The sequence below is a fragment of the Astatotilapia calliptera genome, chromosome 20, assembly GCF_964374335.1.
Source record: "Astatotilapia calliptera chromosome 20, fAstCal68.1, whole genome shotgun sequence".
NCBI classification, from domain to species: Eukaryota; Metazoa; Chordata; class Actinopteri; order Cichliformes; family Cichlidae; genus Astatotilapia; species Astatotilapia calliptera.
This window is the reverse complement of record NC_137441.1, coordinates 15,438,443-15,582,621: the sequence shown is the minus strand read 5'-3', so window position 1 is coordinate 15,582,621 and position 144,179 is coordinate 15,438,443. Positions and strand designations below refer to the sequence as shown.

The 144,179-nt window shown below is 40.9% G+C and overlaps 1 protein-coding gene and 1 long non-coding RNA gene across 2 annotated transcripts; one reads left to right on the top strand and one right to left on the bottom strand.

Annotated features, from left to right (window-relative positions):
• Nucleotides 1–43,145: 43,145 nt before the first annotated feature.
• opn7b (opsin 7, group member b) lies at nucleotides 43,146–141,391 on the bottom strand. Its single transcript, XM_026155346.2, has 6 exons — nucleotides 141,103–141,391; nucleotides 54,620–54,707; nucleotides 54,371–54,533; nucleotides 53,050–53,177; nucleotides 43,901–44,235; nucleotides 43,146–43,795 (listed from the first exon to the last, which is right to left on the bottom strand). The coding sequence occupies exons 2-6, from the start codon at nucleotides 54,705–54,707 to the stop codon at nucleotides 43,295–43,297; spliced, it is 1,215 nt and encodes a 404-aa protein (XP_026011131.1). The 5' UTR covers nucleotides 141,103–141,391; the 3' UTR covers nucleotides 43,146–43,294.
• On the top strand, nucleotides 112,391–114,700 carry LOC145423188 (uncharacterized). The gene is made up of 2 exons (XR_013904304.1): nucleotides 112,391–112,530; nucleotides 113,120–114,700. It is a non-coding gene; the product is annotated as an uncharacterized LOC145423188 (long non-coding RNA).
• Nucleotides 141,392–144,179: the final 2,788 nt, after the last annotated feature.

The following is a 144,179-nucleotide window of genomic DNA, read 5'->3' as shown; positions in this document are numbered from 1 at the left end:
TTTTATGAGTCAGCACAAATTCATCAGCTATCACAGCTGCTTCTTTCAAAGTGGAAACCTTCTGTTCATTAAGGTGTACAACAATGCGTTCTGGCAGGCCATTCTTGAACTCTTCCAGCAGTATCAGTTCACGTAAGGAGTTGTAGTCAGGAACTTTACTTGCTGTTATCCATCTATCAAAAAGAGTAGCTTTTTCACGAGCAAACTCTACAAAAGTCTGATTTGCTGTTCTTTTGTGATTGCGAAAGCGTTGCCTATACGCTTCGGGAACAAGTTCATAAGCAGCAAGGATAGCAGACTTCACTACATCATATTTCAAACTTTCTTCCAAAGACAAAGCAGAACAGACTTCTTGTGCTTTGCCTACCAATTTGCACTGAAGAAGCAATGGCCAAACTTCTCTCGGCCAGTGCAATGAGGCAGCCACACGTTCAAACACATTGAAATATGTATCAACTTCTGATTCACGAAATGGAGGTACCAACACAATGTTTTTACTCACATTGAAACCACCTGGGTTTACAGGGGAGGAGGTTGTTTCACCAACAGATGAATTTGCAGAACTAGGTTGAGTAGTAGTACTTCTTGAAGTCTGTGCCTGTAACTCCAACTGACGCAGTCTGACCTCCCTTTCAATCTGCAACTCCAGCTCCAACTTTTTCAGCTTTAACACCTTTTCTGTCTCTGCTTCCAACCTGCGAAGTTCCAACTCTGCCTGACGAGCTTGGGCTTTATCCTGAGCCTCAAATTGTAATTTAGCCAAACGTACCTTGAGTAATACTTCTTGTCTTGAACGAGGAGAAGATGGAGTAGCAAAAGAAGGTGAGCCATTAGTGCTTAAATTTTCCACCATTTGTTGCTCCACAGCAGCAGGGTTTTGCCCTTGGTCCTTTAACACAGCAGGCTTCAGTCCTTCATTAGGGGTCCTGTCAAGAGGAACTGGCAAACGAGGTGATTTAGAAACAGGAAGCAGGCCTTCTTCCACAAGTTTGTTTGAAACAGCAGTTTTCAAGTCCTCTTTCACCATTTGCCTTGATACATTTAACTCAAAGTGTGCTGCTATAGCAAACAAATCACGTTTTCTACACGCATTTAGCTCCTCCCAAGAAGGATTACTCAAAAATGCACTCAAAGCAAAAACACCAGTTGCCATACTAACTACCTCTGCCAAATACACCAGCAGAAACAAACAACTCCAAACCTTCACCATCCACAAATGGATTAACCAGGACTTTTATCCCGGACGAGCCGCCAATTTATGTTACGTCCCCTGGCTAGTCTAGGGGGTTGAAGGGACGAACATAAATGTGGATAGAGAAGGAGGAGCCAAGATGGTAAATTTAAAAGGTTTATTTAATACTGGTGATGGGACGTGGGTTCAGACCGAGGTGTAACGTCAGGGAGAGCCAAGGCCAACATAACAAACAAAACATCCCTGACGTAGAAATAAAAGAAACTTACCTAACTCCAAAGAAACAAAATATACAACCTATAACCATAACCTACCTAACAACACATAAACAGGAGAAAACAGGGTGTCAAAACAAAAGGCAGCTCTCCCCTACAAGCAGTCTGAACATGAAACAATAATGCTCACACAAAATACAAAGGCATGCAAGCCTGCACCAGTATGGCAACCAAAATGGCCGGAGGGCTCAGAAGCACAGCTCCACAGGCCTTAAATAGTGCTCTGCTGATTACCAATCAGCCGGACTCTGCACAGCATCCAATCAGGACAGAGGAGGTGGAGCCTGGACAAAACAAAGGGTTAATAGGGAGAAGAGACATCCTCCTGGGGGATGTAACAATGACTTTGTATAAAAATTCCCAATTAACCCGATCGAAGGCCTTTTCTGCATCTAAGCTCATAAGGACCATCTGAATTTTATTTTTCCTAACATAATCAATAACGTGTAGTGTTCGGCGAACATTATCTTGCGTTTGTCTCTGCTTAATAAAACCAGTCTGATCCAAACTAATTATCTGAACAAGAATATTTTCAATTCTTTTGGCAAGAATGTATGTAAATATCTTAAAGTCCTGGTTAAGAACACTAATGGGGCGGTAATTTCCACAGTCAAGCCTGTCCTTTCCTTCTTTAGCTATTATAGAGATAGAAGCCTCATTCCAAGATGGGGGAATTACTCCCGTCTTTAAAATATAGTTGAATGATGTTCTCATCAAAGGAATCAGTACCTCTTTCATTTCTTTATACCAGTCTGATGGGAATCCATCTGGGCCTGGGCATTTATTCGGTTTCAATTTTGTAATAGCTTTTTTAATTTCAAATTCAGATATGTCCTTGATTAGGGTTATATTCTGTTTTTCATTCAACTTTGGTAAGTCGAATGAATCTAAAAAAGATATCATACCTTTAATATCCACTCTAGGTTGTGTATATAGTTCTTTGTAGAATTTTAGGAAGGCTGACTGTATATCTTCAAGTTTATACACAATGTTATTTGTTTGAGGGTCCTTTATTTTATATATTGTATTTTCTAATTGTTGTTTTTTTAATTTATAAGCCAGTAATTTAGCAGATTTGCCTCCTACCTCATAGTATCTTTGTTTTAAAAAAAACATATTTTTTTGTATTTCACTTGAAAAAATTTCATCGATTTCGTTTTTCTTCTTTTGTATTTCTAATTGTAAGTTTGTAACTGCGCTTATTTTATGGGCATCTTCAAGATATTGTAGTTGTGTCTGGAGTTTTCTTAAATGCTCATTTCTCTTCTTTTTTAAATTAGCGCTGTAACCTATGAGTTTTCCTCTTATCACTGCTTTTAGGGCGTCCCATAGAATACTTGGGGAAACTTCTTCATTATTATTTTCCGCTATATAATCTATTATATCTTGACTAATTTGTTCTTTCATCGTGCTTAGAATACTTGTATTTAATCTCCAGGATGTAACTCTTCTTTCGTATCCAAGCACTACTTCCAGGTACAATGGGGCATGGTCTGATAAATCCATCACTCCTATCCTGCAATTGATCACCCTGCTAAAATCTTTTTGGTACATAAAAAAATAATCCAATCTAGAATAAAATGAATGAGGGTGAGAAAAAAAGGTATAATCCTTCTTGTTGGGGTTTAGTTCTCTCCATACATCTATGAGCCCTACGTCCTTTAAGATTAATTTGATGTTTTTGGTTGTTTTATTCAATCCCGGAGCGTGTGGGTTTGATGAGTCCAAGGACGGGTTGAGGCGAACATTCCAATCTCCTCCCAAAATCAGAGTACCTTGTGCCTCTCCAACAATCAATTCAAAAACCTTTTTGAAAAATTTTATCTCTGATCCTGGGGGAGCATATACATTTATAAGAGTAATCAGTATACCCTCCAGGTACCCTTTGACTAACACAAACCTCCCCTCCTTATCACTGATTTCTTGGATGCATTCAAAATTTAACCTACTAGAGATTAGAATTACCACACCCCTTTTAGGACTCTGAGGGCAGGAAGAGGAATACTGATTAAATTTCCATTTCTTTAATTTATCATGTTCGAGCTTCGATAAGTGAGATTCCTGTATAAAGGCAACTTCTATTTGTTCTCTTTTTATTTTTGACATAATTTTACTTCTTTTAATATGGCTCCCCAGACCATTTACATTAAATGACACTATTTTAGTTACCTTACAGGGCATTGATGTACGACCTTATATAATTCCAATCTCTGTACATAGCCAAAGATCGAAAGGTACTCCCCCAAAACAGAAAAAAAAGAGAAAAAAGAAAAGAAGAAAAAAAAAACCAAAAAAAAAAAAACCAAAAAAAAAAACATTATACAACGAAAACATATAATCATGTTGACTTCCAAAAACATAATCGCTATATTAGCTATATTTGGTGAGGGAAAAACTCTTCTGTCCACTTGTGGAAGAGTGCCCTCTCCGGCACACAGGCCGAAAGCCCAGTGGTCTGTAGGGTCCAACTTATTGTGCAAATAAATGACCCGACTTTAATGTAATTTTATATGCCCTCTTTATAAGATTAACTAATTATATAACAAAACAAGTAAATCGAAATAAAATTCATATTCTCAGTTCATCTTAGGTCTCAATATTCTTGAGTTTACCTCTAGTATAGTGCTCCGTCACACACTTGCTGTTTATCCACTGTCATCTTGGTGCCTAAATATCTGAAGGCGTTCCTTGAAACCCAGCTTTGGAGTCGAGTTTCCACCATTCTTCTTCGTACTTGTTTGCCAAGTGTGCTGTTTTATTTGATCCAAGAATGAGTCTCTGTCTTTCACAACTTCTACCGATAATCCCCTCTTCACCATATCGGTAGTCGCTTCGTGCGCCGTGTTGTATGTCACAATTCCCTCTCTGTAGAACACCCTTAGGCTACGTTCACACTGCAGGCGAAAGCGCATCAAATCCGATTTTTTTGACCCTATGCGACCCATATCCGATCATGCTATGACAGTGTGAACGGCGCAAATCCGATATTTTCAAATCCGATCTGGGTCACTTTCGTATGTGGTACTGAATCCGATACATATCCGATGTTTTAGAAAGCGGCTGCTGTTTGAACGGTCAAGTCGCATTAAATCCGCCTTTTACGTCACCGACACAAGACTGAAGCCAATTATCAGCGCCCGAGAAGACATTGCGAACGCTTCCTAGCCATCCAGTGTAGATGTCAGTGAAACTGTTGGGAAGACAACGTAAACATTTTATTTGTACTGTATAATCTGCAGATTCTGACAGAAATCTGCAGCTATCCTTTGAAGCACCGCTCCTCTCTTAAACAGCAATAAGGATCATTATTAGGTTATTTACATTATTATGTAAATAACAAAATAACTTAAAGCAAAAATTGGGAAACGTAAAGTCCGAAGTCTTTATATTAACAGCCATCAGTCAAACAATACTGTTTGTTCTTGGTCTAAACAGAGCGCGTTGTCTGTGACATCTTCTTTTGCGCATGCGGGCCGCTTTGAGCGTTCACACTAGAGCGCGTTTGCTGTCGCATTTTATTTGTAGTGTGAACGAGGAGACAAAAAAATCGGATTTGATCAAAAAATCGGAATTGAGTATTAAGACCTGCAGTGTGAACGTAGCCTTAGCTTGGCCCGGGAAAGGCGTCTGGAAGCGAATATTGTTCTCTTTAAGCACCTTCTTCGCTGTCGCATATTCCTTTCTTCTTCTTTGTATCTCCGGGGCATAGTCATTGTCCACATATATCCTAGAATCCATAAAGTTGAAGCCCTTAGCCTGCCAGGCCTTCTTAATAATGTCTTCTTTGTTACGATAACTTGCGAGTTTAACTACAATTGAGCGTGGAGGGGCTCCTTCCGGGGTTTTTTTGCCACCGGCTCGATGTGCTCTTTCAATTCCCAACACCGTGGGGCGGGAGAGACTCATTGTCTTTTCAAATAGAACCTCTACAAAATTGACAACGGATGGAAATTTGTCCTCTTCCCCTTCCCTCACGCCATATATTCTAAGATTCTTGCGACGTGACCGTCCCTCTAATTCCAGTAGCTTAGATTCGCATCGCAACTGAAAATTTGCCATTTCAATTAGCAGCTCCTCCGAGGCCTGGATTCGAGTCTCCATTACGTCTATGCGTCCCTCTGCTTCGTCGAGTCTTATACCAATGCCGACGACCTTCTCCCTTATAGCATTAAACTGATCATTTGTGTCTTTTCTAAAAGCACGTAATTCTTTTAATATCATGTCCATCGTAGCTGGGTGGTCCTTCGCTGTGGCGTTAGCATTGGGTTGCTGGTCTTCTTCCATATTGCTGCTAGCTTGCGACGAAGCATCTTCTTCCGCTTCAGTACGTTCTCCTACATCCTTTTTCTTGGATTTTCTGGGCATTTCTATTCCTTGGTATAATACCCCACAAAGATAAATCCAAACTTTTTATGTTTCGAGTTAGGTAAATTGGGGTAGAAAAAATGTCGGGAGCAACTATCCTACACAGCCATCACACGACCCGCCAAACCGGAAGTCTCCTCTGCGATTTCAGTCCATATTCTCCCTCTCCAAATTTTGTGAGGCTGTGTAAACTGTAGCATCAGTTTTCTTTCTCTGACTCGAGTTACACCTGGTGTGGTCTTCTGCCCATCTAGTTTAGCGTTTGACTTATCCATTCAGAGATGCTCTTTTGTATATTTTGGTTATAATGAGTCGCTGTTTGAGTTACTGTTATCAGCTTGAAACAGTCTAGCCATTCTCATCTGACCTTTGGTATCGACAACAGAATGCTCCAGTGAACGCTCACTCACTCTGACCATTCTCTGTAAACCCTACAACATGTGTGTGAAAGTCCCGTTAGAACACCAATTTCTGAATTACTCAGAATATCGGTGCACATTTAAAGTCACTTAAATCACATTTTTTTTCACCATTTTGATTCTCAGTTTGAACCTCAGTAACCCATCTTCACCATGTCAACCTGTCTAAATTGACTTAGATGCCAATATATGATTAGATTTTTCCATTAACAAGCAGTTACAACTGCTGTGGTTTGATTTGAATTCTTCTTGATCTGAGCACAGCTGATCACTCTGTTCCAGAGTACCTACCTCTGTTAAGGTAGCACATCAGTTTGTGACCCATCGGGAACTTGTGGTAATTTTTTTTAAAATTATTATTATTTTTTTCCAATATTAATTTAATTATTTACTTTTCTGACAGGAAGTGCTGGATGACCTGCAAATTATCTGAAAAACATCTGCAAATATTATAATAATAAATTAAGATTTCCAGCAGTTGGCTGAAAAAATGAGCTCAGAAAACACACAGTCATATCTTCACTGTTCTGACTGTTTAGATAGATTTAGAAATTATATAGGATGTTTAGGACTTTTTGGCTCAACACAAGTTATCAAGTTATGCGGCACTAATGAGACAAAGCATAGTCTCAGATCTCCTGCTTTTGTATTTGGGGCTTAACTGTTTTGGATTTCCCTCATTCTGGATCTGAGTTTTGCATAACGTTGTTTAAATTGCTTTTTAAAATGCATCTTTTAAAAAAGAAAAAGCATGCACATTTATCAGTGTTTTATTTCTGTCTTGTCTGATTTATTATTATGTTTAATAATATTTTAATCTCATATTATTGTTATATATGATAAGTTTTTATTTTATTGGATTTTAATTAAACAATGTGATTAAACTGTGGTTAAACGATACATAATTCTTTGTAACTTTATTTTGAAAGGTGAATAATAATTGTGTTTAATTGTAATTATTATTTGCATTGTTGTGGGAATGGGATGTGGAAGCAAATTAAATTTAAATTGAAACTGCAGTAATTATGAACGTCACCAAGCACAATCTTGTCTGGCATTTGGACACGTCTGATTAATGACTACTGCGAAAGTATTGTGATTTACACATTTGCCTAATAGGCAAAAGCTCTCTGGTTTGATCCTGTGACGAGACACAAATCTTTTGGGGTTTTGTGTTAGGAAGGACGTTCGGCATAAAAATTCTGCCAAATCAAACACATGGAGCTACCCGCTGTGGCGACACTTTGTGAATAAGGGAGAATCTAAAAGTAGCTTCTTTAAGTAAAACTGATTCACAGTTAGATGGATAATGATGTCAAGCAAGTTCTTTTGTGTGTGTGTGTGTGTGTGTGTGTGTGTGTGTGTGCTGCTGCCTGGAAGTACTTCCAGTTGTTTGAGCTACTCAATAAATTATAAAGAAATCTGCAGGACATCACTTTCTGATTTGTTGAGAAGACACAATCTTTGTCCATTCTAATTATATGTGGCAGCCCTGGATTTGTCTTTAGCATTTAACAGCTTTTTTAAAAAGACCTTAAAAAATATGGCCCAACAGACCAGCTGTTTTACTATTTACTTCTGCAGTAGCTGTACTGACTAGAAAGTAGCTTACAAAGTGTCATGCTGCTAACATGATTGGAGAGTGATTTGTTAGACTTTGAGAGACTTAGAGCTTTTTATTGTCATTGTGCAGTTTCTTGCACAGCGAAATTGGGTAGCTGGACCACAAAGGTGCTAAAGTAAGAAGAAGAAAAACCAATACACAACGAGGGGGGGAAAAATAAAAAATAAAATAAATAGAATAAAATAAAAAGCAGTGTATATGTATACATATGTGAGTGGAACTATATACATGGTGTACTGTATGTGTAGGAAACATTGAAACAGACTGGGACCAAAATAATTGCACATGAGCCAAAAATATTGCACAGAACATGGAAAGACTGAGATATTGCACATAGATGATCAACAGCAGTGTCAGGGTGGATGTGTTGGGGAAGTCTTTACACACTCTTAGTTTGCATTAAGAGTTCTGACAGCCCACGGGAAGAAGTTGTTCTTTAGTCTGTTGGTTTTGCACCTGATGGATCTGAGCCTTTTTCCAGAGGGCAGGATGTTGAAGAGGTGGTGGTTAGGATGGAGGTGGTCCTTTATAATTGCCCTGGCTCTGGAGAGACATCTTGAGCTGGCAATTAAGTCCAGGGAGGGGAGTGGACAGCCGATCACCTTCTCTGCAGTTCTGATGACCCTCTGTAGTCTCTTCTTGTCAGCTGTTGTGCAACCAAGGATGGCGTGCACCAGCACACTCTCGATAGTGGCACGGTAGAAGGACACTAGGAGTTCAGTTTGCAGCCTGTTCTATCTCAGAACCCTCAAGAAATGGAGGCGCTGCTGGGCTTTCTTTACTAGGGCTGATGTGTTCATCAGCCCTAGTATCATTTGTGACATACAAATGATTTGTGCATTTGTATGTCACTTTACTCCTCACCCCTTATTCCACATAATTACTGCTCTTCTACTTTGTGCTTGCACAGCTTTTATTTTAATATCTGTAACTTAGCTTTAGGAGTCAGTTTGATCTTTCAACACTTACCAAAGATGAAGGAAAAGAAGAGTTTTGTACTGCTCAGAACACTTTTGCATCATAGCTAAATGAGCACACATAGGATTAGCTTGCTCTTGCAAATTACCAGAACAGTCAAAAAGTAGTTCTGAAGTCGAACTGTTAATGCTTTTTTATTTTTTTTTATTTCATGCTTCTGCACGAATGACAAGCTTCAGAGTCCAGTGTCTGATGTCTACACTAACACTTTTGCTGTCAGCATAACTTGTGATTTTGTTTTCATAAGCACTGACCTGCGATGATGTACAGCAGAGGTGGATTCAGATTTGACAGAAGGATTGTGATAAATGTTTTATTTACAAGGGCTAGATGTTGGCAATAGCTTTGCACTTTCTCATGCGCTGTATTTAAACTGCATGTTAAACTGCATCAATACTATCCCATAAGATTTAATAATAAAAACTATCTCTGAGATGTTTTTCTCTCACCACTTCAGTGAGCTGTTTCGACACACCCAGACAGTAAATCATGATAGACAACTGCTGCTTTGAAGTTCTAGGTCAGTATTTATCAAACTGATTTCAAGTTGACAGTGCAGTACATGGAGAAATGAAATGGGCAGTGCAACAAGTTAATACGTAAAATTTCAGAAGCAAACACAAACAAACAAAGACAGAGTTAGTGGCAGTTTGGGAGTAGCACTTTCTGTAATTATACATAAATTTAAAAAACAAGTAAATAAATAATAAAAAAAAATGTTATCCAGAACAAATCCAGTGTATTCATACATGTAGTTTCATAGTTTGAAGGGAAAACTGACAGATATGACAGATCCAATCTAAGCAATGTAAATCGTAAATGTGCTGTATTTATATAGCGCTTTACTAGTCCCTAAGGACCCCAAAGCGCTTTACACATCCAGTCATCCACCCATTCACACAGTGGGGCGCATTGACAGAGGCGAGGCTGCCGGACACTGGCGCCACCAGGCCCTCTGACCACCACCAGTAGGCAACAGGTGAAGTGTCTTGCCCAAGGACACAACGACCGAGACTGTCCAAGCTGGGGCTCGAACCGGCAACCTTCTGATTACAAGGCGAACTCCCAACTCTTGAGCCACGTAATATCAGTGGTTTAAGACATCAGTATACATGTATTATGTGTATCATCATGCCTGAACATGTACCTACTGGCCAAGGGTTTAAGTAAAAAAACAAACAAGGAAAAACAGTCTTAGTGAAGAATCTCAGCGACTGTGAAAGTTGACAGGCCGAAAGAAAATCCATTTTTAAATCTTTGGATGCATTTCCAAGTATTACCTCTGCTTTGTGTAGGCTAAACTACAACGTGCTCTTTCGTGACCCTCGCAATTTTTTTTTTATCAGACTTATTACTCCATAATCGTTTGGCTCCTGAGAAAGCATCGACAAGAATTGACATTTTCTTAAACATACTTTTGAAAAGTTGAACAAAGTTCTGAGTTCAACTTTTACATACAAAAGAATTAAAAGGCATTAAGTACGGATAAATCACACTGATATTTCTACTGTCTCTTTTTTGTCTCTTCATCTGTAACTTGAAATCAAACGTGGACTGTGTGTCAAATATGTGTTCTGGAATCAGAACATCATATTTTTGAAATCTTCACTTAATAGCATTTCACAGGTAATAAATGTAATCACTATTAAGCATGTTTTGTGTCAGAAACACAGTATATAAGTTCACTGATTGAGGTTCTAAACTACTGTTTCAGATATTATTACAGAATGTAATTAACGAGCATGGACACCTTGTGCTCACTGTTTTTAGATTTTCCCATGTGTACTATTTTCCTCTTTGTCCAGTGGACTTGCACCTTGATTTCAAATAGCAGAAAAGTTGGACTGGTTTTAAAAACTTTGAATTTCTCAATATGGTCCTGGTTCAACATACTCCCCCTTCTTTGCTTCTTCTATTGACTCTTACTGGGGATTTATGCCTCAGCAGGAAATCTACATCTATAAATATGTCATTATAACAAACCCCTTTCAAACCCTACAAAGTAGCTTATGGTGCAACATGACATGCATCTCCCTAGAAATGCATGTCAGGTTACACTACCCTTTGGGTCAATGCATTTGTGATTGACCTCTTCTTTGCATTTCCAGGTTTTCGCCGCAGTTTTATAATTAATCAGTGAGAGAATACCAGTCGCTAATAACAATCAATATAAGAGTCAATATAGGAGAAAAACAATAAATATAAGAAAAAAATAATAATAGCATAAAAGTCAGAAAACTCCTGGAGAGAAATGCTGAAACAATTTCTCAGAATAGAAATAAGAGAATGTACAAAAAGAAATGGAAAAATTTTTGAGACGAATTTGTTTACCCCTATGAAATATTTGTATGTATTAATAACATTGTGGTCCTGCCAAAGTGTTTTATATGCGGTGCATGCCTTTGTTGTGATCAATTCAAAAACTGCAGTGATGAATTAGATTAGGTTCATTTTTTAGCATAGCAGGAACTGACGATACTGAACAAAGTAGTTGTGGACAGTATCGACCCAACATGCAGTTACATTTCTGGAGAGGTGTATGGTTGGTTAGACTGGAAGTTACAGCATAGGGTATCAGATAGGTTTGTGGTTACAATTTCCCTCTGAAGTATAAATCCCCAGTAAGTGTCAAACTTGTCAGTCCCCATTTACAGACGCATGCACAGACCCAGAAAGCCAGTGTTAACAAAGAAAGGTGATAACCCCTGTTATGATACTCGATCTTGGATTGCTTATATGGGATTTTGTTGAGTAGACTAACATGAAGAAAGCTTTCCTAGATCCCTAAAGGTAAATCAAAACAGTCACTAAAGGTGAGAAAAAATATGGGAAAAGGAAGTCAAACAAACCGGCCCCCATGAGGGTCAAGATCTTTCTGTTAGCCAATCAGTGCTGAAGGGATTCAATACAGTGTCTGGCTGATTGCTGAATAATAAATCATGTTTTATAGTTAAACATATAGCTGCAAAGATGAAAATAAAAATAAATACAAGACAATATTTCAGCATTACATTTGTGTTCTTGGAATTTCCCCTCATTTTCCCTTAACTTTATTTGTTTAATTGTTAAAGAGGTTCTTTTTTTATGCAGCAGTGATTCACAGATCAGTATTAAGTGGATAAATAACCAAAAATAACCCATCCCTCTCAAAATAATCAGGTACAAGAATTGGATGAAAATGGGTGAAAAGCAGCCAGTTTCCCAAATGTCTAGGAGAAGTTGCTCAAGATGACCATAAAACTATTTCAAAATCTGGCTCCTTGGAACCAATATTAAAAAACAAGGGGTGCATTAAGACTTTTGCACAATGCTGTATGTAAAAATGTGCAATTTGTTATGTAATGTGCATTATATAAGCAGCAAAGGAGCATTATGTATGTTGGATACAACAGAGTGAAAGTTCAACGTGAAGTATGTGTGTGTGTGTGTGTGTGTGTGCACGCGACAGTGGCTTTACATCTGTTGTTGAGTATAAGTTTAGGCCGTATAAGAGAGAACAAGAGAGACGGCTTGATTTTGCATTTCTTGATGCGTAAGAAACCCCTGACACGTTCTGAAAAAAATGAAGAGATGAGACATAATAAGATGGCTATAACAACCCAACAGAGAGCAAATAGAATTTGAAGAATTTGCTGGAGAGTGAGAGAACTGAGAGGCAGGGAACAAGAAGGAGATGCAGATCAATAGAAGCAGTCAGAAAAAGAGCTAAAACGCCTGAGTGATGTGTGGAAATGGAGTCAATGAAGGACAGATGTGCTGACAGAGAGTGAGACGAGGAGTGACAGCGGAAGAAGCCAAGACGGGGAGAGGGAGAGTGAGTGAGAGATTGAGGCTAGGCAGGAATAAAACGGTTGGATGAGAAGAAGGGTGGAAGAGGGACAGACCTGATGGCTACAAGTCAGACTTTCACCGAACATGAAAACAGAAAAACTATTTCCTAGATTCCTCCAAATCATCATCAGACCCATTCTGCTGTTGTACCACATACAATAATACTGTGAGACATCTAACACTTCATAAAAGTAAGAACAGTAACATAGAAATACAGATAAAATATGAGGAACAAAAAGGAAAGCTGAGAACTTAAACCTCAATAAACCTCAATAATCTTTTATGTTTCTTTGGCAAATGTTGATGCTTGCAAATCTGAAGTATATAAATATTGCAAATATTATACTGTGGCTTTTACAATCACCAGACAGAAAACATTTAATAGACTTTCTTAGACAGTAGCCTTCACACTTTCCATGTTTTCTTACTAGATAAGTAACCTTGTAAACCTAGATACACCTAGATACCTTGATAGAATTCATCCCTCGGCTACAGTTTACCATTGGTGCTTTTAATATTGGTAAGTGCTTCTTTTATTACAGAAAAAAAAGTAAATTTCCTTATTAAACACCCTTTGGTAGAAAACACCTTCAGCCTTGTTCTGCATTTTACAAGCTGTTTTATGTATGAATTTTTAAAGCAGACTACTTTAAACACACACATGGGGGGAGCAACAGCTGTGCAATAAAGGCAAACCTGGCTGCAAGGACACAGTGAAATGTATGTCCTGATCAATAAATATTCCATCATTATTACTATACTATTGATTATACTGTTATTGCTCTATAGGTGGCCCAAATAAAGTATGGCATTTATCTAGAAAAAAACTATTTCAGCTTACCAAGCAGCTGCATGATCAGCAACACAAGGAGGGGCCCATACAGTCTTATTTAACTCATATGGCAATGTTCTTCAGTAGTTTAATTTACTTTAGTGCCAGCTGTTCCTGTGTTGTTCTGGTCTTTGTAATATTGTGGAATAGAAATTGTGTGTGACTGAGTAAAACAGATTTCATTCATTACAGTTGCAGCTGATGCCTTGTGACTTCTAGTAGGTGGCACAGACCTAAAGTCCTTAGTGGAAACTTTAAGAGATTCAATTTAGTAACTACTATACTTCTCCTCCAGTACTGACGTACTTACGTTATTGTGCCCACGCAGTCAGAAATAGCATGAAAGGAGGAGCTATGGTGTAGAATGCATGCCGCCTAAAGCTTCTCATTTGTGTCTTCTAAGTGAGATTTATATTGGAGGATATCAGCTAAGCTATCACCTAATGATAGCTTAGCTGAAACCAGCTGACATGTTGGAGCTTGGCTTTGTTGTCTGCCTGAATGAACAACATGATGACCATGTGGAGTTGTCTGGTAAACAAATCAAAGTCAGGTTATACATAATTCGTGATACTGCAATTGTAGAGTAAAATAGAATAGAATAGAATAGCCCTTTATTGTCATTGTGCATGTACAAATTGTGAGCGCTCCACACCAACTGTGCCAGAATAAAATATAAATAGTAGACAGCAGGAATAAATAGCAAATGGGAGAAATATGTACAATCAAGAGGGATGTATACAAAAATAAGAGAAATGCACACACTGGAGAACAAAATAGTTGCAAAGTGCTCGGAGGAAGTGGAAAGAAAAGAATTGGTCTGAATTGGATTCATGTGTGAATGGCCAGAGTGATGAAGGTAACAGACCATGGCTCAGATTAGTGAGGTGGGTGGGCAGGGGTGGGGTGTCAGGGGATGGTGTTTGTTGACAGTCTGAATGGCCCTGGGGAAAAAGCTGTTTGTGAGTCTATTGGTGTGGGACCTGATTGACCTGAGGCAAGGATCAGAGGGCAGCAGGTTAAACAGGTGGTGGGTGGAGTACAGGGGGTCACCTGTGATGGCCCTGGTTTTCCAGACACAGGAGGATCTGGTGATGGTCTCCAGGGGTGGCAGAGGGCAGTGGATGATTTTTTTGGGCGGTGTCAATTTCCTTCTGCACAGCCTTCTCTACAGAAAGGTGTTTTCAACCACTGCTCCTGTGCAGTCCTGTCAAATCCCAACTGCATGTTGCTGGAATAGAGAAGAAATACCAAAGAAAAAATTCAGATAAAAATGCAGTGTGAAAGAAACAGACAGTGGCTTCAGTTCACACTTTTCTTTTTTTTTTCTTTTTCTTTTTCTTTTTTTTTTTGCCTGTCCCGTTTGGCTCTTTTGCCATCAGAATTGTTGTCTAAAGGCAAAGAAAGATGCCCAACAGATTTACTTTACCAAACTGACCATCCCAGCCTTGCCGTAATGGTCCATTTGATTCACCTTTTATTGTTTATTTTATTTTCACTTACTGAATACGGGACAGACTTGACTGGGGGAAAGAAGGGGAGAAAGAAAGAGGGAAAGAGAAACAGCTGAGAAGAGGGACAGGGGAGAAGGGCAAAAGACAAAAACCAACAGAACGGGCAGAGAAAAAAAAATGCATATATCAATCACCTGGATCACCTGCTGAGAAAGAAAAAAGAAAGCAAGCAGAAGCGAACAAGAGTAATAGAATAAACAACATCACAATGATATACGGGAATATGACAGTAAATACTAAATGTTAAACATTATTGTGCAGCACATAAGATCAACAGAACACAGTGTGCTTTGAGGTAGGAGCCAAAAAGGGTGTAGTTTGTGGGTGTGATCACCCGTGTGTACACCTGTGAGCATGGACGCGCTTGTTTTTTGTTTTTTTAAAAGGTTCCTTCATGTAATAATCTGCTAGAGGGTGTGGGGGGGCCACAGCCCCGTCCTCCAGGGCGTGAAGCAGGTGTGGAGGAGATCAAAACTCCAGACATCCAGAGGCCCCCAGAACACAAGAGACCAAGGAAGACCAACAGAGGGGCAGCTGCGCCACTGTCCCGGTAAGAGCTGAGGAGAGTCCCAGATGAGGGCTCACTCAGCAGCCGCGGAGCAGAAGCCAGGGGGAGTTGCAGTGACGCGCCCGTGAGCTCCGCCGGCAGCCAGCTGCGCCTGAGTGACCGAGCCCCAGGCCAAGAGGCCGGGGGCACCCCACCTCCGAAGTGGCCCGAGCGAGCCCCAGGCTCCAGGCCCCGATAAGCGGCCGCCAAGGAGTGAGCCGGTGTGTACCTGGACGCCCATCCCCGGACACAAAGAACCACCAACGCACCGATGTCTGAGGGGGTCCGCCACTGGCAGGGGAAGTGGTGGTAGGGGGAGATAGGCCTCCAAACCTTGGAGGGCCTGAGATGTCTCCAGAGAGGTGGCGCCTGACACCCAACCTGACATATAGACACAGACATACAGGCACACACAGATGCAAACATCCATTGCCACCCTCATGCTCTCATATGCACTTACTCCACACTCAACCAACGTGGAGACAGACATAAAGAGACGTTGTACACACGATCACACTCCCCAAGCGTACTCTACAAACCGGGTCTAGGTGCCCCCGCCCCTGGAGGGGGGAACTGCACCCAGACCCAGGTGGTGTTTCCCTTTTCCCTGCGGTGGGGGGAGGCAGACCGCCCCGACTCCGCAGCAGCAGGAAGGCTCCACACTCCAGACCGCAGTCGGACGGCCAACTCCTCCTCCTAGTCCTAGCCCCCCCCGCTCCAGCAGGTCGCAGAGAATGGGGGTGAGAGAAAACTCCAAACCTCCCTCCACCCGCTCATTGTAATGTTGATGCATGTGTGTTCTAAGGTGCATTTAAAACCCAGGAGGGCTTGGAGCTACCTGCCAGAGAGCAGCAGGTAAGCGCATGGTCCCTCCTGCTAGCCCTCAATGTCTACGTGTATTTAAAATTGAGAGGTGGGCAACGATGCCAGGGGTGGGGTGTACACCCTGATGGTACTTTGGACTCCGTGTATCGTGCCCACGTATGTGTAATGAGAGTGTGAGTAATGTGAATGTCTAAGTTGTGGGATAAAATTGAGGCAGAGGCAGCCAGAAGGGGACAGAGGGGGGGGGGGGGGGGGTAGCCTCCTCTGCACCCTGGTGACATACCCCTACTCCAAGGCCCTGCATGTGTGGGTGGTTGTGGTGGAGCGGGAAGAGGGAGGCAGCTGGAGATGGGGAGGGAAGGAAGGGAGGGGCAAGTGACCCCTCCCTGGGGCCAGCTCCCCCGCTGACCCCAGTAGGCACCCCCATACTCCGCGACCCGCCAGGGAAAGGGGGCCCAGGCCCATCCAGACCGGGCCCAGTGCAGCAGCGCCGCCCGGCCCCACAGAGCCCGGGACAGTCCACCCAACCCCACCACAGAGAAAACTGCACCCACCCCACCATCCACTCATTTTCCAGACTACATAAGACAATAAACACCCAGGCTGAGATCTTCCTCCACCTCTCCTGTATCTCCCCCTCCTGCAGAGGGAGCTCCTGAGGAGAGGAAAGCTCCTGCAAGATGTGACAATCTCCCCCACCAGTTGAAGAGCCCCCCAGGTGGCTCGACGCACCGGCGGCACCCTGCTCCAGGGCTGGGCCCCCATGCACCCACCCGCCCACAACCCCGGCAACACACCAACCGGAGAGCCAACAGAGCCCCTAACCGGACATGACCGCTACCCCGGGTTGAGCCCCCCACTTTTCACTGTTTTAAACACTGTTCCACTCTTGACTTTACTCAGCACATACAAAAATGCTCTAAAACATGATTAAATTTGGCTGTTTTGACTGAATGCAGAGGTTTTTTTGGGTTAGCACTTTGGCCAAAAATATAAGATCCTAAGATCCTAATATGACAAAAACACACTGGATAGATTAATCAAATAAACCAAGAAAACAGGTGTTCTGTGTACTGTGTTAATGTTAGAATAATTAAGACATTAGCATGCAACCGCTGTAATGATGCATGAGATTATTTAATCATTTTGCATTAAAATTCATAAAACTATCAACTGTGTCTGTTATCTCAGATAGTGATTCCAGTAAATTGCCTCCTGTGTGAGAGGTTTCTCTCATCCATGCCCTTTATTCTCCTTCACATTATTCATGTCTTCTGTTGGGGTCACGTTTGCCTGAGCAAACGTGAAAAAAGATATGTTCAGTAAAAAGCAAATCAAGATAAGCTGTAGCTTGATGAGTGAGTAGAGAGATTAGGACCACAACTGCTCCACTAAGAAGTTAATTGTATAGCAGCTTGTAGTGGAAAGTAAATCCATATATGGGAGATAAGTTATATTCTGTCTGACAGCTGGAAGCCTTATCACTGCACTGTTGCATAATTAAGAGGGGATCATTTCTAAAGATCCCTATGATGGCAGTCAGAAGGGACACAGTGTGTTATGGAAAAATCTTCACTCTATTTATATCATGAGCAACTCTGTCTTTGCATCAGGCCACTTTACCAAACTTGTATTTGAGAGAAGAGCTTGCACATCACCAGGTTACTGGACATACTGGACATTTTAAGCTCATAGATTTTAATTTTTTCCAAATGAAAAGCTGCACACAAGTCATAGTTAATGTCTTCATCAAAGCATTTTTTTGTATCTTTGATATTTTATCAGAAACCAGATATTTTCTAATGGGGCTCTTTATCTTCTGTGCAGATTCAAGCAGAATATATTTATGACGTTTTTATTTTTTTTCTGCAAGTGCAAGAAATTAGAAATAACTAAATACATAATCATGCTTTTGACTCTACAGGGTGGGCCATTTATATGGATACACCGTAATAAAATGTGAATGCTTGGTGATATTAAAGTCCTGTTTGTGGCACATTAGTATATGTGAGGGGGCAAACTCCTCAAGATGGGTGGTGACCATGGTGGCCATTTAGAAGTCGGCCATCTTGGATACAAGTTTTGTTTTTTCAATAGGAAGAGGGCCATGTGACACATCAAACTTATTGGTAATGTCACAAGAAAAACAATGGTGTGCTTGGTTTCAACGTAACTTTATTCTTTCATGAGTTATTTACAAGTTTCTCTTTCTTCACAGCCATTGACATGTCGAAGAGGTTAACACATGAGGAGCAGATCGAAATTGTGTTGATATCTGGTGAACGCAGTAACCGGGTCATTGCAGCAGATTTCAATGCAAGACCCCCTACGAGACCACCCATCTCCCATGCTACAGTTAGCAAACTGCTTGATAAGTTTCGTGAAACTGGTTCAGTGTTGGATTTGCCAAAACGTGGATGTAAGAAAACTGTCACTAATGAAGAAACATCAGTGCCTGTCCTAGCTTCATTCAGCAAGAGCCCAGTGTTGGATTCAGTGAGGACCAACTCCTCTGACTAAAAACCTCAAGTGACATATAGTGTCAGATTTTACAAATACCAAAAGTTTGCACATTTTTTTCCTTGTCTTTTTGCACAGTCTGTACATTCCCTTCAGATTTGCAGTAGTAAATCTGAGAGGTTACTCTGGGATACCACATAAACTAGGGGCTGCAATCGCTGCACATTCTTCAGGGAGCTACTGCACACCAGCTTATGACCTGCAAACACTCAAATTATGCATGCACAACTAAGCTTGTTGACAGTTTGTGTTAAGGTCTCGTTTTTGAAAAACACAGTGAAAATCAAAGTTCGACACCAGTAAAATTAGATGCCATTCTTGGTTTCAGTTTCTGGTGAAAATAGTCAGCACTGATACTGCTCTTTTATTCAGAACACTTTACAGTCACACCAAAACCACTCACAGCAAACAAGGGACTGTCATATTTATCAGAAGACTCTGGAGTTCTGCATTTCGTTCAGGGGCATTTTGACATGTGGACCGGAGGGGCTGCCCTCAGTTTTGGAAAAAGTGCTGCAATGCTCTGTCATCCAAAAACCAAACAGAATTATATTCAACTGTTCAAATAGAGCTCAGCAAGTACAGGTCTGAAACATGGATGTGCAGAAGGGCAGCATAAATAAATATTTTACTCTGTGTTCCATATGTTAAAAATGTGATTTCCTAAATATGATCAAAACAGGATGTGACTCATAACACGCGGGGTGAAAGTATGTCATTTAGAAATTCACTTGTAGTGTTATGAGTCATTACGGGGGTTGTGAATGCGGGGTGAAATTAAATGGGGAGCAAAAGAGAGGGACAGAAACAGAGACATATGGTGCTGTCACAGTAACAGACGGGGTGTAGACATGCGGTAAGTTGCGGATGTGAACAAAGATGCAGGGTCAGCAATGGTTTCATACACACATACACACATACAAAAACCACATCTCTTCATCTTGCAAAGCTTCTGTATTTAAAAAGCATAACAATGCTCCCACTGACTGACAATAAGAACTGCTAAAAAGATTATTCAGCTTACTTTTCATTATGCACATTTTCTAAAATACAAACAGAGTGAATTATTGGGGTTTGGTTCTCTAACTCAAATCAAATCAAATCACTTTTATTGTTACATCACATGTGCAGGTACATTGGTACAGCACATGTGAGTGAAATTCTTGTGTGCGAGCTTCACAAGCAACAGAGTTGTGCAAAATACAATAATGTAAACAAGCAAAATACAAGAATGGCTACATCTGAAACTAATAAATATATGTACAATATATAATAGTGTATGCATTTCTGGATGTGTATACTAAATGTTTTTCTACGTGTGTGTGTGTGTGTGTGTGTGTGTGTGTGTGTGTGTGTGTGTGTGTGTGTGTGTGTGTGTGTACACATATTTTACAAATTAAATAGCGTAAACAATAAATAAAATATATAAAATATACAGAGTGAGACATGTGCAAAACAGTGGCATTACTGTACAGTATGGAGTGCATAATGTTAAGTTCCAGTAGGGAAGGTGAGGTGTCTATGAAGTGTTCAGCAGTCTGATGGCCTGGTGGAAAAAGCTGTCTCTCAGTCTGCTGGTTCGGGACCGGATGCTGCAGAACCTCCTTCCTGAGGGAAGTAGTCTGAACAGTTTATGGCTGGGGTGACTGGAGTCCTTGATGATCCTCCCCGCTTTCCTCAGGCAGCGCTTCCTGTAGATGTCTTGGAGGGAGGGAAGCTCACCTCCAATTATCCGTTCAGAGCACCGCACTACTCGCTGGAGAGCTTTGCAGTTGTAGGCGGTGCTGTTGCCGTACCAGGTGGTGATGCATCCAGTGAGGATGCTCTCAATGGCACAGTGATAGAAGGTCCTGAGGATGCGGGGGCTCATGCCGAATCTTTTCAGTCTCCTGAGAAAGAAGAGGCGCTGCTGCGCCTTCTTCACTGTTTTGTTTGTGTGTACTGACCACGTAAGATCCTCAGCCAGATGTACACCAAGGAACCGGAAGCTGCTCACTCTCTCCACAGCAGCGCTGACTCAATGGCATTATTAGCATTATTCTTCCTGTTTGCATTCCCAAAGCTTCCAAATTATGGAAATAGTAGTTCCAAAAATCACAGCATGATGATCCACCAACCATAAGTAATGCAAATAACAACAGGACTGGCAAGTCCCTTCATATTGTAATTTTTGTAATTACTCTCCATTATTATTTTTTCATATATTACTGTAACTGTAGCACTCTTATATATTAATTTCTAAAGTACAGCTGCTCTGCAAGGTTTCAGAGATTGATGGGGAGTGTGTTTGTGTGTGTGCCTGAGCGCGTGTGGTGGTGGGTTGGGAGGCTTTTCTAGACTTTCCAGAGCATACGTGACCCAAACTTACGCAAAAGCGGCCTCATGATCTGTCAGATCAGATGATGCATGAGCCTGGTTCATGTAAAATGACTGAGGCTAAAAACAGGGCAGTGATGGGAGAGATGAAAGGAGAGGCATTTACCCATTTTAAGGTCTCTGTGGAACAGTTTGAACCAGGGGTGTCGAACTCCAGGCTTCGAGGGCCGGTGTTCTGCAGGTTTTAGATCTCACCCTGGGTCAACACACCTGAATCAAGTAATCAGTTCATTACCAGGCCTCTTGAGAACTTCAGGACATGTTGAGGAGGTAATTTACCCATTTAAATCAGCTGTGTTGGATCAAGGAAACATCTAAAACCTGCAGGACACCGGCTCTCGAGGCCTGGAGTTCGACACCTGTGGTTTGAACAGTGTGTCCTAGCTATACCAAGCATGCAAGAATTTCCATTCAAAATGGTCTTCTCAGTAACCAATAAGCTGTTGAATAATGGAACTCTTCTCACTTCAGAATTTGTTTCTCCAGTTAATATAAATTCATTGTCCTGTATAATACATGTAGCATTATATCAAAAATATTATACCTTTCCAGTATATAGGATTAATATCTATGTGTATGTCCCAAAACGGTTGATTCTGTTCATCTGGTCGTAGAGGTTCTTCACTTGGATGAGTGACGAACCGCTACGACTTACCTGGATGATTGAGCATACATCAATATATCTGATATGATCTGCAATGCGTGGAGGTATTATTAGATGCTTATTAGATATTATTACATTAAAGAAACCCCATGTAATATTAATTTAGTTGTTGTCTCCATAGCCCTGCTGTTATATACAGTAAAGGAAAATAAACATAGAATTGGCTGATACTGCCAAAGGATGCCTGCTCTGCAAGAGAGAGCCACTGTAAAATCACAGCAGGAGGCATCACAACCCTGCAGGGACATCAGGCAATTCCACTTCAGGCATAGCAGGACCAGCAGCTGCCAGACATGTATGTCATTTTATAATAAATTTGTTATCCATCTCCAACATTTGTTTGGCTGTGTGAAGGAAGTTACCAGAAGGCAGAATGCCTTGTACCAGTTACAGAGAGATTATAATAGAGTGGCAGAAATTCCCCTGAGACTTTCCCATGTGAGCATCTCCATCCCAGACTGAATGGGAATGTTACGCTCCAGCAAACGCCATAGTAGTATGTCCAATACCATTGCCATCCTGTGGCTATAGAGCACTGGATATTCACTCACCTGGAAATAAATAAAATTTTACTTTTTTTTTTTCCTGGCTGTCTTCAAGCCCAGATGGCATTCTGGCTCCTACAAAGAACTATTCAAAAGTTAAATGCTGTGTTCTAGAAATGCTGCCATGAGTTTCTCGAAGACTCCTCCAACGGTAAACCCTTTGGTGTGAAGACAGACACCAACTTCATGGCAATCATGGTATATATGAGCAGTCAGCCATGTCTCGCATAAAGCTAAAACAAAGTGCTCATGTGAAAATATTACATCTACCAGAAAAAACTGAAAAAAACTGTACTTCATCTGCAGAAAGCTTTTGCAATGTGTGGCATACCATAGAGATACACTCACTGTGCAAAAACTATGAAAGACCTTCAGAAAACCTCGAGAACAATTGTTTACTTGAAAAACTTACAAAAATGCACTGATAATTCTTGGAAGAAAAGCATGAAGAAATTAGGGATGGTTTAAGATTTTTTCACAATACAAGGCAAGATTGTGCCAAAAAATACTCTTTTGTTCATTGTTTTAGCATGCACACCCTCTCTTCAGAAAGTATTCATGGTACTTATTCATTTTTCAAGTTGTACCTTGACATAGAGATAATGGCTTATGTTTACAGAAACTGTTTTTCAGTGAAAAAAAGTGCATTTTTGTACCAGATATAAGAGGTACTTGGCTTCTGTGCCAAGTGCCTTTGATGGGCTTGAAATCATCACACTTCATCAGACATCAACCGGAGACCATTTAAAAAATTAAGGCCATGATCTTGGGCTTAATTTGTTCTGTCCTTAAGGACAGGACAAGCTTACAGTTTTAGTGACACGGAGATAAAGTGCATCAGATATCAGATCTTGTGCTCCAAATAACAGCAGATGTTTTTCATGCTAGTCAAAGAATCCTTTCTTATCCTGAATCAAATGCTGCATGCCTAAAATTAACAATTACCATGCCACTTACTTTTTTTTTAAGATTCTACAAGGAGATACAGAGTAATTAGTTACTTCTGACTGATATGTTAAGCATCCAAATTTAACATGGTACATTATATTAATAAAAACATAACCAAGATGAAGTAACATTTGTAGTAAATCAGTTTTATGTCAGGGGAATATAAATGTTGTTTATAGGAGGTGGCTTAGAAAGGCAGATGGGCTATATTTAAAATAGAAGCTATAACTCAAAAGAATCAAAGAAGCCATGATCAAGACAATCTTCTTGTCATATAATGCTGAATTGTACACTTAAGTCATGTGTGCAAATGCAAGCTAATTAGACTGGATGTTAGGTGAAACTGGAATGGCAGATGTGCTTTATGAGGCATGTCTGCCTACAGTGAGGACATTAAAACATTCAGTTTAAATCATAAAATGTTCTATAGTCTCCTCAAATAACACAGCTGACAAAGTATCTGTTTTAAATCCTTTCTAGGCAAGTGGGACTTCAGCAGCTCATTATCTGAATCAAGCATCGTGGTGGCTCAGAGTGAGGCATTTCTGTGGGACTCTGCATGCAGGGCTGCACAAGAACTAGAGTTGGCCCCAGGGCATCTCCTAAGCTCTCATAATGATGTAAACATTTCACACAAGTTGTAAGCATTTTTAAAAACAGGATTAATGCTATTCATCATGTTTTCTATCATGTCTAAGTAGTCAAAGAACAAAGGATTTTTAACAGTCCAGGGTGTAATTATTTTCTGAAGAGACAGCACTGTAAGCTGTGAATGTCCTCCACGTGACTGTGTGTGTTATCTCCAGGCACTTTTTCCTACAGTCCAAAGACATGTGGTTAGTCGGGTAAACTGGTGAGTCTAAACTGGCTGTAGGTGTGAATGTGAGCGTGAATGGTTGTCTGGCTCTCTGTGTTAGTACCGTGACAGACCAAGTGACCTGGGATATGCTCCAGCCCCACTATGAGCTGAAATTGGTTGAATGGATGTATGGAAGGTGTATCTGGTGTTGTTTGTCTCTTTAACCAAGAAAAAACCCATATAAACAATAACAATTTATAAATAATAAATAATAAAGCTAAAATAAATAAATAATAATAATAATAATAATAATAATAAAAAGAAACAAACATGTTCTCTCACTGTGACTGTAGTGAATGTTGTTATTGTTTCTGCTGGTCTTTACTTCCTCCATTAACATGGTCTGACTTGTATCACCTGATTCATGTTAATGTACATGAACAGGGTTAACATTTGGAGGCTTGAGGCTAAAGACTTCAGAGTTTGATGTGTCATAAATTATTTTGTGAAATAACCATAGTCCCCACACGCAGCTGATTTACATTTCATTATCTGTGTTTAAGTTAAAATTCAGGGACTGACACTTTTTTCTCAAAGCTTTGGTTCTTGGTTGCCATGGTGATGAGTGCCCTGTGGAGAGTCTAAAGAAAAAGTACATGCTGCATGGATGAAACATACTTACTCTTGAAATACATTCATTGTTTGCTAACTGTATCCACCACATTGGTTTTTACACAGTCAAGATGTGATTGAAGTGCAGACTTTCAGCTCTATTTTAAGCAGTTTAACAAAAGTATTTTATAAACTTGACAGACATTATTGTCTTTGAAAACAGTCATTTTCAGAGGCTCAAAAGTAACAGGAAAATTGTATTGTATGAGTAGCAGAGTCCTTTTTATTCCACGACAAACTAGGCAGGCAAAAGATGTTGAGTTGAACTTTTTGTTAGCAGTTCACTGGAAGTCAATGATGCAGTTGATGCACATTAGGGAAACCATCATCATTAATCTGACAAAATGCAAAACAGAATAAACCTACTCAAGAACAATCAACAATCTGGTACATTCTCAAAAATGAATGAATGCACTGGCCATGATAACGGCCCAAAGCTTGGTGCAAAAGTGGCCCAAAAGTTTCTCAAGGCAAATAAATTAAATATCATTCAACGGCCAAGCATGCTTTTCAGATACTGAAGACAAAACTTAATGCAGAAAGACCCACAAACAAGGAGCAACTGGAAGTGGCTGCCCATCTGTTCTACGCCTCAGATGATCACTGACTACAAAGGATTTGAATCTAAGTATGAAAAACAATCCTTATATTTAACATTATGTTTGTGTGCCCAATTAATTTTAAGTCTCTGAAGACAGTGGACTGAACTGGGTCCAGTTCCTCAAGAGTTAATGCAATATTTTGTTAAACCCTCTGCACGTCAATCACATCTAGATTGTCTTAGTTAAAATAAAAAAAATGTCCAAAAAGTTATGAACATAAAAGCTAAAACTCTTTATGGAATATTATGCAGAAACACAATATTCCTCAAAATGTCCCAAATTACTCCATATTTGCTACAGACTTTATGTGAGTATTCTGATCATGTGTGACTTTATAACTGACAGCAAAGAAGTAAAATGATGGTAATCCGTCAGACTGAGAGCTTAATTTACTGCTTGTTAGTAAACTGTTGTTGATTTGTGAATGAGTGGATAAAGGGATGATTTTGAACACAGTCCAGAGGCTTTATTAAATCAAGTAATCAGATTTTCACTAAATGCTATCATGAGAAAGTATAACGTGTTTGGCTGAAGACTGACAGAAGCTCTTATTCATCGTCAAATGAAATGTTTGAGAGATGAAACAGAGATATCAGCGGCGGAGAGAACATTTACTTTACCCCCCTAAACACTTACTTGCTTAGGTCCTGTTTTGATCCTGAAATGACCTGTATCCCCTCAAAAGGAGTCCTAGAAGTACACATACACACATCTGTTAGTGTTTAAGAGACTATTTTGAGATGCTCTCCAGGCTTAAATGTTTAATCCAGTTAAATTTGTACTTCTCAGATTGTTAAATCCACCATGTGGAATGTCAGCTGAGTGTACAAGGTCAGCAAAACGTTGAAAGTAATTATTCAGTGAAAGAGTAACACACTTTTTCTCCTGCTTCTGCCTCAGCCAGAACCAGTTAAATCTAGTTTCATTTACTGCCCCTACATGTTTTTCAGTAAAGTGAGCTTCTGCTACCTTTATAAATACCTTTATAAGCCTGTAATGATCAGAGCACCCAGAAAAAAAACAACACACCTACAGCAAAAGATGGATTACAAATTTAGACAACACTTTCAGACAAAAGAAACATTAAAACAAAAGCAGCCGTCACTTTCAGTTAATTAATAGTTAAATAAAATGAAATTTAATACAATATACTGTCGAGTGAGTTCATTTTTCTAGACATGTAGAAAGTTAAATCACCACCACATTTTAAACAGCTAACTAAAGGTCCGTGTGTTTTCCAGGTTCATAGAACAAATCTTGCAAAATGCCACCTGAAAGCAGTTGTGTGTTACATGAATGCATTGAACTGATAGATGTTTTTTTTGCCTTTGTAAGTCTATGTTGAACCAACCCCTTTTTCTGGTACTACAGAAGTGACTTTCACTTTCCCACACTGTCAAGCTGATTGTGACATCATTGGTCTAATCCAATCATCTTTCTGCTGACCTTCTTCTGGCCAATCAGCCTTGACACTGCATAAATCTTACTTTGGATCTGTCATTCTCCCTTGCTGACGCATTTGTGCAACCCACCTCCTCCCCATCACCGCATCTCCATCATCACTCAGACTCCATTCAAGCCTCCATCTTCATCTCCAGCACCAACGTCATGACTCCAGGGAGTCCTGCACTAATTCCTATCACTGCTGGGATTCCATTCTGCTGTGAAGGTCCGTCGGAGTCTAACCACAAAATACTTCAAACTGAATTCTGTACATCAATAAATCATTTTCAGTTCCTTCTAATGGCCTCTACTTTTTAAAATACAAATACTAATAGTAAAAATGTTGTATTGTTTAAAAACTACACAAAAAACACTGAAAAGTAATAAATAAAGTGGAATCATTGTACAAAGAACAAAATGGAAACATTATTCATAGAACATTACTATTCATAGTATAGTATAAACAGTAAATTACTATCATATTCAAAGATAAACTGAATGTAAAGTGTAATGTGATTCAACAGTAAATTATGTCTACTGCAGTTACAGAAACTGTACTAGACGGTTGAAGGACTTTAGCAGGAAGTTAAGCTCCTCCTTGAATCGCTACCTTATCGTGGTGGAGGGGTTTGTGTGTCACAGGGATCCCAGGGGCTATGTTGTCTGGGGGCTTTTGCCCCCTGGTAGGGTCTCCCATGGCAAATTGGCCCTGGGTGAGGGACCAGACAAAGAGCGATTCATAAGACCCTTATGAAAAGGACACCGAGGGAACAGTTTACCCTGCCCGGGATAGGGTTACCGGGGCCTCGCCCTGGAGCCAGGCCTGGGGAGGGTGCCCGAGGGCGAGCGTCTGGTGGCCGGGCCTTAGTCCATGGGGCCCGGCCGGGCACAGCCCGAAGAGGAGACATGGGCCCATCCTCCCGCAGGCCCACCACCCGCAGGAGGCGCCATAGGGGTCGGGTGCATTGTGTGCCGGGTGGCGGCCAGGAGCCGAGGCCCTGGCGGACTGACCCCCGGCTGCCAAGACTGGCAATAGGGACATGGAATGTCACCTCTCTGGTGGGGAAGGAGCCTGAGTTAGTGCGTGAGGTTGAGAGGTACCGGCTAGATATAGTCGGGCTCACCTCTACACATGGCTTGGGCTCTGGAACCAGTCTCCTGGAGAGGGGCTGGACTCTGTCTCAGTCTGGAGTTGCCCTTGGTGAGAGGCGGCGGGCTGGGATGGGTATCCTAATATCCCCTCGGCTTGCTGCCGGTACGTTGGGGGTACGAGAGGGTTTGTTCCCTGCGCCTTAGGGTCGGGGAACGGGTCCTGACTGTCATCTGCGCTTATGCGCCGAGTGGCAGTTCAGAGTACCCAGCCTTCTTAGAGTCCCTGGGGGGGGGGGGGGGTGCTGGAGGGTGCTCCACCTGGAGACTCTGTTGTCCTGCTGGGAGACTTCAATGCTCACATGGGTAACGACAGCGAGACCTGGAGGGGCGTGATTGGGAGGAACGGCCTCCCTGATCTGAACCCGAGCGGTGCTCTGTTATTGTACTTCTTTGCTAATCACAGTTTGGCCATAACGAACACCCTGTTCGAACATAAGAGTGTCCATAAGTGCACGTGGCACCAGGACGCTCTAGGCCGTAGGTCGATGATCGATTTTGTAATCGTATCAGCAGACCTGCGACCATATGTTCTGGACACTCGGGTAAAGAGAGGGGCTGAGCTGTCAACTGATCACCACCTGGTGGTGAGTTGGATCAGGTGGCGGGGGAGGACGCTGGACAGACCTGGTGCACCTAAACGCGTAGTGAGGGTGTGCTGGGAACGTCTAGCAGAGGCCCCAGTCTGCGAGATCTTCAACGCACACCTCCGGCAGAGCTTCGACAGCATTCCGAGGGAGACTGGGGACATTGAGTCCGAATGGACCATGTTCAGAGTCTCCATTGCCGAAGCTGCTGCATTGAGCTGCGGCCGCAAGGTGGTTGGTGCCTGCCGTGGTGGTAATCCCCGAACCAAATGGTGGACACCAGAGGTGAAGGGAGCCACCAGGCTGAAGAAGGAGTCCTATCGGGCTTGGTTAGCCTGTGGGACTCCGGAGGCAGCCGACAGGTATCGACAGGCCAAGCGGAATGCGGCTCGGGCAGTGGCTGAAGCAAAAACTCGGGTGTGGGAGGAGTTCGGAGAGGCCATGGAAAAAGACTTTCCGACTGCCTCGAAGAGATTCTGGCAAACCGTCAGACGTCTCAGGAGGGGAAAGCGGTGCTCTACCTGCACTGTGTATAGTGCTGGCGGAGCGCTGCTGACGTCGACTGAGAAAATTGTCAGGCGGTGGAAGGAATACTTCGAGGACCTCCTTAATCCCACTGACACGTCTTCCGAGGAGGAAGCAGAGTCTGGGGATGAGGGGAATGACCCGCCAATTTCCGGGGGCGAGGTCACTGAGGCAGTTAAACAACTCCTTGGTGGCAGAGCCCCTGGTGTTGATGAGGTCCGCCCCGAGTTCCTGAAGGCTCTGGACGTTGTAGGGCTGTCCTGGTTGACACGCCTCTGCAATGTTGCGTGGAGATCAGGGGCAGTACCTGTGGACTGGCAGACCGGGGTGGTGGTCCCCATCTTTAAGAAAGGGGACCAGAGGGTGTGTTCCAACTACAGGGGGATCACACTCCTCAGCCTCCCTGGGAAAGTCTATGCCAGGGTGCTGGAAAGGAGAGTTCGTCCGTTAGTCGAACCTCGGATACAGGAGGAACAATGCGGTTTCCGTCCTGGTCGCGGAACACTGGACCAGCTCTTTATCCTCTCCAGGATACTTGAGAGTGCATGGGAGTTTGCCCAACCAGTCTACATGTGTTTTGTGGACTTGGAGAAGGCATTCGACCGTGTCCCTCGGGGTGTCCTGTGGGAGGTGTTGCGGGAATATGGGGTGTCTGGCCCATTGCTACGGGCCATTCGATCCCTATACAACCGTTGCAAGAGCTTGGTTCGCATTGCCGGCAATAAGTCGGACTCGTTCCCGGTGGGTGATGGGCTCCGCCAGGGCTGCCCTTTGTCACCGGTTCCGTTCATAATTTTTATGGACAGGATTTCTAGGCGCAGCCAAGTGGCGGAGGGCTTTCGCTTTGGTGGCCTCAGAATCTCATCTCTGATTTTTGCAGATGATGTGGTTCTGTTGGCTTCATCGGGTGAGGGCCTCCAGCTCGCACTGGAACGGTTTGCAGCCGAGTGTGAAGCAGCGGGAATGAGGATCAGCACCTCCAAATCTGAGGCCATGGTTCTCAGCCGGAAAAGGGTGGAGTGCCCACTCCGGGTCGGGGATGAGTTCCTGCCCCAAGTGGAGGAGTTCAAGTATCTCGGGGTCTTGTTCACGAGTGATGGGAGAAGGGAGGCGGAGATCAACAGACGGATTGGGGCTGCAGCTGCAGTAATGCGGACGCTGCACCGGTCCGTCGTGGTGAAGAGGGAGCTGAGTGTAAAAGCGAAGCTCCCAATTTACCGGTCGGTCTACGTCCCTACCCTCACCTATGGCCACGAGCTGTGGGTAGTGACCGAAAGAACGAGATCGCGGATACAAGCGGCAGAAATGAGCTTCCTCCGAAGGGTGGCTGGCCTCTCCCTTAGAGATAGGGTGAGAAGTTCGGCCATCCGGAAGGGACTCAGAGTAGAGCAACTGCTGCTCCACATCGAAAGGAGCCAGCTGAGGTGGTTCAGGCATCTGACAAGGATGCCCCCTGGGCGCCTCCTGGGTGAGGTGTTCCAGGCATGTCCCACCGGGAGGAGGTCCCGGGGCAGACCCAGGACACGCTGGAGAGATTATATCTCTCGGCTGGCCTGGGAACGCCTTGGTATTCCCCCGGATAAGCTGGAGGAGGTGGCTGGGGAGAGGGAGGTCTGGGCCTCTTTGCTTAGGCTGCTGCCCCCACGACCCGGCCCCGGACAAAGCGGATGAGGATGGATGGTTAATGAACTGAGATCTCCAAATTTTGACAGCATCCACCTCTCTACATCTGTATGCAGAGGGTAGAACTCCACCCTCAATACTAAGCTATTGCCCACCTTCACCAGACCACAGCATAGAAAACAGCATTCACCACCACAGTGTTAAAACTTTTCACAGCATCTACTAAAGACTCACTTACTTATAGTGAAATTTTGAGGCATTGCCTGCATTGAAGTTAACATTACAGCTAATATTACAGTTTTTATATTTCTAATCACTATTGTCTGTGGCCTCATATTTATAATAAAAGTACTATAGATAGATAGATAGATAGATAGATAGATAGATAGATAGATAGATAGATAGATAGATAGATAGATAGATAGATAGATAGATAGATAGATAGATAGGTAGGTAGGTAGGTAGGTAGGTGGTGGTGTGGTGGTTAACACTGTTACCTCACTCAGTACTGAGTTTGACTCTACCATCTCCACTACAATCCAGAGATGTGTAGTTAGTGGGGTCACGTTAAATGGTGATTCTAAATTGCCCATAGGTGTGAATGAGAGTGGTAATGGTTGTCTGTCTTTCTGTGTAAGCCCTGCAATAGACTGGCGATCTCTGGCCTTATGACTGTTGGGATAGGCTCCACCCCTGAAAATGTTGAATTGGATAAAGGGAAGAGAATGGATGGATGGATGTACTCTAGATACTTACATTCTTGATCTCTCATATATAAAGGGCTAAACATCCTTGAACTAATCAGTTATAGTGCATTTTAGGAGGCACACATACTTTCCCATACAAATTTCACAGGCTACGATTTAAGAGAAGGATTTAAAGATTAGAATGATGGAACAAGACAGATGGTCAACTATATAGCATTGCCTGTCCAGTCCTGATAATCACATCTGACACTGACATGCTATTATGAAATCATATCATCCCACTGCAAGAAAAATTCTGTTTCTGAACTGCATGAATACTGTTGATCGTTGCAAAATGATTCCTTGTTCCACCTTACAGTGAAAAAACAACGACCAAAAAACATGCAAATATTGCAGATAATCATCAGGAGGATTTACACACATCAATAAGTAACTGCAGGCACTGACAATAGTCTGCCCAAAGAGATGAAAAATACCTGCTTCTGGTTTCCAAATCTTACCTTATTCTACCTGAACATGACAGCATTTTAATGACCAATCATTTTCCCCGATCAAAGACAAGTGTCTACAACACCTATATTATAGATGTATCATTAATATTAAAGACATACAGTAGATTAGAGGCATTGGCACTGTCACACATCATTTGTAAAATTAGTTTTGAATGTCTACATGAGGAAAATATGCCCTGTCATTCAGTAACTAGGGGGAAATTACATAATGTCCATGTGAATAACAATAGGGGCTTCTCCAAATGTGGACCTTAACATGAGTGTGTATTATTAAAAATAGATCAGAAATGGCCTCTTTAAAGCCTGATCCATAAAACAATTGCCGGAAAAACATGTTTATTGATCACTGTGACAAATTAAAAAAATCTGGGGAGGGGCATCACACTGGTGATGTATGTAGAAGTGTCAAAACTCACAAAAAATGCCGTATCAATATGTCACACATGGCATTGCAAGATTATACACCAGTATAAGCAGTATGGCAAACAGCAGTAATAGTATAAATAGATGTTTTTTCATTTGACAGCGGATTGCAAGTAGTTGTGGAGTGGTTGAGCAACATCCTAAACATCTGGTTACTACTTTCAATCGATTTTAGATTTTTGTCTAATTCATAAACACAGACAGTGCAATCAGTCTGAGACGGTCTGCACCAATAAGTGCAGCTTGTCTGGGACATCTGCCTTTGCAGTGGGGGACTGGACTGAACAGGTTTCCAACAGGTTGGATTCTGATTATATTTCCATAAAAATGAAAGCTGCTGTGTGCCCACTATATGGTTTGGTTGCTACCAGCTGACCAACTTGCCAACCGGTCAGAGAGTAGACATGTTTCCTTAGTGATTGGAGGTTGCCAGGGGTTGCTGACTGGTCGCTTGGCTTATGTGACTAATTGCTTATTTAACTTCACTCAATCATGATTTATTGAAATTATTTAAAAAAGACCCTGTGGCTGCTTATTATATGGGAAATAATCACCAACCTTAAAACCAGAATATTTATTACAGTGTATTGTTTTTAATAGTCAGTGTTTTGGGCTCGAGTCTTAGAAAACCATTTAGCCTTTGGCACAGTTAATTATACAGTAACCTCAGTGGCTGTGTTGTTATTGCAGCTGCAGACTGGTTCACTCATGTGTTGCACTCACATTTAAAAAATTTCTGTTTGTGTTTCTGTATATTTTAGGGCGAGTTACTGCAAACTACAATTTACATACTACATGCTATTTTCTAAAGCACCCAAAATGTTTTGGGAGTGTATAAATTAAATCTCATACCAATTAATCTGTCAGAGCAATAATTTCTAAGTCATGTACAAATTATTTTCTTCTTTTATGCTCTTTCCTTAAGCACAGAAAGGTATGAGTTTTCTTCTGAAAGTCTGGTGGGAAAACATTAATGCTTAACACAAGCATGCTACAAAGTAGGCAGCATCTCACTCTGTCTGAGGCACAGGAAATATCCATAAAACCTCTCAGAGGTAACAATTATCCAAACACACTGATGAGCTCAGAGCACTTTGAATATCACTTCATTTCTACACATATTCTCAAGATATTAACGTTTGTTGAAACATTCTGGGTAATCTTTGTGTTGAAAAATGTAAATCCTATTTAACTTTTCCTTGCAGGTTGGGAATGTAAATAAAATACATAGTGTGGCTTGGACCCAAATTTGATGTCAGGAAAATCTTCAGAATGAAACGAGTGATTCATTTTGGCTTCATATCACTGTCACCAGGGTGCAGGATCTTAAAAATGAGCTAACTGTTGTTGGCAATATTATGACAGATGTGACTAGAAGAGACGTACTGGCCCTGGATGATGCTCAGGCAACTGAATGGGAAGATTAAAATGACAGTACTTCTTTGGTTTTCAGGTGGGTTCTTCTTTGTTCACTACCGCTGGAAGGAAACAAAAATAGTGTTTCTATTACAGCTTTTTAATTAACTCTCTGTCCTGCGTTACTTTCTTCCTCTTACTTGATTTGTGGCAGCATGCCTTGCAGGTACAGGAGGGGAGGTGTTGGCAGATGATAACACCTCTAAAACTGACAACACCTGAGCACAGTGATCCATTTAAAACAGTTCTTGAAGCTCAGTTTCTGTCCTAGCTGACACTTTTTTTGCACCATACTGCATCATACTCAACATTCTATCCCACCCATCTTCTCACAGCTTGTCTTAAACAAATTGGCTTGTTCAGTGACTTCTGCAGTGACAGACTTCTACTTTTACAAAGACAGCATACAGAAAGAGACCACCATTGTGTTCCTTTCTGAATTGGTTGGTTATTTCAGTTGTGTCTAACCTACTTTAATACTATTCCAGCCAGAAAATCTAATTAGACTAATATCCTGTGTTCGTGGATGACTTATTCATGTATGGGAGATTGGATGTTATTATTCATTGATGAAATTATTGTTACTGGCAGTGTAGTGTAGTTTGAGTCACTACAGCATGCAGACTGTGGAAGTGAAGACAAGGGTAGGGATTCTAAATGAATTTTAAGCAGGAAATGATGACTTGGCTTAGGTCTTAACGAGGACATTTTTCACATCATAAGATGTGGAACCAGGATCAAGAGAAGAAAGAATCCAACAAGTAAATAAAATGCGAGCATAAGTGTGAAAGCACAAAGGATTTGATCCCTGAAACTATTAAAAACACTGCAAGTACTGGCACTTGGAGAAGAAGTTTATGATTAAAAGCTGTCCCTGAAACTGAAGCCTTGTTAAGATTAAATGTACTTCATTACTTTGAAATAAAGAAGGAGGAAAATGTAATAAATTCACATTTTGCTGCTTTTTGCTGACAGTGTATACAAGGACCTTGGGATTCATTTACATATGCTCAGCCCTGTTTACACAGCTAGTTCACTCATTATTTGGCTCACTGAAGTAAACTTTCACATAAAGGGACAACAGTCAGGCACCCTTCCTGGTGCCTTGGGCAAGATTAGGATTTGATGTGCAGCGATTTAGGTAATTAAGTAATTTATTATTTATATTCTTCACAAAACAAACCAGATGATGTCTGTTAGTCTGGATTCTTATTGATCGACCAGCTGCAATTACCATCGTAACAAAGGCTGTGGGAAAGTTGCTAGATGATAGTGTTGTCAATGTGTCAGGACAAAAACGCGGAGGACAAGCTTGTTCCAGATGGAAAAAGTTTGCTTTATGTGTTTGAATGTGAAGTGAATGTGTGCCTATATAACCTGTATTTATTTATTTTTATTTTTAGTAAATCTAACCTCAAAGTTTCTGATAATGAAAACCTACAAAGTAGAAGGATGCATGAGATATAATCTTGTTCCTTCTAGCTGAAAATCCTAGTTTAAACCACCACCTCATGTGTCTCCAGTTGTAAACTTTGCTTAGTGTGTTTGTGCTTTCTCATTTGCATTTTGCTTTATTTCAAAGTACTACCCTGCGAGGGGAAAAACACTGCTAAAGGGGTACCCAGTTCATTGAAGTATAACCAAATGGGGTCAGAATGTGACGAGCCGGCAGTGAGAATGTGTTGACTTAGCTTCTGCAGTCACTCCACGATCATACTTGCCTCCCCATCCTGCTACTGGCAGAGTGTAGCTATTTTGGCAGATGGCGTTCAGCAGGGACATCTTGTTCAGGTGAGGTAGCCAGATCACGTCCATCTGTTTGCATGGAGTGCAACTGCTGTCAACTATATCTAAATCTGCAGGGTTAATGCAATAAGCCAGGTGTGCAAGGAAAAGAATGGGAAAAAAATGATGGGCAGAAACAACAGCAGCTGATAGTGTTTTCAATCTCCCATGAAATAAAATGGGGAAAAAATATTTGGCTTTTTAACGTTGTTTCAAGGTCAAAGATGTTGCTAAAACATAGATTTAAATATATGAGCTCAATTTTTCTTTTTCACGTTCATAATATATCCACGCACACAAGAAAGGAAGTTCATGTAAAAACCTCTCATTTTAGGTGAATAGCTGACAAATAATCACCACTGTCAGTCAGGATTCGTGTTTTGGAAGTGCACACCGCTGTTGTAAAAGTCAATTATGACTAAAAGTCCATGCCATCCTCTTAATGAAACCCCAATAAAACATGATGTACATGTTTGTGTGTGCACACAAGCAGGACATAATACAAGAAAATAGGGATAGACACAAGTTACAAGTTAGCAGAGACAGAGAGAGGCTGACCTTCACCTCAGGCAATGCTTTTCCTTAGAACATTTTTTTTCCTCAAACTGAAGGCTGATGCTCAAAAATACACGGATCAGTAAAGTAATCTAGTTGGCGGTCACTTGACAGGACCGTCTGAGATGTATGGCTACAAGCTGATATGACAAAAAGTCTATTATTGACCTTTGGCCTAGGGTACTGCAGTGACAAGTGCACTCATAAGCTACTTCATGCTTGAACATGATATTTGCGATAGCTTTTTAATGCTTAGTGCAGAACAATCAAAAGCTGCTATGTTTTAGGTCAGGGAGGCCAATCTTCCCATTACTAACCTCCATGTTTTTCTACTGAAGATGAATGAAATCCCCACATAAAGACAGATATATGGAACTACTACCATATTATGGTAAATGGCCTGTATTTGTATAGCGCTTTACTAGTCCCTAAGGACCCCAAAGCGCTTTACACATTCAGTCATCCACCCATTCACACACTCATTGGTGATGGCAAGCTACATTGTTGCCACAGCTACACTGACAGAGGCGAGGCTGCTGGACACTGGCGCCACCGGGCCCTCTGACCACCACCAGTAGGCAACGGGTGAAGTGTCTTGCCCAAGGACACAACGACCGAGACTGTCCGAGCCGGGGATCGAACCGACAACCTTCCGATTACAAGGCAAACTCGTGGTTGGTAAGATCCAGTAAGTTAAAGTGAGGTAAGGCTCTCCAGGAAAAACACCAGAAAAGCAGTAGTGATCAGCAGGGGCTTGTGGCTATCCCGTCACAACAAGAAGCCCTGCCTATGTCTGATGCCTGAACTGCACTGGACCCAGTTTCAGTGTTTATGGTTGGAGGACTAAGTTGTGTCTTTTAGGGCTCTGTGTATAGTATTTAAAAGTAGTTAAAGAAAACCCCAATTAAATACCAAATAATATTTATTTATCATTCCATTTTACTTCTGAACAAATGATATTGCATTGGCTAAATATATGTTACACTTTTTTAAACAATCTTTAATAATTTTAAAACAAGAAACAAAAGCTGTAAACATTTTCATAGTGCATCTGAAACATCACTGACAACAATGAGAATAATTTAATACATCTAACGCATTTGTTCAAGCCTATGTAGTTAGACAGAATTGTTTTCATATACATACATACAGACACACATATACATATTTACACAACACATTCAGCTTTGTTTGTGTCTAAAAAGCTGAAGAAAGGTGCATCAAAACTCCTGGTGTTTGTGTACTCATGAACAAAACTGCATCTCAGAAAATAAAAAGGGAAACATGGACTGATTTAAAGACTTGGCTGTTTTAGTCAGAAAATTCTAGTTGCATTGCTCAATTACATTAATCTTTATTTACAATGCATTAATACAGCTATTATAACACAGTGCAAACAGAATGTAACATAATATTCTGACCAAGCATAGACTCAAAGGTCTTTGCCATGTTGCCAGGCTGTATCTTGACAGAATATAGAGATACAGAAGATACAGATGCAGAAACCTTCAGAAAGAAGGTTAAGATTAATATGATTAGCAAAAGTTTTAACACACTCTAATGGTGGGAACAGGATTTATTAATGCAAGGACTAACTATAATTGCACCAAGCTTGAACTTTTTCAGACAGCTCAGACATATTGGCACTAAATGTAACCTCCCTCATTGTAAAATGCTCATATAAGCTTGTTTAACAACATTAAAGCCTTCAAAGTACTTAAATCTTTCAATTCAAGTTCACCAGATGCATGTACATTAACATCATTATAGATAAGTTTTCCACTCGGATAATGGGCTTTCTATTATGGCCAATTGAATATCCAGCCTTTTTTCTCTTTTCTATAGACATTAGAAGGGGGAAAAGGAAGTAAGCAGCTCGTTTGGACTGAAACTTGTTTGGACTGCATTTAAAACATCAAGAAAATAAAAATCATCACCATTTCAAGACACTGCAAGGTGTTGCTCCATCTCTATTTTCATGTTTTGACTGATATTTATAATAACATACATCATAATTAGGCATTTGTACAAACACGTATTATCTTCATCCATGCAAACAATCGACATGAAATCCCTGACGTCAGATATATACAATGCAATATTATTTGAAGGAGTAAAGTCAGTGTAGATTACCCAGGTGAATGGCTAGTAGTACAGACTGCACACCTAGGTACTTGCAATATTTGTTCATAGAGTAGAACAGAATAGAAAAAATAGACATCAGAATCAGATTTTCACAGTTATGTTTCCTGTTTTGAATGTCCTTTTTTTGCCCAAAGACTGTGGGCAAAACAGAGCCTATCAAGCACTGGACTTGAAGCCGAGTCTTTGATATGTTGTTTTTCATTTTCTTTTCTTTTTTATTATGTTAACCTGGATATTGGTAGAAAAATATGACAGTCCAAGACAGTATTTTTTTGGCTTTGACAGTTAGTGTAAAGGTGACTGTAACCTTTGGTTGCAGCATGACAAGCAGAAACTTCACACACTTCAGTTTTTATACTACTTTTCTCATGTTTAAAATGTTATAGTTACTATGAAACCACCATCATTAGTCACATAACAGAAAAATAAGTACAATCATTTGTTTCTTTCTAGGAAATGTTTACCATACCATCCTGCACACAGTTCAAAGGCTTTGTGTCACTTATTTTTTTCCAACCTGGAGGTTGTGGAGCAAGAAACAGCAATGAGCTGCTTACCCTGAACATCCAGGAAATCTTTGATATATAAATGAAAAGCTGAAGATAATGTTGTCTACAACATCCTCATAAAAAATAAAAAACTGACTCTATGAGTCCGTGGAGAGCCTGTTGTTGTCTTTGCAAAGGGAGCAAGTTTTCACATGTACATGAGTCAGCTGAAATAAACTCGAGCTCCAGACGGCCCGAGGCTTTCCTCACCTCATTTCACAGTTAGCTCCAGGTTCAAAAGATTCTCAAACTTGAACTTCACAACACTTGACGTGTATAACTCTTTTAATATGGCCAGACTCGAGATTTTCCATTGCTTTTATTCTCGTGAAACCTCACAAAATAGTTTTAAGAACAATCAGAGTTATATCACAGCAAATACTACAGATCTGGGCTTTGTAAACTCTGAGCTGAAGGTTGCCTGGGGTTATCCCACTTTAGAGACTGAAGCAGCTGTCATTTGGTGTTCAGCCAGGAAACAGCACTGCAGTAGAAAACGCAAAAGGCTGCACTGTTGGTGGTGTGTTGCATGAGGATGAAGACGCACCAACCTAGTATCATATCGCATTAAAGTACCTCCTGACTGATCTTTAGTGTCGGTGTGGGAGAGAGTTTTTATGCGATGCAGAAAGTGTTGACCTTATTAGCTTTGATTAGTCGCATAACCAAAATGGATACAATCATACTTATGGCCTTCCCTTATCTTAATGACATTGTAGTTAATGAATATTGTAGGAAATTATATATTCAATAAACTAATAAGATGTGACTAACTAATAAATAAAACTAAACTAATCATAAAGTCAGTAGTGGATCTGATTGAGTAACATATTCATGCAAAGCTGGTTTAAGTAATAGATGAGTCCCATCAGATGGCAAAAAACTGTGAAGTAATTCCTAACACCGAGACAAAAGTTAGAATTACAACACTATGAGACATGCTTCTGCAACCTACCTCTCTCATATTCTGCATTGCTGTCACATATTTAATGAGTATCTAGTGAGTTATCACATTTAATCACTATTCTGCCCTAACTTGTGTCTTTTCTTTGCAGAAGTAATTTCTTTAAAGGTGGAGAATCTGGCACTCGTTCATATCTATGACATATATAAGTAAGTATGACTTACTTTAATTTATTCAAACTCCCTGGATTCACAGTGCTCATACGCGTTTCAGAAAGAATTCTGCTAATATTTTAAAAAATTCCTGGATTTTGAAATAGTTAATAAGTTTGGCAGTGTTTTTTGGGACAATTTTATTAAAGCTGCTTAATAAAATAAATTGGACTTCCCCCTCCTTTTCTTTCCTGGCTTGTCCAAGGTTATACAGTTTACTGCCTGTGCACAGTGCCAGAGCAAGTGAGGAAATACTGTGCAGCTGCTGTTTTCGGCATCATCCACATTTGAATAATATTGTGTGCGGCTGTGCATATTCATTTTCATATTCAATAGACCTCACCACAAAGTTTTACATGCACAACACCAAAAAGAGAAGTACATAATTCTGCTGAATCTCCCACGTATCAGTGTTCTAGCCTCAGCAAACTGAGCAATGCTAATGTCAGCCTGAACACAACTTAAGTTCACAACTGAGAAATAAGCCTTGAGCTAACAAGCGTCTAAGCCCAGGGCTAAGTGTCTTGTGAAAAGCCCATGTGGAGTATTATAGTTCAGGTGGTATTAGTAATTTTGAATCCATTTCTCCATAAACTGTCCCGACTGAGGCTAGAGGAGTTATTGTAGCAAACAGCAGAATGCACCACATGTGCTGACCTGGTTGTTTTGCATGACTTTAAGCTAATTATTCCATGCCAAACTGAACGTGAAAGCAGAAAATCTGAAATGCTTTTGTAGTTTTTGTGTGTGTGTGCGCGCTTGTGTGTAAACTGCACAGAACTGCAGTCTTCGGTCTCAGCCTTTCTGTAAGAAAGGAATCATGGTATCAAAGTCATGCCAGTTAATCACAAGTTGCACTCCAGCACATCCAATTAATTTTGCCCATGGCAGGTCGTTTTGTACTTTTGAGTTGATGGCCTATGCTGTCGGGAGGGAGGTGGTATAAAATTGCTTGTTGGACAAACATTTCAGTTAACCTCATCCATCCTCACTATGCTTTTTTTTTTTTTTTTTTAATTAAAATAATGTTGATGGGTGCTGAGGCAAAGCCTTGTGTCTCTCACATTAAAAACAAGCAAAAGAAGTACTAAAGGCAAGCGTTCTATCCACAGGCAGGCTTTTTTCTCCCATTTTGTTAAAATGGCTCTGATTAAAAGATCGCTCAGCTTTATTACAATTTTGGGTCTTAGTCTCATAGGTTTGGTGCTCAGTGAAGCCAGTAATAATAACACACTAACTTGTTTATTTGCGGAAATTTGGAACAGGACAACATTTTTTTAGTACCCTGATTAAAGCCTCTTTCCAAGCCCTAAGGCAACCAAAGATAATGAAAAAGTTTGTTTTCCTAAAGTGCTTGTTTTAAACCAAATAACCATCTCACTTTTTCCTTGGCTAGTTGGGCTACATTGTAGAGATGCTTCTGTGACATGAAAAAAAATCCTAACCCAAAATATGAAAAATAAGCTTTTAAGTTCTAAATGCTGCAGGTGTTTTTTTTTTTTTCATTTTATTTATTTATTTTTTCTTCTTCTTTTTGAAAAGAATGAAAATATGACCCAGCTCTGCCACCAAAGGCAACCTTATAATCCCAGGCTCGGAATTCAAGATAAATAAATCATCAATCAGCCTTTTAATGAGTCTTTTCCACAGTTAATGTCATAAAAGATACTAATTCATTTGCAGCAGAAATTCTGCACAAAGAAATTTCTTTTTGCTCTTTTAAACTGGTCTTCAGAAAGTGCTAAAACCACCCAAACAGAATCACTGACAGAGTTCAATGTAGTTCTGATCACAAACAGTTAGTGTCCATAAGTATTTGGACAGTGTTTTCTTTTTTTTTGACAATTTTGCCTCTGCACACCATCACGGTGAGTTTTAAATCAGACAAGAAGTTTAACAAAAGTAACTGCAATAACCTAAAGTTTAAGTTCAGAAATTACAGTCATTTTTATTGTATTGTATTTTATTTTATTTTTTTTTTCAACTTTATATGTCCCTCAATTTTAGAGGCTCAAATGTAACTGGACAATTTACTGTCAAAAGGTTTCATGCCCAGATGAGACCTGTTCCATCGTTACTCTACGACAAATTAAAATTGATGAAAGAATTGGAGTTAATTGCTGAACATGCTTTTTGGTAGCTGTTCACTCTAAATGTTGATATTTTCTTTGTAGATTAGCCTAAAAAGTCATATAAAATCTATCAGAGAGATAGTCTAAGGAGCTTGGAAAGAAAGTGGCTGAACTTCTTTAAGTTTTGTGAAGATGTTGCATGAAGACTTTTCACCTCTTCAGTTCTATCAGAAAAAACATTAGGACCGGTGAAATCAACAACCTGGTGACGTCCATGTTCTAGATTTCAGCCAATGATTGACTGCAGCGTTTTTTCATCGAAGTATTGAAAACAATAAAATTATGTTAGTTAGTCCAATTACTTTTGAGTCACTGAAAAAGGGCTTATTATAAAAAATGGCTGAAATGCCTAAACAGCTGACACTCTCCACTCCATCAAAATCTTCTTGCCTGGACAGAGGTGACTAGGAAAAATGGAAATAGAAGACAACATCTCCTCCTTGCAGATGTACCTTCTGGACAAAAAGGTGGCTCACCAAGCCAAATCTTTCCCTAAGTGCTTTGTATTAACACCCAAAGTGTCTGCTTTAACTATAGGAGTAGAGGTTTTGATTTCTCCTCGACAATGAGGTGAAAGCACTCTTTTCATTTTAGATACAACAACAAAGACAACAACAACAATAACAATAACCCTGTGGTCCTTCAATTTGAGGCATACATAAATACATAATATTTAAATACAGTACTCATAATAAACAGATAAAATGTGGTTCAGGGAGTAGGAAGTTTCATCGTCAGTTCCTCCCTCCAAGCCCAGCGTAAAATGACTTGCATGGTGACTCTTCAGTCTTGGTTTACACTTGAACTGATCACATAGTTGCTGACACTTGTTCATTTGACCTGATAAAATGCTGATGCACACACCAGTGAAATGTTTGGCTTGCTTATCCTCCTGTATTGGCTTTTAACCACATATTTTTTTGGCAGTATCACATATTTGAGGCATGAAAGTAGTTTTAAACTTTTTATTTATTTTAAATCAGTCTTACCATTTTTGTTTGTTTGATTGCATTTTCACTTTCCCCCCAACTTGCACTTACTGTTATTTGGGCTTCATTCGTGCCACTTTTTGCTTCATACTTCATTTTCCACTTGTTCCTCTAGAGAAAGTCACTCTGCATCTCATTGGAGAGCTGGCTGACAGCCACTTCACTGTGTACGGATCCTTGAAGAATCCTGGCGGTTTGCTGAGGACTGTAGTCTATACAATTTTCTCTATTACCGTTGTCTGTTTCTGGGCAAGGACAGTGTCTGCAGGTCCTGTGGTTCTCTGGTAACCCATTGGATAACCTTGTAGAGTTGCATTCTTCTTTGTGATGGGACTGCCTGCAAATTCCCTTCTCTGCAGAGCCACCCTGGCACAAACATCCACAGAGTCTCCTTCTGCAATTCGCCACATCTCGACACAAGGACTTGCGAAAATTGGGCTTGAAAGCCAGGTAGACGATAGGGTTGTAAAGGGTGGAGGACTTGGCAAAGATAGCTGCCACAGCAAAAGCTATAGGTGGTACAGTTGTTGAGTTACCAAACGCTGCCCACATAGACACAATAGCATATGGACTCCATGCTGTCAGGAAACCGATGCAAACTGCCACTGAAAGCTAAAAAATAGACACAACACAGCAAATAAAATGCAATGCAAACATGAATTCATGAAGGAAATAATATTTAGTATAAGTCATTTGAAAAGAAAATAATGCACGTACCTTAACGATAAGCGCTTGTGCATTGGTGATCTTGTTCTGTGGGGACATATGCTGCTGCACAGCCTGGTGTGAGCCACGGACAGTCAGCAGGATGAATGTGTAGGAAAGAAAAATTATAGTGCAGGGCAAAATATAGCAGAAGAAGAAGAGACAGATGATGTAGCTCATAGCTGCAGAATTATAGTTCGGCGCATGCCAGTTGATGCAGCATGCTGTACCATAAGGCTCAGGCCCGTACTCTCCCCAGCCCGACAGGGGACCGACAGCAAAGACTCCAGCGTAGCACCAGATGCCTGCAACCAGCAGGCATGCATGGACATATGAAAACTTGTTACCTAAAGACGAGTGTGAGAAGGCAGAGGGAGGACAAGAGAAAAGAGTTTTAGAATTGATTATTGACAGATAAGGACATAAAGAAGATATAGTAGGCTCCATTTAAGATACACTGTGATTTATTAACATACTACAAGTAGTACTGCACTTATCCAGCAAATAAGGGGCTCAGAAAAAAATGCCAAAACAACCCTGGCAACTAGTGATGTGCGATACCACTGATTTCCTTTCCGATCCGATACCAAGTAAAATTCAGGGTGGTATCAGTGATACTGATCCGATACCAATACTTTGTACAAAAACATATTTTATTTATTGTATCTTTTACTGTATCTCAAATTATAGCTTCATAATGATTACGGGACATCAGACTACTTGTTCTTATCGCTTAATAATGCAGAATTATCATATAGAAATAAAAAAAAACTGAAGTTGTGCCTACTTGAAAACATTGCCTGTAGCACTAAAGGACTCCGTGAGAGACGTCTGTCTCCCTCTAGCACCACCTGTCCCTCTCCTCCTCTTCAGTTCGCCTCAACATACACTCGTCATATTCTGTGATACGATTTACTGTGAGGTGTTTGATGAGGTTAGTGGTGTTGCCACAACACCTCACTGTCTTGCCACATGTATCGCAAACCACGTCTCGGCTGTTTGTGGAGGTAAAATACATCCATGCATGACTCCATTTACGCTCAGTCATTGTTGTGAGTGCGCACGCCAAGGGGCTGCGACACATTTATACAGCCGTATTTCACACATGACTATGAAAGGCGGAACATGAAGTAGTTCCTTCAAAAGTAGACAATTATATAGTTTCTTTCCACTGTGTTCCTGTTAAAGATAAACTACAAATTTACCCTAAATTACCAAAATATCGATATTTTAATATGAGAATCGATTCTAGAACATAAATGACTGGTATCGGAGGAATCGATATTTCAGTATCGATTCGCACATCACTACTGGCAACACTCTTCTAAAGTTGTTGTGAGTGAAGTGAAGATGAGAACAGAGGAAACCTTACTCATGACACCACACAGCCCCTTCAGCAGGATGCCAGCCCTTTTTTATGGTTCAAGCTGATGGTGGGGGGTCATTTTGCCCCAAGGCACTCACTCAACTGTGTCAGCAATTACAGTTGGCTTTTATCTGATTTTGGCCACCCCTTTCCCAATCAGAACTCCAGCTATCCACGTGGCACATGAAGGAATTATTATTTCTAAGAAAGTCCTCAACTCTCCCTTTTATAGTCTAGCCCACTGGAAGCTATTAGAATCATTCTTACATAAAGTAGCGTGAGACCAAGGATTTCTGAGGCGCGAATATGTTGGAGGCTTGCTCTGAGTCAATAAATTACACTTATTCTTGGTCTAACCTTCTGCTAGCAGATGGGATAAGTTGGTGTGAAACTCCTGTCACTGCATGTTTGCAATTATTGTCTGGATCCAAACATCCACATTGTTTTGTTTGTGTGCTTGTTTGACTAGGAGGGCTGTGTAACAGTGTATAAAAGCAAGAAAACAACACATTTGAACAAAGTTTCTTGCAGGAAAAAATATATGACAGTGTAATTATTTGTGCTCATTTGCATTTCAAACACATTTGCTTGTGAAGCTTGTAGTCTCTTGGCTTTTATTCTCTGCATTATAAGACTGTGCGCCACTGAAAAACAGACAAGAGGAGCTATTTCATAACACAGCCTTCAATTATAATGTGCCTATTAGCCAAAGTTAGGACAAATCCTGAAATATCTGCATCATATACTGTAAGTGGACACTTTTCATTAGATGTATATAATCTCCACCTGCATCTCATAACTCATCCTGCAGCACTACATTAGTTTTGTGCTCTCTGTGCTCTTTTTTCCATTTGTTTTGATTTTGTTTCTTGAACAGCTTGACCTGCTTTTCTATTATATTAAAGTACTAGAACATGCCTGTTAGGCAGGGTTTTACTTAGTGGACTATAAAGATGATCGATGCAGCCCCCAGTTCTGTGATCCCTGCAGTGTGTATGGGCAAGTGTGCAAAGGATATAAATGAGAATATTGCTTAAATCTGGCACTTAATCAGCACACCCATTCATCGAGTGAGGATAGTAATAAGGGTTCCTAATTAAAACTAAATTACAGGTTATCAATTAATTTATGCCTGCATATTCAGTGTTTTTTTAAATTATGATTTATGAATTATAAATTATGAATTATAGTCAAGTGCTGCTTCGGATTATCAAAGTTTCAAATATTAAAGAAAAGAATGGTTTAATGAAGCACATACAAGTAAATGATAAGTCTTGAAAATTAACCTTTATCAACCATGAATTCAGTGCTTTTTGGATGTGCTAACGGTGTATTGAAATGTTACACTGATCCAGAATCAGCTATTTGTGCTGGTTTGGCTTAGTCATAGATAACTGTGTAGAACAACAAATTCTCAGAGCCCACAAAACGTAACTGTGCTTTTTAACATTTTGTGGAGGAGTGCAGCAGCAGAATTTCCCTCAGTTTATAGTGTCCCATAAAACCCTTGGTTTCTATGGATTCAAGAGGAAAGGGCACCATATTACCATCAGATTTGTAGCAGTACAAACGCCAGCATGATGGTGAGAACTAAAGAGGTAAAATCCAGGATTAAAAACAAAATGCTAACTGTGAATATAGGGCTGCTCGATTATGGCAAAAATGATAATCACGATTATTTTCACTGAAATTGAGATCTCGATTATTTGACGATATTTATTTAACCCTTTAAGACCTACCATAGAACCAAGTCCGCCAGAGCTTATATTATATTTTTACATGTTGTAGTGCCATTTGTGGGAGCATTTCAAGTTGCTATACAACTATTATAGCCCATATTTTAATAATATGTATGCATTAAGTCCATAGTAACTACATTAATTGCAAAAAAGTACAATAAACTACAAAAAAAATTGAAAATCATTTTTGTTTTTTTTGCATATATTTCTACTTGGAGAAATTTAAGAGGCTTATCCTTCAAAACTTTAAATACAAAAAAGTTGCAAAAAATAGTTTACAACAGGAAATTTATTTTGAGTGTCTTCATAGTTTTATTTTGGAGATACATCAATTTTTATATACTGCAGGAAAAACGAAAAAACAATCCTATGATGCAAATTTGCAAAGAAAACAGCATCAAAATAAACTATTTCCAGCAGTGCAATTCGAGTTCTAAGCATCCCAGAAACTATTCAGAAAAGTCAAACATGACCAGTATAGGCTTTTAAGGCCTACAAGTAAAAAAACTACAATTTCCGCGAAAATGACGTCACTTCCGGTTTCGGGCAGGAAATGGCGGACATGTGACAGTTCGTGCTGAGTCTGTTTAACTGTGGGAAGTGTTACGAACAGCTGATCGGATCGGCAAAGCGTGTTTCTGGAATATTATGTTTTTGTTCCTGCAAGCGCTTTTTATGCAGTTTTTGCAAAGCTTTATGTGGAAGGAAACCGTGACCGAGGACAAGCTGATGGCATCAGATGTAAGTACAACTCCTCCGGTTTCATATGCAAAACAAATTATTGCGCTAGCTTACACGGTCCAGGTTCTACAGGGATTTAAAAATAGTTATGCAAAACGGAGCGTGCTGCTCTGACCGGATCTAAAGGGTTAACAATGACTTTAAAAAATAATATAAAATAGTGTGCAACACCACTGAAGTTTTTTTTACCTCTCTTTTCAACCAACGGCAGTCACTCTCCTCTCCAAATAACTTCTGCTTAGCTTTCCGAGCTTCCCTCGGGTCCTCTTAATCAGCGGTCTCCAACCTTTTTTGCGCCACGGACGGTTTATGCCCGACAATATTTTCACGGACCGGCCTTTAAGGTGTCGCGGATAAATGAGGGAGGGGCCAATAATCGGCTCAGTCATTTTTAATGATCGTTGAAAGCCCAGATCGTAATCGTGATTAAAATTCGATTAATTGAGCAGCCCTATGTGAATAATTAATATATATGACACAATGAAATTTTAACTGGTTTATACTGTCCAGCTACACAAACATGAATGTTGCAATAAATGTTTCTCTTCCCTAATTCTGTCCCTGTTTTGAGAATTTAATTTCAAAACTTCAGCATTTCTAAATCTGGTCTTTTTTTCAATAATCAGTCTACTTTTACTCTTTTACTGCTGCTAATTAGCAAATAGCTGAACCCTTTTAGTTGTGACTGGAAAAAATCTCATTATTTTATCTGAACTCAATGGGAATTTTATCTAAAACTTTTAGACTATGGATGGAAACCCACAAATAAAAGAAGATGAGTAGAAGTATGATTAGTGAAGCTTCGCATAGCAATAACACTAAGACTCTATTGGTATATATTGAAAAAAATTACTCACTTTAACCTGTGTAAAGAGCTGATGCTTTGAAGACGAAACTATTATTATTATTATTATTATTATTATTATTATTATTATTGTTGTTGTTGTTGTGCAGCCAACTCTATGATTACCTTAAGTACTTGTATGAATACGAAGCAGACCTTGAGTTAAGCTAATACAGATAAATAATAAAGAAACTGTGAAGAGGTTTGAAAGTGAACACGTAAGGACCATCGTAGCTGAACTAAAAGAGCTTTCAGACAAGCCTGGCACACAGTTTTGAAAGGTTGAGATCAAGGAATCAACACCTTGATTTTTAACCCAGAATAAAGATGCCTTTGATGCTTTCACGATATTTAGATAACTGAAATACTGAAATGTTACATTCATTACAGTTTTTAAGAACAATTACCAGTTTTTCTATAACATCTGAAGTGGTAAAAATGCACATGTGAACAACTAACATTTTAAAACACACAATGAATGACAGGAAACACAAACTTTTATGTATTACAATTATTTGGATTCATTCAATTCATCTATAGAAGCCTTTCTTGCTGCTAAAGCTGCAGTCATTAGTTGTTTTCGGACAATGACACATTTCGCGTTGTAATTTCTGTCTTTGTACACACCAGAGTGGATGATTAAATAAATTGTGACAAAAGCGCAGACTTTCAGCTTTAATTCAAGGGGCTTAACAAACCATTAAAATAGTACAGCTATTTCTGGCCTTCATAATCTTCAGTGTAACTACTAATATAAACCTTGAGGAAACCCTCTTGTTATCTAGTCATGAAGACATATATTGACTATAGACATATCTTGATTATAAACCTTAACAATGACACGCAAACTACCGTGGAGATGGAAGAGTTTTTCTTAACCATGGAAATAATTCTGTCATCACGCACTTTAGTTCTCTTCTGTGGTCTCTCGTGCCTTTTGGTTGTCTGGTGGTTTATTTCGATTTTTCAACCTATACAGTGGGGCAAAAAAGTATTTAGTCAGCCACCGATTGTGCAAGTTCCCCCACTTAAAATGATGACAGAGGTCAGTAATTTGCACCAGAGGTACACTTCAACTGTGAGAGACAGAATGTGAAAAAAAAATCCATGAATCCACATGGTAGGATTTGTAAAGAATTTATTCGTAAATTAGGGTGGAAAATAAGTATTTGGTCACCTCAAACAAGGAAAATCTCTGGCTCTCACAGACCTGTAACGTCTTCTGTAAGAAGCTTTTCTGTCCCCCACTCGTTACCTGTATGAATGGCACCTGTTTGAACTCATCATCTGTATAAAAGACACCTGTCCACAGCCTCAAACAGTCAGACTCCAAACGCCGCCATGGCCAAGACCAAAGAGCTTTCGAAGGACACCAGGAAAAGTATTGTAGACCTGCACCAGACTGGGAAGAGTGAATCTACAATAGGCAAGCAGCTTGGTGTGAAAAAAATCAACTGTGGGAGCAATCATCAGAAAATGGAAGACATACAAGACCACTGATAATCTCCCTCGATCTGGGGCTCCACGCAAGATCTCATCCCGTGGGGTCAAAATGATCATGAGAACGGTGAGCAAAGATCCCAGAACCACACGGGGGGACCTGGTGAATGACCTGCGGAGAGCTGGGACCAAAGTAACAAAGGTCACCATCAGTAACACACTACAACGGCAGGGAATCAAATCCCGCAGTGCCAGACGTGTTCCGCTGCTGAAGCCAGTGCATGTCCAGGCCCGTCTGAAGTTTGCCAGAGAGCACATGGATGATACAGCAGAGGATTGGGAGAATGTCATGTGGTCAGATGAAACCAAAGTAGAACTTTTTGGTATAAACTCAACTCGTCGTGTTTGGAGGAAGAAGAATACTGAGTTGCATCCCAAGAACACCATACCTACTGTGAAGCATGGGGGTGGAAACATCATGCTATGGGGCTGTTTTTCTGCCAAGGGGACAGGACGACTGATCCGTGTTAAGGACAGAATGAATGGAGCCATGTATCGTGAGATTTTGAGCCAAAACCTCCTTCCATCAGTGAGAACTTTGAAGATGAAACGAGGCTGGGTCTTCCAACATGACAATGATCCAAAACACACCGCCCGGGCAACAAAGGAGTGGCTCCGTAAGAAGCATTTGAAAGTCCTGGAGTGGCCTAGCCAGTCTCCAGACCTCAACCCCATAGAAAATCTGTGGCGGGAGTTGAAAGTCCGTGTTGCTCGGTGACAGCCCCAAAACATCACTGCTCTCGAGAAGATCTGCATGGAGGAATGGGCCAAAATACCAGCTACTGTGTGTGCAAACCTGGTAAAGACCTATAGTAAACGTTTGACCTCTGTTATTGCCAACAAAGGTTATGTTACAAAGTATTGAGTTGTATTTTTGTTATTGACCAAATACTTATTTTCCACCCTGATTTACGAATAAATTCTTTACAAATCCTACCATGTGGATTCATGGATATTTTTTTTCACATTCTGTCTCTCACAGTTGAAGTGTACCTCTGGTGCAAATTACTGACCTCTGTCATCATTTTAAGTGGGGGAACTTGCACAATCGGTGGCTGACTAAATACTTTTTTGCCCCACTGTACATATATCACACAGAACCTTTGGGGATGTATGATACAGAATAAGAAAAAAACCCTTCTGCAACAGTAATTATTTTTGGTCTTCTTAGAGCTACGCTGGAATTAAGCTATATCTACACTGGAAGCATCATACAGCCAGCCCTTTGATTCCTTGACCAAGTCAAATAAATAAGGTAATGCTAGCTAAGAGGCCAAATGTGGATATCAGATATGACTTGTTCATCCTAAACTGTAACAAGAATGGAACAAAGTATTGAATCCTGTCATTCAATGAAGAAAGAAGAAATATCTGTTAAATGTGCAGGAATGAAACAGGGAAAAAAGAGAGATGCATCAGTTAGGTCTCATTCCAAGGGCATGAAACATTGATGTGTCAATTTGGTAGCATCTCACAGATATGCGCCACGTGTCATTTTTTTTGTCAGCGCCTTATGTGCACAGTCTAGGCAGCAGTGAGACAAACCTCTCACTCACATGCTTGTAATAGACTCCTGCATATCATTTTAATGGAAGGGGTAAACACGCATTGAGGTAATTTCCAGTGCCAAAGCCTATTTTCTCTATCTTCGCCCAAGGAAGTACTCTATACAACACAACCTAACCAATGAGTTAAGTCCATCCATTCATTCTTCCACTCAATCAAATTCAGGGCTGGAGCCTATCCCAGCTGTCTTAGGAGAAGAGGCACTCTGGGCCTGGACAGGTTTCCAGTCTGTCACAGACTTAACAGTAGATTGCTCACATTCACACCTGTGAGCAATTTAGATTTACCAGTTGACCCCAATAATTGGATGTCTTTGGACTGTGAGAGAAGCCAGAGAGAACCCACACAAGCACAGGGAGATGCACATGCAAACTCCACAAAGAAAGGCCCTGGCCTGATGGTGGAATTGAACTCAGGACTGTCTTGATGTGAGGCACCAGTGAGTCAGGTGAGAATAAAAAATAGCCACAAATGAAATAAATAAAAGGGTTAAAACAAAGCCAAAGCTCCAAACTCAAATATCCAAAAGGAGTATAAACAAGAAACTAGCATACTCCACCACCACTCCTCTCAATGCAGACTTTTTCTAGTAACATCCAATAATGCTGCTGTTTTGGCAGCCACTTAAAAAGCAACAACGACAACAAAAAAGAACAAAACAAAAACACCTTCTGGGTTTGTTTGTGATGTTATCTGCGTCTAACAAAAGAATATTACTTGATGCACTGCAATGTGTACGTGTTGGTAGTGTATGTTGTCTCTCTATGCTTTTCTTTCTCTCTTCTTCTCATACTCCCCAATGGCTACAGCAGATTGCTCTCCCTCCCTGAGTCTGGGTCTGCCAGAGGTCTCTTCCTGTTAAAATGAGTTCTTCATTCCCACTGCTGCCAAGTGGCTGCCGGGATAGTTGGATTGTTAGGGGGCCTTGGAATAATACTGTAGAGTCTTTAGTTACAATATAAAGCATCGTGAAATAATTATTGTGAAGTGATACTGGAAAGAGGCAGGGACACTTGCATCTTATGCCAACTGCATCCTGAGAACTCCCATAGAGAAACAGTTTGACACAGCAAAGTGGTTCATGTGAGTGAGTGAGCATAAGTTTGGTTGTGATTCAAAATGAGTTGCAGAATGAAAAAATGTTAAATGGAAAACACCTGAAAAGTTGCAAAAGGTTTCTGTAGATCATCCATGGAAAACAACCAATAATGGAATTACATTTCAAGTAAACTCACTGAGATCACACAGAATCTTATTTCACTGGTTTCACAATAACCCTAAACAACCATGTCTTTGATTTTCTTTATTGCCTCAGTTTGGGTCATTCTCGCGGGTCACTAAATTCCTTAGTGTTAAAATAGTGCATTGTTTTGCAATGTAAAGCATTAAAAACTGGTGTTGTTACCGTAGTTAGGACAGCAGACCTTGAGCCAGCAGACACAGGAGAGCACTGTTAGGTTGGTCAGACTGCACAGGCCAAACAAAACACCACAAAAGGCATACACAGTACAGGCTGTCTCATTAAACAACCACCTGAATGGAGAGAGAAAGAAAACAGAACATGTGTTACTGTGTGATATTAAGTGAGAGTTTGCCTGCAAATTCCCTTTGGTGAATTTCAGTCAATGAGACTGCAATACATTTTCTGGTCTCCTGGATCATATTCAACTGTAGCATGCGGTGAAGCACTCTGACCCAATAATGGTGCATATGACAGCTATCAGCAGCAAATGGTCAGAGAATAAGACAGCAGGCAGACAATCATAGGAAGAGACAGAAGACAGACAAAGGTATTATGTAGGATGCATGAACAAAGGAGACATAAATGCTTTCCACATTATCTAAAACATTTTTATCAGTGCAACACATAGAAAATATTACAAAAATAGGAAACATGTTATTGTCCAAAGCTCAATGACAGTGGAGTTAAAAAGACATTTGCATTGTTTATTGTTTTTTGCACAAATACTACTTAAAATCATACACCTGGAAACTTCACACAGAGTTAAACTGAAAATTCTGGCTTTTCATCTGCACTACACAGGGCCTTGCTATGCTACTTGTGTCTTTTTCAGCATTTTTTCCAACCTTGAGTAGCATCTGTAGTCATCTTTTCAGGCTGCAGTTGGGCTCAACAACCTTGTAAAGCCTCAGAGGCAAAACTCTGGCCAAAAAGTCAGAAATCACTTACTGCTTCTTCCCAAGGTCTATGCTATGAGCACACAGCAAGAATTACAAGCAAAAATGATCTCAAAATTAGAATATCAACGTTTTCATAAATGTGGAGGGTTTTTTCAAATTTTGATTGCTGAAGTGACAATATCAGATATACCATTAATGTGTTGCAAATCTAGCATGATAGTATATTTCCACCTCCATTTTATACAAATGGAAAAATCACAAAATCCTTTAAAAATGCATTTATTTGTATTTTATCTGTCGTATCCACAAACAATCAAATATGATGAATTTATGTCTGCAAGCATCTGCTTACAAAACCTTAATTTGTCTTTTAATGCATGTCGTAAACTACTGCTCAGGCTGTTAAAGCCCTGGTTTTCGTCGGCAGCTACAGCCTTGCCTTTCAAACCACTCCTCTAACCTCACTCTTCATCTGTCTTTTTCCTTCTATCCTTGTCTCTCATGAAGATAAAAATGTGAAGATGACATAAAAGAGGACTAGATGAAATGTGAAAAAAAAATTGAAAACCTGAATTGTCACTCACATGTGTGTGTAGGTTGAAGGTATTGCAAATGGAAACAAGGTTACGGTCATGCTCAGGTCACTGATGGACAGGTTTACCACAAAGAACTCTGCTGGCTTCAAGGAGGACTTCTTTCTATAGGCCACGAACAGCAGGATGCCATTTCCAAGCACCGACAGCACACCTAGGACACAGAGCAATATAATGTAAAGAGCTGAAGAATTTGAGTCCACATTAAAAGGATTGACCTTGGGGGGATAAATCACTCACCAAAAATGGTGTAGAGCGTTCCCATGATGAAGTCATTGTCTTTTGATATTTTAGACATGAACAGAAATGTTTCGGAGGCATTTCCCATCTAGAACAAAAATGGAAAAACAGACGGGTATAATAAAAAGGAAGAAAAACACAGAATATGTGTTTTCACCCTCAGGCATAAAAACACAACGGCAAAAATATCTGCATTAAAATGTTACATACTGACATCTTTGGAGGATGGAACACAACAACAAAATAGTTCACCCTGATCAACACTGTGTAAATAGGAGGCCATATCAAGCATATTTCATCATTTACATCAGACAGTCATTAAACATATCAGCCACATAAGTAAGAATTCCTTGAAGTTGATGTGTTGGAGGGCAAAAATGGATAAGGATTGTAACTTAAGGTGACTTTACATGGGTCAAGTCATGTTGGGGGCTGCTACTAATTTTCATGGTTAGTACCTTCCAAAACTTGTCCAAGGAAGATCAACTGATGAAGCAACAGTGGGGACATTGGTGCCCAAGGAAAAGAGTGCCAAAACTGCATACTGCAAACCATTTTGTTTCACACTTAAATGTGCTTGTGATGGACATCAGGACTAGACCATAGGTCAACGAAAGACAGTGAGGGTGGTCTGATGAGTCATGTAATTCTTTTTCAGTATGTTTACAGGCATGCTGCTGAAGTGCTGGCTTGTCCTTTCAGTTCTCCAGATGTTAGCCTGGTCATGCATCCATTGGATGTGCAAAAAAGTTATCCTTGTAACTTATTTTTCTTGCTATACTTCAAGAGACCAAAAGTCTTTTGGTTGCATATTGTGATTCTACAGAAGAATAGGCAAGTGGCTTTAATGCTTCCCCCTGCTTCTTTTTGAAACCTTCAGAAAATTCGCGCAGTCTCATCAAAGACTAGAGCAGAGAAGAGAAGAGAAGATGGTGCAGAAATCCGATGCCACCCTTCACTTCATAATCACTCTTATCTTGAAAGGCCGGCAGAGATGTGCATACACAGCATGACCCACTGCCAATACAGTTTTCATTGTGACCAACACAAGTTGCTGATGTAAGCTTTCTACAGAAAATTATGGGCGGAGATAAGATGGAAATATATTCATAGCCTTTCTATTTACTCAATTACTTCACCTGTACTGAGGGGCACAGGCAAGTTAAATCACCTGGGGTTAAGAGTTGAGCTGCTTGTGTATAAATCCCTATAACCATTCACACTAGAATTTATCTTCAAAGAGCCAGAGATTTCTTTGTGTGGGTTTTCTAATTCAATTTTATGTGGCCCTTATGTGGCCAAGCATAGCTTGTAAGTAGATACAGTCCTGCTCAAGTTTGTGTGTAAGTGTAAACACTTGCTTTAGTATTTGCATAAGTATTGAGATATGCAATTTCAGTATTTAAGTAGATTTTTTCTCATAAACTGCTGGATGTAATATGTGACAAGCTGTAGTTACTACATCAGCTGATATGTATACTTTCAAGCCAGCCATGTTTTGTGACATATGATTTTTCGCCTTTTCCCCTTTCATTTGTTTTTTAAGATTAAATAGAAATATGACCTGAAACATCATATTTTAAAGTCCTAAAAGTTAAATGTGAGAACCTAATTAATCAAATTATGTGAAACCATTACACTTGTTCATTTACCTAAGAAAAATAATTATACACTTCACGTTTGCAAAGGGCCATAATAAGTGAATCCCAGATTTATCAGTATGTTTGGTTAAATTAGAATTAGGTGTTTTCAATGGCACTAGTGACAACTGTTCGTAGGAAACAATTTTTATTTAAGAAAGAAGGCTCTAAAAAAATTTGATCTTCACTTCATACCATGATGGAAAAAAAGGAGAAGGCTGGTCACGTAGTTGATAAATACTCCACTTAGACAGGGTATACACATGAAGGAAATTCAAGACTATTGATCTGCTCTTCATGAGCGATCAAACGTCACTCCAGAAAGAGTTCACAAGGAACTACAAGCCTGTCCCATATTTGCTAATGTTCATGTGTCAATAATCGTGAGAATACTGAGCAACAATAAAGCACTGCGTCCCAAAAAAGAGCACATGTGCACATCTGTTTTCCGCTAAAAATGAAATGATAGGCTTTTGGAATAATGTTTTGAGGACTGATGAGACATAGAGCGTATTGTCTTATGTCTAGGGAAAGAAAACCACTGCATTCCCATTTGTGGAAAATGGTAATGGTTTTCAGCCTGGAGCTTGAACACAGAGCAAGTTGGAGCAGGTTATACTGTATGTGGAGCATAGGCTACCATAGTGATATATCCTAGAGTGATCTACCCGAAGATACCAGACTAACGGTCTAACCCTGCCACACACTACAGGCCCATTTTGAAACTGAACCTTGACAGGGTCGTACAATTTGAAGGTGGAATAGAAGACAATACTAAAATAAAACTAAAAATGGGGAACAAGTATAATTGGGTGGACAGTAGCCAAAAGAGGGATGGTAACCAGGGAGTCAGGGACCAAGCTGAGAATTAAAAAGTTGATTGATATACAAATTTGTTTTTCAGAGATTCTAAAAAAAAGAGGCAATCTTTTTTTGCATGTTTTATAATCAGGTGCAGAGAATGGTGGTTCAATTTTTGTATGAGCAGAGAGCTGATTACAGTTTTTAGTGACGAAAAAAATGGTCAGCATGCAAACATAGAGGTATAAAGGAACCCAGAGTGAATGTATGCTGACCTCAAGTCCAGTAGCGAGAGCAAGAGGAAAATACTTACCAATGAACAGCAGAATTAATGAATTAATGAAAATAAGTTGATGAACTTCTAGTGCATGAACTTCTTTAAATTAAGATGCATTTTTTAATGTTCATTGAAAACAAAGTGTTTTTTTTCTCTTGATAAGTGAACAATTACACAATAACAATTACTCTTAGCAAAAATAATTGTTAAATTGTCATCATCACTGAACACGTTGCTGTTAAAAAACAAAAACAAATTCTGCTTTATAGCTTGTCTTTTTATTCCATTCATGTAATGTGATCCCAAAGCAAAAGTATGCTGCATTTTCAGTCTCCTTGATTGACCTGAAATTTCAGAATCAGTTCAATAATCCACAGAATGCTTAAATCTTCTGCTTCTCATTCTCCTTCATCTCAACCTGACTCAAGTTTGACGACTTATCACCAAGGCAGCACCAAATGGATATCTCACACATGAAAAAAAACAAATGCATATTTATACCCTTTTCCTGTTTCGTGTAAAGCAAAACATCCCAAGACACAGCATTTGAAAATGAATGATGGAATAAATGTGCTCTTGTTGTGCACTCAGACTTTCAGACTACATTTTATGTGCAGTTCTGAGTATGTGCAACAAGTTAAGTGTACATGGGAGCCAAGCCAAACTTCCATTAAGGTTTTTTATGCCTTAATGAATAAACACTGAATATTCAGCATTCAGACATTTGTATTCAGACTTCATACCATGGCTGGACTATCAGCAAGTTGATTCTAAATGATTGCAAATGATAAAAAAAAAAATACTCTACCATCACATGTTGGAACAAAGTTTGTGCTAAAGCAAGGATATTTTCACATGGGCTGTCTATGTCTATGGCCCGAAGGGAGGTAAACTACTGTACTGGTCAACCTGAGTTGTTTGTGACTGCGATTATGGGTCATGAATGAGGAGATACTAATGATTTTATTGGCTAAAAAGAAGAAATAGTTGGTTAGGGTACATGAGAAGATGTGAGTTTGGACAAACAAATAGGTATGGACAAATACTTTATTTGTAATACTTGGGTGTTGCTGTTCACTCTCCATTATATCATTTAAAATTTATATTAGTCTTAATAAAAAAGTGTGTTGGTAGCTCTGGTTTCAAAAACATATATTTCAATTGGCAGTCAGTTCAGGAAATGAACCATTTAAATGAAGAATGTGGCAAAATTGAAAAGATCAAATAATGACATACAGCATACCTGGGCCTCAGAGACGCAGCTATGCAGACCTCTACTAAAATGTTAACAATTTAGTGTGATCCATTTTTAAAACATTTTCATGTTTGTTTTGGTTCTTTTGACGAGTTATTAATAGGGATGGGTATTGTTTAGGTTTTATCCGATACCGGTGCCAAATCGGTACTTTTGAAACGGTGCCGGTGCTCAAACGGTGCTCAAACCGGTGCTTAAAGAATGGAGAACACAAAATTGGTCCAAAAACCTCTCATGTTCAGCTGTTTTTTGTAAAAATATAACAATGTTAGCCTTTTCTGCAGCTATGGGGCATATATGGTATCACTCTTGGCTGGAAGCAGTGCTTAAACAATGGAAAAAACACAAACTTTGTCCTAAACCTTTCATGTTTAACTGTTTTCCACTTTTTCTTTGGTCATTTTAGCCTTTTTAGCCAGGGTGAAGGGAGTATCTGCCATCAAACAAGAGGACAGCCGCATGTAGCTATGATGATGTTTGCTAGTTCACCTTACATGCATTAATGTAATAACGTGGTTAGCCTACTCAACGTAAATTAGCTACTCACGCAGAGAAGAACGGCTGCTGCCACCATCATCCGTCATCATTTCTGCTACACTGGCAGGTAGGGTTGCCAACTCCCTGAAAAATAAATAAGGGACACCTCGTGGCCAGGGCCGGGCAACCTAGTTGTCTTCACCCTTCCCAGTGTGGTAGCTCTTTTTTGTGTGTGTGAAATTATTTTTTAACCATTTGACTTGAATTTGATTTAAGCAGATGCATATTCTTTGTAATATGACCATATGGGAAACAAATGATCATTTAGCCATTTATTTTTAGCTCAAAATGACAACATTAACACAGTAAAACAGGTCTCTTTCTTAAACAGAAGCCTGTCATGCTTAACTTTTGAGAATAAAAGTAAATCTTTCTTTAAAAGAACTCTGTCCTGCTTAACTTAAAATTATATAAATTAATAGAAAACAATAGAACGAAAAATATTCTTGTAACTGTGCACATTTAGTGCATTTAGTACAATTGGCTTCAGTTGAGGTATTATTTCAGCTTTTCTAATGCTAATCAGCTGCTCCTGTTTGTAAACACACTTGTTCCCATGATTACGCATCATAACTCATCATCATTATTCATCTATGTATTACTTTTATGTATTAGTCATCTATTTGTTGTAATCATCTATCCTTGCAGTTGTTTATTACACAAAATAAATTATATTATCACACTTCTGGCCACATAGCGCTGATATTCACTGCACATGCCCATATTAACCTTAACCAGAGGGTTTAAAAAACAAACCAGTGTTTACATACCATATCTGCTTCTGCCGTGGCCTGGTGGACAAGAAATTGGTTAAGGGTTCCCTGAGCTTTCACGCCCCTCATGTTCTTCATGTGCCCACCATTAGAAGCATGCCTATGGAAAAAGTGCGCCGGCACACAGTGCAGTGCGCTTTATAGGTGTTATGGTGACCTTTTCCAGCCAGGTGTTTCCCTTTTCCCATTCCTCCCTGTGCTTTTGCAGCCTTTTTTTCTTTCTCTGAGCGAACAAACATTGCTGGTCTAATGCTGGGCTTCTGGCCCATTTTGAGACGATTTTTGAGTCGTGCGACCGATTTGGTGATCGGCCCAATTTTGGCCTTCATCGTGCATCGTGTAGTATACGTGGGGTAACGAGAAGTGATTAACACCTCGAGCAGCTCCCGATCATCAATCGCTCGTGAGCCGCTCACACTGCTCACGCGCAAACACGTAAACGTCGGTGAAAAAGACGGAGCAGCACGGCTGTGCAGCGTGTGATCTGGACACAAGCGATGGAGGCACAACTTGTAGAACTTCGGAAAGCTCATCCGAGCCTTTTCGATGTGGCATCACAAAATTATCACGACCACAACAACCGTGAAAATAGTTGGATTTACACTGCTGCTCATTCACAGCTGCCTGATCAATGTTTTTCATTAGCAATTTAGCAAAGTTGATGGTGGTGGTTTGTGTGTCTGTGTGAGTGAAAGACAGAGCGACAGATTTTCTGTTATAACCTTCATGTTATGGAGGCACAGTGTGAGCACTCGGGTCGCATCAGAGCATCGGGTGGTATAGTGTGAGACCTGCATCGTGACCTACCAACTTCTAACCCCTGCGAGTCAATCGTGCAGTTTGAGCAGGAGCTGAATAACGCGACTGAAAAAATCACACAGTGTCTGCCCAGCTTTAGGTGTACTGTCGTCCGAGACCGCAGTGTCGGCGTTTGTTTCCCTGTTGGCCATGCTTCTTGTTGTGGTCATCTGTTGTCTTCCGGTATTTTCTCCGCAAGCGACCTTTCCTCGACCAATGAGATGAGCGGTAATCTGAATTGTCATAAGTGTGCTGTCAGCTCATTGGTCACAAAGCAGGAGAGGGGCTGGGAGTTATGCTTTCAAACAAAGCGTTAATTCCATTAACATTTATAGACTACTTTTGATTCTCACTGTATTACGGGACAAAGTGCGTCCCTTATTAGCTCAACACGGGACGTGTGCTTTTGTTTCTAAATACGGGACGATTCCGTTTTTTAAGGGACGGTTGGCAACCCTACTGGCAGGGCTAGGGGCCAGGACTCTCCTCTTCGTGTTTTTGGGGGATGTTGCATAACAGGCAACCCACCTGCAGTAGATGTGCTCGGTGTGAGGTCTCGCAGCAAGCTATCAAATACAGCGCATTTCTGGGCTTTTAAAAAAAAACGCTATGCGTCGCCAGGTGTTTCATCGGATTTGAGGTGTTACCTCCTTTGACAGTATCACAGTATCAGCTTAAAGCACTTGTTGCAGGCTGCTGAGTTTGCATCTTTTGCTGTGAAGTACAGCCAGACTTCTGACCGCTTCGCCTTGGACATTTTTAATCTGTAGCTCTGCTCTAACAGAACGTACGTACCTGGCCCCGCCTACTATCCTCGGAAACGTAAACTGATTGGCTAGAATCTAAAGTGTATCACAGCTCAGGAAAAAAAAGCACCGAAATAAAGCACCGAAATGTGCGCTGCTTTTCGGTCTGGTTACTACCGTTTATGTCAGAACCGGTGCCATCATGGCACCGGACACCGGTACCCATCCCTAGTTATTAATATTTGTTATTGCAGTAAAGTACTGCAGCTATAAAGTCAGACCATCTACAGGTTTAGTTGATAAGAAGCCTGATGCACTCAAACAGCATTATCGAGTGGAGGAAATACTGTAAACTACACAATCTTTTAGCTTACAATCACCTATTACTCTTCAGGAGGAATGAAAGATTCATATATATGCAATTATTTTAGCACAAAATATTAGGAAAAATGTTTTCTGTTACCATCTATAATTATTTATGAGTAAACTAAGAAACTACACCACAAAGTCAGGTAAGACACAAATAGCAGGAATTTCCACCAAGATTACTTGAAATCATATCACCACCTCTCTGTCATTATATTATTGTATTATTAAATAATTCAGGTTCATCTTGTTGATCATTTCAGGTCTTGGGCTACTAGAATGACACATTATTTAGGTTACAACTAAATATTACAAAAAAATCTAGCTGTTGTCAGTAATAACAAGCAAATGAAGTAGAAGCTGTACTTCATATATTTGTTATAAACCCAAATTTACTACTCTTTTGTGTATAATTTAGGCTATTAAGAAGAATGTCCAAAAAACTGCTTTATCCATTTATTTTTTGCAGCCACGACACCTCATTTCATTTAGCATGCTTCCATAAAAATCAGAGATCAGCTATTGCAATAAACAAAAGATGCACACAGTTCCCGGGGCGATTGTGGCTCAAGAGTTGGGAGTTCGCCTTGTAATTGGAAGGTTGCCAGTTCGAGCCCCGGCTTGGACAGTCTCGGTCGTTGTGTCCTTGGGCAAGACACTTCACCTGTTGCCTACTGGTGGTGGTCAGAGGGCCCGGTGGCGCCAGTGTCCGGCAGCCTCGCCTCTGTCAGTGCGCCCCAGGGTGGCTGTGGCTACAATGTAGCTTGCCATCACCAGTGTGTGAATGTGTGTGTGAATGGGTGGATGACTGGATATGTAAAGCGCTTTGGGGTCCTTAGGGACTAGTAAAGCGCTATATAAATACAGGCCATTTACCATTTATTCCTTGTAAGGGGTAGAATTTGAAGTGTGATTTCATCTGGTCTACTCTAAAGAATGCAATATGCCAACAAAAAGAAACACTGAAAGAGCACAAAACAGAAAAGAAAATTCAGTACAAAAGGCTGAAAGAATGTAAAGCAGCTTTAATACGTGTAATTTTAAAGAATCTGGTTAAAGATAGACAATAACAAAAGCAATAAGGTTGCTCATTGTTTCAGCATAATAGGTGGTTTATGTCAGGTCTGAAAGATACCTAATAGCAGGGCTGAGCATCTGGGGTTGCCTAAGAAATAGATTAGAAAAGTTGTAAATGAATTCTTTACACAAGACAGGATTTGAAGGTTTCTTTATTGAAAAGATAAAATTGAAGGTTTTCTTTAGCACGCAAACAAACAAAACAAAACAAGAAACAAAACAAACAAACAAACATCTTTGCTACTGCTGAAGATTTATCCAAAAAATAAATAAATAAATAAAAAATAAAAGAAATCAGACTCTAAATCTACTGCTATTGGGTCTACTGCTGAAGATTTCTAAATCCCTCATCTTTAATAGCATGTTTATGCTTTTGCAAATAGTTTGAAAAGAGCCAAAGAACGGACTGTTCAGTTTTTGTCAGACTCTCATAGGAAACAAATATAATAGTAGCTGCAGATTTGGAGCCAAGTTATGCAGTTATTCTCAAACAATTTCAAAATGTGAGAATATAAGCATTCTCACCCAGGCAAATTGGCCCTGGGTGAGGGACCAGACAAAGAGCGATTCATAAGACCCTTATGAAAAGGACACCGAGGGAACAGTTTACCCTGCCTGGGATAGGGTTACCGGGGCCCCGCCCTGGAGCCAGGCCTGGGGAGGGTGCCCGAGGGCGAGCATCTGGTGGCCGGGCCTTAGTCCATGGGGCCCGGCCGGGCACAGCCCGAAGAGGAGACATGGGCCCATCCTCCCGCAGGCCCACCACCCGCAGGAGGCGCCATAGGGGTCGGGTGCATTGTGTGCCGGGTGGCGGCCAGGAGCGGAGGCCCTGGCGGACTGACCCCCGGCTGCCAAGACTGGCAATAGGGACATGGAATATCACCTCTCTGGTGGGGAAGGAGCCTGAGTTAGTGCGTGAGGTTGAGAGGTACCGGCTAGATATAGTCGGGCTCACCTCTACACATGGCTTGGGCTCTGGAACCAGTCTCCTGGAGAGGGGCTGGACTCTGTCTCAGTCTGGAGTTGCCCCTGGTGAGAGGCGGCGGGCTGGGGTGGGTATTCTAATATCCCCTCGGCTTGCTGCCGGTACGAGAGGGTTTTTCCCGGTGGACGAGAGGGTTTGTTCCCTGCACCTTAGGGTCGGGGAACGGGTCCTGACTGTCATCTGCGCTTATGCGCCGAGTGGCAGTTCAGAGTACCCAGCCTTCTTAGAGTCCCTGGGGGGGGGGGGGGGGGGTGCTGGAGGGTGCTCCACCTGGAGACTCTGTTGTCCTGCTGGGAGACTTCAATGCTCACGTGGGTAACGACAGCGAGACCTGGAGGGGCGTGATTGGGAGGAACGGCCTCCCTGATCTGAACCCGAGCGGTGCTTTGTTATTGGACTTCTGTGCTAATCACAGTTTGGCCATAACGAACACCCTGTTCGAACATAAGAGTGTCCATAAGTGCACGTGGCACCAGGACGCTCTAGGCCGTAGGTCGATGATCGATTTTGTAATCGTATCAGCAGACCTGCGACCATATGTTCTGGACACTCGGGTAAAGAGAGGGGCTGAGCTGTCAACTGATCACCACCTGGTGGTGAGTTGGATCAGGTGGCGGGGGAGGACGCTGGACAGACCTGGTGCACCTAAACGCGTAGTGAGGGTGTGCTGGGAACGTCTAGCAGAGGCCCCAGTCTGCGAGATCTTCAACGCACACCTCCGGCAGAGCTTCGACAGCATTCCGAGGGAAACTGGGGACATTGAGTCCGAATGGACCATGTTCAGAGTCTCCATTGCCGAAGCTGCTGCATTGAGCTGCGGCCGCAAGGTGGTGGGTGCCTGCCGTGGTGGTAATCCCTGAACCAAATGGTGGACACCAGAGGTGAAGGGAGCCACCAGGCTGAAGAAGGAGTCCTATCAGGCTTGGTTAGCCTGTGGGACTCCGGAGGCAGCCGACAGGTATCGACAGGCCAAGCGGAATGCGGCTTGGGCAGTGGCTGAAGCAAAAACTCGGGTGTGGGAGGAGTTCGGAGAGGCCATGGAAAAAGACTTTCGGACTGCCTCGAAGAGATTCTGGCAAACCGTCAGACGTCTCAGGAGGGGAAAGCGGTGCTCTACCTGCACTGTGTATAGTGCTGGCGGAGCGCTGCTGACGTCGACTGAGAAAATTGTCAGGCGGTGGAAGGAATACTTCGAGGACCTCCTTAATCCCACTGACACGTCTTCCGAGGAGGAAGCAGAGTCTGGGGATGAGGGGAATGACCCGCCAATTTCCGGGGGCAAGGTCACTGAGGCAGTTAAACAACTCCTTGGTGGCAGAGCCCCTGGTGTTGATGAGGTCTGCCCCGAGTTCCTGAAGGCTCTGGACGTTGTAGGGCTGTCCTGGTTGACATGCCTCTGCAATGTTGCGTGGAGATCAGGGGCAGTACCTGTGGACTGGCAGACCGGGGTGGTGGTCCCCATCTTTAAGAAGGGGGACTGGAGGGTGTGTTCCAACTACAGGGGGATCACACTCCTCAGCCTCCCTGGGAAAGTCTATGCCAGGGTGGTGGAAAGGAGAGTTCGTCCGTTAGTCGAACCTCGGATACAGGAGGAACAATGCGGTTTTCGTCCTGGTCGCGGAACACTGGACCAGCTCTTTATCCTCTCCAGGATACTTGAGGGTGCATGGGAGTTTGCCCAACCAGTCTACATGTGTTTTGTGGACTTGGAGAAGGCATTCGACCGTGTCCCTCGGGGTGTCCTGTGGGAGGTGTTGCGGGAATATGGGGTGTCTGGCCCATTGCTACGGGCCATTCGATCCCTATATAACCGTTGCAAGAGCTTGCCGGCAATAAGTCGGACTCGTTCCCGGTGGGTGATGGGCTTCGCCAGGGCTGCCCTTTGTCTCCGGTTCTGTTCATAATTTTTATGGACAGGATTTCTAGGCGCAGCCAAGTGGCGGAGGGCTTTTGCTTTGGTGGCCTCAGAATCTCATCTCTGATTTTTGCAGATGATGTGGTTCTGTTGGCTTCATCGGGTGAGGGCCTCCAGCTCGCACTGGAACGGTTCGCAGCCGAGTGTGAAGCAGCGGGAATGAGGATCAGCACCTCCAAATCTGAGGCCATGGTTCTCAGCCGGAAAAGGGTGGAGTGCCCACTCCGGGTCGGTGATGAGTTCCTGCCCCAAGTGGAGGAGTTCAAGGATCTCAGGGTCTTGTTCTCGAGTGATGGGAGAAGGGAGCCGGAGATCGACAGACGGATTGGGGCTGCACCTGCAGTAATGCGGACGCTGCACCGGTCCGTCGTGGTGAAGAGGGAGCTGAGTGTAAAAGCGAAGCTCTCAATTTACCGGTCGATCTACGTCCCTACCCTCACTTATGGCCACGAGCTGTGGGTAGTGACCGAAAGAACGAGATCGCGGATACAAGCGGCAGAAATGAGCTTTCTCCGAAGGGTGGCTGGCCTCTCCCTTAGAGATAGGGTGAGAAGTTCGGCCATCCGGGAGGGGCTCAGAGTAGAGCAGCTGCTGCTCCACATCGAACGGAGCCAGCTGAGGTGGTTCGGGCATCTGACAAGGATGCCCCCTGGGCGCCTCCTGGGTGAGGTGTTCCAGGCATGTCCCACCGGGAGGAGGCCCCGGGGCAGACCCAGGACACGCTGGAGAGATTATATCTCTCGGCTGGCCTGGGAACGCCTTGGTATTCCCCCGGATAAGCTGGAGGAGGTGGCTGGGGAGAGGGAGGTCTGGGCCTCTTTGCTTAGGCTGCTGCCCCCGCGACCTGGCCCCGGATAAAGCGGATGAAGATGGATGGATGGATGGAGAATATAAGCAGTGAAATGACTGGACTTTGCATTGCTGCCACAAGATCTGGGCAAATTGGGCACTGAGCTGACCATGAATTCAGGTCAAAGTTCCTCTACAGCAATGTGAAAGACTGATATGGAAAAATAATACTTCAAGTTATTGCTGCTAAAAGTGCCTGTTAGTGTTCTTAGATTTCCATACACTGCTTTTGTACATTGGCTTAGTTTGTGTTAAATAAATAATCACACTGTGGACCAGATATTTTCTTATATGTCGTAATATGTAAAACTTTAGAATTAATGGAAGGTGTACTTTCTTTTTAACCATGGTTATACGTACTGGTTTTACCTTGAAAGATCAATAATGGAAATGTTCCACGTTAGGTTCTCTCTTTCTATATTTTAGCAATTTATTGGCAGTCTTGAGTCAAGCACTGGCACTGGAAGCTGATCTATATCACGCATGCTGATTTATGGACGTGATTTATGGATTATATGTTATCAATGAGACCAGTATGAAGGTTCATAAGATCTCACAGAATGTGATCGTTTAGTGTGAAACCATTTCCTTAAATCGGGGTCACGTCTAACAGAAAACATAACTCTCTGCTGACTTTTTATCAACACTGTGAAGGGTGCTAAAACTGTCTTGACTTCAGCTTGCCCTCTTTCCATACAAGTGACAAGCTTCAAAACAGAAGTACTGTACACAGAGAGAGAGAGACACACACACACACACACACACACACACACAGAACAGACCTTCACATGACACCACGTCTGCCTGTCTTTGTGATTATTTACGTTACCTCCCACTTCCTCCCTTTTACAATCTGCTCTTCTTGCGGCAATGTCAGGGGTACAAGGGGCAAGACTGGATTAGCAGTCCGAGAAGATGAAGTCAAGGCAGAGACACTTAAAATGAGAAAATGAAAGGGGAGGGACGTACAGCAAGATAGGAATGCATGCTCACCCCCATTAGTTTGAAAAGGGGAAAGTGCAATAAAATGTAAGAGAAAGTCATAACATGATTGTCAGCTTCTAGCCGAGTTGTGGAATTGGAGCTAATCACTGTAGAGAACGTCTTGGACAGTTTAAGCCTTGCTGTCACACAACCGGAACTTACAGTCTTCACGAATTACATGTACAGACACAAGGTTCAACAACAAAGAGCGAGGGCAAAATTTTCAAGGAGACAAAGGGAGGTGGAAATGTTATAAAAGGATTGTAGGCTGGGACAAATAGGCAAGGACAAGTGTAGGATGAGGGAAATCCTATAACTGAAATTGTCAGAAGCATCGAGGGCAGAATGATGGAGATTAGTCAGAAGAAATATGAGACAAAGAGAAAATTTTGTAGAAATGAAAACATCCAAGCAACTCTCACATATCATTGAATCCCCTTGTGGAAAGAAAAGTGATTAAGAGAGCTGGACACTAAAGAGTCCAGCTTTTCTTCTGAAGTTATTTGGAAAACAGATGACTGTTTCTCATTCACTGATCCCTTCCTGCTCCTTTTTGAACATGGACGTTATTTGGAGTTGTGGTTGCTCGTTTTCCTTTTGTTTGCTTTGTTCATTTGTCTCTTTTAATTCTATTTTTTTTTATACTTTTTCAACATGTTCAAAATAAAGATTCAATCAATCAATCAATCAATCCCCTGAGTCTGATATCAAAGACAGCAGTAGGGGAATAACAAGTTGCACATATTTGAATTTGCAAGTCTTGAGTCTTTGGAATAGTGGTGTTTAGCTCTCTATGGCATGGCGTCGCTCTCAGGCAACAAACCACATTTATTGGATGAAAAGAGTTTGACCTTTGACCTGAGTGTTTATTCTTCAGGAACCAAATCTGCACAGGATGCAATGTCAGCTACTTCTAACGCTAATATCATTTTTGAAATAAGTATACAAAAACATATGTGCGTGTACATGAGTATATGAAGAAGAATATTTTGGTGTTTTAAAGACAGATTTTGATTTCATTTATTTATTCAAATAGCATATTTTTTTTAACCTTTGTGTTCCAACATTATGCAGTTGGAACACTTTTTTAGGGCAATGATGCTGAAGCAGTCAGTGATTGATATATCAATCCCAAGAACCTCAAGCTTCTAAAAATGAGGGTGAAATATTTTTTTCTCAGAAAAAGACAAAAACAAAATTTAAATTGTAGCTTTGAAAATTAGCAAAACCAGCCTTTCTTGAGTTGTTTATAATACTGTAAATTGCTTTATTTGTTCTTATATATGCTGCATGTAACAGACAATACATTTAACTTTACATATCTTGTTTCTCAGCAACACTGTGCTTTAATGTTACTCGCTACTGTGATAAGGACAGCGTAAATAAACAACATCACAATTTCCTGAGTGAAATGCTTGATTCACAATGAATAAAATTATCTAGGGAAGAGCTATTACACACATGATTGAATTAGCATTAGTGTTGCTCATAATTAAAACATGCTAATAAGAGGCAACCTGCTAACAGATAAATTGATGTTTTGTTTTGGAAGAAATTACTGCTTTAATCATCTTTGGTAACATGTAGTCTTCAATTGTTTGCCTTCTTTCTTCTTTGTGCAAAGGGTTTTGATATTACATACTGAAATTCTGCAACCTTCTATGCTGTGTTGTTAATTTTAAACTATCAAAGAACTTATTGATTATTGGTTTAATCGTTACTGAAGTATTATAACAGAATATGATTTGCATGTAAATTCTATGTTCACTTTTCAACATTTATTTTTTTATCATCTTCTATATGTGGTGTGTATATGTTAAAATTGCTGTGAAATCCCTTATGCCCCAGTTATGCAGGCCTAGCGACTGGTTAACTACTGCCTGGTCATCACTGGTTGCTAGGAAAATGTTTATTCCCTGACCGGTTGGGAAGTGGTTGTGGGAGGTTGTTAGCAGTATAGGTGAACTCAATCACAAAGGAAGAATACAATGTTGCACTGAAAACCTCAATCTGATTGCTTTGGTCACTTGCAGTTTGCTGTGGTCATCCTTAGTTAAAGATGCTGACTTTAATTCAATTCAATTTTATTTATATAGCACCAAATCGCAACAAAAGTCGCCTCAAGGCACTTCATAGGTACAAAGAAAAACCCAACAATCATATGACCCCCTATGAGCAAGCACTTTGGCAACAGTGGGAAGGAAAAACTCCCTTTTAACAGGAAGAAACCTCCGGCAGGACCAGGCTCAGGGAGGGGCGGGGCCATCTGCTGCAACCGGTTGGGGTGAGAGAAGGAAGACAGGATAAAAGACATGCTGTGGAAGAGAGACTGAGATTAATAACAGATATGATTCAATGCAGAGAGGTCTATTAACACATACTGAGTGAAAAAGGTGAGTGGAAAGGAAAAACCCAATGCATCATGGGAATCCCTGGCAGCCTACGTCTATTGCAGCATAACATAAATCTTGAAAGTAGAGATAGTGTCTGTCTCCAGAATCCAAACTGGAAGCTGGTTCCACAGAAGAGGGGCCTGAAAACTGAAGGCTCTGCCTCCCGTTCTACTTTTAAATACTCTAGGAACAACAAGTAGGCCTGCAGTGTGAAAGCGAAGTGCTCTAATAGGGTGATATGGTCCTACAAGGTCATTAACCCTTTAGAGCCGATCGGAGCGGGCACGCTCTGTTTTGCGTAACTATTTTTAAATCCCAGAAGCACTGCAACCACGTAAGCTAGCGCAAAAATTTTTTTTGCATATGAAACCGGAGGAGTTGTACTTACATCTTATGCCATCAGCTTGTCCTAGGTCACGGTTTCCTTCCACATAAAGCTTTGCAAAAACTGCATAAAAAGCGCTTGCAGGAACAAAAACATAACATTCCAGAAACACGCTTTGCCGATCAGATCAGCTGTTCATAACACTTCCTACGTTGGAATAGACATCAGCGCGAACTTTTGCATTTCCGCCATTACCTGCCCGAAACCGGAAGTGACGTCATTTTCGCGGAAATGTAGTCTTTTTTTACCATCAGGGCCTCAGGGCCTATACTGGTCTTTTTAAAAGTTATCTTTGACTTTATGACTTTCTGTGTCGTTTCTGGGATGCTTAGGACTCATATTGCACTGCTGGAAATAGTTTATTTTGATGCATATGCTGCTTTTTTGCAAATTTGCAGTATAATATTTATTTTCGTTTTTCCTGCAGTGTATAAAAATTGGTGTATTTCAAAAATAAAACTATGAAGACACTCAAAATAAATTTCCTGTGGTGGGAAACTATGTTGTGCAACTTTTTTGTATTTACAGTATTGAGGGATAAGCCTCTTAAATTTCTCTAAGTACAAATATATGTTAAAAAAGCAAAAACGATTTTAAATTTTTTTGTAGTTTATTGCACTTTTTTGCAATTTATGTAATTACTATGCACTTAATGAATACATATTATTAAAATCTGGGCTATAATGGTTGTATTGATGTATAGCAACTTGAAATGCTCCCAAAAATGGCTCCACAGCATGTAAAAATATAATATAAGCTCTGGCGGACTTGGTTCTATGGTAGGTCTTAAAGGGTTGTGTATATTTCCAGTTTTTATCTGTTGTACAGTGTCCTTGGGTGCTTTGAAAGGCGCTATTTAAATAAAATGTATTATTATTATTATTATTATTAAGATAAGATGGGGCCTGATTATTTAAGACCTTGTATGTGAGGAGCAGGATTTTGAATTCAATTCTGGATTTAACAGGAAGCCAATGAAGGGAAGCCAAAACAGGAGAAATCTGCTCTCTCTTTCTAGTCCCTGTCAGGACTGTTGCTGCAGCATTTTGGATTAACTGAAGGCTTTTCAGCGAGTTTTTAGGACTTCCTGATAATAATGAATTACAGTAGTCCAGCCTGGAAGTAATAAATGCATGAACTAGTTTTTCAGCGTCACTCTGAGACAGGATATTTCTAATTTTAGAGATGTTGCGCAAATGGAAGAAAGCAGTCTTACATATTTGTTTAATATGTGCGTTGAAGGACATATCCTGGTCAAAAATGACTCCAAGGTTCCTCACAGCGTTACTGGAGGCCAAGGTAATGCCATCCAGAGTAAGAGTCTGGTTAGATACCATATTTCTAAGATTTTCATGGCCAAGTACAATAACCCCAGTTTGATCTGAATTAAGAAGCAGAAAGTTTTCGGCCATCCAGGTCTTTATGTCTTTAAGACATTCCTGCAGTTTAACTAATTGGTGTGTGTTATCTGGCTTCATGAGCTGGGTGTCATCTGCATAGGAGTGAAAATGTATGTACAGTGGGGCAAAAAAGTATTTAGTCAGTCACCGATTGTGCAAGTTCCCCCACCTAAAATGATGACAGAGGTCAGTAATTTGCACCAGAGGTACACTTCAACTGTGAGAGACAGAATGTGAAAAAAAAATCCATGAATCCACAAGGTAGGATTTGTAAAGAATTTATTCGTAAATCAGGGTGGAAAATAAGTATTTGGTCAATAACAAAAATACAACTCAATACTTTGTAACATAACCTTTGTTGGCAATAACAGAGGTCAAACGTTTACTATAGGTCTTTACCAGGTTTGCACACACAGTAGCTGGTATTTTGGCCCATTCCTCCATGCAGATCTTCTCGAGAGCAGTGATGTTTTGGGGCTGTCGCCGAGCAACACGGACTTTCAACTCCCGCCACAGATTTTCTATGGGGTTGAGGTCTGGAGACTGGCTAGGCCACTCCAGGACTTTCAAATGCTTCTTACAGAGCCACTCCTTTGTTGCCCGGGCGGTGTGTTTTGGATCATTGTCATGTTGGAAGACCCAGCCTCGTTTCATCTTCAAAGTTCTCACTGATGGAAGGAGGTTTTGGCTCAAAATCTCACGATACATGGCCCCATTCATTCTGTCCTTAACACGGATCAGTCGTCCTGTCCCCTTGGCAGAAAAACAGCCCCATAGCATGATGTTTCCACCCCCATGCTTCACAGTAGGTATGGTGTTCTTGGGATGCAACTCAGTATTCTTCTTCCTCCAAACACGACGAGTTGAGTTTATACCAAAAAGTTCTACTTTGGTTTCATCTGACCACATGACATTCTCCCAATCCTCTGCTGTATCATCCATGTGCTCTCTGGCAAACTTCAGACGGGCCTGGACATGCACTGGCTTCAGCAGCGGAACACGTCTGGCACTGCGGGATTTGATTCCCTGCCGTTGTAGTGTGTTACTGATGGTGACCTTTGTTACTTTGGTCCCAGCTCTCTGCAGGTCATTCACCAGGTCCCCCCGTGTGGTTCTGGGATCTTTGCTCACCGTTCTCATGATCATTTTGACCCCACGGGATGAGATCTTGCGTGGAGCCCCAGATCGAGGGAGATTATCAGTGGTCTTGTATGTCTTCCATTTTCTGATGATTGCTCCCACAGTTGATTTTTTCACACCAAGCTGCTTGCCTATTGTAGATTCACTCTTCCCAGTCTGGTGCAGGTCTACAATACTTTTCCTGGTGTCCTTCGAAAGCTCTTTGGTCTTGGCCATGGCGGAGTTTGGAGTCTGACTGTTTGAGGCTGTGGACAGGTGTCTTTTATACAGATGATGAGTTCAAACAGGTGCCATTCATACAGGTAACGAGTGGGGGACAGAAAAGCTTCTTACAGAAGACGTTACAGGTCTGTGAGAGCCAGAGATTTTCCTTGTTTGAGGTGACCAAATACTTATTTTCCACCCTAATTTACGAATAAATTCTTTACAAATCCTACCATGTGAATTCATGGATTTTTTTTTCACATTCTGTCTCTCACAGTTGAAGTGTACCTCTGGTGCAAATTACTGACCTCTGTCATCATTTTAAGTGGGGGAACTTGCACAATCGGTGGCTGACTAAATACTTTTTTACCCCACTGTATGTCTTCTAATGATGCTGCCTAAGGGAAGCATGTATAATGTAAACAGAATTGGTCCTAGCACTGAACCCTGTGGAACTCCATAATTAACCTTAGTGTGTGAAGAGGACTCTCCACTTACATGTACAAATTGGAGTCTATTAGATAGATATGATACAAACCACTGCAGCACAGTACATGTAATACCTACAGCATGTTCTAATCGCTCTAATAGGATATTATGGTCAACAGTATCGAACGCTGCACTGAGGTCTAGCAGGACAAGTACAGAGATGAGTCCACTGTCAGAGGCCATAAGAAGATCATTTGTAACCTTCACTAAAGCTGTTTCTGTGCTGTGATGAGCTCTGAAACTTGATGTTTGATATGAAAGGAAGTTGGAGATTGGCCTATAATTAGCTAAGACTGCTGGGTCTAGAGATGGCTTTTTGAGTAAAAGTTTAACTACAGCCAGCTTGAAGGCCTGTGGTACATAGCTGATTATTAGAGATAGGTTGATCATATTTAAGATCGAAGAATTAATTAATGGCAGGACTTCTTTGAGCAGTTTTTTAGGAATGGGGTCTAAAAGACATGTTGATGGTTTGGAGGAAGTAATTGTTGAAGTTAACTCAGAAAGATCAATTGGAGAAAAAGAGTAACTTAACAAGTACTACTAAAGTACTAAATGTAGTTGTAGATAATGTTACATCTGTGGGATGATTATTGGTAATTTTTTCTCTAATGATAAAAATTGTATTTGTGAAGAAGTTCATGAAGTCATTACTAGTTAACGTTAAAGGGATGGTTGGCTCAAAAGAGCTCTGCCTTTTTGTCAGCCTGGCTACAGTGCTGAAGAGAAACCTGGGGTTATTCTTATTTTCTTCAATCAGTGATGAATAGTAAGATGTTCTGGCTTTGCGGAGGGCTTTCTTGTAAATCAGCAAACTATTTCTCCAGGTTAAATGATGATCTTCTAAATTTGTGGCACGCCATTTCCTCTCCAGCTTACGAGTCATCTGTACTGCAAACGCTCACCAACGAGTGCTAAAGAAATAGCCAAAATTGCAACGTAAACTGTAATACCCAAACTATAGCAAACATCTCCACACAGCCAGTTAAGGACACCTGCTTTTACAGCACCAAAGCTGATAATGATTATGGTAAATGGCCTGCATTTGTATAGCGCTTTTCTAGTCCCTAAGGACCCCAAAGCACTTCACACTACATTCAGTCATTCACACACACATTCACACACTGGCGATGGCAAGCCACATTGTAGCCACAGCTGCCCTGGGGCGCACTGACAGAGGCGAGGCTGCCGGACACTGGCGCCACCGGGCCCTCTGACCACCACCAGTAGGCAAACACGGGGTTAGTATCTTGCCCAAGGATATTTGGCATGCAGCCAGGAGGCAGCCTGGGATCGAACCACCGACCTTCTGATTAGTGGCTGACTTGCTCTGCCACCTGAGCTACAGCCACCATATTAGAACAAACTCACTAGAGAACTGGACTCACATGAATCTTTTACAGTTATGTTCTTTTCAGTGATGTATATTCTCTGCTACATTAAACCAACCCTATTGTTCTTCAATACTGGATTCCAGTATGAGATTAAATAATGATGATCGTGTTCATTTCCTTAGGGACTCATTCATCCAGCTGGCCTATATCCTTTTCAGCTTGAAGCCATAATTTATTATTGTATGCCTCATTTTGTTTTCATGCAGTTATCCTTCAGAAGCGCTATCTCCAGTATGCAGTTGGCATACTGTAGTAGACAAAGTTACTAGATGAACAGAAAATGAATGATTGCCTTTGAATGAACTTTCCTGCTTTCCCCCCTATTTTATTATGATTTTCATACCTTTATCATAGTTTTTATTTATGCAGTCTCATTCAGAATAAAAATGCAATTTTCAGAGAGATCTAAGGTTGAAATTGCAACAATTATTACACACGTTAAGAAACAATTCAACTGACATTCAATACAGGCAATTAAATACAAAGATCTGATTCATGTGCAATTACACATGAAGAGAAAAAGCAACACTCGCCAAAAGAACTATTTAATCAATCCTTTAAAATGATTGAAAACTCATTACCAGTCCTGACAATTTGAAGTCCTTGAAACAGGACAAGCGTATTTAAAAGCCTTATCCCTCTTAAAATTATTCTGATTCTCAGGAGAAACATTTGTAAAATATTGTGAGAGCTGTGCTGATTGTACATTTTACACATATATGCAAACAGATTGGTAAGAAGCAGCCGAAGAAGAGATTTGTATATAAAATTCAACCAATGGGAAGGTCTGCAGACATACAGAGATGACCACTTAGCAGCGACATACATAGAACAGGGATATATACTCAATTTCCACATCCACTAATAAAATGTAAAGCATACTGGTCTCTAAACTCTTTAGGTTACTGACCAGGTGCATTCAAAAGAGCAGATCACAGTAATACAGTAAAGGTATAAATAACTAATAAATAAATAAATAGTAGAGACATTAAGTGTTTCCTTACTTGGAGAGAGAGAGAAACAAAGTCCTTAAAAAACAAGAAATGTAATTTAAGTTTCAGCTTGGACTTACACACTTCTTGTCAAAACACTTGGAGATAAAAGGACATAATGAAACACTGCAAACAATCCTTTGTTGAAAAAAGGCTTTTTGCCAACAAAAACATACACACTTTGGAATACTTTATTAAAGCAGTAATAACACAGTCATATATTTTAGGCAAAGCCAACAAAGTGACTCTAGGAGCCTGTGGCGGGGACTAAGGACAATAACGGATTATAAAGCACCAACAACCGGTATGACGAACGCGGCCGTGACTCTGGCAGACGAGCTGAACACTTTCTATGCTCGCTTCGAGGCTACAGCTAAGGACTCCAACAATGCTAGTGCTAGCGGCGCTAACGGCTGCAGACAGGAAGATACTGCCAGCACAGGAAACGTGCTCGTCATCTCCGAGCATGAAGTAAGGAGAGCCTTCAAGAGAGTGAACACCAGGAAAGCAGCAGGACCAGACGGCATCCCAGGTCGTATCCTCAGAGACTGCGCATACCAGCTAGCTCCTGTGTTCACTGAGATATTCAACATCTCTTTATCTCAGTCGGTGATCCCCACATGCTTCAAAGAGTCCATCATTGTTCCTGTCCCGAAGAAACCCCACCCTGCCTCTCTCAATGACTATCGCCCTGTAGCCCTCACCTCAGTAGTGATGAAGTGCTTTGAACGCCTGGTCAGAGACTTCATCATTTCTTCACTACCAGACACACTGGACCCACTACAGTTTGCTTACCGTCCAAATCGTTCCACAGACGATGCCATCTCTCATCTCCTCCACACATCACTCACTCACTTGAACACTAGAAGGGGGAATTATGTTAAAATGCTCTTCATAGACTACAGCTCTGCATTTAACACCATAATTCCCTCCACACTCACCACCAAGCTGGAGCATCTGGGACTCAGCTCATCTATGTGTCTGTGGATCTCCAACTTCCTAACTGGCAGACCACAGGCAGTAAGGATGGGCGGACATGTCTCAGCCTCCACCACTCTCAGCACTGGAGCCCCCCAGGCAGGGCCGGCCCATGGCATAGGCCGTATAGGCAAATGCTAAGGGCGCCGTCCATCGGGGGCGCCACGCCAGTGCCACAAATGTTGAAAAAAAAAAAGTTGGTACTATTATTTCTAAATACAAAAAATAATCCCACGTTAATTAAAATGCAAAGTAAAGCTTATTTAATAGAAATATTATTTGTTACAACATTACACTACACTGCTGATGTAGGGGGGCGCCACCTAAAATCTTGCCTAGGGCGCCAGATTGGTTAGGGCCGTTTCTGCCCCCAGGGGTGTGTTCTGAGCCCCCTGCTGTACTCTTTGTACACATATGACTGTGTGGCCACTACCAGCTCCACCACCATCATCAAGTTTGCTGACGACACCGTCGTGGTGGGCCTGATCTCTGATAACAACGAGACGGCCTACCTGAAGGAGATTAGGAATCTGGAGAACTGGTGCCAGAGGAACAACCTCCTTCTAAACGTCAGTAAGACAAAGGAGCTGATAGTGGACTTCAGCGCTAAGCAGGAGAGGAACTACCAGACCCCCGTCATCAACGAGTGCCCAGTGGAGAGAGTGGACAGCTTCAAATACCTCGGAGTTCACATCACGCAGGACCTGTCATGGTCCTGTCACATCAACACCGTGGTACCATCAACACCGTGGTGAAAAAGGCCCGTCAGCGTCTCTACCACCTCAGACGCTTGAGAGACTTCCAACTGCCCTCCAAGGTGCTCAGGAACTTTTACTCGTGCACCATAGAGAGCATCCTGACGGGAAATATCATAACCTGGTTCGGGAACAGCACCATGCAGGACAGACGAGCTCTACAGAGGGTTGTGCGGTCAGCTGAGCGCACCATCCGCGCCGAGCTCCCTGACCTGCACTCAATCTACAGCAGGCGGTGCTGGACCAAGGCCAGGAAGATCGTGAAGGACCTCAGCCATCCCAATGTAACCTGGACGTGTGTCCCTCTATCTATAAAGAGATGATCTATACTGCTCGCCCAAGTGCAATGTCTACAATATCCGAATCTAGGTTTGGGAAGGAGATTGGCGGTAGCAACTCTGTAAGAGCAATGAGACTTCCAACCCACATAACACGCACGACCACAGGTTTATGAAACAAAGTTTGCTTTATATATTTTCTTTTGGATCAGTTCCCTTTGCTCATCCTCAATGTAGGGATACCTTCAAATGCAGTAACCATCTCAAATGCATCACAAAAATAATTGAAACAATCAAAATAGATGTAAGACAAGAAACACAATATTTCAACACCCCAAAGAAAAGGAAAAAGAAAAGAAAATAGCATGTGAGTGTCCAGTTCCTTATGGTGTCAGTTTATTCAGTTACCCACTGTCCTGGGTTAAGAACTGAAAACGACCTGAATCTCAGGCGGAGAAAAAGTAGCAAAGAAAATGATAAGGTATCTCTCAGGTGGGCTTCCTTTTGTTTTTTTCCCTACCGCCCTCCTGGTACGGCAGGCATCAACGTGTCGGCGTCCTGACACAGAGAAGGCCTCCACAGCAGCAACAGTGTCTTAGACCCACGATACCAGCTCCTCACTTGGCACCCATGGAACTGTACCTCAAAAAAAAACCAGTCTGCACACAAATACGCAGAATGTTAGATGTCCACATTCCTTAAATGTCCTTGTTCCTAATGTCCTTGGTTCTTTTGAAATATTAAAATAAATTTGCATCTTGTGACACATTAAAAGTAAATACACCGTATTACTGTGCATCACCCGCAGTTACAGTAACAGCACAGCTATTGCACGTGAACTGCGCATAACCACTTAGCTGGCCGCGGCTGAACTAGCAGGCCCAAGAAAGTAAAAACATTAGACACTCATAATAAACAAAACTGTCACAACATTGCAATACTATGAAAACACATCTTAAACATCATTAAACACATTTACTACTATTCTGACTGGTTAGTTATTTTTTCCAGTGCATTGAACTGCAATAGCGGTGCTAAGTGAGCTAGGCTAACTCACCAGAATAGTTCAAAAAGTTCAAAGAAATACTCCGACTCCTTTCAGGTAGGTACCCGTCTGTGGTTCGCCGCTAACGACAGCTCTCTCACAAATGTTAATTAAACCTCTTTCCTCTCTTTCAACTGGAAAAAAACGTGCTCCGCGGCAGCATGGAGTTTTTCCTTGCCGTCCTTTTTCCTCTACACCACACCTTCACGCGCACGGAGCTGCAGATGGTGCCTTCAGGGCAAGCCCGGAAATTAAACTATCAGACAAGGACTACGATGCATTCAAAGAACCCTGTACTTCTGAATGCTGTAAATCTTACCAGGGTTACACCAACAACAGACTGTTCTCTCTGTTGAGGTCAGGAAAGCGATTCCGCTCCCTGAAGACCAACACAGAGAGACTGAGGATGAGCTTCTTCCCGCAGGCGATACGGTCTCTCAATCACACCACCACACAGTACTGACCCACACATATGGTTCTTACACACACACTGGACATTCTGGACATTGTTTTCACTTCATCACTTAAATCACTTTAAGCATATTTGCACTGCACAAGAGGATTGCACAACACTGGTGTTACGTTCTGGTCCCGGCAAGTAAATAAACGCCCAGTTAGCTCCTAGCATTTCTCGACAGCTCTGCCTCGTTTTTGACTGCCCGGGACATTTAAACAATGGATACCTCCGTATACAAACAAATTAATGCCTTTCTCCTCAACGGAGAATAACAAAATAAGAAGAATGGCGCCTAATTACAGACTTAATAATACAGACTTGGTAATATTACACGTGAAGACTCATCAGCCAGATTAAGTGTAGGGATGGGTACTGGTATCCGGTGCCATTATGGCCGGTTCTGACATAAACGGTAGTAACCAGACCGAAAAGCAGCGCACATTTCGGTGCTTTTTTTCTTGAGATGTCATTCTAGCCAATCATTTTACCTTTCCAAGGATAGTAGCAGGATAGCAGGTACGTACGTTCTTTTAGAGCAGAGCTACAGATTAAAAATGCCCAAGGCGAAGCAGTCAAAAGTCTTGCTGTACTTCACAGCAAAAGATGCAAACACAGCAGCCTGCAACAAGTGCTTTAAGGTGATACTGTGCAAAGGAGGTAACACCTCAAATCTGATGAAACACCTGGCGATGCATAGCATTTTTTTAAAATCTGAGAAATGCACCATATTTGATAGCTTGCTGCAAGACCTCACACCGAGCACATCTACTGCAGGTGCGGTGCCAACCTGTTCTCACTCCCAAAGCGTAACATTTTATGCTAGGTGACAAATCGTCACCATATTACGTTTTCGGCTACCCACCACGTTCCTAAATGACGACCTCGGAAAAAGAGGAAATATGAGAACCATCTGGACTGAACCTACACATGTTCGCTCTTTTTCTTCAAATCGCTTAGAAACACGCTATTTAACATCATTAAAGTCCTGGTTAAGGTCAGGAATAAGGTTATGGTCAGGGCTAGGGATAAGGTTAGGTTTAGGGCTGGAATACAGGGCTGGAACGTCTACTACCGCGGGAGCGTCATTGCACTGGATTCCAGCCATAACCCGCCGCGTACCATAAGAACGCCGAAGGTCTCCTTTCGCGTTCCTCAGGAACGCCGTGGGACGTGACAAAACGTCGACATGTTACGCCTCGGGAGTGAGAACGCTCTGGCGGTGCCTGTTATCGGACCCGAAGTTAGCAACATCCCCCAAGAACCCGAAGAGGACAGTCCTGGCCCCTAGCCCTGCCAGTGTAGCAAAAATGATGACGGATGATGATGGCAGCAAACATCATCGTAGTTACGTGCAGCTGTATTCTTGTTTGATAGAGTGATATTATATATGCCCTATAGCTGCAGAAAAGGCTAACATTGTTATCTTTTTAGTAAAAAAACAGCTAAACATGAGAGGTTTTAAGACAAAGTTTGTGTTTTCCATTGTTTAATTACCGGTGTTGTATCAACAGAAAAATTTTGCAGAAAAAAAGAGACTGCTAAAACTAAAAACATAAGAGGTTTTTGGACAAAGTTTGTGTTCTCCATTCTTTAAGCACCAGTTCGAGCACCGGTTTAAGCACCGGCACTGTTTCAAAAGTACCAGTTTGGCACCGGTATCAGATAAAACGATAACCCTAAACGATACCCATCCCTAATTAAGTGTTTACTGACAATTGACTGTGATAGCGGACATCATCATCACAATTCCAACAATCCTCTCCACACAGACGAGCATAAACATACTCGACTATCACTAAATCAAATTTAACATGCATACACAAACACGATTTGTTATGACGCAAGTTCAGTTTACAATAGCGCTCGCTCATACGCTTTCTGGTTCACAAAAGTGGGGTGGCTGTAGATCAGGTGGTAGAACAGGTCATCCACTGATCGGAAGGTTGGTGGTTCGATTCCTGGCTTCCCCTAGTCTACATGCCAAATATCCTTGTGCAAGATACTAACCCCAAATTGCTCTCTGATGCATCCATCGGAGTATGAATGTGTGCAAATGTCACCTATGAAGCACTTAGAAAGATGTGCTTGTGCGAATGGGTGAATGCACAAGTTGTGTAAAGCACTTTGAGTGCTCAGATGAGTAGAAAAGCGCTATATAAGAACCAGTCCATTTACCATTTACAAAATAAACTTAACATATTTTCAGGCGAGAATGTGGGTGTGTAAACTTCAAATATCTGCTTGTTTTATCAAGACATCACATATATGCAGAAGTGCTCCGACGTTTTCGGACATGTCTGTTACCGACCACATCAATAGCTAGCCGGGGGTTCAAGGGTCACTAGAGCTGGTAAGAACAGCGGATTCCCGGCACATCATTTTCAGACCTCCCATGGTCCTTCACTTCTCAAGTTAAACATGATGTATAAGTCAATTAGATAACTTAAAAATATTATTGTTTGGCTTTTTTCAGTGTTTTATTTGTTCCTGAGTAAATCGGTTTGGCTGACATTAAAGTTATTAGATTCGATTAAATAAAACTTTATTAATCCCTTGGATGGGTTCCTCCGGGGTTTTCACACGGCTGAGTAAACATCAAACAGAAAACTGATTAAACAGAAGTGTGAAATGGTCGAGAATTTACACCAGTGTCCTGTTATATTTTAGATAATAAGGAGCAGACGGCTGAATTTATTAAACTCCACCAAGACAATGGTACGCAAAGACAATGGTACGCAAATCTGAAGGCTAGACCATCCCATTTCACAGCCTCGTACTTCTGGCCTTCTCAGTCTTCGAAGGACCCAGTCCACGTAGACTGAGAAGGCTGGGTCCTCCGAAGGATGCATTGTAGGTTTTTGGACACAACTTGTGTCTTTACGGTTTTTCTAGCTTAGCTTACCTTGTAGTCGACTCGCTAGTAGACCTCACACCGGCACATCTACTGCGGGTGTGGTGCCTGTTATCGGTCCCGGAGTTAGCAACATCCCCCAAAAACCCGAAGAGGAGAGTCCTGGCCCCTAGCCCTGCCAGTGTAGCAGAAATGATGACGGATGATGATGGCAGCCGTTCTTCTCTGGGTCAGCAGCTTAATGTCGTTCGTGTGTAATTTATGTTGAGTAGGCTAACCACATTATTACATTAATGCATGTAAGGGGAACTAGCAAACACATCATAGTTACATGCAGCTGTCTTTGTGTTTGATGGCAGATACTCCCTTCACCCTGGCCAAAAAAGCTAAAATGACCAAAGAAAAAGAGGGAAACAGCTAAACATGAGAGGTTTTTGGACAAAGTTGGTGTTTTTTTCCCCCATTGATTAAGCACTGCTTCCAGCCAAGAGTGATACCATAAATCCCCTATAGCTGCAGAAAAGGCTAACATTGCTATCTTTAAAAAAAAAAAAACAGCTAAACATGAGAGGATTTTGGACAAAGTTTGTGTTCTTCATTCTTTAAGCACCGGCTCGAGCACCGTTTAAGCACCAACACAGTTTCAAAAGTACCGGTTTGGTACTGGTATCGGATAAAACCTAAACGATACCCATCCCTACTCGCTAGCAGCATGGCCTCTTCACGTCCCTCCTGCACTTTCCTTCTCAATTGCGTCAGATGTTTAGTTACTCCTTGGCAATAATCATACCTGTAATAAGTGTAGCCTGTTTGCACCTCTGGAGGTCAGGATCACTGAATTGGAGACCTGGCTTTGCACCCTTAAAAAAAACCCATAACTAGCCAAGCCCCTGTGGCTGGTGCAGCCAAAGGTAGTGCAGGCCCCGCTAGCTGCCCCCCCCCTTGAAAGACTGTCCTGAGCAGCTGGAGAAACAGAATGGCTGGGTGAGGAGGAAGCATAATCCTCAACAGAAGTCCCTGGTACACCACCAGCCCATTCATGTGTATAATTGTTTTTCCCCACTTTCAAAAGTGCCTCAGAAAGGAGAGACATCTAAGGCAAGAAGAGGGGTCCCTATTTGCCTCCAACTCTCTCAACAACACCAACGACCAGGACAAGGGACCACGACCTTCCCCAGTCCCCCAAACCCCTGACAGGCCATCACCCTCCTCCCCCTCCCTTTCTCCCTCCTCCCCACACCTGAAATTCACTGAGGAGATGATGGAGCGGGTCAATGCTGGGCTCAGATCTACCCCCCGTCCCAATCCCTTTTTGTCCCCCATAAACCCCCCACCAGAGCGGCCAAAGGTTCGCCATCGAGCCCCACCCTCAACAGAGCAATCGAAGTCACATTGCCCAGCCTCGCCCCCCTTAGTTCCTCTTCATGCCCTGTCTCCGCAGTCTGATGCGTGATGTGTGAAGGGTCCGGGCTGTGAGGATTATGGCAGTGATGACTTTTCCCAGGAGAAGCTGGGACCCTGTTTACTAGAAGGTTTTAAAATTTCTGTACTTTTAGGTGACAGGAGACATGTGGCCTGGTCAAAACACAGAGAGCTGCACTCTAAAAGATCTTTAAACATAGTAAACATACCTTGTGTGCCACAGACTGCTCCCAAACACGAGGGGACAAGTAATACCTCTAAAACACTTAAGTTGGCTTTATTAAACATTAGATCTCTAGCTGGGAAAACATTTTTAATTACTGATTTAATCACTGAGCACAGCCTTGATTTTATGTTTTTAACTGAAACTTGGTTGGACCAAAGTAACAGTGGAGCTGTTCTCATCGAGACGACCCCTCCTAACTACAGTTTTATCAGTGAGGTCAGGGCGAGCAGGAGAGGAGGAGGGGTTGCTGTCTTATTTAATGAATCATTTCAATGTAAGCAGCTATCTCCTGGAAGTTTTCAGTCTTTTGAATATGTGGCTTTACAGCTGAAGGCCCCATCCAAAGTTGTGTTTCTTAATGTTTACAGGCCTCCCAAATACTGCACAGACTTTTTTAATGACCTCAGTGAACTGCTGTCTGTGATCTGTGTTGATTTTGACTGTGTAATTATTGCTGGGGATTTTAACATTCATGTGGACAACCCTCAGGACAAAGGGACTAAAGACCTGAGTAACACTCTGGGCAACTTTGGGCTGACTCAGCATGTAACAGAGGCCACACATAATAGAGGACACACTCTTGACCTACTGCTCTCCAAGAGCCTGAGCATTTCAAACATTACTGTGTCTGATGTGGGCCTGTCTGATCATTACTGTGTTTTCTTTGAAAGTAAAATCTCAGCCCACACAAATATATCAACAACAGTGATCACAAAACGGTGTATAACTGAACACAGTAGTGCAATTTTTAACCAGGTCTTCCCATTAACACCTGACCTGTCCAGAGGGTCAGTCAATGAGCTCGTCAATAGCTTCAATGCTAACATGTTAAATGTAATGGACACTATTGCTCCCATTAAGGTGAAGGTTATCTCTGGAAGGAAAAAGTCTCCATGGAGAAACTCCACACTGGTGAAAAATGAAAAAAGAGAGTGTAGGAAAGCTGAGCGCAGATGGAGAAAAACAAACCTCCAGGTTCATTATGACATTTATAAAGAGAAACTTCACAATTATAATTTACAACTGAGGAATGCAAGGAGGTCCTACTTCTCTGACATCATCACTAAAAACAGCCATAATGCTCGGGTCTTATTTTCTACAGTTGACAGGCTAACAAACCCCCCTGTGTCAGTGGCAGCTGAACTTCATTCGACCATGGCCTGCAATGACTTTGCCAAATTCTTCACTGAAAAAATCCAAAAAATTAGACAAGCAATTGGTACATCAACAGCAGATCCAGGATATGTACTGTGTCCACCAAAAAACTGTTTAAACACCATGAAACAGTTTCAACCTATTAACAGCAAAGACCTGGAGGACATCTTAGGTCAACTGAACTCCTCCTCCTGCTGTTTAGATGTCCTGCCAACAAGTTTTTTCAAAAAGGTCTCAAAGACTTTAGAGTCAGACCTGTTACAGATCGTCAACTTTTCTTTATTATCAGGTGTGTTTCCAGAATCACTAAAAACTGCTGTAATCGAACCTATACTGAAAAAGGACAATCTTGACAAGACACAAATGAACAACTACAGGCCGATCTCAAATCTCCCGTTTTTAAGTAAGATCATTGAAAAAGCAGTTTCTCAACAGCTCAGTTACTTCTTAAAACAGAATAATTGCTACGATGCCTTCCAGTCAGGTTTTAGACAGAACCACAGCACTGAAACCGCTCTGACCAAAGTGTTTAATGACATATGTCTGAATACAGACAGTGGAAAAATGTCAGTCCTAGTTTTACTGGATCTCAGTGCAGCATTTGATACAGTTGACCACAACATATTACTCAAACGACTGGAGAACTGGACAGGTCTTTCAGGAACTGTACTAAACTGGTTCAAAACATACGTAGAAAACAGGAAATACTTTGTATCAATAGGTAACTTCACATCTGAGCAGACAAGTATCACATGTGGAGTTCCCCAAGGTTCCATCTTGGGACCCCTTCTGTTTAACATCTACATGCTCCCACTGGCACAGATTATAAACAACAACAAAATAAACTATCACAGCTATGCAGATGACACACAAATATATATCACAATGTCACCAGGAGACCGAGGCCCTGTACAGGCTCTTGGTAAATGCATTGAGGAAATCAATGACTGGTTGTGCCACAATTTTCTCCAGCTAAACAAAAACAAAACTGAGGTAATAGTCTTTGGCGCCAAAGAAAAACGATTACAGGTCACCAGAGAACTTCAATCTATACATCTAAAAACCACAAACCAGGCGAGAAATTTGGGTGTAGTGATGGATGCAGACCTAAACTTAGAAAAACACATTAAGACAATAACAAAGTCAGCTTACTATCACCTCAAGAATATTTCAAGGATAAAAGATCTGATGTCTCAACAGGACCTGGAAAAACTAGTCCATGCATTCATCTTTAGTAGGCTTGATTACTGTAACAGCATCTTTACAGGTCTACCTAAAAAATCAGTCAGACAACTACAGCTCATTCAGAACTCTGCTGCTCGAGTCCTCACTAAGACCAAAAAAGTGGACCACATCAGTCCAGCTCTGAGGTCCTTACACTGGCTGCCTGTCCGTCAGAGGATAGACTTTAAAGTTCTGATGCTGGCCTATAAAGCTCTGAATGGTTTAGGACCAAAATACATCAATGACCTCCTGACCCAGTATGAACCATCCAGATCCCTCAGGTCATCTGGATCCGGTCTTTTATCAGTTCCCAGAGTCAGAACCAGACACGGAGAAGCTGCATTCAGCTTTTATGCTCCTTATATCTGGAACAAACTCCCAGAAAGCCTCAGATCAGCTGAAACACTCAGTTTATTTAAATCCAGGTTGAAGACTCACCTGTTCTCAGCTGCATTTGAATAAAGCACCAAATCCACACTTTAAGCTTAAATTTCAAAACTTACATTTAACTACTGATTTTATCTACTGTTCTGATTTTATCTGTTTTGATTTCATATACTGTTGTTTGTTTGTTTGTTTGTTTGTTAATTAGTTAGTTAGTTTATTTGCTTGTTTTAATCAATTTTAAATCATGCTTTTTATTTGTTTTTGTTTCTAATATCTCTGTAAAGCACTTTGAATCACCTTGTTGTTGAATTGTGCTATACAAATAAACTTGCCTTGCCTTGCCTTGCCTTGCCTTGCCCACTATGTGACACACCCACTGGAGATCAAACTCTGGTACGATTCTGGACTGAGACATGTGAAGCTACAAACATCAGCAACCATAGTCAATTGTCTTCCAGGGGCCAGAGCAGGCGACATTGAAGGAAATTTAAAACTGCTGGCTAAGGGTAAATGTAAATTCTGTAAAATTATAATTCATATCAGCAGAAATGACACCTGGTTACGTCAATCAGAGGTCACTAAAATCAATATTGAATCGCTGTGTTACTTTGCCAAAACAATGTCAGACTGCAGTTTTCTCTGGTCCCCTCCCCAATCTGACCAGGAGTGGTATGTTTAGCCGCATGTTCTCCTTAAATTTTCTGAGTGGTGTCAAAAAAACAATGTGGGCTTTGAAGAAAATTGGGAAACCTTCTGAGGAAAACCTGTTTTTTTAGGAGAGACAGCAACCATCCCACTTTGGATGGAGCATCTCTCAATTCTAGAAATCTGGCTAAATTCATTAACCCAAAATATGACTATTGGGCCTCTCTGCAGTTTCTCTCCTCCTGTTATCCCCACAAAACCCTTTAGAGACTGTATCTGCTCAAAAAACCAAAAAAATCACAAAGAAAGAACAATATTGTATCCACAGCTGCACCAAAGAGTAAAACACTGAAATGTGGATTATTAAACATTAGATCTCTTTCTTCGAAATCCCTGTAAGTACATGAATTAATAATTGATCAACAAATCAATTTACTCTGCCTTACAAAAACCTGATTACAGCGTGATGATTATGTTAGACACAGAAACTGAACCCCCTATGAGGGTTCAGTTTCCATGATGATATGAGTATTGGGATTTTCTCTGTTTTCTTTGTATTATTGTAGGGTCTTTACCTTACAATATAAATTGCCTTTAGGCAACTATTGTTGTTATTTGTTGCTATATAAAAATTAATTGAAATACAATTGAAAAATAAAATAAAATTGAATTGCTGTCGGTTAATTTATAAAGGGTATCACACTGGCTCACTACTGCACAATCACATACAGCAGTACAGGTAATACTGCTGATGCTGCCAAGCTCAAGGCAACATGCATGTGATGTAGAGAAAGTTTTATGACTAGACCATTAACCAGAATTTTTTTTTCCTTTTCATTTCTTTCTTGCACATTTTTATTTCTTCTGCTTCACTTTGTTGTCTGGGTACTCTTAAATATAAATAAGCCCACTCAGTGTAGGCAGAGATAAGTGTTAAGTTATTGGATTTTGATAAAGCTACACAGCTGCATACTGGATCAACTGGTCTTTCTGGTTTGTACATCAGTCCAGCTGTAAAGTAAAAAGAATTTACAAGTCCATTAAAAGACAGAAAAGAGAGGAAACAGGCGCGCGCGCACACACACACACACACACACACACACACACACACACACACACACACACACACACACACACACACACACACACACACACACACACACACACACACACACTCCTAGTAGCTGTGTGAGGTCAAGCAACTAGAAGCTTGGCACTTACCGAGCCATTACAAGCCTAGTTTAACTTATTATTAATAATTGCAAATCTTGCTACATTGACCCTAAAGTGTGTATGCTTTAAATCCAAATGCACAAAAAGGAGCATAAATAAAATACCCAGCCCGAGGGATGCATCTTTGAGAACTGAGCAGAGTCTAAACCAGAAGGAAATGATACAGTGGGAGCTTGTTACAACAAATAAGCACGATTATGTAAACAGGACATAAGTGATTATCTCCCAAAGCCCCCCTCCTCCCCCCTACATCCAGATAAGAAAGCCATGGAACATGAAGAATCCAGTCCTATGATTGCCCCCCCCCCCCCCCCTTTTTTTTTTCTTTCCCAGTGTTTGTGTCTTACCCTTCTATGATTAAAAACTCATCAATCATTCTTTACTCCGGAACTTTACTCCGTAACCCAGTAACAAAATGCTGATGCATTCCTTGCTGCTTTCCATTTGCAACACATGAACTTGTTTAAGGTGTGAAAGGTGACCCGAGCTCCCTCTGGTCACATCACTGGTAGATTTTGAAAAATCACGGTTGTCAGAGAGCCAGAAATGTGGATATAACACATCATAACTCACAGTAAGTGTCACTGTGAATGCAGTTTCATACTTGCAACATTAGCAGTTAAAGCCAGCAGTATTTTCAGTGTCCAGTGATGTAGCTCAATCCAGGCTTGAGCTACATCACTTCTGACAGGGCCACTTTATCAATAACATACAATACTGTGCAAAAGTCACGAGTCAACCCACATTTCTTTATACTTTGCTTCCAAGGAGCCAGACTTTCTGTCAATATTTAAAGTGTACGTGAGTAATAGCTCTCCAGGCACTCTGGAGGTCTTTTAAAGTTTTTCTTTGAACATTTGCTGCTTTTACGACTCATTTTCACTCTTGTCCTTGTGCCTGACCATTTTGAGTGGAACGCTTTTTTTTGTTTGCTGAACACTGACCTATGAATCATTCAAGCGCAACATCCAAAGAAGAGCTTTGTCCTTGAAGAAGCCTTGAGAAGATTACTAAAAGAAATTACAAGATAGTTTAGATAAGAACAAAGGTGGTCATACAGAAAGACTTTAAAGCTTAGTAGAATTGAACAAACTCTGTTTTTTTGTAGTTCCATAGATATTTGCAGATGTTTCCCTAGAAAAACATAAAGAAATGAAAGGTGACTGCACAGTACTGTGTATCAGTTATTGAGGACAGAGGATAAACTACCCAAGACAAGCTCCATTTGGGGTTATTCCCTTCATTCCTCAACTCTGTTCCTGTTGTTGCTTCCTGCAATATGGTTCTTGATGAGCGAAAGAGAACGAAAAGAGAAAGAAGTTAAAATGTTTGTAGATGTATCCCATTGCTCCTCTTCCCTACCACAACCTCCTGTCTTCATCATTTAACCTGATGTTCCATTATCCCTAAATGCTATTCATTCCTCTAGCACCCTATTTCAGCCTGTTTCTCTTACATAAATATGGTTTCATTCTTTTTTCATCAGCCTGATATCAGTTCCATTGCTGTGAAGGCAGAGTAAAAAAAAATTCCATCGATATCTTCTGTTAATATGATGTTAAAATGGGGACAAGGGTTGAAATGTAGCAACAGCCATAAACTCTATGTGCAGCACGTCAGTTTCATTCTCCATACTGGAACTACATTAAACTGCATTTTTCCTTTTAAATAAATAAATAAAATTAAATATCGTTAAACTGAAAACAACACTCATAGAGACAATAGTTTAGTGTCTGTGTGAGTGACTGAGTATCTTGAGGATTGAATTTGTAGGCCACTGAAAATCACTGGTGTGTTTTATTGACATAATCTGTCTCCATTCCTATTCATTAAGTTTTTAAGATACCTGGTGGTGGGGGAGTCTATGAATTTGTCCAAAATATGCAGAATCTGTGCAATTAAAGAAAAAATCTTCTCTGAATACCAACACATGTATTGTTGTGTAGTTTTAACAACAATATATTTTAGGTAGCATTTTAAGCAGATTTATCAAGTTTTTTGTTTATTTTTTGTCTTTTTAGATGATGATGGTTTAGCTTTATAATTGTCATATTTTTGTCGGATTATTACTGAGAGAACTACTATATTTCTTGATACCAGTTGTTAGAAAATCTAATAAACTGTAACTGTTAGAACAGAGGAGTTTAAATTGTGAAGGAAATGCTTCCTTGGTCTTGTTCTTCACTCGTATACATATCTTAGTATAACATGAACTGTTGATGAATGAAATGTAAAGGAGTGCATTGTTTCTTTTTTGCAAATGGGCTGAAAGGTGCACAAGGGTGGCACTGTCAGAACCCTGGAAATAGGTAAAGAGCTGTTCCCTTATTTCATCCCACGTGTAACCTGCTTTCCTGTCATCTTCCGCGACCACTTTTTGGGCCTTTTTTTAAAAATTTGTATTAGTTTTGCCTGTGCATTTCCACTTGCCACCCTGTGATTAGGTATGAATAATTACTTCAGTATTAGTACATAAATGTACAGCTCAATCCTAAAACACAAGCAAACACACACAAGTAAAAAAGAATTAATAGGGAGGCAATTACGCTGACTTAAATTGATGGTGAGCGAAGACTGTGTTGTTGTGCCCTGCTGGGCACCAGTGCAAGATGGCACACTGGCATGCTCCATCATTGAGTAAAACTCCTCAGCGACAGTTTGAGCCTTGGGGACTGATTCACAAGGCTCTTGAACACTTGAAAATCAATTTAAAAAATAAACAAAGTCAGATTGCTCCAGGTCCCACTCCTACCCTGATACAAAGCAGGCATAGCTAGCCTATGCAGCCCAACATTGGGAATATTATCAGTGATAATCCTTGAAATGAAAGTCAGGTCACTTTGACAAAGAACTCGTTTGCTTTCTACCCAGGTCGGTGATTCTCATGCACAAAGGGACAGAATGGGAATGCCTGGAGGAATATGTCTAGATTGCTAAATGCATAGCTGCCATGTGATCAGCTGATTAGACATTTGCATTAAAGAGCAGTTGCTCAGGTGTACTTCACAACGTGTGTAAGTAGTGTGGATTTTTGGCCATGTTTAGTGTAACTGATGTTAGCTGGATGCATCTGTTTCCTGATGTCTTAAAGCCTTTCTGGGGTGACAAAGAAAATAGAGCAACAGGAATATCCCACTGTGCTTCAATTAATTCAGTTACCAGTAAATATCAGTAATTATAATTTAAGTAAATATCAGTTGACTGGCACATTTCTCTAATGAGCAACCCAGGACCAAACTTAATCTTAGGTTATGAAACATTGCCACATGAAAATACAGGTTTGCATGTGGGGGGTCGAGTAACAGCAGAATCCAAAGCTTTGATCCTGCTGGTTCCTTTTTAAATGAGAATAGCTGATGGCAAGACTTGTAGACTGAGAGCTGCGCTGGCACACAGCCAGTATGCTGTATAAACAACTGAATTTCATGAAATTAATTACTATATGCAAATGTGTAGTTAATATATATTATATGTAAATCATTTTCATCTTGAAGTTGCAGTAATTTCAGACTTTTTCACTTTGAAGTTACTGTAGGGTGTACTATTTTAGCTATTAGCAGTTGGCTAATCATTTAATTAGATCCTGGACTGGACTGGACTCGCCACAGATCCAATACAGTGGGTCATATTTTAAGTTAACTAAACTTAAAATTAACAAACCTTTTAAAGTAACAAAACTTCAGTTATTAAAGATAAGTAGACTGTACTTAGTTCCTACATGATATTTTACAACGTACCTGTTCCTCTTTTTGCACATCCCTTCTTCCCTTTCATTGTGCCTGTTCCCCCTTTGATCCACAACCTGCTTTTGACGTCCCTGACAGTATTCCTTTGTTGGATTTGTTTGCCCCCACTACAAATCCACCAGGATTTGTAGGATCCCGCACCTGGCAATAAAGTCTTTGAACTGTTCCTGCTTCTTAGATAATCATTACTTCAGCTACGTGTCAGGTACATTCGACCAAGACATGATTCTGTTTGATTATTTTTGCTTAAGAAATCTTAGGTAATGCTGACTGTTTATTTAAATTACTTTAAATTAATGTGGGAAATCGAAACATGTTGTCTTTTAATGGCTTGTCCAAGAACAAGTGAACTATGACATTTAGGTAAACCATGTTTGTAGTTGTACTACACTAAATCTTTTTTTTTTCTTATATTCACACCGATCAGTAGATAAGTCTGTCTGATCTTTTAATCCCTGCAGATAACTGAAAAATAAAACATGCCCTGCATGTTTATACCTGCTCCCCATGCAAGAATTTGAGTTTTGGAAATAACTTCAACGCCTCTACACATGACAGCCATCTGTGTTTGTATTTACTATGTCCAAATGCTTCACACATTTCAGTAGACTGCTGCAGCTTCCTGTTCCTGTTTTTTGTAGGGGGCACCGGATTACAGAAACAAATCTGTTTTGTATCTTATTGCTTCTTTTTTGAGCTTTTTGTAGCAAAAGTAACATGTTTAATAAAAGGTGTGTTAAAAATTCAACATTTAAAAGTAAAATCTAAAAAAAATGATAATTAGATTACAACAGAGAAAGTAAAGCTTTAGTGCATGGTGATGTAGATGATCTCAACACAGTAATGTAAAAACAACAGAATTCACATTTTTCTTGAATCCCTTGAAAGCGAGTGATTCCAGCTCATGGTCATCTGGTCAGCTGAGGACTCAGATGACTGAACTTATCACTTGTTGCCTCTGGTAGTGAACAACTGCTACGGTTGACTCTTTTGTTATGTCACCTCAAGATAGCCTGCCTGTCAGTGTCATGATTACCAGTGTAGTGAAAGCAAGCTCTAGGTTGGGCAGATAAAAACCTGAAAAATGGTCTTAAATTATGAAAAGAATAAGCAGGGTGTTACAGAGATTTGTCTTCAGTTGATCTAATAGAAAATGACATGATAGCAATCATATAATATGCTGTAAGCTGTATAAGTGACTCTAAGACCATGAAATGCTTTCAGATCCTTAAAAGTACATTTACTCCTTAGCTAATAGAGTGAAACACAGTCATATTATTAAAAACAAAAAACTGTGTTTTCTTTTTTGATGGTGTGAGTAAATTCACACAGCATGTAGTGATGTTCATTGTCCAAAGGTGCACAACCTTCCATAGTGCATGACACCATGTGCGTGTTACTCCAAACAATGAAGCTCATGTAAATCAAATCCTTTGCTAGGGTTGCTTGCGCTACACATATACTCTGACTTCCACCTGTTATATCTCCATCTGTTCACCAGTTTGTCTCTGACAAATTTCAAATGGCACAACAACACTCATCATTAGTGATTCCTCTTGGTGTTCTTACTTTGTCTGTAATATCAGTGAATCCAACAACTCTTTCTTTACTGAGACAATAGACAGGGGCGATCGTGGCTCAAGAGTTGGGAGTTCGCCTTGTAATTGGAAGGTTGCCGGTTTGAGCCCCGGCTTGGACAGTCTCGGTCGTTGTGTCCTTGGGCAAGACACTTCACCCGTTGCCTACTGGTGGTGGTCAGAGGGCCTAGTGGAGCCAGTGTCCGGCAGCCTCTCCTCTGTCAGTGCGCCCCATGGTGGCTGTGGCTATAATGTAGCTTGCCATCACCTGTGTGTGTGTGAATGGGTGGATGACAGGTTGTGTAAAGCGCTTTGGGGTCCTTAGGGACTAGAAAAGGGCTATACAAATACAGGCCATTTACCATTTTACTGTCCCATCTTCTCACCTCAAGTTAAGCTTTGGGGTGCTGTAAACACAAGGCTTGGGTATTTATTTACACAAGGGTTTTTTTCTTTGTGGCAAAGACATATAGATGTATCTTGTTTGTTTGTTTTGTGTGTGTGTTTGTGAGTGAAAAGGAACAGGCTAGACTTGGGCTTCATTTCTCATAGAAACAAGAAAAGAGTTTTTGATTGTTTACCTCCGAAAACCAGGGTTCAAGCAGCATCATTCAGAAATGGCAAGTTCTGCCATGTGTACGAAAGAGTTTCAGGCTAAAGGAGAACAAAGATTCTTCTCCTCCTTCATAAATCATCTTCATGTTGCTGGCTTTTTCCTACAATGTGGTCTCTTTCCAACCTCTGAGTTGAAAGGCAGCAAAGAAATATACTTATGAATAATTGTCTGTTTAAATTTCAGTAGGTTAATCTAAATATGATAATTGCATGGCACAGAAAGAAGGAAAACATTTCAGTTTGATGGGCAGTTCTCCAACAAACCACCACTGCTGAATACATCCCAAACAACATGCAGGTGTTTGGTAAAAAGACACAGTCAAACCTGAATCTCATTACATGCTGAAAGAGCAGCATGCAAAGAAAAGGGATAAGGAACAAATCTGTCACAGGTGAAAAGGAGACTGCCAACGAGAGAAAAATGTTTATGTCCCAAAATGCAGTTTCACAAATTAGAAAGCTGATACGTTTGCTTCTTTCCAACTTTCTACAAAATGTTAAACATTCGTTTGAGAAAATCGTGATTAATGCGGATTGATGTGCACTTAATGAATTATCAGTTACTGTTAAAACCAGTTTAATTATGATACAACCAGTCTTGTTGCAAGGCAAACATTAATGCTGTATTGTGTTCAGGGGAAGTGCTCTAAATATTTTAACAACAGGAAAGATCAAAGGAATGGGTTACTGGATGGAGGGAGAAACATTTTCCAATGCCGTATTCCTTACATAACATATTTCAAGTGCTTTGAGTGTTTCAAAATAAAGTTTCCATCTTTAGTTGGCATGAGTGTACATATTTCAATTTTGCAGGAAAAACGAAAGACATTTTTTCATGTTCAGAATATATATAGATTTAATAATTTTCTAACATGGCAGATACCTTTTTTAATGATGTATTCTTATGTTAATATATAAAAAAGTCACTTCTCATAACATACTTGCTGCTACAAATTTCCAGTTTCTCCTCCAAAAATAATTACAGGAGACAGATTTGCCGGAGGAGGGTTTTGTTCAGATTGGTAAACAAATTTGTTGTTGTTTGTTAGTTTGTTTTTCAATGCTGTCTTCAATTAAACGACAGCAGTGAACTACTTCCTTCATCTCTTATGGGAGGTTTGTTTAGTTCATTGCACAAATGTGCCACCATATAAACACAGTATTGTTGCAATGAAACTCTCTAGAACATCATACACACTTTAAATACACTGTGAATATGTTTACCGTTTCTATTACAATGCATATACTCTTGCTGAGGGTTTGCTCAAGTTTAACTGGTTGACGGTAGGCATATATGTTCATTTTAAAACTTAATGGAACATTGTGCAGTATGGTGGTATTTTTAAAACTTCAGGGTTTTGCTCGTTATTTTCCTGCATGCCTGTATCCACCATCCACCTGCTGCCACTGTTGGCAGCTTTTGAGAAGCTACACTTCAACCACAGCATGCATCTGTCGGGTCTGAGTCTTGTGTTCTAAAGGTAAATTACGTGAGGTTAAAGTCGAGTTGCACATATATATTCCATGTGAGTTGGTTATGTTAAATACATTTAACTGGCCTCATGCATGCTGTATCACATTAATATTTACATTATTTATGAGCCTTTAGGAATTCCTGCTTCTTTGCAAACCTACATTTATGCAATTAAAAGAAAACACTGAATGAGACTAAGACTGACCATACATCCATCTGCTAAAGGAGACATCACAACCGTTATGGAGACCAGTTTTAGTCCCTCAAATGTGAAAGCTAAACCTGAAGACTTATTGTCATAATATCAAGAGTGTTATCCTTGTTACAAAAAACAAAAACAAAAAAAAACAACAACAAAAAAACAAAAATAAATGAAAACAGAAACAATTTAGAAAAAAATAAAAACTAGTCCAAAGGAAATGAGGAGTAAACTAGAACATCCAGGGAAGGCATGCCAGCAGGCAAAGACCACAGTACAAATCAGCAAAGAACAAGAGGATGACTAGGCTGTTTATACACAGACACATAAACAGTGGAAAGAAAACAGATGAGTAATGAGAAGCAGTGATAACTATCAGAATACAGTGAACACAGAGACAGGAAGTAAAACTTACACACAAAATGAAAGAAAACAAACCTTCCAAAGTAAAACACTGTAAAACTGAGGAACGCTAACACAGACATTCATACCAATACAACACAAAAACAACCTACAGGATACATACTGAACACGACCACATGAAGACTTACACTACACCTAAACATAGAAATGACACACACACACACACACACACACACACACACACACACACACACACACACACACACACACACACACACACACACAGAGAGAGAGAGAGAGAGAGAGAGAGAGAGAGAGAGAGAGAGAGAGAGAGAGAGAACAACTAATACCACAAATATTAACAATAACTATATTTGGATGAAAATCAAACTAGTAATCCAAACCCTAAGAATAGAAAGCCTATAATATAGCAAAGACTCTAGATTCAAAACAATGCAGGAATAATGATAAACAGAGAAAGACTAAGGATAAAACAGAAAGAGAAATAAACACTGCAAACAAACTGTCAAAATTAGGAAAAAGTAAAAAAAACTCAAGGTTACAAGTACAAATATAAGCACATGAGGACTCCAATCAGCAAATATCAAGAAAAATAATGCTACAAAACCCAACAAACAGACCAAAAGTACATGTAAAGGATGCCTGCTAGGTTATAATTACCCAAAGAAACAAATACCATAAGCATAACTAGCTCTTACAAAGGTCAAACTTTAGATATGAATCAAATCTAAAGTGAGAACTGAACTCCATAAAACTTGAAACCCTGGAAGGAATAAAAACTTCACTAGAAATAAATCAAAAACCAGAAACTAAGAAACAAAAAGCCCAGAATCCAAATATTAAAGAATACTAAACTCAACACCTAGTGACACATGCCACCAGTGCACTATGTATAAAGTTCAGTTTGGTACAAGACAAAATGAATAAGTTTAACATTTGTGTAACATTGGCGTATTAGAAACACTAAATCAATCTCTAATAATATTTTTTCTTAAATTCTATAAGAAGTCAATTCATTATCGACAGATTAATTTGTTGATCTCTGGGATTTTGAATGTTTTTTTGTCTTCCATTCTCAGCTTTTGACCACTTCTGGCTCTGTGATAAGGGTCAAGAATACAATGTAGCTCGCAGTAATTAAGCACACACAGTCTCTCACCATTTATCATTGTGGTCAACATCTGGTTTACAGTAAAAACAATGCAAATCAGAAGAAAATAACTAACAAAAAAATAAATAAAAACAAAAAACTTGCATGACTGTCATTTCTAATTCCTCATCTGTCAGAATCCAAATTCATTTCCCATTTCCATAAAGTAGAAGCACACTTCTGTGTGTCCTGAAAGGCCACACGAAACAACTGTGAGAAGAGCAAAATACATGCACACAAGGTAGAGATTAAAAAGAGCCATGTCTGGAGTGCAAGTAAAATATATAACTTTGTTTAGAACTGGTAATTTTCTTAGAAGTCCTTGGGCTTTAAATAATGAAATAAAGATAAGACAGTGAAGGCAGCGTGTCTCTGCTTCTGTTTCTGGCATGTGGCTGATGGCAGCCCAGACTGCGCTTCTATTCTCTAGTTGATATCCTGAGATCTCAGTGCAAATAAAAAAGCTTTCAGAAACACTGCACCACTCCTCAATATACAAACAACACACACATAACACAGCCTGCAAGATTAGCTTTGAAAGTTCATTTTATCAACAAGCGCGAGCCAAGCTGAGAGACAGATATAGGTATGGCAATGAGACAAAGAAACATACTTCCGCACTGCTAGACAGGACAGGTGTGTATTTGCCCACATGCTTTGCCTAAACAGTGTATCCATATCTCATAAAAGAATGATTTGTTACTAATTACAAGCATGATTCATTACTAATCAAAAATGTGAACATGACTCGTCACCACATGCCCTGCTTGTTTGTCATGGCATTAGGGTATTTTTAATTCTAGATATAGTGATTGAAGACATGTTTTTCACTTGGAGTGCTTAAACTTAGGGGTGGGTTTTTATAATCGATTCATCGATTAAAATCGATTCTGGCTTGGATAACGTAAAATCGATTCATTAAAATCCTGAATTGATTTTTTTAATATAAATTTATTTTGCCCGAAATGCCAGAATCTCTGGTGACAGCTCGCTGATTCTGATCTGTCGGCGGGTCCGCGCTTTGTGAGCCGATTCTAAAGCTGTTAGTTTGATCTCTCTCCAAACAATATTGACCGAACCAGCAGCAAAAGAAAATCCAAACGCTTCACATAAACATCGTCATGAATTCACTCTGACTTTTACTGTTTTTCTTCCACCGCGATGCACAGCTCTCTCTCTCTCTCTCTCTCTCCCTCCCTCTCTCTCTCTCTGTACTTCAACAACAATTTCCCCGTCTAAAAATCTATTTTCTTCATTATTCGCTTGCTTGTTACGCACAAGTCTACTGTTGTTTACAGCGCTGTCAGCCGCTGTTTTTTTCCCTTTTACATTCTTCCGAAAAGAAAACCTAATTTCTGCCGTTCATTACTGAACAAATTTAAACTTTTTAAAATTATTCAAAATGCAAAACGCTCAGCTGTGTCTCTAATAAAACCGATGTAACTTCAGAGATAATGTTCATATGTTGATTAATGGTTTTCTTTCGTTTTTGATGTACTGCAGAATATTTTTATAAAATCCCAGGCCAGGAAAATCACCTTCATGTTTTTCTGTGTTTTATCTTCAGCTACTTTGACACAAAGGCATCTGCTGTGACGCTCACACCTTTGATAAAGTCTTCCGTGTGTCAGCTTCCTTTTTATTGATACAAAAATATGTAAATGTACTGATCTGAATTATAATATTTCTGACTGTCAAAATTTCCCAGATTTAAATCGAATCGAATCAAATTAAATCGAATCGTGGATCGAATCGATTCGGGACCTTGTGAATCGGAATTGAATCGATTCTAGAAATCAGTGACGATACCCAGCCCTACTTAAACTGTGCCTTTACTGTCACAGCGTGGCCATCAGGAACAATAAGTGGACCCAAGAGCAGATTCAGAATGGAGGCTTGGTAGCATGAACTGAGTGCTTTGTTTACAAAGTGAACACAAGAAAGGCATCTTGAAAACATGAACTAAAGCTCTGAACATGATAATGAATGATTAACATGAACTATGAGATTCTAGACTGAGATTAACTAAATGCAATACACATGGACAGTGAGGTTCTGGGCTAGGGCGACTGGATTCAGGTGCTCGAACTTGACAAACAAAATGCGGATCGAGAGCTGGTGGTCTAGGCCACTGAAACAGAGGGGGTCAGGGCGGTTCCAAGGATTGAATGAATACTGTTCCGGTTGTCTGCAGGTGAAGTGATGCAGGAGGAGGAGGACGTGAGGTAGAGACCTGGGTGAGTCCAGTGGAGAATTGTTCAAAGGTTTTCAAAACAGAGGAGTAGGGAGGCAGGCAGGTGAGGCTGAAGAGCATGCAAAGAAATGTTACCAGCTGTGGGTAAGCAGAGGAGACCAACATCCAGGCGTGAGAGGCTATGGCAGTGGTTCCCAAACTTTTTTTGCTGGGCCCCCCTTGTTTTACAAGAAAAATGTTCGCGCCCCCTGTCTCGCGCGTGCACGAGCACAAACACATTCTCCAACCACACACACCCATATTTCACACCTCAAACATTTAGTAAACAATTAAGCAAATACAAGTAATCTGCAATAAATTACAGGTAGTAATAAAATAAACTACTAACTATGTCCACACGTACACGGGTATTTTTGAAAACGCAGCTGTTTCGTCCACACGTAAACGGCGTTTCAAATCACCGAAAACTGAGATTTTTTAAACTCCTTTTTTGCATTTACGTGTGGACGAGGAATACAGAGTTCGTCACGCAACGTCAAAGGGATGTGCCTTTTTTTCACGTCACGCTGTGCGCAAATTATTTTTTACATGAGATGAATTGCAGAATGGCAGATAGAGACAAAATACTGTTAATCTGACTATTTTCAGGTTTTACACGCTTACATATACACACGCAGTTACTGTCCCTCCTAGGGATGGGTATTGATAAGATTTTAACGATTCGATTCCTTATCGATTCTTTTTTTTTTTTTAAAGGAGAACACTAAAGTCGATTAGCTTAGAACTGTGTTTTATATCTTCTCTTTGAACAAGATAGAAATTTAGGAGTAACATGGCCTTACAAACCCAACAGTGAGATCTTAAGACAGCCACAGCCTACGGCTCTTCAATGGGGTGTCACAGGGTCCCCAGGAAAAAAAATGTATATGTAAAATAATAAAATAAATATTCTCCTGTAGCAATAACAAAGTTTAACATAAATTATTCTGTAGCAATTACACAAGAATATCCAGTAATGTCCTGCCTACAATTAAACACATTCACTTACCAAAGTGAAATCGGGGGCATCTGCTGTGGCAAATGGGTGCAAGCCTTTGACCACAAACTTAGACACTGCTCGGTGACATTCGTCTATCCTGGCCTGAAAGGAGACGCTACCGGTAGACTGCAGCGAGAACTGCCAGCATCTGAGCCAGCCAGACTCTGTCTCTCTCATCATGGTTATCTAAATGCAACGCACAGTAATAGCAGGTTTTGTAATAAGGTAAATCGCGCTAACATAATATGCAATGCTAATTGATTAGTTACCTGCAGTATAGAATAGAATAGAATAGAATAGATAAATGCCTTTATTGTCATTGTACAGAGTACAACGAAATTGGAGTGCCACTCCCTTGGTGCAAGTTTCAACAATAAATATAAATGTAAAATATAAAAAGTACAAAAAAAACAATCGTAAGTACTCAAACAATAGTATGTACAATATATACAGGATAGCAGCATTAATATAATGACAGTATGAATAGCAGCATAATATAATGACAGTGACGGTATGGAATAGGTTCAATTGTTTTTGTGCTTATTTACTACGGTGATAGCTCTGGGAAAGAAGCTATCCCTGAATCTGTTTGTCCTGGTTTTATGTGACCTGTACCGTTGGCCTGACGGTAATAGTTCAAACAGTTGGTTGCTGGGGTGAGAGTGGTCCTTGATGATATTGCCAGCTCTGCTGAGGTACCGAGAGTTTGCAGTGACCTCCAGGCTGGGCAGAGAGCAGCCAGTGATCTTCTGGGCTGTGTTGATGACCCTCTGCAGTACTTTCCTGTCTGCAGCTGAGCACCCTGCATACCATGTTGTTATGCCGTACGTTAGGATGCTCTCTATGGTGGCTCTGTAAAATGTCACCAGCAGCCTCTCCTCCAGGTTGTTCCTCCTGAGCACTCTCAGAAAGTGGAGACGCTGCTGGGCCTTTTTAACCACCGCTGTAGTATTTGCAGTCCAGGAGAGGTCATCAGATATCTGCACGCCCAGAAACCTCATGGAGTGTACCCTCTCCACACAGCTCCCGTGAATGTAAAGTGGGGCCGGGTCTGCTCTGCCCTTCCTGAAGTCCAAGATAAGTTCTTTAGTTTTCGTGGTGTTCAGTTGGAGGTTGTTAACTGAACACCACTCAGTCAGTCTGTTGACCTCATCTCTGTAGTCCGACTCATCCCCCCTTGAGATGAGTCCAACCACTGTGGTGTCATCCGCGAACTTTATGATGGTGTTTGAGAGATGGGTAGGGGAGCAGTCGGATGTGTAGAGCGTAAACAGGAGGGGACTCAAAACACATCCTTGTGGAGACCCGGTGCTGAGTGTGATGGTGCTGGACCGGTGGGGGCCGAGTCTGACAGACTGTGGTCTATTTGTCAGGAAGTCCTTGATCCAGAGGCAGATGGGGGTGGAGAGTCCCAGGTGAGACAGTTTCTGGACCAGGATCTCCGGGATGATATGATTGAATGCTGAGCTGAAGTCCAGAAAGAGCATTCTCACATAGCTTCCTCGGTGCTCCAGGTGACTCAGCGCAGTGTGGAGCGCTATGGTGATAGCGTCCTCGGTGGAACGATTTGTCCTGTAGGCAAATTGGTGGGGGTCCAGAGTGGGAGGCAGACCGGCCCTGATGTGCTGACAGACCAGTCTCTCAAAGCACTTCATCACTACAGGCGTAAGTGCAACAGGCCTGTAGTCATTTGGGCTGGCCACAGCTGTCTTCTTGGCGATGGGGATGATGGTGGAGGTTTTGAGGCAGGGCGGGACGGTGTTTGATGACAAGGAAAGGTTGAAGATTTTAGTGAAGACTCCGGTCAGTTCGTCAGCACATGCTCTGAGAACCTTTCCATGTATTCCATCAGGACCTGCCGCCTTCCTGGGATTCACTGACCTTAGAACACACCTCACTTGGTGCTCCCTAAGTGTTAGTGTGCCAGTGCTGGGGGCGGGTGGAAGTGGTGTGGCAGCTGAGGGCTTGGTCGTCTCAAAGCGGGCGAAGAAACGGTTTAGATCCTCAGCCAGTGAGGCATCAGTCCTAGATGTTGCCTGGTTATTGCTTCTGTAGTTGGTAATGTGATTGATCCCCTGCCACATTTTTCTGGGGTCGTTGTCAGCAAAGTGATCTTCAATCCTCCTCCTATAGGCAGCCTTAGCTTTCCTGATGCCTCTACTCAGGTCTGCCCTGGCCGCCCTATACGCAGCCCTGTCCCCTGACTTGAAGGCAGTGTTGCGGCTTTTTAGGAGGGATTGCACTTCGCTATTCATCCAGGGTTTTTGATTTGGAAACACCCTGACCCTTTTGTTGACGGTGACATTGTCAACACAGTTCCTGATGTACGAGAGTACAGTGTCCGTGTACTCCTGGAGGTTGTGGCTGGAGAATAAATCCCATACAGTTGTTGAGAAGCAGTCCTGCAGTTGAGAAAGGGCTCCTTCAGGCCAGGTTTTTATTGTCTTTGTCTGGGGCTTTGTTTTTCTCAGCAGGGGGGTGTAGGTGGGGGTGAGGGACATGCAGAGGTGGTCAGATCCAGCCAGGTGGGGGAGGGGTGTCGCTCTGAAAGCATGCCTGATGTTTGAATAGACATGGTCCAAAGTGTGTTCTCCTCTCGTAGCAAAGTCCACGAACTGGACAAATTTAGGAAGCACAGTCTTTAGGCACGCTTTGTTAAAGTCGCCGGCGACAATAAAAACCCCATCGGGGTGGGCAAGCTGTTGTTTGTTTATGGTGTTGAGCAAGAGGCTGAGAGCCGTGCTAACGTTAGCATCCGGCGGTATATAAACAGCTATCACAATAACTACTGTAAACTCCCTCGGGATGTAAAAAGGTCTGCACGAGACTGCCAGAACCTCCAAATCAGGAGAACAGTGTGTGTGAATGATCCTGCTGTTACAACACCACTCGTTATGCACGTAAACACATAGCCCCCCTCCTCTGCTTTTACCTGAGTTGCTGTTTTGTATTTTTGTAAACAGTATTAACGGGAGAGGACGTGGAAACGCTACCGCTGCTGCTGGGTTGAGCTTCGCTAGTCCGGAGCGGATCAAAAACACGACATTCGTTGAAAGCAATCGCGTGTTTTTTGAGCAAATGCTTTTGCATATTCGTAGTGTTTCCTCCCTTTGATGAAATCTCTACTTTGCAAGTATTGCAAGTTGCCCTGTTGTCATCCTTTCTCATAAAGTGTAACCAAACTTTTGAGCGTTTGTGCCGCTCAGGCGCCGTGTTTCCTACTGGGTAAAAGACGCTACTCAACGTGATGACGTCATTCGGGGCGACTGGAATCGATAAGGGAATCGTTTTTAAAAGTGGCAAACAATTCCAAGGAATTGAAACAGTGGGAACCGGTTCTCAACAAGAACCGGTTTTCAATACCCATCCCTAGTCCCTCCATTTAGAAAGGCAGAGGCATCACGGTGTAATTATTTTACGTGTAGTTTTTTTTTTCATGTGTAATAATATTCAACATTGCTGTCAATACATTTTTCAAAAAATGCCTCTCTGTGCAAAATGGGTTTAAAAACATAAACAACTGTGGGATAATGTTTGTCTGTGATTTGAACAGCCCAGCGCTGCTCCCGACGAAGGAAAAAACATTTCTGCAGGGGAGACCTACCTCGGCACTTCTGCAGGTGAAGCCAAAGGGAAGATATGCTTCACCATATTTTCTAGTCTTTGGCTTAGAATGAAGTTGGTTTGGAAACATATTCAGATATGCTTCATCTCATGCTTTGCGTTTCTGTGGGCGCCCCGTGCTAGCAGTGTCCAAGCGTTTTGTCCCCCCCCCCTCTTTCATTCCGCGCCCCCCCTGCAATGGCTCTGCGGGCCCTACACTTTGGGAAGGTCTGGGTTATGGCAAGGTTGGTTAAGTATTTTCCATGATCCGAATTGGTTAGCAGACAATCTGGCAAAGGCTGGTTGAGAACAGTCGTCTTAAATACAGCTATGAAGCGATGAAGGCTCCACCCAGAGGGGGAATTACTGTGACTCACCCAGACTATGATATTTACTTGTTTTTGCTAATGAAGAAAGGTAGGCCTAAGAAGTACAACAAGCTGTTCATACCTGAGGCCTTAGAAACTCCCAAGAAAATACTCACAGCCTTGACAAGCTGTTCTCCACTGAACCATCCGAGGTGTACTCTCAGTAAAAATCTGAAAACAGCCCCACCAAGGCTGGAGACGGAGCAATACTGGAAGAGCATATTGGAGGACACAACCCATAACAACAACGCCCACAGACCACAGCAACCTTCCTGAACAGAATCAAGTAACCACCATAGCTGCAGACATCCAAGAAAGAATCTCAAGCATGAAGAGTTGGACAACACTAGGCCCTGACAAGATTTACCTCTTGGCTTAAGAAGCAAACTGCACTCCATGAGAGTTCGGCAACAGAAATGAACCAATTGCTAATGGATGAGACACACCCAGAGCTGCCAAAAGCCAGACAGTTCTGATCCCCAAGGATCCACAGATGTGATCAGTCAATAGCCTCAGCACGGCATGCAAGCTCCTGTTGGACAGGCACATTGCTCAGTCATTACATGAGCAGCGTTGAGAAAGTGGCAAAACACCAGAGGGAAAACACAAACTACTAATAGACTGATAGAGCACCCACTGAAGAGTGTAAGACCAGACTGACCAATCTGTGCATCTTGTGTACTGACTACAGTAAAGCCTCAAAAGAATGCCTCACACATTGATCCTGGAGAGTCCAAAACTATACATGATCAACAGGAGCAGTCTCTTGGTCTACCACACCAGGAAAACCCCCAGACAATCCATCACATGCACATACTGTAACAGCAGGGTTCAAGATGCTAGCTGGCAGGGCATCCAAGATCTCTGTCCAGAAGAGCGCAGTCCTCAGGAAAAGTAAAGACAATGCAAAGACAAAGAACAAGTCAGGGATGAAGCAGGAATGACCTGACTTTTAATGAGTGCTTTATCAATACTAACTTCTGATCCAAAATTTAGATAATGTTGATACCAATTGTATACTAAAGAACTGATGGAGAGATAATATTTAATAAATGTAATAATTCACAATTTTCCCTTTATTCATTTGTCATTTCAGACATACAAATTATTTTGAATCATTTTATCCTGAAGTGTACAACCATCTCGTGTTTTCAGAAGGACTAATGGCATTGACCATTCCTTTTAGTTTATTCGTACTGTGCTTACAAGATAAGTTACAAGGTAAGTTATTAACTGTGCCCATAATTCAGTCATATTGCAATTCAGTCAGAGCATGCTGGAAAAAAAACTTTAGCATGCACCCATGGCTTACTCTGAGGCAATGAGTATAATGTGAATACTTTTTAGTACTTTACATATATTTAAACGTTTCTTACTTGTTTTTATTTCTTTACCTTGTATAACTTATAATGTAGATATAGCTCCGAGCAGAAAATACTTCTCCTGAGACTGCAATAATAAACGGTAAAGCAGAACAGATAGCAGATCACTCTTTCAAACTTATTTTAATTTAACTGTGTAACCCACAGTGTTAATTTCATTTTGTATAGCCTGCAGCAGCTCTGTTTGTAATTACACCCACTGTAATCAGTGCATAAAAACTTGCATTAATTCCAACATTATGTTCCTCAAGCCTTGTATGCTCCATCTCGAACGCTAATATTAAAAAAATAAATGTTTTGCTGAAGTGAAGTAATGAATTAATTAGGTTTTGTAATGCACAGTTTTAAATACCACACCCCTGAAAACAATATTTTGTACTCTTAAATGTTTTCATGCGTGCAAATAAAAATAATTATGTTATTCTGGCCAATTTATTATAAAATAGTTCACTTTTTATGACTGTTATTTGACTGTTATTATAGCCAGCCAGCAGTTTAGGAAATTGTTTTCTGATAGATTTTCACTGGGTTATCAGCTGGGAGTTAAAGAAGACTGTTCACTCTTACAGACAGAAACAGGCCACTGGCTTCCTTCACTAAGAGTTAGAAACAGTAACTCTAGTGAGCAAATAACAGCATCAAACTGTGGCTGATCATGTGGATTTTATGGCAGATCTGTGCTGTTTCGATGTGTTCACAAGGGGAAGGTTTTTGACATCTGAACAGAGCGCCTTTCAGGAGCACTCTCTGGCCTATGGAGAAAGGAAAGAAACACGGGGACAGTCTCTTCTCATATTTTTTTGGATTTCTGGATGCACAACTTATTATGGTAAAAAAAAAAAAGAAAAGAGAAAAGAAAAAAGAACGAAAAAGTGGAATTTGAATAATATGTCCCCTGTGAATAAGTAAATGCCTACCTTATCATCTCAGTGTTTTCCAATTTCCTTGGCTTGAAGGACATTTGTGGTGATGGCGTGTGAAGATTAAATATCAAAGTTTAGTTGCTAGAGCCTGGGTTTGTTTTCCACATCAGGTTTCTTTAAAAATAATCAAACTCTGAACAGAAGATGATTTCTGTGAAGCTGTTTTAGTAACTGGCCAGTTTTGTTTATTATTATTGTGAAAAAAAGAGGGTCTCAAATGAGACATCAACTGATACACTCTTCTGACTGGGCTATCATGCACATAAAGTATCGTGTGCATGATATTACAGAGACTCTGTATCTGGCTATTAAAGTAATATTGTTTGTTTGCAAAACATGAATTTAACTGTACAAATGCATTAATGAAAAGCTTAAATTTAATAAAACAATCTTCGCCCATTTAATCTTTTGCTTGCTTCCAAAACTTCAAATGTCTTACTTGCATGTACAAAATTACACAAAAACGTCCATAAGGTTCAAGGCAGTATAAAGAAAAAGCCTTCTTCTGTTCTGTCTGCAACTTTTTAAGCTAATCTGTTGAGTGCAAATGCCAGCCCTTGTGACTGGAGTTGAGGAGCAACTTTGGCTCAGTCAGGACATATAATGGGTGCTCAAGTCTCCTCTTGTCTGGGCAGGAGACTGAAACCTTATTTGCCCCTGATGCGACTGATGTGTGAATTTTAGATTAAAAGTGCTCAGATGTTGTACAAAAATCCTTTGAGGGCTCAAATAGAGTTGAAAAGTGCTACACAAGTACCAGACTATTTACTATTTAGTACACTTAATATAGCATGAGTCATCTGTTGGACATCTGGTAGATCATGACTCTATTGCATCTGACAGGCCAGTTGGGCTATTGATGTCACATGTGACATCAATAGCCAACCCCTTTTTGACATTTCAGTATTTGAATGTGTGCTGGGAATACTTTCTAGAGGGCAGCGGATGTGTCAGACAGCTGCAGAAAGTTAACATGTGATTAGTTAAATTAAAAAGCTGTCAGTGTCTGCTGTGCAGTGGGGTTTTTCTGTCTTGTTAAGGTCAATATTCATATTACTGCAACTGTGTACTGTCAGAATATTAGATTTAAAAAAAAGTCTTGCAGTTGTCAGTGTTTTGTGGTCTTTGTGGGCATGGATTTTTTGCATGTGTGTGTACCTGTGTGCATTGCTCATTGTTTTGGTGCTCTGCATTGCATTAAGTGTTTTGGGAATTTAGGGTTTCAGCCTTTTTCCATTATGCTTCTGCACGAAAAGAAGTCAAACAGTGGCATTTGGTGCAGAGAGAAGCACAAGTCTCAGGTGTTATTTTATTCTGAGTGGTAGAATGATGGTGGTTGATGGTGATTCTAACTATGAGTGATGGACAGGTGTTTATTTCTAACACCTGCTCTCACCTGCTCCTCAGCACGCAAAACTGCAGTTTTGTTCAGGATTATTTTCTTATGCACCTCTGAACTCTCTTTATTGAAACTGCTGTTTTTACGTCTCTTAGTGGAAGTCTTGCAATGTGCCTCTGCAATGGGTGCTGGATCTTCTCTAGTGTCAAAACAGCAAGAAAAATAGTAAGAAAGATAGTTACGGGTAGCTAGCAAACGATTCAGCAGGAATTTTAAAAAATTGTGAAACTGTCAAATGTTCTCACCAGGGGTGATTTTAGCCAAAATGAAGTACCCCCAAAGATATCTTCCTTTTTTTCACAATATTTGCTGTTTGTGTGACACACTACTAAAAATATAAAAAGATTACAGTACTTGGTTGAAACGTAACATTTCAACAACGAAAGTATAGATACACACCCCCCCCCCCACCCCCCCACCCCCACCCCAATGTTCCCTCTAGCTTTTCATGTGTCTGAGCGAACACACAAACTCCCTGAGCGGTCCCTTGGATCACTATGAGCGACATCAGACGTGTGCGCTGTGGTCACACCGGCATCTAATCCATCCAAATTACATGGTTTATTAAAATAATCAAATTACACCATTTACATTTATGTTAGACTATTTTTAATTAACTGCTTTAACCCACTTACAATGAAAATTTAAAACAAAATCTAGTCATTGACCTGTGTAGCATGTTACTAATATTGGAAGTAAAAATAACTTGAACTCCAATTTCGAAAACACAACTTACTTTTTTCTTTTCTTTTCTTTTTTATAAAGCTCTGACTTGTATTATGAGTATGAGTCTGTGGTCTGGGAGAGGGTCCTGTCTGCAAAATATAGTATATAATGACCAATGCTGGGCAATTAATTATATAGTTACTTTTTCAAAAAAGTAACTCAGTTTGGCAAACAGCAAAGTTTTTTGCAGCTATATTTTTTTAAATGCAGCCAAGGCATTTTTAAATAAACATTTCAAACTATTTACAGAACAATCAGTTGTTCTGCGTCAAATTTGATGCCACACAAATCATTTGTGACACTCCAAAAAATATTTCTGTCCACTATGAGATAAAGGAGAACAACAGTCTGATACCTGCAGGCCTGACAACAGGAGATGTGTCACCTGTAACATTCAGCAGTCGCCTCATTGTTCTGACACACACAACAAAACTACACTACATACTAACTACACAAGATTTGCGCTAAACGTCTTAAATGTCTCACATCTCAAAGCACCGCCGTCACTCCTAAAACTTCCCCCCGTTTCTTAACAACTAGATGCCACGTTGCCATATCATTTTTTGATTGGTCGACATGGTACTTTTTTGGACGAATAGGAAAGGGAGAGGGGGGTTGAGTTTGTTTTTGCTCACAGGTGGAGAGCGCTTTCGAGCCTTTTTTCTTATAAAACGCAGTTTTTACCGTTTCTTCCCGCAGTAAATATAAACAACGGTAGTATTCAGCAAGGAAACCAAACATTGCAGATATTTTTTATCATAACTCTGGTTTTACGTGGCCTATCAACACAATTTAAAAACTGGTATAAAGTCCACACTTTTTCCGTCAATTGTTCCATCTGTCCTGCTCACACATCTCCAATGGTTGTCCACGTTGTTATTAACGTGGCTTCACTCCACATCAGCCACGCCGCTTTGCTAGCTAAAACACGGGTGTCGGCACATAAGGACGCTGTCATAGTCTGTCAACGACGTTGATTAGCTGCATATATACGAATGTAAATCGCATTACAAGGGTTACAAGTTAGTTGACTGTTGTGTTATCAGTGTTTTGTGTTCAGAATTGCCAGTTACTTATGGCATTTGGTACCAAACCAATTGGTACCAAGTGTGCTGTGACGGGGGTGGAGGAACGGCCATCCAGTCAGAGGCTGGATGCAGCGGAGTGGAGACGTCAACAGGAGGAGGATGCTGACATCAAGCCAGTGCTTGGGTGGATTGAGGAACAGCGACAACCCCAATGGGAGGAAATCGCCATGTTGTCACGGGCCACAAAGGGACTCTGGTCCATGTTTAATGCCTTGCGGCGGCACAATGGAGTGCTGCAAAGGGACTGGAAGGAACCGGCTACGGGCGAGACGAGGTGGCAGCTGGTTGTCCCGCGGGCCCTGCAGGAGATGGTGCTTCGCGCAGTGCATGGGGCCCCAGGGTCTGGCCACTTTGGTGTCACCAAAACACTCCGCCGCCTCCGGCAGGGGTTCTATTGGGCCCGACATAGACGGGATGTAGAGGACTTTTGCCGCCGCTGTGACAGCTGTACAGCACGGAAGGGACCCACAGCCAAATCCCATGCCCAACTGCAACAGTTTCCTTCAGGGTACCCTATGGAGAGGGTGGGGATGGACATCCTGGGTCCTTTTCCCCGCACAGAAAGGGGAAACCGCTATATCCTCACAGCTATGGACTATTTCACAAAGTGGCCAGAGGCATACAGTTTACCTGACCAAGAGGCCGAGACAATTGTGGATGCCCTGGTGGAGGGGATTTTCAGCAGATTTAGGGTGTCTGAAGTAATCCACACGGACCAGGGCAGGAACTTTGAGTCCCATGTGTTCGCGGCCATGTGCGAGAAACTAGGCTCCCATAAGACCCGTACAACTCCCCTCCACCCACAGAGTGATGGACTCGTTGAGAGATTTAACCGTACACTGGCAGAGCAACTGGCGCTAGTGACGGCTAAACACCAACGTGACTGGGACAGTCATGTTCCCCTGGTCCTCATGGCATATCGTTCGGCGGTCCAAGACTCCACTTCGTGCTTCCCTGCCCTTTTGATGTTGGCCAGGGATGCTGATGGGGACCAACCAGGTCCTGACTATGCGAGGAAGCTCCAGGATCGCATGGATTCTGCTCATGACTTTGCTAGGAGGAAACTGATAAGTGCGGGGGCGCGGCAGAAGAGGAACTACGACGTCCATTCCAGAGGCCGACATTTTAAGGTGGGGGAACTGGTCTGGGTGTGCAGCCCCCAGGGGAAAAAGGGCAGATGCCCTAAGCTGAACAGTGACTGGGTTGGACCCTGTAGGGTCTGGAACGTCTGGGGGAAGTGGTGTATAGGGTAACTGCCCCCAAGGGGACGGAGAGTCGCCCTGCACCGGGACAGACTGGCTCCCTATCGGGGTGCGGCCACTTCACTGGCACAACAGGGTGGGCCGCAGACGGACATGGACTCCACCCATACAGACTCTGCCACCACCATTGGGACAGCCCCTACTGTGAGTCCTGTGAGCCCTGGGCCCACAGCCACTTTGGGCGTGGCCCCTCCCCCACCTCCCTCCGGGCACCTTCGCCCAAGGAGGCACCATAGAGTGAGAGACTTTATCCACCCTCGTGGGCGAGGGACTTTGACGGGTCGGGGTAATGTAACGGACTGGGTTACAAGTTAGTTGACTGTTGTGTTATCAGTGTTTTGTGTTCAGAATTGCCAGTTACTTATGGCATAGTTGGACCACACCCGCAGCATGGTGATTTACTGAGTGTCCTTGAATGTGCAGTAGTCTAGAGGCCGGTTGGCCTGTCAATCAGATCAGCTACCAATGACAGAGAGTCTGGAGGAGAGCAGGTGTGTGGTTGGCTGAGAGTGTTCGGGGGGTGGGGGTTAGAGAGTGTGTGTGTGGGGCGGAAGAGAAGGAGAGTGTCGGGGGTTGTGCTGTTGCTGAGAGGCACTTTTTCGCTGTTGTTTTGGCGTTGGCTACGGCCCACAGTAGCCCGTGTTACTCTTCTAAATAAACACCGGTAACTGGAACGCTGATCGTCTGTGTCTTCTGTCAAGGGACGCTACATTACTTTCAATTCAGGTTAGATTATTTTGTGCGCAACGCAGATTTTCTGTGCGCAGAGACCGTGCCAGCAGTGCGCAATTGCGCACGTGTGCAGCTTAGAGGGAACATTGCCTCCCCCCTTCCCAAAATGGTTTGTTTTGCGGAGCAGAGGTGTGAGTGCCTGGCTTAAAACAGGACATATTAGCTGCATTTAACCTTCAGTTACTCTTTATATAGTTAGGTTGGAGTCAGAACATGTTTCTTTTTGTCATGGTCCTGGGTCGGTGACCCAGCGCTTTTAGTTATCATTTTCTAGTTTATGATGATGATTATTATTGTTTGAGTTCTATGTGTTATATTTGGTCTGCCTTTGAGTCTGTGTCTCTGTCTGTCTATGGTGTCACCCCATCTGTTTGTGAATCTGTCTGTTTAGTTCAATGTCTTGTCTGGTTCCATGTGTCTGAGTTTCCTGTTTTATTGTGAAGGTCTGTCGTATGTGAGTGTGCTCAGTTTACGTTTCCCCTGTCTCGTCAGCTGTGATTTCTCCCAGGTGTGTTCCCCTCCTGTCTCTCATCCCTTGATTACTGCCATCTGTGTATTTAAGCCCTGTGTTTCTCTGTGTCAGTGTCGCGTCGTACCCTCAACACGCAGACCTCGTGTAACCACACCAGCCCAGGACCTCCACATCCAGCAGGTTCACCTCCAAGATCGTCTGAGACCAGCCACCCAGACAGCTGCTGGAACAATTGGTTTGCACAACCAAACAATTTCTGCACAAACTGTCAGAAACCGTCTCAGGGACGCTCAACTGCATGCCCGTCGTCCTCATTGGGGTCTTGACCTGACTCCAGCTCGTCGCCGTAACAGACTTGTGTGGGCAAATGCTCACATTGCTCACATGGCGTCTGGCACGTTGGAGAGGTGTGCGCTTCACGGATGAATCATGGTTCACATTGTTCAGGGCAGATGGCAGCTGAGAATGTCCCAGTTCTTGCATGGCCAGCATACTCACCGGACATGTCACCCATTGAGCATGTTCAGGATGTGCTTGACCGGCGTATACGACAGCGTGTACCAGTTCCCACGAATATCCAACAACCTCGCACAGCCATTGAAGTGGAGTGGACCAACATTCCACAGGCCACAATTGACAATCTGATAGACTCCATGCGACGATGTGTTGCACTGCATGAGGCAAATGGTGGTCACACCAGATACTGACCGGTTCTGGGTCCCCAGACCCCCAATAGCGCAAAAAACTGCACATTCCAGGGTGGCCTTTTGTTGTGGGCAGTCTGAGGTACACCTGTGCACTACTCATGATGTCAGATCAGCATCCTGATGTGGCACACCTGTGAGGTGGGATGGATTATCTCAATATAGCACATATGTCCACTGCAACACATTTGGACTGATTTCTGACCACTGTTTGGGAGGGATGGTTATATTGTGTATCTGGAATGAATTTTAGGTCTCTACGTCCATCCCATGGGGAATGGGAGCAGTAACAAAGGTGTTGCGTTTATATTTTTGTTGAGTGTATGTTCCTAGTGTTTGGTCTCCTGCTCCAGTTTAGTGTTTCTTTCCAGTGTTTCAGTCCTTGGTTCCTCTGTTCTGACTTTTGGTTTTCTTTTGGTGAGTTTAGTTTGTAGGAGGTTTTTCCCAGCAATAAAGCTGCGCTTTAAGTTTCACTTCCGTGTCTGAGTTCTGCATTTTGGGTCCACCACTCCTGCTTGCCTGCCACACAGCGATTCATGACACTTCTTAGCTGAAAAACATTACACCCAGGTAACCTGCAGTGTTGAAAACGACGATGTTTGCTACCCTACAATCCGTCCTGCTCTGTAGTAAAATCAGCGACATTTGACCGTCCTGTTGCTCCCATTGAAATTTATATAACCTATTTAAAATCTAAAACCTAAAATTGTCCTTAGCCTACTGTTGTTACCACTGTCCTGTTTGAAATGGATACTGTGGCGTGGGTGTGGTCTCTGGCCGGCTGCAGAGGAGGGGTGACGCAGTGAGCTCCCGGGGTGGCGCAGGGGCGGGGTGAACAGGTGTGCTGAGAAGTGAATGTGATTGTCACTCTTTATATGTTCACAGTGACAGTCGGAGGTGGAAGGGCGGACGTGACAGCAGAGAGCGGGAGTGACTGTGTCCCAGTGAACTGAAAACCACAGTATTAATAAAAGTATTGCTGTCCTCACACCTGTGTCCTGTGGCTACTTTACAGGACAGTAGCTAACTGACTGGATGCCCATTAACCTCATAACTCCTGTTGTGTGTGTGTGTTTGTGTAGAGAGAGACAGCCAGGTTTATAATGGATATAAGGAAGTCACATTCAGGTAAAAGTGTAAAATCAAATGATCCGTCAATCAAGAATAATGTTGGATCAGTGTTTTAATATTTATATCTTTTATTAGATGTTCATGTGGTTTGGTTATTTGCCTTTTGGTTGAAAGTACACTGAGAGAGGACTTTTTGTTAGTGAGCTTAATAGTTTTTTTTTCATATTAATGTCATTTTTCATCTAATTGAATACAATCTGTGTATGATTGTCAGTCCGAACAGGGAGAGAGGAACGAGGGGAATGTGAGGAGAAAGGGCAAGGTCAGGAAGAACCAGGTAAGAAAACAGACAGGGAACAGTGACAGGCAAAACAAAAACTGTTAAACCGACAAAGTGAAAAAACCTGATTTTACTCAACACAATCTGGAAGTTGTGTTCTCCCTATATTAAAGCTGCTATACAGAATCTGCAAAACAAACTGGGTTGAAACATTTTGACCCTCTTTAACAACATTCCAACATAACATTATAATTGATTGGGGAGATGAAAATTAATGATATATTTTTATGTGGTTCAGCCACAACTCTACTAAAACCTCAGCCAGTAATAGGTAGGCCAACTTTTGGACCGTCCAGTTGTCTCTATGACTGCCGCAGTACGTACGTGAGGAGCTGTAAAGAGAAGCAGAGTGCTCTGTTTATAGTCTAGCTAGCTTGTTTCAAAGACTATGTACAGCAGCTTTAAATGTTTTCCAAAAGCACACATACACTTACTTTATCAGTGTTTCTCAAACTTTTTACAGTGTGTACCACCTGATAAAAAATGTCAAGCTCTCCTAAGTACCACTATGAAAGCATGAAAGTCATAAATCTTACAACAGAAAATTAGTATTATTAAATTAGTCAAATTAGTATCTGCAGTAAAGATTTTTTCATGCATTGTATACGTTCACCACAGGCAAAGTTGCCTCTATTTTTATATTTTTTTTTTCTATATATTTTGTAATAATTTATTTGTAATAATTTATTCTGTTTTGGGAGTGTTTTTTTATGCATCTGTATTGGATGCATAACTGATGCAGGGACTGACAGAGACAGGGAAGAAGTCTCATTTAGGGCTGGGTATCGTCACTTTTTCCTAGAATCGATTCGATTCCGATTCACAAGGTGTCGAATCAAATCGTGGATCGAATTGATTCAATTTGATTTAAATCTGGGAAATTTTGCCTCAGACAGTTAGGAATATTATAATTCAGATCAGTACATTTACATATTTTTGTATCTATAAAAAGGAAGCTGACACTTTCCACACTTTATCAAAGGTGTGAGCATCACAGCAGATGCCTTTGTGTCAAAGTAGCTGAAGATAAAACACAGAAAAACATGAAGGTGATTTTCCAGGCCTGGGATTTTATAAAAATATTCTGCAGTACATCAAAAACAAAAGAAAACCATTAATCAACATATGAACATTACCTCTGAAGTTACAGCGGTTTTATTAGAGACATGGCGTTTTGCATTTTGTATAATTTTAAAAAGTTTAAATTTGTTCAGAAGACTATTGAACGGCAGAAATTAGGTTTTCTTTTCGGAAGTAAGTAAAAGGAAAAAAACAGCGGCCGACAGCCTGTAAACAACGGTAGACTTGTGCGTAACAAGCAAGCGAATAATGCAGAAAAAAGATTTTTAAACGGGAAACTGTTCTTGAAGTACACTGAGAGAGCAAGAGAGAGAGAGAGAGAGCTGTGCATGAAGTGTGGAGGAAGCAAAACAGCAAAAGTCAGAGGGAATTCATGACGATGTTTTTGTGAAGTGTAGTTGGGATCTTCTTTTGCTGCTGGTTCGGTCAGTATTGTTTGGAAAGAGATAAAACGAACAGCTTTAGAATCAGCGCAAAAAGGGCGTAAACACAAAGTGCGGACCCGCCGAAACATCAGAATCAGCGAGCTGTCGGCTTTCAGCCCCGACCGTGTCCGTGCCGTCGGGTGAGAAAGGTGGCATCTCACTGATTCTGATCTGTCGGCGGGTCCGCGCTTTGTGTTTACGTCTTTGTGCAGAATCCGTGTACCTGCTCTCATTTACTGTTTTAGCTGTTTGGTGGTTGTTGAAATTTTGTGAGGTTTAACCTGAGATTCTGGCGTTTCGGGCAAAATCGATTCAGGATTTTAATGAATCCACATCACGTTATCCAAGCCATAATCGATTTTAATCGATAAATCGATTATCAAAACCCACCCCTAGTCTCATTGTGACAAGTAAAGTGTATCTTGGCTGGCTGGGCAGCTCTCTGGGTGCTCAGCACCCCCAAAGCTCTGATCCTAGAATCGCCCATGGTTCTCACCCTTCACCTTCTACACTATGGTGGGCTGTTTAACTGAAATGTTTTTGCTGTAAACGATTCTCAGTGATCATCCTTCACATTAAATTCAGGTCAGTTTGAAGCAGAAGTTGGAAGTGGTGCAGCAGTTCAAGTGGTTAGAACGTCCAGGGAGTATCATAAAAATAAGAACCACCCTGGAAGCTTTCTGGACATGTCTGAGAAGATAACCACACACTTTTGAAATGCCAACTGTCTGCAGAGAACCATTTCAGATTGGAAATCAACATTTTTGATATGCACACATTTCTGTCATGACAAATGCAAAGCATAAAGGAACCAACTTAAATAAGTTACAAATACTAAGGACTTTTATGGGGAATATTTATTCTGTTTGGGTATTCAAACTGTATTGTATAGTACTGTATGCACACCAGCCACACTATCAAAACCACTGACGGGTCAAGTGAATAATGCTGATGCTGAAGCTATTTTCTGCTGGATATTCTTGGTTTCTGGCATTCATGTCTATATTATTTTGGCATGCATCTAAACTCCATTTCTCCCCAAGCAAACCCACTCATGGGAATGGCATTCCCTGACACTAGTGACCTTCCTCTAGCATGATAATGCACCCCACCACACTGCTCAAGAATAGCTAGAAAAAACAGCACAGCAAAACTGCCCTGATCCCCATCCGACCGAGTGTACAAGTGATGCACCAGAACAACCCTGATCATAGAAGACTTTACACACAGATCTGCTGCAAACATGTGACACCCACTGTGGATGTTATCAGTCCAGATCCTGTATCCATGTGTCAATGTGTGAGGGGCTGTTTAGTCATGTAACATGACCAGTGAGGACAATGACTGCATTATTTCACATCATCACATCACCCAATGACAGTATTCTGGTAAAATAAAAAGCATTTCAAAAACAGGATCACTTGCCAAGGAAACACTTTTGAGCATGTCATTGCAATTACCATGTAAACCACATCTCTGCAAGCCACCACAACTTTCAGTAATCCGTTTCCCCGATTCGCTACAAAATGCTCTGTTGTTCCAAAATAAATAAATTATAATTTTTTTTTTATATTACATTACAAGTTAGCCAGTCATGAACTTCAGCATAACGGCCTTCAAGGCTCTAACATCCTGACTGCAATGGAATGAACAGAAAACAAAAAAGCAAAAGACGACTTACTAAATTAATCCAAGAAGACATTATCACTGTAACCTCAGGCAGAGTCACTGCTCTACAGATCTCCTTAGATGAGGTCAAGATAGATAAGATTGAACACTTCAGATCAGTGCTTTATTTTAACCTCACAATAAACAACAAATGAAGTATTTGGCCTGCTGTTTTCCACGAGGATATCACTGAGGAAGAATAAAACCAAAACACACAATAGCATTTTTGTTTGTTTTCTATGAACTGCTGAACTGACCAGTTACACAGAGAGAGGGGAAAAGGGGGTCACAAATGCTTTTATAATATACAAGGAGCCTTGTGTAAGACAACAATGAAGAAACTGTTTCAAAAAGTGTACAAATTTCATAAGACACTGCTTAATTTTGTAATTCAATAAGTAAAACTTTAATGACAATCGCATATTTACGTACATCAAACCCATGTTTATATCATGGTTAAAAGTTACAAGTATCTCCATATTTCACTGGTTATAAGAACAGGCTGTGAAGGATTACCAAAAAAAAGGGCCCAAACATACAAACACATCCAAAACTTGCGTGCCATTTTTATATACCATTTTCCTTGTTTGATGGACACTGTTAAAAATGTTTTCTTAAACTCTTAAACTATCTCTTTCTTAAACTATCTATGCATTTAATCAATAAGATAAAAGAGAAAGAAGGACAATTTCAACAGCATCTCTTAGTTTCTACGTGATAAAGAAATGCTCCTGTAGTGAATGAAAAAATTGTAAATTTACTTCCTAAATTGTAAGCAGTAAAATGGAAAATCACAGAAATCTATAAATTAATTATCTTGGTGTATTGTGAATGGCTATGGGGGAAGTCCAAAATTTGTCCTACTTCATATTGTCCGAAGCCATCCAGCGGACCAAAATTGAATCTTTATCAGACCAATTCTGACCCCCGGACACTAGATTTGACACCCCGGCTATTCACCCCTAAGAAAAAGATTATGGAAAGAGGACACCTTTATAATAAAACACAAGACAAAAATATCTCATACTTGAAGGAACGTATACCTTTACGTGTACCTTTATGTACTCTCGAGGGAGACTTGATAAGAACACTGCATATGAAGGATTCATGCATTCAGGCTATTGTTTAACGTCCACATGGGAGCTGAACAATAGGCTATACTGTGTCATAAGAGTTCAGCCAAAGGAGTCTTCTTGAACTATAATAGTTAATTCAGTCAGCTGATGACAGAATGAGGACATTAATGGGATCTTTTTTTAGCAGTATTACACAATCAATGACTTTATTCAATGATGTGGTTCTTTCCGTTACAAAGAAAACTCAAATCCTTGTTTGGCACAGTACTTTCTTCCCTTTTTCCAGAACCTTGGCACTGAATATGTCATACACTTTAAGTTATAAAATATGTATGATGATGTATGCGGTTCTGCTTCTCAACCGAAAACACTGACTTTCAATCAAAGCAATAAAAATATATTCTGTTGTAGTCAAACTGTCGAGTTTGTACTTAAAACTTTTTGGTTTTTTATTTTAAACTAAATGTCAGCATGCTAATATACACACTTTGCAATTATGCTGATGTTTACAGCAGGAATAGAGATTACAATGCATTTTGCATAGTGAAGATCACAAACCACAAACAATTAAAGCAGATGGAGTCATGGAGTCATGTTTTGTACACAACTTGCTATGTTCCATAGTGCTGGAAAGAATGCAGACCCGCTGATGGCTCTTCCTGAAAAGTCAAAACCTCTTTTAAGTTGTTCTTCCTGAAGGAAACAAAAACTTCTTTTTTCTTATTCTTTTTTGTGGGTTGCAACAGCAGAGTCATCTACCTCCATTTCACCCTATCCTCTTCTGTCACGCCAACCCTCTGCATGTCCTCCTTCATTACATTCATGTATCGTCTCTGTGGTCTTTCACTTTTCCTCCTTCCTGTCAGCTCCATTCTCACATCCTACACTTAAAACAGTCATAACACCTGAAATAAGATTTAAGTCTGCTTTTATTGTACAGTGCAGTGAAGAAGAGAAAGAGAGTGGGGGAAGAAAAGAAAACAAAGGGCCTCGGGTTGGAGTCAAACCCTGACTGCCTTGCAACCCAAAGTCACCTGCTAAGCCTGTGAGCCCAGCCAACTCCCTGGAAAAAGGATATTTTAAGGGTTTTCAAGAAAATGAAATTTATCTGTGGGTAAGGTTGCAATTGAACTTAACTTTTAATTTATTTACATCTAGCTTCATACATTAAATATGAAGCTAGATGCTGAAATCCACACACAAATCGTCTGACAGTTATTATAATCACATTTATAGTTTATAAGCATTTTACCATGTTGGCTTGGCACATTAGAATACCAACATTGTCCAACACATAGTGCAGTTTCCCAATTCATCCTCTGGCAATGATAAAAGCCTGTGTTACACTTAGAGTACTGACAACCCACAAAAGATATTCCAGTTAAATTAAAAAAAAATCAGACTTGCTATGGTATAGTAAAAAAAACATATCAAAGGTCTCAGTAGCATTCTTCTCCTGTCCACAAAATGTAGAAAATTGCATAACAGTCTAACTAATAGGCCAACATTCCTTGGAGCCATGCCACTACACAAAAAGCAGAGGTGTCACAGTGTGCCTTCAAACAAACATCAAACTGTTTTCAGCCTAAACAGAAGGAACAACAACACATAAAGACAATCCTGTTAGTGTATCCAGCACCAGTGCTTATGAAGAGACAACTTGCCAGTTTGCAGTGTTTTCCAAATCTCATGTGACCGCAAAACAATGCATCCAAGTTTTGACAAAAATCACCCACAGATACTGACTTTTAAAGGGGATTAGCTGGGAATTATATGACTGGTACTTTATGAGAGCTTAGGGAATCACACATAAGCTTAGGTATTAAACCTGTATGCTAAATATTTGATGTTTTCTCTACTTCAACCAATATATAACACAAATCGTCATATAAAAAAAAGATGTATGTAAAACGTATGACTATAAAAACTATACAATTTTTACATTTTTATCCAGTAGTAGCTGTGTGTTTGGTGAGTATATACTTTAACAGCGATTTGTTCCCTTTGAAACGGCACAGCCGCACTATTCTCATGTTGCAGAGTGAAGAAGTCATTTATTATAGCATGCAGTGACCCAGAGGAAGGCTTACACTGAAGAATCTAATTTTGGTTAATCAAATGGCTACAATGGAGAAAAGCTACACCTCATTTGCATTGTCTGTTGGCTGATCCACGGTAATGGAGTGAAAGCTGCAGAACATGTGCATGCCAAAAAGCTTCAAGAGAGATAAAGTGCTGGCAGGATGCCAGTGCTTGCTCATAAATGTAATTTACACCCACCTCAAATCAAGGTCAGACATCTATAAAAAAAATATTTCACCGATGTTTCACTTCTAATTTCAGACCCTTTCTAAACTCCCTTCTAATTACTTTACAAGCTGGGTTATATTCAAAATTGTGAGTTCCATGGCAAAGGAAATAGGATTTATGGTGACGAACAGCTTGACCCTGAATCTTGATATGAAACTGACCAAAGGAAATGAAGTAATTGATAAAGGGGGGCAGAAGGGAAGAGATCATTAGACTGATTCAGTGGCAGATTATTTCTTGGACAGATGCTGACAGAATACTGAAATAAACACATTAAACTAGACTCTTGAGACTGCTCATTGAGTAGATTTACCAAAGTAAAGCCATTGACTTCCAAGCATTTGCTGTACCTTGAATCCAGGGCTGTGACCAGGGAATTACTGAGGTCCAGAATTTTGCTTCTTGATGCGTCATATTTCAAATTTAGCACCTGTTGTCCAATAAAAAATGGATAAGGCTATACTTCTAAAGAGACAAGGTCCTAGAGATGCAATATAATCAAAGCCAGAAATTTAGAAAAGTCTGAGGGACTTTATTTTACACAGTTTCCCACTTTAGCTGGAGGAGCTGTTTATGTAGAAACATGGAAGATGAGTGTTTTTTGTATAAAACAAGGAAATAAAGTAAACCTTAAAAAGTTATTTATTCACTTGAGATTTAAGTAGCTCAAGAGCAAAAGTTATTCAATGTCTTTGACCCTACTCATTCCCTCCTGGCATCTAAACCAACCAATTATCATTCCTCATGAGTCATGCGTCAACCTAACCCTCTAAATACAATCAAATTAGAGGCACTGTGGAACAGGACATAATTTAGGAAAATTCCTGTTGAGTCTTTTCAAAGTAAAAGCTATCTCAATCCAGATGGATTATTTACCAGGTAGCTGAGGGAAAATATATATCCACAATGACAATGTTACAGTTCCACTATACCTGAATAGAGCACTCACTCACAGCTTGTCATATACGTTGGCTAATAAAAAAAACTTTGAAAAACTTTTATTTAAGAAATTATAGTCCATTTCAACATAAAAGACCCCCCCCCCCCCCTCCCCCACAAAAATTCAGTCATTGGTGATTGGAACACAAATAAGCTGTTGTTCCAATGTTAGCACGAGTCAAATCTTAAAACACTGGGTACCCTTTTTGCAATGTACAGTCCAATGGATTTCAGCAGAAGTCTATCAGATGTTGCCTTAGGCAACTGTTCTCTACTCGTAGTGTCAATGTTACAGTGAGTGTTGGTTAAAAGAAAGCCAGGAAAAAAGGCTTGCGTTTGTTCAAAGTTGTGACAGGATGCATTAAACTGAAACTATGATGCGTTTGGTTGTCTAGTGAGGAATAATTTCATTGGGAACAATCCTTTCATTCAGTCAGCATTTGTATCCTGCAGCCCAAAGACCAGTCTGTAGTCAGTGCATTAAAGCAAAATTATTAGTGGCCATGAAGATCTGTGTTAGACAAAAACAATGCTTGTCTAGTTTCTTATTGAACTTATCTGACATTAATGTATGCACTGTTTTCATGTTGTGTTAAATGAAGATACTTATTACATATAGGGAGAGAGTTAAATGTCTACAGGTGGATGGTAGGATGAAGGTGGAGGGGGTGTGAGAGAACTGTCAGATGGAGAAATTTGAAACTTTGCAGCCTAAAAACAACACCAAATTTTAAGGCCCGAAGAAACTGCATGTTACCTATGTATGATGCAGTGCAGCTTGGGATGTCTGCCTGAAAAAATCTTCATGCTCACTCCATTTTGAATATCCAAATACAAACTGTTTAACCGCCAAAATACAAGTCAATAAACATCACAAATGTAGTGTAGCGTTGTTTTTGAAACAATCTAAGAAGCCAAAGGAAAATAGATCATGCAGCTCTGACCTCTCTGTTACTGTCGTTAAGAGCTTTCACTACAATGTGAGGAAGTGATATTGCTGAAAAACTGATAGAAAAAAACTAAATGTCACAGCTTGCCTTGGCAGACCGTGTTTAGGGTCGAAGAGGACCCAAATGCAGACACTTAGAATAAAACTATAATTTCACAAAAGGCGAGCAGTTTATTTGTGGCCGGGAAAAGGTACAAAGCAAAAGGCAGAGGTAAACTGAGGCAAACCTAACTAGAACTAAACTGGGAAAACTAAATGCTAAACACAATAGACAAAGAATAAAACCTTGAGCATGATAAGAACCTGGACATGGAAAAACCTGGATAAATGATGGCAAGAACTCGACAGAGGACTTAAATACACAGAAGGGTAATGAGGGAAGTGGAAACACCTGGGGAAACACAGCTGACACAAATGAACACTGCTCGCACTACAGGCTTGCTTGTTGTTCCTAGAGTAAGTAGAATGGGAGGGAGAGCCTTCAGATTTCAGGCCCCTCTTCTGTGGAACCAACTTCCAGTTTGGATTTTAAGATTTTAAGATTAGGCTTAAAACTTCCCTTTTTGCTAAAGCATATAGTTAGGGCTGGATCAGGTGACCCTAAATCCTCCCTTAGTTATGCTGCAATAGGCATAGGCTGTCGGGGGATTCCCATGATGCATTGAGTTTTTCCTTTCCAGTAACCTTTCTCACTCACTATGTGTTAATAGACCTCTCTGCATTGAATCATATCTGTTATTAACCTCTGTCTCTCTTCCACAGCATGTCTTTATCCTGTCTTCCTTCTCTCACCCCAACCAGTCGAAGCAGATGGCCCCGCCCCTCCCTGAGCCTGGTTCTGCCGGAGGTTTCTTCCTGTTAAAAGGGACTTTTTCCTTCCCACTGTCGCCAAAGTGCTTGCTCATAGGGGGTCATATGTTTGTTGGGTTTTTCTCTATATCCACTATTGTAGGATCTACTGTACAATATAAAGCGCCTTGAGGTGACTGTTGTTGTGATTTGGCGCTATATAAATAAAATTGAATTGAACTGTATTGAATTGAACATGACACCACAGAGGAAGCAAAACTAAACACACTGAACATGGAAACAAGACTTTCAAAATAAAGCAGGAAACATGGAGACACATGAACTGGAACATGCAAGCTTGACACAAGAGACAGAGAGAGGGGCAGGAGAGGAGGAGGGACACAGAGGAGAGAGACACAAGAGGAACCTACACAGACAAGGAGATAATACATGATAAACAGAAAAAGACTCAAGTAGACATGGAGGATAACATAAACTAGACTAAACTTCAACTAAGACGAACTAATAATAACCCCTGAACTTAACCTTATCTCATAAGTAATCAAAAATGACAAAATAACTCAAAATGCTGGGTCACAGACCCAGCCCCTTGACACAAATATTCCCCTTTGAAATTGTCACAAGGCAGATGCTACTGTCACTCAAAGAGCACATTTATCCACTCAGATCTGATTATCTGTCTGTCAAGCTCAGTTATTCTCCACTTAATTCTCTGACTCTCTGACTATTCATAAACAGTAAATATATAAATTTGTCTTAACCTTTTAGATGCTGCAAACAGAGGATTCTCAATTCATGCTAGTCACAGAAAGTAGGAAGTAGCGGGAGATTATGAGACTTTGTGGCTCGGTCAAATGTCTCAACAGTTTTATGTAGATAAATAGAGTCTAAACATGTTTGACACTGTATCTGAACTTGTTAAGTCAAACCTAAGGAGTAAAACAATACACTGGTGAAATCATATTGACTATGTGCATGAGAAAATGCTAACTTCCTGGTTTGAGACCGGATGTGGGGTTGTGCATTTCCGGCAGCTTTACTTTGCGGTCAATCGCTACTGCGAAGATATACTCCAAAATCATGTCCAAAACTCGAAAACGGAAAGATTGCGTTAAGTTACAAAGAGCAGAAGGTGGGAACACTCACTGCTGTTGTGTCATAAAAAATCTAATGATCAATTTTGACGTTTAAAGAGTTTAGATCGATCAGTTGTTTACATCACTCAACAGCAGAACTGCATTACTGCAGCAGAAGACACATCGTCCACATTCAGAAGCACATCTCTGTATAGTGACTGGTCTTATGATTTAAACAGGCAAATGTTCAGCATTCAAACTACAGGTGAAGAATAGTCAAACCAGATGTTTCCCCCGTTATGTCGATATCAGCTAGTCAAGTACACACCTACACAGCATGTTAACAAACCGTGAAAAAAGCCACACAAAAAATGAACGATTGCTGGTAACGGTTTCTATACATTAGTATTTATGAAGGGTATGTTGTGACTTACCTTCAAAATTACAGCGGTCCCTCGCTATAACGCGGTTCACCTTTCACCTCGCTGTTTCGCAGATTTTTTAGTGCAAGTTTGCACGTTTTTTTACGTCACATTGTGTCCTGCGACCAGACGATCTCCTCCGTGACGTCTCTCCCGTACAGTACAGAATCGCTGCATCGATCGCTAGCAGTGTGACTCTGAAGTGCAGTACTGTATGTCCACAATGTCCACGAAACGTTTTGTACCGTCAAAAAATAAAATTGGCTACTTGATTTCACCTATCGCTGGTTATTTTTAGGACATAACACCCGCGATAAACGAGGGACAGCTCAGAAATATAACATTTGAATCCCTTTTCTCTTTTGCTCTGAGGCGCGGGGCAAAAATATCGACAAGTCGATGAACATCATTTACAGATATATTGGGTAAATACCCAAGACATCTATAGAAATGTAAATCGCCGCTTGATTCATTCATTTGCTTAACTTGTTTTGGACCTTAAACCAGGCGCGAATAGGACACCGGAAACAAAGCTCCCCACAGGAGTTTCCGCACCGGAAGTAGCATATGCTAATGTGCACATAGTCAATTAGTGTCACTGTTATTTTGTATTGAATTGTAGCCTCATATGAATTTTGATCCATCCATCCATCCATTCGGTTCCGCTTATCCTTTTCAGGGTCGCGGGGGGCGCTGGAGCCTATCCCAGCTGTCATAGGGCGAGAGGCAGGGTACACCCTGGACAGGTCGCCAGTCTGTCGCAGGGCCAACACACAAGGACAGACAACCATTCACACTCACATTCACTCACAAATTCACACTTAGTGGCAATTTGGATTATCCAATTAACCTATCCCCACAAGCTGCATGTCTTTGGACGGTGGGAGGAAGCCAGAGTACCCGGAGAGAACCCACGCAAACACGGGGAGAACATGCAAACTCCACACAGAAAGACCCCGACCTGATGGTGGAATTGAACTCAGGACTTTCTTGCTGTGCGGCAACAGTGCTAACCACCGTGCCACCGTGCTGCCCATGAATTTTGATATGAATTGGTTTTTGTATATATGCGTTGGCGTCCTAAATGGTGCACAGCTCCAAGAGACAATGGATTGATTGGAAACATTGTATACAGTGTATATAAATGGCATCAATGACACACATATTCCTATCAATGCCCCAATGATACTGCACCAGCCAAAAGCAAATAGAGGGGGTGACACTCTATTTTCCTCCAAGCCATTGTCACAAAAGCAAACTCCACAACCTCCTTTACTATCATTTGTGACATGAATGTGCTATATTTCTTGATCCCTAAACTCCCTAAAGTGTTTTTGCTGACCACAGGTTCACAGATTTGTAAGTGCATTGCTTGAATGATGCTATATTTTGTTCAACTCACCCTTCCACAGAAATGCAAAAGAGAAGGTGGCAGTAAAATATGAGTCTCTAATGCCGGGCTCACACTGTGCGATTTTGTCAGTCGCGCGATTCAGCTCCTGCTCAAACTGTACGATTGACTCGCAGGAGTTAGAAGTTCGTAGGTCACGATGCAGGGTCTCACACTATACGACCCGATGCTCGGATGTGACCTGAGTGCTCACACTGTGCGTCCATAAAAGGTCCATGAAGGTTATAACAGAAATTCTGTCGCTCGCTCTCCCTCTCCGTCTTTCACTCACACAGACACACCACCACCATCAACTTTGCTAAATTGCTAATGAAAAACATTGATCAGGCAGCTGTGATTGAGCAGCGATGTCTATCCAACTATTTTCACGGTTGTTGTGGTTGTGATAATTTTGTGAGGCCACATCGAAAAGGCTCAGATGAGCTTTCCAAAGTTCTACAAGTGCCTCCATCGCTTGTGTCCAGATCACACGCTGCACTGCCGTGCTGCGCCGTCTTTTTCGCTGACATTTGTGTTTGCGCGTGCGCAGTGTGACAAACTGCGGTGACACCCTCACCTCAAACAGGTTTGAAATCCTCACGACCAAGCGATTGATGATCGGAAGCTGGTCGTGAGGTGTTAATCGCTTCTCGTTACCCCATGTATACTACATGATGCACGACACACGATGAAGGCCAAAATCGGGCCAATCGCCAAAACGGTCGCACGACTCAAAAATCCCCTCAAAATGGGCCAAAAATCGCACAGTGTGAGCCCGGCATAATATGAGATACTGGAGGTTGTATTCTTGTCTAAAATATACTGTTTATTCAGTGACTTGTATTTTTACAGTATTTTTTTGTTTTTCCACTATATAGAATAACATCATAAGAATATATCAGTCACGAGCTTTGTACAACAAACAATGTTCATTACACAAGACAAACTGTGAAAGAGTATTTTTTTCTTTTACTTTCTCTGTGTCTGCCGCTGTGATGGTTTCTGGATCCTGGGCCATCGTAAGACCTCAGGCACCGGCGGCTTGGTGTATTTTTAGGCAGCCCTTTCTTCATCACACCTTTCTACAGATCTGACAGTTGGCTAGCTTCTCTCTGTGCTACCTTGATCTTGGCCATCATGGGAGTTACTGCTGCTGGGTACTGTTCATCTTATTGCCAAGCTTCTCAAGAATCACTGTTGCCTTGGTGTAAATCAGCTACTTTGGTTGCAGTGATGGATTGGCCTTAAAGCAGCATTCACATCTTCATGTAGTCTTTAAATAAGTAAATTGTGAAATTCTGATACATTGGCAACAGTGACAGATTTCAACAACTAGAAATTACACCCCTGCTGCAGGTGGTTTTAGCACTTCTATGAATTTCTACAATTTATGGGTTCCTGGAGAATTTTGGCGTGATGACATTTATAACTTTTTACTGTGAACACTAATTAATTTTTGCTGCCTCGTGTCAAGAATTAATCATAAAACTTAGCTGACGTATGACTTCTCCAGGCCTCTGTAGCACTTTCATGTCTCTTATCTTTACGGTATGGTGTGAAGGCTTTTTAATAATATTTTTTGTTCTGGATGTTTTAGATTAGGAAGACATGAAGTCCTGAGTACCTTTGGTAAATGCCAAATCATTAGGTACAAATAACTAGGTAATACCTGAAACTGCATAACTTTTGGAGCATTTATGGTCAGCAGGGATATTTTTTATGAGTAATTTTCTACAAAAACCCTGACGTCAGGGTTTTTGTAGAAAGGTTTTGTAGTTTGCTGATAAGCTGTTGATGTCATACACCAAAGGGATCCTGCCTTATACATTATACAGGACTTCTTTGTGATTTTCAGCTTTTATTTTTATAGCATGAAAACGAGTATTTTTAGCATATTGGATACAGGCAGTCATGTTTTTCCTAAACGGTGTAGTCTTTTAAAACCCTATTCATGTGTTTGGAACAGCCAGCGAAAGCTGTTTTTCCTGACCTTGAAATGCATTTTTCCCTTGTAGAAAAATACATGTGTGGATGACTGTTTTGTGCCAGTAGGATGTCCAGTGCACAGACTGGAGGTGAAAACAGGTAGGAGGTTCATTCATATCAGCAGGTACAAAGTGAGTTATTTGTATATTGGTGGAAAATGTCTGCTGCAGTGTGAGTTTTTCAACAGTTGGGTTATTTTCAAATTCTGGTTCTTTATCTGAAACTGGTGAGCATCATATTACTACATTTTTTAAAGAATTCAGAGTGTGTCACCCTCAGACCTGACACAAATGAGGTGGTTATAGGTTGATAGAAGGTGTGGGGTGGTACTGGGGATTTGGATCTGTGTCAGACATGAAAAGGGAATGGCAAGAGGGAGAATAGCACAGAGATGTAATGTAATCTTTCAGAGGAAAAGAATGTGAGAGATGAAGAGGCGACACTGTAAGATATGTGGACTTTTCTACTAACTGCTTGTCTGAATCCTAAATGAATCATCTCGAAGTTTATGGCAATGGAAAGCCTGTGTGCATAACGCATGTGGGAGTTTGCAGTGCACAGAGTTTCTCCACCTGAATCTGGTATTCTTGGTTTTATATATTTAATCTTATAGGTGTTGCTGATGCTTTGTTCTGAATGACTGGAGGGAGGATTATGAAAGACAACAAATGGGTACTTCCCATTTTTGTTGCCATGGATGCATCTTGGGAACAAATTTGTTCCTTTTGCAAATTGATTTTACTTGAGTGATTGGACTTGCTTTTCTTTGAAGATGGCAAAGTAGTAAATATTTAAATATATCCATATGTATGTGTGCGTGTGTGAGAGAGAGTATTTCTGTTTGTGTGTATGGATATGGATTTACAGATAGAAGAGAACTGAAAACCAGACAAAAGACACATACTAAAAGGATGCTACATGCTCCAGCTGTAAAGACATGATAATCAGTTCTAAATCCAACAGTGTGTTGATTTTGTTATACTTGCTGGCTAGGTTGTTGGATATGTCTATTCAGCTTGCCAACTTAAATGTGCTTGCCTAACATTAGTGTAGGCACATTTTAATAATCACATATAGAAAATATATGACACACGCTATATGAAACACAGTAATATAGTTATTGTATTGTAGCTTCTTAAGTGTGGGAGATTACAGCACCATATTTAAAGAGGAACGGAGACAGACATCTGGCAAGTATGAACACAACCTATTAAATTACCAATATAACTCAGTGTGTAAATGTGATGGAATTTAGCACACAGGTGTGTGTGTGTGTGTGTGTGTGTGTGTGTGTGTGTGTGTGTGTGTGTGTGTGTGTGTGTGTTTTTATTTATGCATTTGCTAGTGTACTGGTGTATGTGTGCAAAATCATGTTCATGTTGTCCTTATAGTCTAAGCTGAGAGTGACAGCCTCATACATAATGCATTAAGAACATGAGGATAAGGATAGTTGACATTTGGTTGCTCGTCATTTAGGATATTTCTTCCCTGGGGGGGACTACGCTCTCAGATAATCACACATGGGTATTAATACACACACACACACACACACACACACACACACACACACACACACACACACACGTTGCTGTACATAAGCCAAAGTATACAGTATTTCTCATCCGGGTACTGTAAATGGCAGATGTTCAAGTCAGAGTCAAAGGCTGGATTCAGCTCTGTGTAACCGTATTAAACAATAGCTGATTAAACAGCTTAAAGCACAGTGTGCATGCAGCATGGGCTCATGTGTCTACAATGCTTAGTGAAATGTGAGAGTTACAGTCAAATATGTATAATTCAAGCATTTTTAATTCTTATTCTTTGGTTGCAATTACGACACAGTTACATTTTTTTTTCATTTTTATAATATTTGTCCAGAATGTAAAGTGTAGCCACACTGCATCAGTTATGGTATTTAGACCAGCATGTTACATAAGTTCATGTTGTCTACTGAAGCATATACAGTACATAACACACATAACTCGGTGACACAGACATGTAGGAAGCAGCTGCGCAGCCAGGGCTTACTGCTGCAAGAACACTTTTATTTTTAAACCGTCTGTTTATTTCATCAAGAGGAGATCAAATGTGGGGAATGATATGAGCATGTCACAACAAAACTTAAAGAGCTGTCTGAACATTTTAGATTTATGTTTGTCAGTCATTTACCGGTTTACTGTTTTGTATAGTTAACTAAAACCGTGCGTTGGGTGAACACTTTTGATTATAGAGTTATAAGGTTAAAGTTTGTGCCAGAAAAGATTTTTATTTTCAACCTTTGACTCACCTGAGTTAATCTCCTTGTAATGTGAGTAAATTTAATTTTAAAAAGGCAACACAGCACATGAATATTGTGCCACTTGCGATAATGTCAATATTGCACCATACTAAATACATCAACACTTAAGTTGTGTTCGCGCTGAGGGCAATTTTTAATAGCCAGGGAACTTGTGACTATGGGCGAGAGAACCACAAGAGAAGGGAAGTGGGTTTGGAGCTGAACTCGATTAACAGGTGAATATCAGCTTCAACTCAAGTAGCAATTTTGCTTTTCAAAAAGAAAACTATGCTCAAGAAAGGCTGTAAAAAAAAAAGAAAGACAGAAAGAAAACAAAGGCTGTACGACAAGCCGAGGAATTTCAGAAGAGAACGGTATACATGCGAACGGTGTGACGCAGTGTTTAGAGAAAAAAAATTTAAAGATACCCTCCACTAAAGGTGGTTATAGTGTGAGCATTAGGCTGAGAGTTGAACGCCCTAATTTGACACAGTTGGGTATTTAAGGCATTTACCATTGTCATAATTAGTACCAGTATAGTCTGGTACTATTTGCCCTCAGTGAAAACTTTACCTGTGACATCCTCAAATCCCAATTAATCTCTTAAGCCCCAAGCCTACCTGATCTCCTGCTTTTTGCCCCCGTATCAGGGGGCGTTGGGGCTTAAGAGGTTAAAAATGATACCAATTAAAGAAACATGAAAATTACTTCTGTGCTGTTTAAACTCTGAAATGACTGTGAACACAGAAGCTTTTTTTTTAATGTTGTACACAGACCATTTAATGTGGGCAATTACTGTGGCCACAGTCTCAGCCTGGTAGATAGAATTTAATTCCACATCACATGATCTGTTTTTGTAAAGCTAGCAAGCAAGACTGTTTTTTCAGTCAACTTTATGAACATTGTGTAACCTGGAAATTTTTGTATAATAATTTCAATATAGAATTGAATATACGAACATACCAAAAGCCACTAAGCAGCCACTGAAATTCCTCATGGATTTCTTAAATTCACTGACTACAGCAACCATTAGGTTAACAATTCACAGTATAGGACTGACTGAACATGTGAGTCTTTATACTGCAGGCAGTAGTTGGCTGATGCTATTACTGTAACTCTGCAGAGTTTTGGAAAACTAAACCCAGAACCAATTTGCAGCTACACAGCTGAGTAAAAACATTCTATTTGGACATCTAACTCTGATTAGCTGCTCCTAACAAAACAGCTTAAATGGTTCAATGCTGGAAATTACACAATTCTAGGGGAAGCAAAAAGAAATTGCTAATGTTTTGATGAGAAAGGGAGAGAGCAATTGGCATTATTTCTTTATTCAGGGAACCATTATGATCTGATTTTATGCTGAACGTGAGCCTGTGAAACAGCAGGGCACAGTCAAAGGAGCTGGTTACCTTGCTCAGAAGTTGGATTCCGACTGTTGCCTGCAGCTCTTCATCTACACCTCAGTGTGGAAGGTCCTTCTTGTTCCACTTCACCCTGCATCATCTTAGACTGATTCACTGTTAAAATTGTAGAAAATGCCAGTTTTTTTGTTTTGTATGCAGTTTCAGTGATATGAGATCGCTTACAAACACACTGCAAAGTTTCCCTCTGACTACTTCATAATACAAATGCTTTTAAATATAGCTGTTGTTAAATGTGTTCAGCAAGATTTCTTTTGAAATCCTGACTGTTTAATTAGCATGACTAAAAACATTTTGTATGAGAGACTTCAGCTTGTAGTACTGTAAATTTTGCAGCATGTTTATGATAGCAGCATATTCTCAATCACTCTTTGGCAACAGTGTAAGTTTATTTAGTCAATAATTTAATTTTGACATTTTAATTAAATTTCATTCATTTTTTTTTATTTAATACGTATTTAATCGTAATTTGCAAATTTAATTTTAAAGACTTTAAAATTAATTAATTAGTTAATTAATTAATTTTTTAAAGAATTTAGTTAAAACTCTTTTCTCATCCAGATAATTTCAGGCCTTGCATAAACAACATACTGCAGCCTTTCGCCAACTAAAAATATCTGGTGGCATTTGCATGATGAAACAAATGGATACAGCTGGACTGTTGAGCAGCTAGACTTCTCTATCAGAAAATAATGGGACAACATTCCTCTCCCAAAAGTCCAGCAGCTCAGTACCCAAACATTTACGTACTGTTGTTAAAAGAAAAGGGGAAGCTAAAGATGGGCAAACATAGCTCTATTTTTGAGACATGTTGCTGTCATCAAATCGAAATGTCCCTACTTTTTTTTTTCTTTCTTCAAATGGTGCATTTTCCCAGTTTAAACATTTGACATCTTAGTCACCCTTTCTATTATTGCTCGGTAATAAAGTGGTAAAAGTAGGGTAACAAGGCAAAAATGAAATCTAAATAATTACAGCTCAATTACCAAAGTAATAACCACTGAATATCCAAGTATCGTGGCAGCAACAGTGGTCACATTTGAGTAACATTACACTAAAATGAATATAATTGGATAATAAAGGGCCAAAAACTGGGTGTAATAATGTGGCTGCACTGCTCGGTAATAAAGTGGTGATAGTAGAGTAACAACAATGTCATAATGTGTGATTTCTAAGTTATTACCACTAATTACCTGTGGTAGTTTCTGTGTGATAAGCAGGAACCACAGCTGCAAAATTGCCTTTAAAGTGATGCACACTCACTATTGACTTAATTAAATCTAAAACCGTGGTAAAAAAAATAAAATGTTCTGTGTACTTTTTTTTTTCAGCCATAGAAGCACATCATCTAACGTGTAAATCTCTAACATCCACTGAATCAAGCAGTCTCCTTCTGTGTGTGTTGCTGTATTTTTTCTGAGAACCGATTATCCAGGCACACTGCTGGGGACTCAAGTAAGTGCACCCTGAAGTTAGAGGTCGGCGGTCTCATTTTAGGTGCCTTTTCGCTGTTGCTAGGCAATGGGTGTAGCCTGTCACTCTAGTTGCTAGGCATCATCACAATCAAAGGCAAATTATTTCATGTGATGATGTCACACCTAGTATTGTAGGATATGGTAACTCAGAGAAGTGATTTTTTACTAAGCGTTTTAAAGAACCATTACTACCTCAATGAGTTGTCAATGAGTTGTCACAGGTACTGTCAAATTACAGCCACTCAATGTCAATTGTTTTATTGGCGGGCATTTGACTCTTGCCTTACACAGTGTATATTCAGCTTTCAGAGTGTTAACATCTGATGAGAAGCAAGAAGTGCAATGTGTCTGTCTTCAGCAAACATTAGGTGTAAAATGCATGCAAATTATTACCAATTCAATAACTGATATTCATTGTAGGTTGGAGAATTGAGAGGCTTTTCCTTGTGTTTGTTTTTACTTGAGCCCGCAGCTGCAACAGAGCAGATAGTGAGAAGCAAACATGATTTCCCCATGCAGCAAAAGTAAAAAGTCAAGACATGGTTAATGAATCACTTTGGTAACTCCAAACTGGATTCACTCAATTAATGCTGTTAAACTGCATTCCTACACACAAGTTGCAGATTAGGACACTAAATTGCAAAGAAATGCTTCTTTGGACACACTGAGGAAGTCAAGAAATTCTTAACTTTTATTAGCTCTTTGTGTTTGTCCTTAAAATGCAATTTCATATGGTCCACATACAAAGCATAGAGTAGAGATAGTGCTGCGTACAAGGAAAAGCTAAGGATTTCAAATGAAGTAGTCTATAAATAGACTAAAGAGAGAAAAAAAGGGTCTTTTTGATGTAAATTGGGGTTCTCAGCCATTCTGTGTATTTGTAATGTATTAAACTCTCAATGTGGTAAGAAACAATTGAGAATGAAAGCAAAGAGGGTATTGTGCTCTTCGGTGTCACATTATCCCTTGGGCATGTCCTGTGATTTCTGCTGATTTGTGCTGGGAAGAAGGGGAAATCTTTGACAAAATTGTTATGGTCTTTAGAAGCTCTGAGATCAGACTCCAGCTAAAAAAGCTCTTTGTAGAAAACTATGTGCTTTACACTTGTTCTGATTCTCATAATGCCCTAAGCAGCATTTTCCAACTTTCTGTTTAAGACATTCTTGAATGAAGCTGGGATTTGTGATCTGTTGTTTATATGGTTTTGTATTGGGTTTTATTTATTTTTGTTTTTTAATTTGGAAAAGCAGTGAAGAGCAGTGTTATTGGAGGGCCAGATATGTAAAAGATTTATTTTATTGACCCTGTTATTTGGTTTTAAGCCTGTAAAATTTCATATAAAGGATAAAGATTATAAAAAGACTGTTTGAATTTTTTTAACAAGCGATAAATAATTTTGACCTTTATTACTTTGACTGTAAGATAATAAATATTATTGCTGCATTAGACCAAACAGAGTAATAAAAAAAACAAGTTGCCGTTCTATCACCCAAGACTTGGACTGATTGTAATAACACAAAAACACTGCACAGTAGACTGTCCGTATACACTGTAACTGACTAAATGCAATTATAATTCAATTATACTAATGTAGCTAATTATGGTAGAAGCATATTAAGATGTACTAATACATCAACTACTAACAGTAGATTATCATTTAATTTCCTGTCAGATTCTCAAACATTCATTCTGCATCTTCATTAAATGTGCAAAAAGATGAAATTCAAATGACAGACATCAAGTTAGCAAAAGTAAATGAAACATGATTTAGTTGGCCCACAGCCACACGCTTGGTCTTACTAGTTAATGCAGTGGTTCCCAAATTAATTTTTGCTGGGCCCCCCTTTGTTTTAAAGAAAAATGTTTGCGCCCCCCCCCCCGCACGCGCGCACACACAAACGCACGCTAACACTAACGCACGCTAACACTAACGTACGCTAACACTAACGTACGCTAACACATCCTCCAACCACACAAACCCATATTTTGCTCAATTGCGGTTTATTTCACACCTCAAATATTTAGTAAACAATTAAGCAAATACAAGTAATCTGCAGGTAGTAAGAAAATAAACTACTAACTCTTTTACGCTACGTCCGCACCTACACGGGTACTTTTGAAAACGCAACTGTTTCGTCCACACGTAAACGGCGTTTGGAATCACCGAAAACTGAGATTTTTTAAAACTCATTTTTTGCGTTTACGTGTGGACGAGGAATACAGAGTTCGTCATGCAACGTTAAAGGTATGCGCCTTTTTTCACGTCAGCTGTGCGCCACGTTATTGTTTACATGAGATGAATTGCAGAATGGCAGATAGTCAGATTAACAGTATTTTGTCTCTATCTGCAGGTTTTACACGCTTACATATAAACACGCAGTTACTGTCCCTCTATTTACAAAGGCAGAAGCATCATGGTGTAATAATTTTACGTGTAGTTGGTTTTTTTTCTGTGTAATAATATTCAACATTGCTATCAGTACATTTATCAAAAAAAATGTCTCTCTGTGCAAAATGAGTCTAAAAACATAAACAGCTGTGGGATCCTGTTTGGAGAGCCAGGCGCGTGCTCCCGACGCAGGGAAAACCAATTCTGCAGGGGAGACCTGGCACTTGTGCAGGTGAAACCAAAGGGCAGATATGCTTCACCATATTTTCAAGTCTTTGGCTTAGAATGAAGTTGGTTTGGAAACATATTCTGCGATGCTTCATCTCCTGCTTTGCGTTTGTGTGGGGCGCTCCATGCTAGCAGTGTCCAAGTGTTGTTTTTGGGGTTTTTTTCCCTTTTCATGCCGCCCCCACCCCGCAATGGCTCTGCCTAGGGGGCGGGCCACACACTTTGGGAAGGTCTGAGTTAATGGATCAATGAGCCTTTCCGCCAGTTTGTGTGTGAACATAATAACCACATGTGTGGCTTTCCACTGGAAATATGATGAATCTTCATTCATAATGCACTCCTATACACCGTCAGTGACCTCTTCCACTTACATCTCACCATAAAAACAAGGGTAATAAGGCTTTTTTTGAGTGTGTGCGTGTTCATGTGTGTGTGCATGCCCTCTTTATTCATAATCAATGACGTAACCTTGACTATCGTTCTAGCATGCTAGCACTTTCCCCAACTAAATAGATTACATTAATTTGTTCTGGCAACTCTTCAACCCATTTTAAAGGAAAGATGTAAAATAACAGGAGCAAATAGAGTAAAAAGTAGTAGTCCGGAAACATCAGGACACCAACATGATGTAATCACCTTGAAGAAAGAGCAGATGTGGTGAGTGGTCAATATAAAATATCACCTTCCTAATACAAAGGTACTTGGGAGTTCTCCTTCATCTGCTCCATAAACCTGATTTATTGTGGACTCAGCCTTTCACACCCACTGGTACGTCACTGCAACCCGCCTTCCCTCCCACATTGATGTGGAAACTGATGCTTGAAATGACACCTCCATAAAGTCACAGAGTGCGACTAGCTGGGTTATATCATGGGTTATAAATAAATAAAGTCAGAGTCAGATGACACATACATACACGCATTCATCCACACACGCTAAACATGTGCCACAAATAGGTGTATACTTTCATAATAAGTAGGGCATCAACCAGCGATTATTATGAGGATCTTAAATGTCAGAAATGAAAGACAAAAAGATTCACCATTCACTGAAGTCAAAGGGATGTCTTCATAACTTCATGTTAGACCTGCAACTAATAGCTCAATTTTTAAGATTAAAGAATCATTTGGTCTTTAAAATGTCTGAAACAAAAACAAGGTCACAAAGATCTTTGAGGATTCATAAATAATTTCTGATAAGGCTGAAATTCTTGCCAGTCTGAACAAGACTTTCATTTTCTCTGATTCTCTTAACATTACTTATCAGATTCCCTCTAATGTTTGCTCTAATGATAATATTCTCAGAAGTTATTCCTTTAATTTTCTTCCAGAGACAGTCCCACAGGTGCATAAAGCCCTCAAACATTTGGAAGCCCACAAGCCAGGAAGTCGGCAGGTCCTTTTAACCTCAAACTTTTACTTTTTAAAGCTAGCAGTGGATTTTATTATTCTGCTTTTGCCATATCTTTTTAACCCTCTCAAGGCAGGCGTTGCCGATTTGCAACAGTTAAAAACTAACAACCTGATTACCCCACATACATATTTTATTTGAGTTTTTTTTACTCAGAAGTACCACTGCAGGACTTGGTTGTGCATTAGCAACAAAAAGTTTACTTTGAGCCTGAGAGGGTTAATCTCTCTGTGGCAACTTATACAATTTATCCAGATAAAAAAACAGCATGCAACATTGAGCTTTTTATTGACATCTATAAAGCTTTTGACTCTGTGGATCAGTTTTAAACTGAAGACTTGAAGACCCATGTAGGAAGGCTTTGAATAATATCCTGTTGGGCAGATTTCAATGCAATCGCCCAGAGTACCACTTCTAGCTTCCTGGGCTCATCTGAAGATGTGCCCCAGAAATTGGTCCTCATCTCGGACTGATCTTTCTATTCATATTGATTAAAATATTTGAAATTCAAACGTCAGCTTTTTCACATAGAAGTCTACTTTGCAACTGCCTCTAGTCAGGTTGTTTAAGTCCCACTACAAATCAATACTCCACAGAATTCCCAGTTTGATTTAAAACCCTGCATTGTTCTCAAATGCTAAACCTTCCACTGAAATTCACTGAAACTTTAATTTATCAGTACTTTTTATGTATCTCAGATATTTATCATGTTCATTTTTAAAATCACTACTGTGGCTACGTAGTGTTTTGTTTGCCTCTGCTGATATCTTATCAGTGGAGGCGTTTGTGGTCCTTGAATTCTTAACATTAATCTTTTCCCATGTCTGATCCTCATCATTACATATACAATTACCAGCTACTGACAGGTGAGATTAATTAATACTGTTTCAAAGGTGTCAGTTATGTGAAGGGGGTGGAAGCTGGGGTATATATCCTATTAGACACAGTCATTCCTTGGAGAGCTAAATGTGGGTAAGTGATAGGACCTAAGAGATTTTTGAAAAGAGACAAACTGTGATGGGTAGAAAGGGTCAGATGGCCATGTTCTGCAGAGGTTAGTGGAAGGAAGGAAAACCAATGCATAGGTGACAGGGATGTGGGCATAGTGATGTGCATTGGAAGTAAAGGCTGGCTCTGATCTCTAATGTTGTCACACTGCAAGAGCTGCTGAGGAATGGTTAGAGGACACACCAAAGACTTCTAGGCATTGACTTGTTTTCAGTTTGATGTATCTTCTGTGCTGTAAGAACAACCTTACAATGTGACTGCTGCTAAAGTCTTAGTGCCTAATGCTACAAGTTGCCTTTAGAGTCTTTGTTTGTTTTACAAGTCAAATATTATGCAGCTGGTTTGTATATAGCCTCCGTAAGTAATTAAATAGCTTTGCTTTGCCTGTCAGGCTTTTCTAGTCTAGCGATGCTGTGATCATCAAATTAACAGATGCACAAGCGGTTAGATTTCTCCCTGTGATACTTTTGTTTTTATCTTTAGCACTAAACACCTTTGATAAAGATTTTATCGAGCTGTGATTAAATTAGAGAACCAAAAAGCTTGAAGGCAATCACATTTGATTTAGCTATTTGGGCAAGCTTTTGCGTCATACAACAGTTCAAGAAGGCATCATTGTAACTGAGCAGAATTGATTAGATAAAATCAAATCGAGTATTGTTTGGTTAGCTCATAAGATAACCAACATAAAGGATTTGTTCTTAGCCCATTAACACGAGAAAGTCTTTATTCACATTTGACCTTTCCGTGTCAAACTCTGATGGTAAACTCACCATAAAACACCAAAGCAAATAGAGTTAGACACACTGGAGTCTCAACATGAGGCACGCAGAGACAGAGAGAGATTCTGATAGATACAGCTGGCATTACTGAGGGAGCAACGTATCTTTGGTCAAGCTCCTCAGGAGAGACACTGATGATCCCTATTTATGTTTTATGAGAGTCTTCACTACAAGTACATTCACTGACACAATTTACAGACACATCAACCGGGAAATCCGAGTCGCATGTATGGCAGGGGTACATTTTGCTCCATGTTATTCAAGGTTAATCAAAGTTTAATAGAATCTTCATCTTATAAAATACACTCGGTGTACAGAGTAAATGACTCAAAGGTGTTTTAGCCATAGCTACTGTGATTCACATGACATATTTAAAGTGACTTTAATTCAATAGATGATGAAGCAAGAAAACCAAATAACTCAACAGCTTAATCTTTTAAACCTACACTTACACGCTCACCCAGTCACCTTTTATTGCTTTAACTCCTTAAGGAAAAGAGTTACTCTTGGATGTAAGAACATATAGTAGGATTGTGTCTTCGTTAATTCGGTAATGTAAGAGCTTTGGGATTTCAGCACTTGATATAAGCAAGTCTATAAAAATGTGTGTACATGTTAAGCAGGTCAGACAATAAACAGTGAAACTTGAGCTTGGAACAAGCTTGGGACAAGCTCAAGATGTACTTGGCTACATGTAGTTTCTTTATTTAAAAAAAATATTATTCTAAATTTACAAAGCTTGTACAGCAATACTTTATAATCAGAAATTCAGTATTTGAGCAAAGAAACAGAAAACTTGTACGAGTCTGGTTACAACACCAAACACATCCAGTCAGTAAAATAAATGATCTCCTTACCTTAATGAGAGGGTATGCCAGGGTTGGCTGGGGATCATGGGTGTTGAGTCAGGTCCAGTGCAAAGCTGGTTAAATCTTCTCACACGTGTGGTAGTGCTATGAAAACCAGTAGAGTTGAACATGCATAGCCACTGGTAAACTCTGGTGTATACTACGCGCTCAAGCGCTCCCTCACCGAGTGAGCACACAAGTCGTCAGCAGCAGCAGCCCGACAGCTGTGCTCGGGGAGATCCAAGAGTCGTCAGATAGAAACAGACATGCTGCCTTGTGCTGCCGGTCTCTGCTCTCCAGCACTCTCCTCTGTCTCTCTGTCTGCAGCTCCCACTCTCTCACCAGTCTGTGTTGCTCTGCTCTGTCTCTCTCTCCCCCCTTAAATCTCGCTCTTGTACACACATGCATTTTCCACACTGCATCTGCTGCCTCGCTTTCTCTCACAAACACACACACGCGTACATCTCTCTCAATTTTTATGTTCCAGCATTTTTCTTAACACACCACGTTCTCCTTGTAGTTACCCCAAATACTCTTTAATGGTTTTAATGTCTCTATATTTTCCAATTCATTCTAGTTACTTTTCCCTCTTTACAATCTCTCCTCCCAGTATTTTTTTCTGTTATCACATTTTCACTTTTAGCCCTAACCCTTGATGTACATTGGATTTTAGAGATTTAACATACTATACAGGAGAAAGACAGAGGCACTGAAGAGAGAAAGATGAAAACAGAAAGCTAACCGTGAGAATGCAAAGGCACAATGACACACGCGCACAAAATGAATATCTTGATGTGGGGAGTTCTCGGGAGTGGACTGGGGCACAGGTTTGACTTTGAAGTGCAACTGAAAGCAAAATGTCATGCTTAATGTTCGCTCCCTTAGCACAGTTTATTGCTACCAGCAAAGTCACACTAGTGTGGGTGCATTTGCTCCCCAAGTTGCTTGAATAGAATTTCACAAGGCTGGAGAAAAAGGGGTCCCAAAAGCTGCAACAACACAGAATTTGCAGACCACACTAATTATAAACTATTTACATTTTCATACACAAGATAAAAATTTGTCTCAGCTGGAGTTAAAACACATGAAAATTTCAGAAGATTGTGTGACGGGGGTGTAAAGTGGGAAACGATTAATTTCCAGTGCCCCTTATTCAGCATTCATGGGTCTGAGCGAATGCATCTCAGCAATAGCAACATCACCATGTTAACAAAATCTATCCACATACAGGCAGATATATACAGTGGGGCAAAAAAGTATTTAGTCAGCCACCGATTGTGCAAGTTCCCCCACCTAAAATGATGACAGAGGTCAGTAATTTGCACCAGAGGTACACTTCAACTGTGAGAGACAGAATGTGAAAAATCCATGAATCCACATGGTAGGATTTGTAAAGAATTTATTCGTAAATCAGGGTGGAAAATAAGTATTTGGTCAATAACAAAAATACAACTCAATACTTTGTAACATAACCTTTGTTGGCAATAACAGAGGTCAAACGTTTACTATAGGTCTTTACCAGGTTTGCACACGCAGTAGCTGGTATTTTGGCCCATTCCTCCATGCAGATCTTCTCGAGAGCAGTGATGTTTTGGGGCTGTCACCGAGCAACACGGACTTTCAACTCCCGCCACAGATTTTCTATGGGGTTGAGGCCTGGAGACTGGCTAGGCCACTCCAGGACTTTCAAATGCTTCTTACGGAGCCACTCCTTTGTTGCCCGGGCGGTGTGTTTTGGATCATTGTCATGTTGGAAGACCCAGCCTCGTTTCATCTTCAAAGTTCTCACTGATGGAAGGAGGTTTTGGCTCAAAATCTCACGATACATGGCCCCATTCATTCTGTCCTTAACACGGATCAGTCGTCCTGTCCCCTTGGCAGAAAAACAGCCCCATAGCATGATGTTTCCACCCCCATGCTTCACAGTAGGTATGGTGTTCTTGGGATGCAACTCAGTATTCTTCTTCCTCCAAACACGACGAGTTGAGTTTATACCAAAAAGTTCTACTTTGGTTTCATCTGACCACATGACATTCTCCCAATCCTCTGCTGTATCATCCATGTGCTCTCTGGCAAACTTCAGACGGGCCTGGACATGCACTGGCTTCAGCAGCGGAACACGTCTGGCACTGCGGGATTTGATTCCCTGCCGTTGTAGTGTGTTACTGATGGTGACCTTTGTTACTTTGGTCCCAGCTCTCTGCAGGTCATTCACCAGGTCCCCCCGTGTGGTTCTGGGATCTTTGCTCACCGTTCTCATGATCATTTTGACCCCACGGGATGAGATCTTGCGTGGAGCCCCAGATCGAGGGAGATTATCAGTGGTCTTGTATGTCTTCCATTTTCTGATGATTGCTCCCACAGTTGATTTTTTCACACCAAGCTGCTTGCCTATTGTAGATTCACTCTTCCCAGTCTGGTGCAGGTCTACAATACTTTTCCTGGTGTCCTTCGAAAGCTCTTTGGTCTTGGCCATGGCGGAGTTTGGAGTCTGACTGTTTGAGGCTGTGGACAGGTGTCTTTTATACAGATGATGAGTTCAAACAGGTGCCATTCATACAGGTAACGAGTGGGGGGCAGAAAAGCTTCTTACAGAAGACGTTACAGGTCTGTGAGAGCCAGAGATTTTCCTTGTTTGAGGTGACCAAATACTTATTTTCCACCCTGATTTACGAATAAATTTTTTACAAATCCTACCATGTGGATTCATGGATTTTTTTTTCACATTCTGTCTCTCACAGTTGAAGTGTACCTCTGGTTCAAATTACTGACCTCTGTCATCATTTTAAGTGGGGGAACTTGCACAATCGGTGGCTGACTAAATACTTTTTTGCCCCACTGTATACATCTGCCAAACTACTCTCTGTGCTACTTTTAGCTACAGCAGGTGTCTTCAGATCCGCATTTTACCACTAGTACACAAACACAGAAAGACAGACTGAAAACAATGCCGGCCATGCTGTCGCAGCTGGTTGAGATGTATTATCTGTCTTCATGACTTGAATGTGTGACATGACATACTGATGGGCGATGGCATTACAGAATTTTTCCAGTCTTTTGCCCTTGACCCCACTTTTTTAATATGC

What these genes read in the sequence shown, in the direction of transcription:
- opn7b (XM_026155346.2), bottom strand. Translation starts at nt 54,707, where the DNA reads ATGGGAAATGCCTCCGAAACATTTCTGTTCATGTCTAAAATATCAAAA. An exon ending in CCTTCAACCTACACACACAT is followed by an intron (nt 53,178 to 54,370) that starts GTGAGTGACAAT and finishes CTCTCCATTCAG; the next exon opens with GTGGTTGTTTAATGAGACAG. An exon ending in CACAAGCGCTTATCGTTAAG is followed by an intron (nt 43,796 to 43,900) that starts GTACGTGCATTA and finishes TCTATTTTTTAG; the next exon opens with CTTTCAGTGGCAGTTTGCAT.